The following is a 144179-nucleotide window of genomic DNA, read 5'->3' on the forward strand; positions in this document are numbered from 1 at the left end:
TTGTTGCTTGGCTTGGCTTAGCAAGAGAGTCTCTGGGAAAACAAAGGAAAGGAAGGAGGGGAAGCTGAAGCTATACCGTGCTTGAGAAAGAGGGTAGGTCCCCACTGGTTGCTGCAAATAACCAATGAAGGACGCCCAAAATCCAGACAAAGAGGAAAAAAGGAGGCTGGGGAGAACATCTGCATGGGGAAAGTAAATACCAGGACTACCGGACTCCATGCAGCTTTTGATTTATTTATTTATGTGTTTATCTGATGGATCTCTATTCCACCATTCCTTTGGGAGCTCAAGGACCCCCTCCTGTATTTTTCTCCTGCAACAGCAATCCTGTGAGGTATGTTGGGCTCAGAGGACTGGACCCCAGACATCCTTCCACGTCCAGCTCTCCCCATTCCTAATCCAACATTTTTAACTACTACATTGCATTTTCCCCAAGAAACATGAGGTAACCTGCAGGAATGGCCAATAAACTCTAGGCATCCCAACCTGGATTTAATTTCAGCTGTTGGTAACCTGCTGCTCAGTTGGATGCATGTATTTGGCTCCCTCGAGCAAATGTATTTATGTCACTTACGTTTCTCTGACAAGCTCATGGTATCCTCCCCTTCCTCTTTCTGTTTCCTCCATGCCACTGAGCAGTACGACTGGCTGACAAATGGAGACAGACGAGAAGTCAGCCAGCGAACCTGGTTGCAAAGTCCAGATTTGAATCTCGTTTTCTCTAGCCTGTCTAACCCTCTAACCACTATGCCACCCAGATTTTGGAAGGTATGCTCAGATAGATGTGGGTGCATAATTATTTAATCACATAGCTCCATCAATATATAAGATGTTTTCCAGTTCCCCGCTCAAGGGATTTATAGTTATAAATCATAAAACAGCAACGGAAATGGTGGCAGAGGATGAACATGGAACGAAGACGCATCACTTCAGTTCTTTGCTCCTGAGAACTAGAGACAGGACCATTTTTTCCCCATCTATATGCAGATCAGGTGCTGGTGAGGCATGGAGATTGCTTTTACAAGCTTACGACAGATGTGTGAGGGATCAGAGGGGTCTAAAATGAACTTGCATCAAATGTCGTTATGGGAAGTACTCCTGCTCTGGATTACAGCTATGTCTTCCTCTAGTCCAGAAGGCTGCTCCAGTGCCCACCCAGTTCCAAAATTCAGCCAGAAGTTTTTTGCTGCATTTTATGGTTGTTATTCCCTAGTCTGTTTGGAGAGGGGAGTGGGAATGGTTCTCTCTTAGACTAATAGTTTATAAAGAACCAGTTAATTGACTGAGTACTCCATCTTTTCATCTGAGAAGAGACTCAAGGCAAATCAAATGAAATAAAATAAGATGTAACAAAAGGAACATATGTATAATAACAAATGTAATCAACTTATAAAATTAGCATGGTACTTTTTTTTTAAGGTTCCCCCCCGCCCCCAGTACAGTTCTTGGATTCTTGGCTTTTCAAGATACATTTAAATGGACGTAATGAGTTGTTATGCTCATGTCCATTAAAAGCCAAATGAGATGTGACCTCTTCTCGGAGTCAGGCAGAAAACAGACTTGTGAAGCCTTTCATCCAGGTAGCCTTAAGCAACTGCGGACATAATTAAGGATGATGGAAATGCAGCCTCCCTGCTAAGACTATCTGCCAGCATTAAACCTGCATGGCTTTCTACCATATACGTATATCCAGAAACATATCTTAGAGAGCTGAAGGCAGCTTCCTTTTAGGGAGGTGGGCATTGGATGGTACATCCCTTTGCAAACCCTTTTCCACTCTTTTCTGTGTCAAATGGACTTAGTTCTAGTGTGAAAAAACCAAACCCTAATGGTCCAAAAGCAGAGATAAAGAAAGAAAAAGATTTTAAAAGCATATTCTCTCTCCCTCTTGGTTTCATTTCTCAGTTTTAGCTGGCTGGCCTCAACTGTTAGCTATTTGACCTCTACATTCGCTTTACATGTTGCCCCATTCTCTTGGTTTCAGGTTCTGCCACAGATTTCCTGGCAGCAAAAACAAGCATGTTTGCCTTAGCTATAGCTTCTATGAATGCAGATGGAAAGGAGGGATCCTGGTTCTAACATGTGAATTGGCCTGATTATAAGGAATAACTGAGCAAGTACTGGAAATGTTGCCCTAAATTTCTCTCCTCTCCTTCCTTTGTTAAAACTAAACCCCAGGCTCAGGAGATGAGAACCAGTGTTGTACGATGGTGGGCATGGATGAAGACCCAGGTGTAAGTGCCTACATGACTAGAGAGCTCACAGGATGCCTTGGAGTGACTCTTACTCAGCCCAGCCTACCTCATTAAGTTATTATGCATGTAAAATTTGTTTGTTGAGACTGATCTGCTGCCTGAATCCAAGCAGATTGGAAGTGGCATAGAGAAATAAAGGAAAATATCAAGATCTTTTAACATTTAAAAGAGTTGATATTAAATAACACCAACACCAACAACAGATAAGAGGAGAAAAACGCCCAGAGGAAAGGTAGAATATAAATGATTTAAAAACAAAACAAAACAGAATAAATCAAGTATTCTCAGAATTTCTCACGTTGGAAAAGTCAGGGCTTGGCATTCTTCTAGTGCTAGTGGGCACACTTCAAAAGCAAGCTGCAGCATAGCATCTGTGGGGTGTGGCCTTTCACAAAACATTCATTCAGCCTAGGATACTCTGGTCCAGCTTCCTTTTGGGCACCCATCCAAAGAAAGAATTGTGCTATAGCCACCCACCGTTTTTATTTTGTAAAAATATCTGTAGATCCCAGAAACATTCTTGGAAATGAAAATAATGCTAGACTGTGGCGCTCAAGTTTCCTTTCTTTTTGTTCCAGTTCAGGCCAGCTATCACAACTGTTGTTTCAAAGACTATTTGAAAGAGGTGAATGTGTCTTCACGGGGTGAGTTCTCAGACCTTCCGCCATTGGGTCAGAGAGCACATTTTGGGTTTTTTTAAAAATATAATTTTATTGAAAGTTTTAAAAACAAGAGTAAAAATTAACACTAATTTTAACTAAAATAGAGTAAGAAGGAAAAAGGAAGAAATAAAAGAGAAAGCTAGAGTGCAAAAAGAAAAAAAAGAAAGGAAGAAATAGAAGAAAAAAAGATACAAAGAAGTGGCTGTAATTGTCATATATAAAAACAAAGTTCCATGACTTTTTTCAAAGTGTTTGTCCCAAGAGGAAAAGTTCTGGTTTCCATTGAATATTAATCTTTAAAATCCTCTAAATCAGTATATGCATTTGAACTCAAAATCTAGCTTTTTTGCACATCCACCAAACATGATAAAATGACCCTTCTTGTTGTTCACATTTCCAACATAGATTTGAAGTACCTTTATACATTCTAGATAATTTTTCTGGCATCATATACCAACAGAACATCATTTTATAAAAGTTCTCTTTAAGATTATAACATAATACAAATTTCAGTCCTTTCAACCACATACTTTCTCATTGTTCAATCTGTACATTATAATCAAAACTTTTACCCACTTTATCATTCATTCTTTCACTTGCTCTTCTTCTGTTTCAAATTTTAATAAAAGTTTATATATTTTGGCAATCACATGTTCATCATTTGTACAAATTCCGTTTCAAAGTCAGTCTTAGAATATTCAATATCATAAATTCTTTTGTCTACTTTGAATCTTTCTGGTAAATAGGAAAATGATTGAAAATTATGTCCCTCTGCCATCAGTTCTCTTGATTTTATTTTGTATTCCCCCTGACAACATTTTAGTATCTCACGGTATGTTAACCATTTATGTTTGCCTATCATTTCTCGTCTATAAAATGCTTCTTGTGCTGAAAGCCACAAAGGTGTTTTCGTGCACAACCTGTATTTATATCTATTCCATACTCTAAATATGGCACATGTAACATAGTGATTTTTAAAATCTACATTAACCTTAACTTTATCGTACCACAAATATCCATGCCATCCAAATCTCAGGTCATGTCCTTCTAACTCTAAAAGTCTTCTATTTCTCAGCAACACCCATTCTTTCATCCAAACCAAACAGCAAGCTGCAAAATACAATTTCAAATCAGGTAAACTCAATCCTCCTCTTTCCTTTGCATCTTGTAATACCTTATATTTAACTCATGCTTTCCCTGCTCAAAATGCATCCTTTTGTCACTGTTTAAGTAGTGTAGGAGAGCACATTTTTGCATGCTGGCTTTAATCTCTGGTTTTCCAGATAAATACAGTGGCAAGCAAGAGGTGGAGGTGAAACCTTTTGACTTGAATGGACCTTTGCAATGAAAGCACAAATTTTGAAAATGCAAATCACAGTTTTGGCATTGTGGCAAGAAGGGGATTGAGGTCTGCTCTCTCTTCTCCTAGAACCCTCTTCTGAACAGTTCACCACATTGGTTTTGGACTGAACAATTAGACTTTCTAATGTATTTTAGTATTGCTCCCTTGCAGATGGATCTACTCTTCCATTTACAGGATGCTCCTGTGGCCTCTGAAAGGATGGACCTTATTCCATTTCTTGTAAGAAGCCACTTATTGGGGCAATAGAAATATTTGATGGATAGAGTTCCATGCAGAAGGCCTTTTAGACATTCATTGATTAACATTTCCTATTAAATTCCTCAGTGCTTCTCCCGTTTATGGCTAAGAAAGGTAGTATGAAGTTCTCCATCTTATGATCTAAGTCCAGTAACCCACAACATAAGCCACGAGGGATATGTGTAGTTCTTTATTAGATCAGTATCTTACTCCATTAAAGCCATGAATGGGTTCTACTTCCTTCCACCTCCATCTTTAAGCCTCCTGCCTTCTCTTCCTGTCCCACCCATTCCTCTCAGTGTCCTTGATGGCTTCCTCCATGCTGACAGTTCGTTTGTTAATGGCTTCTCGTGCCTCCTGCTTCAAGTGTGTTTGTTGCTGGTTGTTTTCTTGTGGGCTTGCATTTTCTTCTAGCCCCCTGTCCCTCCTTTGTCTCTCATCCTTCCTTCCTTCTCACCGATGTGTAAGGTTGGAGCACCCAGTTGCAATTAGCCATTGCTTCTGGGTTTTCCATCCTTACAGGTAGGTGGTAATCCAAATCTCTCATCTGAGATTGCATCATTGATATTTTTGCTTTGAAGTGTTTTTGTTTTTTGAGAAAGCAATCAATAGAACGAGAGTTAAGGCAAACACACTCTCAAGCAGAGCTACACTCCTGGTGATTTCACTGATGCATTCATGACACTCTTTTGGTAGCAGTACTGAAGTGGCTTTGCCATTTCCTTCTTAAGTGATATTCTGTTTTATCTCCCTGTCTAGCCAAGAGTCCTGGAATTTTCAGGTGCTTCATGGATGTTCTTTGGATCTCTTTTAGCCAAGAACAGCGAGATGCTATCAGCTCCTGAAGGAACAGGAAGAAAAGACCCCTTCCTCAAACTGGATCATATTTCCAGTGCTGAGAAAAGGTTTAAAACAAGTCAAATCAAAACAAAAATTTCCCTTTTGTTCTATATATTTTACCCCAATTAAATTACTTCAGTTGCTATTTGAGAAAGAAAAAAAAACTTCTTCCCAGATTCTTTTCTATCTAAACTGAGCTGCTATATTATTATTACATCATAATCATTCATTATGAATTTTAGTATGAGCTGATTTTAATTTCCAGCAAAGGACAAACCAGCAGGAAATGAATGAATAAATCAAAAGATGTGTTAAATTCAACTTGTTAACAAACCAACAGCCTAGACAAGGCTTTTTAACACCTCCTTTCACACACACACAGACACACAAACACCCATGACAGAAATGTTCATTAAAATGCTCCTGCCAAGGTCTGAATAATTGGAAGGGGAAAAAGAACATTTGACATGGAGAATACAGCAGCACTAGCCTGCAAGGCTTTGACAGGAGTGAGGCAAAATGCAAAATGCAAAATAAATGGCAATGTGAAGCATCTGGGAGACTTTCTCTCATGGGAATTTTATGATGAGGCCATCAGAGCTGTCATTTTTCTTCTGTGCAGGAATTCATAAATGCCTAGCTGAAATCAAGAAGGTCAGCAGAAATGAGAGGGAGAAATAAAAGGGGAGGGAGCGGACATCTGGACTGGAAATAGCCATGCCAATGAATAGCCCAAGCAACAGATGGATGGTTAGTGGTCAGGCGGAATCACCAAGGAAAGCAATTACGGCAGGGATGAAGTGGTGCTCTTTCATATTTATGTATCTTGGAGTAGGGGAACATTGGTCTCCTGTAGTAGAGTCATGGCAGTTATGAACATGAAGAGGTTTAAAAGAATGCAGGTGAATATCATAAAACAGAATTATTCACCTAGACAACTCCCTTCCATTTTTTGCATTTTCTCTTCCATATCACAGTGCTTGTGAATCCAGAGATGGAATTTCCTTTGTCAAGTAAGGTATCTTTCCGATATTAAGAATGCCCTTACATACAAACTCATTCTGAAACAAAACTCAAAGGCTTTTTAGTAATGCATTCAGAGTTGTCTGTTGAGCAGCCTGAAAATGTGACAGAGATAGTCAGATGATAGATGAGAGAGAGAGAGAGAGAGAGAATCAATCCCATGTTTTGATTCCACTCCCAAAGGTGGGAAGGAAGGAAGGAAGGAAGGAAGGAAGGAAGGAAGGAAGGAAGGAAGGAAGGAAGGAAGGAAGGACTCATTGTTTTATTACATGAATTTTGTAATTATCTTTGTAGTAGGTTCTAAATGTCAGTTATCCTTTTACGAAGAGTTGGCCATAGGAAAAAGTGGGATGCAGTTTCTTTCACAATAAAGGCACCACCTTCAAACAAAGACATTGTGTTCTCTTGTCACTGAAACCATTATAATAAGATTTGAAATGACTTTTAGTGTAACAGGAAGCGGGGACATAGACAGTTCTGCAGAGGGGAGATGGATAGTGTGAGGCCATGGGTGGGTAAAGGAAAGGAACTGACAAAGACAGAGAACAATCCCCTTGACTTCCAGGGTAAGTTCTGCCACCAACAGGTTTTCTGACTACTCTTTAACATCATCATTTACACCAAAAGAGGATGAAGAGGTGGCGGTGGTAGTGTTAAGTTTATTTACAATAGATGTTTAGATATCACATTCAGTTCTTTTTGATTTCCAGTGGTTACATTAGGGCAGAGATCCAGAATTTCTAAATTCAAAGATATCCCCAAATTCACCATTACATGTGACTGGGAGGGCAATGGAGCGTCTTGGAAGAAGGTATGGTTAACCTGCAGGCTGGAATATTTTATAACCAATCTCCCCTGTAGAGAAGCATTCTGCCCACTTCGACCTAATCCCAGAATTTCTGTGAGTTCTAAAAATGGAATTGAAGCAAACCTTCTAGAAAAATTACAGAGAAGGTTCTTCTAAAAAAAGAATTTTATTTAATAAAATTAAAGCTAAGCAGGCTGCCAAATGTTAGGTGGACTTCCATGCTTTCTAATAATTAACCTTTACTGCCATCATCTGGGAAACAAGCTTTTTCCATTTGGGTGCACTCCTGATAAAAAAGAGACTCCCTTCACAGCATAGGCCTGTTCTAGAATTCATTGCCCAGTATGTGTATGAATTTGGGTGGCAAAAGGGGATTAAAATCTGAATTTTTGTTTGTATACTTTTTTACATTAGTGCCCTATTCAATCAGTCCTTGGCTGAACTACTGTAGTTACAAACTTAAAATTGAAAAGCCATCATTGTTTTGTCTCCAGACTTCATAGAGACTTACAACAATGCAAAAGTGGTTTATCATTGACTTCTTCTGGGATATTGCTTCGACTTCCCATCCAATTATGACGTCTTCTTTTTTGGGGGATCAAGGGTTGTGCTTGGAAGAGGGAGAAGGTGAGATTGGCAAGAGGACCTATATCTCAGCTGGGTCATCTTGGGTGGCACTTAGGAACAGATTGGAGTTGTTGTGGGAATGGTGGTTATGAGTGCTATTGACGGAGAGCCCCAGGACCTGGTTCCTGTGTACATTGTATGCAGGCAGAATGGGAGCTAGTGTGACTCCACTCAAATTGGCTTGTGTCCCCCCCCAAGGGGTCATCACCTACATCTGCCTTAGATCAACTTGTATATCACTCCAATTGCTTGGAAGAAAAGAGCTAAAGAAAGAAGCAGTTGATTCAGAGGAAGTGATGTCTCTTGTCACTAGTGGCTTCATGAATAATAGCAGGTATCATAGGAGAGCACAGTCAGTACATTTAAATGCTGTTCATTTTGGTGCAGGAAACATCAAGTGAAATGCAGATCACTTGGTAACTATATGTGTGACCCACCCTTTAATGATCTAATTTGTTGGAGGCACTGACAGGCAACCAAGTTTCTAACCTGGATGCCACAAGATGGGGCTTCAAAAAATTAAGGTTACACTGAAAGAATGGTCACCCTTGAAAATGATCCAGATCCTGCATATTGGAAAAAAAAAAATCCATTTCATCCTATACATGGCCAAGCTGGGCTTGACTGGATGGGCGTATTTTTTGCTCTCCCTCTTTTCATCTTCCTCTCCCACCATTCTCTGCTTACAAGGTTAAGAAAGTTCAGCCCTGGAACTTAAGAAGAAGTTATGTAAAGATCTCTGTGAATTAAAGCTCTCTGTTTCCATCCTCCCTGTTGTGTTATAATGGGGGAGTTCCAATTTCATGGCCTTTGATATGCTAATACCTAACTGGGGTGATAGGAAAGGTTGGACAAATGAAAGACATTTCCCTTACTGTAAGGGCCTACAGAAATGGTTTTGCCAAGAATCCAGGTTACCCAGAATAGTAACCAAATCAGCAGACTTCAAAGGCATGTGTTGACTTCTATTCAGGTGCTGGTGGACCACAAGCATCTCAGTGCTGTCTGGTAGTAATTGGCTGATTTTTCAACAAAGAAAGGCTATTGATAAGAACAGAAGGGATGGACACTTGACTTGATAGCTAATGGCACTGCTCTCAATTGCTTTGGAGTAATCACACTGGGATTATTTCAAAGAATAATGGGGTGGATTCTTTAGTGATACCTGTAGGGCTGGATGATTGGGTGAAGATCTGAGGTCTGGCATCCAGAAGGCATACGAATCCAGTCTCATGCATGTCTTCTAAAAGTATAATAAGTAAGAGAAAGGCAGCATGCCAGATTCATACTCTGGTAAAGGAAGGGGGAAATAAGGAAATCTGAGAGAACAGAAGATCTTGTAAAGATGGAGAGAGAGTGATAGAGAGGGAAACTGGGGCAGAAGAGCCATTGTGCTGCAATACTACTGGTGGTATCCTGCTTAAGAGGCTTACTGACGTTATTTGATTGGCATTGTGAAAAACAAGGTCGCTTTTTTGATCTGATTTTATGTTCTTATTTTTCCAATCCTCGTATGTAGCAGGGACCAAAAGTTGAAAAAAAAAATTCTGGAAGAAAACGACGGAAAAATATTTCTGTACTGCTTGCAAGAGAGCCAGATACTTGCCCATGAAACTGACAATCAAGCTGAAATTAAAGGCAATGTTACCTTCCTCAAATGTACTCAAGTGCATAAACAAAAATAAGTAAGCCACATACTTAAATAAGTAAGCCACATACATACACCATAACTAAGCACCAATTTTCAGAGACCTTCCCTCCTGCCTGCCTGCCTTCCTGCCTGCCTGCCTTCCCAAAGAGCCATTGTATAAAAGTCTTGACAGATACTATGTTCCAGAAATTATCATTTTCCAGCTTGTGGGAGGGAATTGACGAACACCTACCGACAAAGAGCTCAGCTCCTGCCCCTTTCTCAGCACAAATGTGGGGATGGGCGGTGGGGAGGCTGAGCCATAGCAACACAGCAGGTGAGATTCCACCTGGGCTTTGCTGGATATCCTCCCTGCTCTGAGATGCTCTGGCACAACATCAGAGAGAACAGGCATCTGGGTTTAAATTCTTCAGATGATTGAAAAGCAGAGTTTCCTGTGCAAAGTATCAGAATAGATGGGGTAGCCAGCAACCTCAGGGCAACCTGCAGCTCTTGAAACCCTTTTACTAGACTTCCCCCAGCGTTGTTGCTGAAAATTAGTGGTATCCCACCAGGTTTAGCCAAGAAACTTTCCAGAACTGTCATTCTAGAAATAAAGAACTGTCCTCCACAAGCCAGGAAGTAAATAGGAAATTCTGGAGGTGTCCTTATTGTGACACTGTCAGTTTTGATTCCTGGCGACTGCCTGGATTAGTTCCTGCAGTTTTCCTGGCAAGTTTTCCTTGCCTGCTTCCTAGGGCTGAGTGGGAGTGACTGGCCCAAGGTCACCCAGCTGGCTTTGTGCCTAAGGCAGAGCTAGAACTCTCAGCTTTCTGGTTTCTAGCCTGGTGCCTTAACCACTACACCAAGCTGCCTCTCTTTGTACTGTATTGTGACATAGTTCCATTCAATTTGCATTGTTGCTCTCTCAATATAATCTTTTGCTCCATCAACTATATTAGGTATGATTCCTGATGCTGAAAGGTTGATCAGTCCTGGCTTAGAGCTTAGCTTGTCCTATCACACTAAATGTCTCCTTACTCTCACATTTCCAAAAACACTGCCTCTGATTGCTTTTCCATGTTACAGCTGCAGAGAGAGAGAAGAGACCAGCAGCAGACTGAACCAAGATCTATGCCTTACATTTTCTTTCTTTAATTGTTTGCAAGGGGTTTAACAGTGACATTTGATGACCTTAATCTGCTGGAGGCAAAACAGCATTGACATGTCAGCTGGTTCAGTAAGGACCTGATGCTTCAAAAACTGTGCCCTCAATTATGTGCAGACCTTAGCAACAGAGTTAATGGAAGCCCAAGACTGGGACTTCCATTATGAAGTCTCCTTTCTTGTGATGGGAGGTTTACAAAAGCTGCAGACCACGTCCTTGGCCTATCTAACTATGCTGATGCTAGGGACGTTGGTAACATGGCCAGGCTTTCAAAAACAATCCCTAATTGCCCCATCTTTTTTTGCAATCCTAGAGATGAGACCCCAGAGAGTTTTAGGTAGGTAGATGAATGCTGAGTTGACACTGTGTTTTGTGCAAACATATATTATGTGTTTGTGCATGCAACTGTATCCATTCCCACTCATTCCTTTATAAGCTTCTTTTTCTGCTGTTGTTCAGTTTGTTATGCATATTGAAAGCTGAACAGGGAGCTAGGAAAGGGCTGAGCATCCAATGTGTCCTGAGCCCACAGTTTTCCACTGTGTTCTTGGCAGAGAAGGAAATTTACAGCAGCTGTTTGGCTGGTCTAAATAACATTTTTAAAAGGCCCTGGGAAGGAATGGAGAGCCACAGACTGCAGGCAGGATTTTGCTCTTCTTGAAGGCTAGAAGAGCTGAGCTCAAAATCTCCTTTATAGAGATTTTGGGATCACTCTGCCCAGCTTAAAGAGTTGTATTATATTTTTGCTGAGAGGGGGGGAATAATCACATCTACTAAACTTTATTTTTTTCTGGATATGTAAAATCTTTGGTATTTGCCTTATGAATAATTTTCCATTATTTGTTTTTATTGGTATTGTGTGCCAACTTAAAGTGGGAAAAATCAAATAGTATACATGATAATTTGTTCTGCAAGTTATTTTTCAAGATTTCTGATGAAGGATGGGCAAATTTATCTCTGTTTTCCTTCAGCAGAAAGCTGCATTCTGTGCCTTTACAGTAGCCACAGATTCCCTTACAGAGTTGACATTTGAGTTGGCCCTCAGTGTATCGTGCTGTGTAGAATTTAATCTACATACAATACCAGTTCTATCTTCCCCCTGAAATAAATTATACCCAAATCTCATAAGTATACAGCAAGGAGGAAGAAGAAAAAAAATTCTTATTGGACATTTTGCTAGAACAAATTTCTGGTCCAACGTCTTATATTTGCCTTTGATTTTGATGAGGTCATACATTTTCCAAGAGTGAACTCCTACAATATGTTATTTTCTGCTTCTAAGATAGAGAGAGGAGATATTTGATAGCAGGAGGCCATGGAATCATTTTAAAAAGCAACAGATTTGAGTACAAGTCAGACGAAGTGAAGTGTTGAGATGAATGATCCATATTATGATCAGTTTGGTATGAACCAATGGTTTCATGAGATTGGACTGTGTTCCAGTAAAAGAAAATGGGATTCTGCTCCACCCTATACTAAGGTGGTGGTGGTGGTGGTGATTACTGTTACTGTTGTTGTTGTTATTATTCTGAAGTATTGTAAGATGAACCATGACAGACACATTTCAAATTAAACCTGCTGTATCTTATGACTTCTGCTACTTGGCTGTAACGAAGGGGTGTTTTCAATGACAGCTTGCCCAGTTGCTCATTTCTTGACACATCTGTATATCTTTGGGCAAGATTCAGATCTACACCACTAGCTGACCTTGATAACATGCAAATTGGGAAACAATGTGTATCCCACCAGTATAAGCAGATTGGAGTATGGGCATGTAACGGCCAGCTCATAATCCATATACCGTATGTAATCTTTCTTCACTCAAGACTGGTCTGATACAAGAATTCAGATCGTAAGAAAAACTTTAGCCTAACAGAAAAAACTAAATGGCAGAAAACACATTAGTCCTCTAATGGACTGAGTAAATACCAGGTTATGGTTTGGAATTAAACCCGGAAGACACATGTCTAAGTCCACAATTAGCCATGAAAGCTGATGTTCACATGGCACACTTAACTGAGTCATCAATAGTATTAGTATCAAGCACTATCAGTCAGCCAGTACTGGAGGTAGAAGGGGTTAGTTTAGACCAAAACTGCTCCAGGGCTGTTTGGCTAAATTACCTTCTCACCACTTCCATCCAGACCTGTTATATGAAGAAGGAAGAAAGGGCTAAGGCATGATCATATGAGAATTCTGTCTCATTTAACTTTATACCCTTCCCTACCCTGCAGCTACATAAAGAGGGGTTTGAGGGCCCAAAATGGGTGGAAAGAGAATCCAGAGAGTTTGATTCTGTCCAGGTGGTGATGACTCTGATTGGGCCAATACAGATTATTTTTGAAAAAAGTAAAAACAACAACAACAAACAACAACAGAAACTTGCAACAGCTGGGAGGACATTGAATAGGGCTCCTCTCAATTTCATGTGTACAGCAATGGTAAGGATTTAGAACAGCTGCAAATCCAGCCCATGCATATAAACATCTGTACACTTGCAAATCTTAATATAATTTCAATCTGCCAGCAGAGGTCACTAGAGAGTCATGTAGAAATTATATGATGGTACCCATATTTTTATTTGAATATAAGCCAGTTTACTGCACAAGGGCTGCAGAAATCTCATCACTTTTTATTGCATTTAAATATACAGTTGTCCCCAGTGTTTCAAGTAATTGAGGAAAATGAGGCACATGACATTTCCCTTTTCTCCTTCCTACTCCTCCTTCCCCCAAATTCTCTCTCTTCAATTCCCTCTTTCCCAATACTATTTTCCTTTCTCTTCCTTCTCCTTGGCTCTGTCCCTCCTCCCAAGATGCTATTGGCCTTTTTGTTCTCTTCTTCCTTTCTAAGAATCTGGGTAACCTTCAGCTATGCTCATCATCTCTGTTCCTCCAGAGCAGTGTTTCTCAACCTTGGCAACTTTAAGATATGTGGACTCCAACTCCCAGAATTCTGGGAGTTGGAGTCCACATATCTTAAAGTTGCCAAGATTGAAGAATACTACTCTAGAGAGTCCTTACCAGAGAACAGAAGAAAGGGAACAGGACAGTACTATGCTGCTTTTTTCCAAAAAGCATATGGTATTGAATTTGGAGGCCTTTTAGAACATGGGTTCTAGTGTACTACCAATGGCTGTGAGTGAGTTGTGACTTTATCCCATTTTTGGCTGGTCCCTCAATCAACTGCTTAGCCTTGATCCAGCATCTCACCATCTTCCTTGCATTATTCACAATATGCATTAAATCCCTTCTTCATAGAGAAATTGGAAGGACTGCCCATAGGGCTACCAGATCTGGACTGTCAAAATCCAGAAGTTGGCTAGATGGGAGTAAAAGGTTAAGTGTTTTCTGTATCTCCTTGCTGCCCTCTAGAGTTCCCTTGGCTTTTGACATTCCAGTTCTGGTAGCCCTAATTGCACAGTCTGAGATGAATGCACCAATAATTGGTTAGGTTCTCTGCTGATTAGCAGCAAATCTTTAAAAGGTAGGCTAGCCAGGCCTAACGTTTACAAGCTGAGATAGCTGTGTTTCCTTATTAGGTTCTTTCTGCCTGTCAAAATGCTCTTTCTCTCTCACTTTCTCTCCCTGAAATGATAAACCAAAATACTTGTTGGCTTTCTTTTTGGCAGTAGGGGGTTGATTTTACATTTTAATGGCTATCTGCCATTAACTCCCAGTTCTTTGCTGATGCTGTTGTATAAACATTGGATAAACAAAAGTGGAGACATCTCAGCTGAAGAAACTCAGCAAAATGAGACAGGTAAGGATGGTGGAAAGAGGCTTTTGAGAACAAGTTTCAGTCCCAGATTTCCACTCATAGATAGCACATTTGGTCTATGTGTACGAGGAATTATCTGTCGTAGAAAATGGTTCATTCTATTTTATTTCTGGCAGTTCCATTTCCTTCTGATTTTCATTCATTAACCACACACGCATTTGGGTTATTTATTTATTTATTTATTTATTCTCTCTCTCTCTTTTGCATATGTGCATGTTTGATTACAGAAGAAGGAAATGTATCATCTTACAACATCTCACAGGAAATTACAATCTTACCAGAGAACTCTACAATTGGATAATGTACCAGCAGGTAAAGGTAAAGGTTTCCCTTGACATGAAGTCCACTCTAGGGGGCGGTGCTCATCTCCGTTTCAAAGCCAAATAGCCAGCATTTGTCCATAGACACTTCCTTCATGGTCATGTGGCCAGCATGACTAAACGGAACGCTGTTACCTGCCCGCCGAAGCGGTACTATTAATCTACTCACATTGGCATGTTTTCAAACTACTAGGTTGGCAGGAGCTGGGACTAGCAATGGGAGCTCGCCCCGCCATGCGGATTTGAACCGCCAACCCTCCGATCGGCAAGCTCAGCAGCTCAGCGGTTTAACCCGCAGCGCCACCGCGCCCCCTTAATGTACCAGTATTCTCCCTAAATTCATCATTTATATTACTGAATTGTAATATTCCAAAGGGTAGGGAACTCAACCAGATAGTTTCTAGCAAGAAAAAGGGTTCCACCTCATTTTGCTTCAAATGTCAGATATGAGATCCAAGTTTAAGTTCTCAATAATGATAAAACCCAATGGATAACTTTTGGCCACTGTTGCTCAGTCCAAGCTCCTTCCCAAGGTCATGATGGAGATAAAATGAGGGGCTGTAGGCCTCCTTGACCTCTCAGAAAAAGAGGCAGGGTATAAATGCCACAATGCATGAATAAACAAACAGATAAGCAAAGAGTAAAACAATGTAAAAAGGACAGATTTCTCTCTGTCTGCCATACTGCATTGTGCTTTACATTTCTGGAAATATAAAAGTTGCTTGCTGGACTGAGGATTCATTGTATAGAAGCCTTCTCTCTGGTGAGGAATGGTTCATGGGATTGAAGACTGCTGAGCTTTTTGAATCCCAGCCATGGTGCAACTCTCAGGAAATGCCTGTCTCTGAGGCTGCACACAGAACAATTAAAGCAGATTTGACTTGGAAGCAGAGATGAAATTCTGTTGCAGCACATAGGCAAATGAGATTCCCCTGGTCAGCCAGTCTTCATCCAGTGCAGGTGCCTCTAGATAATGCAGAAAGATGTATTTACAGAACTCCATGCTGGAGGCTGGAGAAGATGGGCTGAGTCAGGAACATAATGGAGCTCATTTCGTTCATGGTCCCAGAGCCAAAGTGGCTTCTCATATTGCATGTAAGTTGCTTCGAGCTTGTGTTCCTTCTGACATTCTGGCAAAATGAAGAGTAAAGTTTATTGGGTGACATTTTAATTGGGAGGAATTTTTTTTTTAAACAGATGGGACTTGCCATGGCATTGCTTTGCAAAAGAAATATCATGGGAGAAGTTTCATATAATGATAATAAACTCTTGGCTTTTCCATTGCCATATTCTTTTGTGGACTTACTTTTAATTGATGGGCAGAGAGTGTTCAAACACATCTATTCTTCATTATGGATTGATTTTTTAGATTTCTGTTCTGCCTTTCTTCCTTGGGCTTTCAACTGGGGATGCCCCATCCAAATAAGGTTTTATTTGTACATAGAAAAAGACATTATATAGTAGCTTGCCCAGCTTTGAGGACCCTATGTTTTTGACACTGTTTTATATATTCTAAAGCAGCTTTCCTTAAGCCAGTGACCTATAAATGAATAAGACTCCCAACTATGATCACGTCATCCAGCATGATCAATGCCTAGCATAATAGGAACTGCACTGAGGTTTTTGAAAAATTTCAGGCCATGGAACCTCTGAGTTAAAAAAAAAACAGCAACAACTCAGAACCTCTGATCAAGAGGAAACACTCTAGTGATAGAAAATTGGCTACATTCAAATAAACAACTTCTCCTCCTTCTCCTTCTTTTGCCCTTAATCTCTCATGGAACCTCTATGTCTAGCATAGAGTTTACCAAAATAAGAAAGGGCTGCTTTAAACTCTTCCAATAACTTTCAGGATTTGGTCTTCCTCTTATTTCCCTTTTGCCATCAACTCTGCTACACAACTCCTAGGAAGAAAACACATGGGTCATAAAAGTTATTATAAAATACAGGTGAACACAAAACGGCAGCAAAAAGCTGGGCTGTTTTATATCTTTTTGCTGCCAGCTAAGGTGGTCCAGATTTTTGCAGCTTAGCCCACCAACTGCCCAACTTAAGACACTTTTCAGGAACATATAATGTCTTGACAAAATGAATTTACTCATTAACTCATTTAAGTGGTAGCTCCAGAGGAGCATTAAAAATGTATTGTCAGAGCAGGCAGGCAAAGACTACCTACCATTTAAAGATGGATACACCACCTGCAGAATCTCCAACAAGATGAAGTACCATCCTAACAGTGCCACCAAGAACAGCCTATCTTTCATAACAACCAATTTCATCTTGCTGATGGGTGGCACCAAGAAGAATCACAGAATCACAGGGTTGGAAGGGATCTTTCAGGTCTTCTAGTCCAACCCCCTGCCCATGGCAGGAATCCTCATACCATCTCAGACAAATGGTTGTCCAAGCTGCTCTTAGTTTATAAAAAGATTCATAAGGTGGTAAGTGATTGAGGGCAATTAGACCCTAAGCCAGGTTTTCATATCCTGGTGTCTTTAGGTGTGTTGGATTTCAGTCCAGAGGATTCCTGACAAGCATGGCCAGGCTGAGGATGGCTGATCTTACTTAGGACGTTAAACTTAGGATGTTAAACAGAGCACACTCTCTTTTCTTGATCCGACAGATCAACCGCTTGCTTGAATTAATGTTTACAAAGATCCTTGAAGATAGAATACTCAAACTCTAGAGCAGTAAAGGTTTGTGCTGCCAACGGTCATATCATCTTCTGGATGTTAATTCTTTGCTCAACTGTTTTTTGTTTTTGTAAAATGCAGTGTTGGATGCTTGACACCTTTGCTTTTCTTAAACCTTTTAAAATAGCCACTCCTCTCTCTTTTCAGTGAGGCTATAAAATCAGCCACACTCCTAATTGTGCTATTGCATATAGATGAGCTGGCAGCCGGTTTGAGCTAAGACATTGATTCATAAATGGCAGAGACCTTCAGTTGATTGCCCTTGGATGCAGAAACTGGTGGACCAAAGCAATCCAGGAATTCAGTTTACAACTCCACAGGTACTGAAAGCTAGATCGGCAGGCAAAGAGTGGGACGGCATTTTCCCCTACATTCCTCACAACATTCTTTACAGTTTAGCAGGGGGGGAAAAAGAGGTAAGAGAAGCAATTATACATTGACTTCTTAACAGAGAAAAGTTTTGTCACCATTGTGGTGCAAAATAATTTGTTTTTAAAGATTACTGTCAAGACTGGTTTCACTTGATATACTTCCCTGAACATTTGCAGAATGTGTTCAGCTTGGATAGTCTGAACTTTGGTTAAGTTGTGGGGTTTTTTTTCTTTAGGCTTAGGTGATGTGCAAATCATTTGGTTACTTGATTCCATATAATGTGCAAACCTAGAATATGCAGTGATTCAATAAACAGATTAAGCATATAGTGTGTAGTATATATACTGTCTTTGGGTTCAATGCTTTCCTACCTTACTTCAAAGTTTCTTCTGATGAGGTTCTGTCAAATGGACAGATGGGTGGAGAGACAGCAAGGTGCAGTGAATAAAAGCTTAATTGAGACTTGGTTTTAAACCCCTGCTTGGCCATATGGTGACTCTAGGCTAATTGCTAACTCTCAACATAATGATCTCAAAGTCTTACTGAAGATCAGGTAGGATTAAGCCCCATTCATGATGTCCATTCTTTTAAAGAATGATAGGGAAAGGTTGTAGCTCAGAAACAGAGAATCTGTGTTGCCTACAGAAATCACTAAGCAAAATCCCTTCTCAATTCCCTTCTATCAAGGCTGATAAGACCCTGGGTGAAATCCTTAAGAGCTGCTGTCAATTTATTTCAATAGGGTTGATTTAAGGGACTCAGCAGTCTTACCTTTAAAAGTTATTCCTAGGTTCTTACAATCTTATGATAAGCAAAACACAGCATTCAAGCATTTATTGAACTTCTAAATTCATGGATTCAGGGTTCATCTGTTTCCAAACTGGCTTGTAAGTTTCTTCTTTTGGCATACCTGGAGGGTGCAGTGATTTGTTTTTTATTAGTGACAGCAACTAATTTAGAGCATAATATCCAGAGTGAGATTTATCATCTGAATTGCTCATAAGGTGAACTGCTTTCTGTCATTGTTAATCTGAAGATGGGGTGTGGGTGGGAAGGACCTGAATGACTGCAGTGGGAAAAACATCTTTTTTGTATCTAAGTTTATTGCTTTTTAATCAATAACAAAAAAAGAAAAAGAAAAGCAAAACACAATAATAATAACGATACATACACTATCAAGAACAAAAAAAAAGTGCTATTACAAAAAAGTGAACAAAATAGGACAAAGGAAAAAAAAAGATGCTGCAGTGGGAAAAACATCTTAATTTAGTTTTAGTTAATTTGATTTAGGTGCTGCCCAATTCTAAAATGACTCAATATTTGTTGTTGTTTGTTGTTGTTGTTTATTCGTTCAGTCGCTTCCGACTCTTCGTGACTTCATGGACCAGCCCACGCCAGAGCTTCCTGTCGGTCGTCAACACCCCCAGCTCCCCCAGGGACGAGTCCGTCACCTCTAGAATATCATCCATCCACCTTGCCCTTGGTGGGCCCCTCTTCCTTTTGCCCTCCACTCTCCCTAGCATCAGCATCTTCTCCAGGGTGTCCTGTCTTCTCATTATGTGGCCAAAGTATTTCAGTTTGGCCTTTAATATCATTCCCTCAAGTGAGCAGTCTGGCTTTATTTCCTGGAGGATGGACTGTTTTGATCTTCTTGCAGTCCAAGGTACTCTCAGAATTTTCCTCCAACACCACAGTTCAAAAGCATCGATCTTCCTTCTCTCAGCCTTCCTTATGGTCCAGCTCTCGCAGCCATATGTTACTACGGGGAACACCATTGCTTTAACTATGCGGGCCTTTGCTGTCAGTGTGATGTCTCTGCTCTTAACTATTTTATCGAGATTTGTCATTGCTCTTCTCCCAAGGATTAAGTGTCTTCTGATTTCCTGACTGCAGTCAGCATCTGCAGTAATCTTCGCACCTAGAAATACAAAGTCTTTCACTGCTTCTACATTTTCTCCCTCTATTTGCCAATTATCAATCAAGCTGGTTGCCATAATCTTGTTTTTTTTGAGGTTTAGCTGCAAGCCAGCTTTTGCACTTTCTTCTTTCACCTTCATCATAAGGCTCCTCAGTTCCTCTTCACTTTCAGGCATCAAAGTGGTATCATCTGCATATCTGAGATCGTTAATGTTTCTTCCAGTGATTTTAACTCCAGCCTTGGATTCCTCAAGCCCAGCATGTCGCATGATGTGTTCTGCATACAAGTTGAATAGGTAGGGTGAGAGTATACAGCCCTGCCGTACTCCTTTCCCAACCTTAAACCAGTCCGTTGTTCCCTGGTCTGTTCTTACTGTTGCTGCTTGGTCGTTATACAGATTCTTCAGGAGGCAGAGAAGATGACTTGGTATCCCCATACCACTAAGAACTTGCCACAATTTGTTATGGTCCACACAGTCAAAGGCTTTAGAATAGTCAATAAAACAGAAATAGATGTTTTTCTGAAACTCCCTGGCCTTTTCCATTATCCATCGGATATTGGCAATTTGGTCCCTAGTTCCTCTGCCTTTTCTAAACCCAGCTTGTACATCTGGCAATTCTCGCTCCATGAACTGCTGAAGTCTACCTTGCAGGATCTTGAGCATTACCTTACTGGCATGTGAAATGAGTGCCACTGTTCGATAGTTTGAACATTCTTTAGTGTTTCCCTTTTTTGGTATGGGGATATAAGTTGATTTTTTCCAGTCTGATGGCCATTCTTGTGTTTTCCAAATTTGCTGGCATATGGCATGCATTACCTTGACCGCATCATCTCGCAAGATTTTGAACTGTTCAGCTGGGATGCCGTCGTCTCCTGCTGCCTTGTTATTAGCAATGCTTCTTAAGGCCCATTCAACCTCATTCTTCAGGATGTCTGGCTCTAGCTCACTGACCACACCGTCAAAGCTATCCCCAATGTTGTTATCCTTCCTATACAGGTCTTCTGTATATTCTTGCCACCTTTTCTTGATCTCTTCTTCTTCTGTTAGGTCCTTGCCATCTTTGTTTTTGATCATACCCATTTTGGCCTGGAATTTACCTCCAATGTTTCTAATTTTATGGAAGAGGTCTCTTGTTCTTCCTATTATATTGTCTTCTTCCACTTCCGCGCATTGCTTGTTTAAAAATAATTCCTTCTCTCTTCTGGCTAACCTCTGGAATTTTGCATTTAATTGGGCATATCTCCCCCTATCACTGTTGCCTTTTGATTTCCTTCTGTCTTGGGCTACTTCTAATGTCTCAGCAGACAGCCATTTTGCCTTCTTGGTTTTCTCTTTCTTTGGGATGTATTTTGTTGCCGCCTCTTGGACAATGTTACGAACTTCTGTCCATAGTTCTTCTGGGACCCTATCTACTAAGTCCAATCCCTTAAATCTATTCTTCACCTCCACTGCATATTCCTTAAGAATATTAGTGAGCTCATATCTAGCTGATCTGTGGGTCTTCCCTAATCTCTTTAGTCTGATCCTAAATTGTGCAAGAAGAAGTTCGTGATCGGAACTACAGTCAGCTCCAGGTCTTGTTTTTACCAACTGTATAGATGTCCGCCACCTTTGGCTGCAAAGGATGTAGTCAATCTGATTTCGGTGTTGTCCATCCGGTGAAGTCCATGTATAAAGCCGTCTCTTAGGTTGTTGGAAGAGAGTGTTTGTTATGCACATTGAGTTGTCTTGGCAAAATTCTATCAGCCTATGTCCTGCTTCGTTTTGTTCGCCCAGGCCATGCTTACCTGTAATTCCAGGTGTCATTTGACTGCCCACCTTAGCATTCCAGTCTCCTGTGATGAAAATAACATCTCTTTTAGGCGTGTTGTCCAGTAGGTGCTGCAGATCCTCATAGAACTGCTCTACTTCAGCTTCTTCAGCATCTGTGGTTGGGGCGTATATTTGGATGACTGTGATGTTAGATGGCTTGCCCTGAATTCGAATTGAGACCATTCTATCATTTTTTGGATTGTATCCAGGCACTGCTTTAGCCACTTGACTATTAATTATGAAGGCTACTCCATTTCTTCTGTGGTCCTCTTGTCCACAGTAGTAGATCTGGTGGTCATTTGATGTGAAGTGGCCCATTCCAGTCCATTTCAGTTCACTGACGCCCAAAATGTCTATCTTTAATCTTGACATCTCACCAATAACCACATCCAATTTGCCCTGGCTCATAGATCTTACATTCCAGGTTCCAATGGTGTGTTGATCCTTAGAACATCGGATTCGCCGTTCACCACCAGCACCGTCGGCCGCTAGCCGTCCTTTCGGCTTTGAGCTAGCTGCGTCATCACGTCTGGGGCTAGTTGAACTCATCCTCTGTTCCTCCCCAGTAGCATTTTGACCATCTTCCGACCTGGGGGTGTCATCTTCCAATGGTATACCGACATATACCGACTCAATATAACCTATCAAATTAAATTTGATAGGTTGTATGCACAAAAACAAAAGTCTTTCTCTCTCTCCCTCTCTTTCTCTGTATGTGTATGTGTGTGTGTGTATTCAGTCCATTCAATCATGTCCAGCTCTCGGTGACTGCCTGGACAAGTCCTTGCAGTTTTCTTGGCAAGGTTTTTCAGAAGTGGTTTGCCATTGCCTCCTTCCTAGGGCTGAGAGAAAGTGACTGGCCCAAGGTCACCCAGCTGGCTTTGTGCCCAAGGTGGGACTGGAACTCACTGTCTCCCAGTTTCTGGCCTGATGCCTTAACCACTACACCAAAGTGGTGCTCTCTCTCTCTCTCTCTCTCTCACACACACACACACACACATATTTTGTGTATATGAGATTTGAGCACACTGAATAGTTCATGAATGACCCAATTTAGTTTAGCATTCTGTTTTTCACAGTGGCTAACCAGATCCCTCTGGGGTGCTCACAGGAAGGAGATGGAGAAATACTCCTGTTGATTTCTTGCAACTGGTAACTGGAGGCATGTTGCCCTCAACCTGGAAGTAACTTTTTGAATCTTCAAGGTAGACTGTAAGGGTTTCAATGGCACCATTGGACAGGTTGTTCAAAGTCTAAATCCACAGCTATCCTTATGAGATCAGCAATCCCATCTTATTTATTCATAGCTCCAGAAGTCAGACTGTCACAATCTTCTCCTTAGTTAAAATGTGACAAAGCGGTTCTATTTGACTAGATGTCTTAGATGGTAAATACGTATGTTTTGGTACCAATTGCCAACTCAGGTTCCTACCAAGCTGGTAAATATGATGGTGGGGCTAAAAAGTTAACCTTTGCTGCTATCATAATCAAGACCATACTCTTCTACCTCTATAGTTGTCCATAGCACATATACCATATTGTAGCAGCCTGAAGGTATTTTCACTGGACTGTTCAAATATTTCAAATCAGTCATGCCTAACAAATGATCTAATTCTGGTGCACAGCTTGAGATAAGCTGAGCAATGCTTCCAGGATGTCCTTGGTCTGTCCTTTAGAAAGTGTTGTTCTTTGTGGGTTCACTAAAGATGTGTGTTGGTTTATAGAAGACAGGAATGCTTTTCTGCCTTTGCTATCAGTTACCAATAAGACTTTAATCCCAGAGGTCATCAGATCCATGTCTTCAAAACAGCAAGAGGATTCAGCAAGTGTACTTTTTCTTTTGCTGACCATGTATGCTTTTACCACCAGGGGTGACCCAAGACATTTTGTTGCTTGAGATGAAAGTCAATATGGTGGCTGTACCCTCCAATATTTGGGATGGCATCCTTCACCAGACAGACCAGTTTAGGGGCTCTGGAGAGGTTGGGAGGCTGACGCAACTCTATCTTCTATCAGAAAGCAATGGTGGTAGATTCAGGAGCAATATACTAGAACTACATTTTTTTGGGTCATTTGTTATTTGACGCAGTTGACTCACTTCACTGAACGTATGTGGGAAAGACCTTGGGAGAATGGGCCAAGAAATGCTGCCTGGGAACGATCAGATAAAAAACAGCATAACCTGCAGCTGGATAGTGGGGGAGAGGGCAAGAGGCTCAGAAGGGACCCTCCATAGTTTCTCAGGCTGTAAAAGAGATGGTGGGAGAATTGTACTTTCAGACTTGCAAGGTTCTGTTAACGTAGCCTTACAATGAAGTAGAATTAGCTCATCTGGTTGAGTTTTCTGTCTGGTCTACCTAGTAAGCCTAACATCAATCTTGCAAGTATGAAAGTACAATTCTCCCTGTCTCCTTTACAGCCCAAGAAACTATGGAGGGTCCCTTTTGAGCCTCTTGCCCCCCCTACTACCCAGCTGCAGGCTATGCTGCCTCTTATCTGGCCATTCTCTAGGCAGCATCTCTTTGCCCTGTCTTCCAAGGTCTTTCCCAAATACCATAACATCTAATGACAGAGTTGGCTGTGCTTCTCACCTACCTTTTCTAAAGGCAAAATTAAGAGTTCCACTGTTGGAACAGGTGGAAATATCTGTGATCTTCAGGTTTGATTGCTTTTTTTAAAAAAAGGGCAAGCACATGAGAGATATTAGGGAGATGAATAAAACTGAATATATGAAGATGTTTCCTACTGAGCCAGCCACTGATCCATGTAACCAAAGCCTTATCTATTTGGGAAAATTCTCCAAGGATTTTATGCAGGGCCATATCTTAGGTCTCCTTTTCTGAGCTCCTTTGTATAGAACATGGCAAGGAATTGACACTATGTCTTTTTACGTACAAAACATGTGTACCACCACTTTTCTACCACCCTTCCTTAAATGCTGATTTATGAGAGAGCAATAAACACACCTGCACGTATCTGCAGACCATTTTCAATAGATACAATGTTAGGGATGTGCTTAAAACATTGGAAAGATATATTTCAAATGTTAAAAGGCCAGGAATGTGTTAGATCACCAAGAACAAACTGTGTGTGTTTCTATGTTAACCATTTTTCCTGTTGCTGCTTATTGAACAACTGCAGAACAGAGCTAGATTGGGGTTGTCAAGGAGAAAGTAGGTCAGCAAAACCCACCTCCAACTCTTTATCCAGTGGAATAGTTACTTCTTATTTCAGGATGACATGTCTAGATCCAATCCATTAAGTTTTGATCTCTAATGGAACATTTTAAATCAGCTATAAATAATTACACATCCTCTCCATCAATAACTCCTTTTTAGAAATTAGGCTCAGAGTATTTCAGCATGGAAGAATATTCTAAACATCCTAGATTGAACAAGGACAATCAGAATTAGGGTCAGTGGATCTCCAACCAAGTTCCATTGTGAATAAGTGTGGGCTGATGCAATGAAATTAAAGCAACATGAATTCTTAGGGCATCATGTGGAAAAGTTATTAATGTTGCTTCTTGAAATTACCACGCAAAGTAGCTTTTTGCATCTCATTTGCTTATGTGCCTATTCACATCAGCAACTAATATGATGGTTCAATAACTCACTCAATGTAACCTGAAAACTAGTAATGTTTTGCAAATCAATTATGCTTAGAGAAGAAATTAAATGCAAAATAGGTGTTTTTAAAGTTATGAATGTAAGTAAGGAAAGGAATGCAATAGGATGCACATGTTAAATATAGTTTGAGACATGCTGTTTTGTAAAAAGCCCTGTCCAGGCACTACAAAAGTAGCAAAACTATGTGCTAGAAGTGCTGGTATATATCCTTTTGTCCAGTATCACGTCTATGGCATCTTTTCCAAATAGACATCCATGCATACCTCATGTTAAAAAGCTCTTTGCAAGTTTGCTGGCTTCTGTGTGATTGAACACTTCGATACCTGCTTTACAGCTGTATCTGCAACCCCCTCATATCCCTGAAAGTAAGGACTGCTTAACAATAAATTAGCTAATAACCCATGTTCAGATGGCATACTGGACCATAAAGTAAGCGAAATAAAACCAAGTCATGAATTCAGGTTGTCATTAAAGCCATCCTCCATAACCACAACTTGACCCATAGTCTAACAATTCTATTATGAAGCTGTAAATTCAGCCATTGGTGAAGCCTCATATCAGCAACCATGGCAAGAATGTTGATAAAATCTTCCAGGTGACCAGCTGAGTGTATTCTTCTTTTAGGTCCCCGTTGTTCTCTCTTTATAATATATATAAACTTATATATAAACTGAGAGCAAGGCCCACTCCCTCTTTGCACTGAAGACGTTGCCTAGTCTGGCAATGAAATGTCTGCAAGAAAACAACAAGGCTCAGAGAGCACCAAGGACTCCACACTTCTCTCTTTAGCCACAGCTGATTTCAGGAAAAGTTATGCAGAATGCAGAGTAGCGGGTCAGTTCTTCCAAGAAGATGACCTATCAAGAAATTTGGTGATAAACATTTGAGAGATTATGATTTTTTTCCCCCATTTGCATAGTATAATACTGGCTCATGAATTTATGAGGTAGAGGAATGGAAAATCACAGACATGTAAAGAAGAAAAGAAGATGTTTTCTTCATTCTTTCTCTGGGTCAGTAATCTGTATCTCTTTACAGGCTTTTGATTTGTGGAAGAAGAATATATATGAGCTGAGAATGTGCTTTCAATGTGGTACTGATACACCTACTCTAATAATGAAGAGGATTCAGATTTTGGGTTACTTGTCTTTCTCACAGGAAAAGATTTGGATTCAAAATAATTTGACTCAAGAAGGTTCATGCAGAGGGATCCTCCCCCTCCCACCAAACTCTTCTTCCCTAAGCTACAAGCAGCTCCTATGTTCCAAGTATTCTCTAAGGAAGACTTGCCTCATGGATGCCCGCCACATCTATGAGGAAGGAACCTGGAATGAGTCATGGAGTTAATCCTGCATTTTCCCAAGAGTTAACCAAGAGCAAACATTGATTTATTCTTGCACTTCATAAGTGGACTTGTAGAGAAGTGTGCTGTGAACATGTCATATACTCACTGAAATTCAGTTCCATTTCTTGAGGACAGTTGCTATAGAAAACATTGCATTGTCCGCCCAAACCTGTGCACTTCAGATAGGGATTACATCTCCAATCCACATGCCACACTGGCTTTGGAGTTAGAAGTTATAGCTGACCCATCTTGGGGGAGTTTGGTTAGGCAAAGTTATTTGTATCTAATACAGTACGAATCTGTCACGCTCTTTTACCAACTATTCCATGAACCTTAGTGGAGAAGGAGAAGGAGAAGGAGAAGGAGAAGGAGAAGGAGAAGGAGAAGGAGAAGGAGAAGGAGGGACTTTTGGTTCTACAGAAATACATTTTGAGTTAATTGTTCACAGTGGAAGGAAAAGGGTGGTCAGGAAGACAGAGCAGTCAACAATCTCTCACATGACTCCAAATTCATTGAGTCCTTTTTGGCTTTTTAATCATTAACACCAAATGCTGCTAGTCCACTGCTAAGAATTTTGTTTTGCTTTTGCCTTCTCCAGTGAGTCTTGAATGAGTTGGTGCATTTCGTGGATATTATGTGATTTGATGAGATTTCCATTTCCATACCTTAGTTCTTTCTCATGCTTCGTTATAAATTATGACTAACATGTGCATCCCTAAATCAAATAAAAGCACATCTCCTTTATCATTAGGTTTTGAAAAGACAGAGAGACTGAGGGGGAAAAAAACATGATTTTGGGATTATTTGCATTTTACTGAGACTGAAAGACTACACAATTAACCAATGGCTTAATTGCTTGCTATCAGAGTTAGAACCTGAACACAGGGATGATTGGTAACTGGCTTTGCTTATCATGTCCTGATTTTGCAACTTCTCCATATGCTTTGTCAATTCTGAGCTATGAAAAATTAATTAGAAAAGTTGAGTTTGCCACCTCATCACACTTTCAAAAGGAGCCTCTCAGGAACCTCCCCCGAGATTGTGGTGCCAGAAGTTTCTGGCAAATCAATACATTTGAGTGGCCTTTTTTTTGCCTACTTCTAAAAAAAGTATTCTTTCTCCGGCAGACATAACTAACTTATTTTAATAAGGTGCTCCTGCCTGCAGCTTCCCAAAATAAAAAAAAGTCTGAAAATTGTAGCACCTTCGAAGTTTTCACTGTGTTATCACCATGCCCTGTAAAAACGGGAAGCTAAAACAATGCTGAAAACAGCCATGGGCTCCATTTGCACAATGGGGATCTGCTTCTGATCTAAACAGCTTTAATATTTTTACCTTTAGCATGGCTTTAGAAGTGTGGTTGTAACCCAGCTAAATGTTATAGTGAGTGCAGTTTTCATGCCTTTACAATCATTCAGCTGGGGGCAGGAATAATCATAAATATGCAGATTTAAAGGAGAGTCCCACTGAGTTCAATGGGACTCAAGGAGCAACTCAAAATGACAGTCTTATACAAGCTTAATTACTGGATTCAATGGATTTATGCTTAATTAGTAATTTACAATGCAACCTCTATCTACTCTACTCCCCCACTGGAATGTATGTAATCACTGATTTACTTATTTTAAGGTATTAAAAAATACAAAAGACTTCAGCATTAATAAAAAACTGGAAATAAATGCTGGTGGGGAATCCCCCTCATCCTGAAAATGCAATGAAAGGGTTTTAAAGAAAGGTATCCCAGTCAATTCAATAGACGCATTTTCCTCTGCCCAGGTTTCTAAAACCACTAGAAGTTCAAGACCTTGCTGAACAACAGATGAAGATAGTTTAGGAAGGCTCTACCTAAAATGTTCTACACAAAACACTCTGCTTGGCTGGTTTATCTGTTTCTCAGAACAAACTTTTAAATCTGTCCTACTTGCTCAATTGTGCAGGGTAGAAATCACAACAGGAAGAATGCAGTAAAATCTAAGCAAGGCCAAGGATAGAGATGCCAGAAAAAGATGATAAGGCCAACTTTATTTAAAGCAACCATGTCTGTTTCAGGATTGTGCAGCTGCTTTAATGAGTCACTGACAGCTGCTCCATCTTTTTGGAGCTGAATCTGAAGCATTGCACAGCTCGAAATGATGAACACTAGGCTGGTTGCTGTCTAAGGGATTCATCTGGGGAATGTCTTGGACTGAGATACTTATATACATCAAAGATACTTCCCTTGTTAATGAAAGCCATTTAGTTAGTCATTACATCCTTGCTAGTTTTCTTGAACAAACATTTACTTTTTTTAAGCTAGCAAAAGCAAATCTTTAGTGCTGCTAAACATGTTGGTATGAACTTCTGCATAAAAATAAGGTGTACTAACAGCTCCCTTGGATCCATTGCAAATCAAGTTTTGGTGGAATTCCCATGGTCCTGCTGATAGAGAACTTTTGCATTTCCTCATAGTTACAAGGTGACCCGGGGATGTGTGTCAGAGTTTGGCCATTCACTGCAGTCATTATTCTCTAGCCTTATTGGCTTCCAACACTCAACTGACATTTTTCCCCAAAGGAGGACATAATGAAGGAAATCCTCCTGTGGGTCTTTTTCAGATTGACAAGCAGGGGCAGCTAGCAAGACAGTAAGAGAGAGATGGCTGGACAGTTAAACTCAGGTGTGCATGTGCAGAAGCATCCACACATTGGAAACCTTGGACAGAAATTAGAAAAGGCTGACAGTGACAGAATGTGATTGGTAGATACATCAGTGCTATGGATGGACCTCTATAAAAGGTTATGGACTTGATCCAGTGACAAATTGGTACTGAATAAAAATCTGAGAAGGATGATGATCTCCAAACCTGAAGAGCTGATTACTGAGAACTTGCTTCTAGATTTAAAATCTGAAGTGCAATTTCATTTCATGTCTCCCTCCCAGTGGCATAATTTCCCAGCAGTTTTCACCAACCAGTGCCCTGCAGTTATGCTGGGCCTCTTATTACCTCCATCCAGCATGGCTATAGCACCCTTGGTGACATCACCAAATTAAGCTGTCCAAGAAAGCTGCCTCATTATGTTTAAAAGTAATGCTGGCTCTGACCCTTACTTGTAGCCAAGTACTTTGGTTTCAAAGGAATCTTTAAGCAGAGAATGCCTGGTGTTTAGTGACACAGCACCTGCTTTGCACTCAAATGGTCCCAGGCTCAAAATCCAATCCTGAAAAAAATGTCACTTGAATTTCTGGAAGTTCTCCTGACACTGTAGAGCAGGAATCAGAAATCTAGTGTCCTTCTGATGTCTTGGATATCAGATTCGATCACTCCCAATAATATACTTTTCTTTTTAATCCATTCAATTGTGTCCAATGTTTGGAGACTGCCTGGACAAGTCTCTGCAGTTTTCTTGGCAAGGTTTTTCAGGAGTGGCTTGCCCTTCCTGGGTCTCAGAGGAGGTGGCTGGTCCAAGGTCACCCAGCTGTCTTCGTGCCTAAGGCAGGACTAGAACTTATAGTCTCCTGGTTTCTAGCCTGATGCCTTAACCACTACACCAAACTGGCTCTCTAGTAGGCAATTATGGGGGTGTAATTCCATCCACCTGGAGGCACTTAGTTGCTTGCATTTTGGGTAACTTATATGAGTTAGAAAGGCCCACTCAGTTTCTTCAAATGTAGCCATATTCCATGGGACCAGAGAGAGAGAGAAACCTTAGCAGCTTCTTCTTGCCTTTGGAATATCCTTTATGGATAGATCTCTTTTGAGTCTTATTACTCTCATTTAGAGACAATATGGGACTCCCTATATAGACATTCCAAAATTAGTTTGCCCAAGATTTGAAGAACCATTCCAATGGTTAGTTGATGTGGTTGTTTACTGTCCACTTGAACAGACTCTTTCTTTTGGGGTTGGGTGCTTGCTACTGCTGTTGATTAGATTCTATTTTCATTCAATTTTTCTTTATCACTCTGGGGATATACATATGTGTGGAATAAGCTGGATATATTAAAACAGCCTTCCCAACATAGTGCCCTCCATATACAACAGAACAACAGCTCTCAGAATTCCTAATCAGAATGCCAGTGCTGGTTGGCTAGAGATTTAGGGAGCTGAAATCCAACATATTTTAAGAGTGTCATGCTGGAAAAGTAGAGCCAGTTTGGTGGAGTGGTTAAGAGGCTAAAAACTGGGAGACTGTGAGTTCTAGTCCCACCTTGGGCACAAAACCAGCCGGGTGACCTTGTGCCAGTCACTCTCCCTCAGCCCTAGGAAGGAGGAAATGGCAAACCACTTCTGAAATCTTGCCAAGAAAACTGCAGGGACTAGTCAAAAACTGACTCAAAAGCACCAAAAATCCAAAATCAAAACAGACCCCCAACAACTCAATTTTAACCATCTAATGAATGTGCTTATAAAATACATGATGGGGTAGACTTCCACACGAATCTCTGGAGACCTCTGGAGAAAGATATTTATTGGGGCAGATCTGAAGTGTGCAACTTTTTCTATGCCAAGGAACAGACTTGCCACTCCAAAAAGTAATGGGTGGGGAGAGATAAAAAATGAAAATTTATTTTCTTCCATGTATACAATTTAATATACTTAATATGATTTCTCTCCAGCCTTGCATTTAATAGGCCTATGCAAAGCTTCAGAAGTTTGCACACAACTTTGAGGATGTTTCAGGCAAAAGTTTTGAAGCCTTTCTCCCAACACCCCAGAAGGCAAATTGGTTGCATTAGAAGCCTCTTCTGGCATCTGGAATAATGAGAGTGCTTTTAGGAGGAAAATAAAATTGTCCCTACAGTGCAAAAGACCTTGTTGAGCCAACAGTGGCTTCTTTGTCCATGCTAAATATTTAATAATTCCCTTTTGTCACATTGAAAATGACAGTCTGGTTGTAACTCCTAGAGGCCTCAGGGACCTTCAAGGGGCCTCAGGTAGTAAACCTTTGGTAGGTAGAAATAAGCTACCTTATTTCTACTGGTCTGATAGATAAAGCAACTTCCTGTGTTCCTAACTGTGTTATGTGAAATGCTTGTTAGTTCTCACAATTCCCTATCATGCTTTGTTACACAGATTGGACATTAGTAATCTAAATATAAGTGCACTCTCAACAATTTTATCTTTAAAGTGGTAATGAATGACATTTGTGTTTGCATTCCTCCAAAGAGAAGAGGCATTTCCCCAGTTTAAAACCAAAAGTTTGCAAGGAGAGCAATGTGTGTGTCCTCTGCTCAACCAATTAATATCTACTTTGCTAAATTAGATACATATGGCAAGACGGGGCTGTTCTCTGCTGATATAAACCACACTCTTTCAGTATGAGAATTCTTTGTTATACAACAATAGGTTATATATCCTTTTCTTCAAAAGGGGATTATGGGCTATGCCTCTACTGTACTATACCAGATTTGCTCAGATTCCTTCCGATTTAAACCAAACTCCTTTTATGACCACTTAGGGTTATACAACCTGCATTGCTTTTCTAAAAAGGTATCTTTTACTCTTTTAAAGAAAGGCTAAGAACAATGCTCAGATCTTGATTAGATTGTAATGGTAACCTCAGACAGGGACCTACATTGCCAGCCAGTCGCATGAAGTATTTGTTAATGGATTTGAAAAGGAGAGATCCAAATGTAGGCTCTTAATTTGTACTGCATGCCATTTTTCATGTTACCTCTCCTTCAAGGAGCTCCAATCTTCTAACATTGTTTTAAATATATAACTCCCTGTGAGTAGCAACCAAGCATAACAGGGAGTAGATTGGCTTGGAGTAAATTTTTTTTACACCAGAGGAAGGTTCAGAATTGACATTCTCAGTCATGTCTCCCAGAGACATGTTCTGTTCTGCCATGTTGTTGCATGACCCCATTCACCATTGTGATTTAGGAAGCCACTTCCTTCTTCCTTAAATTTAAAAGTATTGAAGTTCAGAGTAAATTATTTGGAGGTAAAAAGGAAGAAAAAAAATCTTAAACCTTGTTTTCCCTGCCCCGTGCTTTTACATTTCTACTCCCTTGTTCATTGCAAAGAGGAGGTGTCCTCCAAATGCAAGTCATAAAACAAGGCAGTGATGTCACGGCAAGGGTGATGCAAAGGAGAATTCAGTGATGAAGGGCTTCACCTTTGAGACTTGAACAACTGAAAGCAATAAGAAGAAATGAGAAGTTAAACCCTGGAAAATTACCACAAACGGTGTATTGAATCAGGAGGTTTTTTTTCATGTCTCTGGTTGTGATTTAAAGGCAAACCGATTAAGGGAATGTAAAGAAATAAAATTGGGGACAGAGTAGGAGAAATGACCTTGTTCCCTTTCTTGTGAACATGTACTTGCTTAAAGTTTAACTGGACTCTTGCTGTTGTCCACTACCAGCAGAGTAAGTCAGGACAAGAATGCCTATAGGGCCTTTTGTAGCTGACTGCAGACATGGAAATCTGTACTGTTGGGCAACTGGTGCAGTAATGTTTCCTGTGTGTTCCTGAATAATACATGTTGGGTTCATTTCTTTTGTGACTTTCAGTGAAGAAATGGAGGTGAGCAACATGGCTGCTAATTGGCTGTGGTGGGATCAGAAGCCCTTGCTCATGTCCCTTCCAAATACCTTGGTGAAAAAGTGTCACATCCCACATTCCACTACCCCATTTCTGCAAGTTGTTAAGGGATGGGGGAGACGGGCAACACATCATTACTCTTAATAAATCTCCTGGGAATTGTAAATGGAGAGCTACCCTTTCCTCCTTCCTTCCTTCCTTCCTTCCTTCCTTCCTTCCTTCCTTCCTTCCTTCCCCTTTTACAAGGGGTCTGGAAGTAATACTTTAGGGATGTTAGGCCATTGTTGAATTTGCACATGACACTAAGTGGTAAAGGGTGATCTAAAACCCACAATGGCTGGATTCCTACATGTTAAGCAAAACCAAGAATTATGTGAATTAAATCTACAGATATAGGGTGATGCATGATCATCTCTCGCAGGGCCTTCTACTCTGAAGCTGTCCTTTCCTAAATGCTGGGAGATGCCAGTCTCCACTCCTTCTTTCCATTTCCTGCAGTCCAAAATTTGAGAGGAAAGTTTGCAGTTCAGAGCTGTAACCATAGCTGGGGTCTTGACACAGGAGAGCCCTAACATCTATAGCAGCCCAGAGGCTTTGGAGCAGGTGGCCATTGTAAATGCAATCAAATAAATCAAGTAAGTAAGTGAGTAAGTGATGCCCAACAATTCCCAGGCTTCTTTGTATCACATGCATATAATGTTGTGGTCAAGAGGTTGAACTGTGCATCTGGGAATCCTAAATTGTTATTTCTACCATGACCCCACTTAAGCAAGCTACTCTCTCTCTCAATCTCACCACCTGAAAAACTGAAGATGTTTTTGATGTTTTTGGTTTGCCTAAAAATTATATCCTGATAATGCAAATGAGAGCCAGTTTCGGGGAGTGGTTAAGGCATGAAGCTAGGAACTAGGAGACCATGAGTTCTAGTCCCACCTTAGGCACAAACCCAGCTGGGTGACCTCGGGCCAGTCTCTCTCTCTCTCTCTCTCCCCCTCTCCCTCCCCCCCCCCCCCCCCCCAGGAAACAGGCAATGGCAAATCACATCTGAAATCTTGCCAAGAAAACTGCAGGGATTTGTCCAGGCACCAGGAGTCAACACTGACTGGAAGGCACCAAAATAAAAAAATAAAAAGCAACTGAAGGGTTTTGAACAAGTTCTTGATTTTATTAATGTGTTAGAAAGAGTATATGACTATTTCCCTGCTTGCAATCATATATCCATTTCTTCTGCAAAAAACAAGTTCTACAGTAGTTTGTTGTTTATTCGTTTAGTTGCTTCCGACTCTTCGTGACTTCATGGACCAGCCCACGCCAGAGCTTCCTGTTGGTCGTCAACACCCCCAGCTCCCCCAGGGACAAGTCTGTCACCTCTAGAATATCATCCATCCACCTTGCCCTTGGTCAGCCCCTCTTCCTTTTGCCCTCCACTCTCCCTAGCATCAGCATCTTCTCCAGGGTGTCCTGTCTTCTCATTATGTGGCCAAAGCATTTCAGTTTGGCCTTTAATATCATTCCCTCAAGTGAGCAGTCTGGCTTTATTTCCTGGAGGATGGACTGGTTGGATCTTCTTGCAGTCCAAGCACTCTCAGAATTTTCCTCCAACACCACAGTTCAAAAGCATCGATCTTCCTTCTCTCAGCCTTCCTTATGGTCCAGCTCTCGCAGCCATATGTTACTACAGGGAACACCATTGCTTTAACTATGCGGGCCTTTGTTGTCAGTGTGATGTCTCTGCTCTTAACTATTTTATCGAGATTTGTCATTGCTCTTCTCCCAAGGATTAAGCGTCTTCTGATTTCCTGACTGCAGTCAGCATCCACAGTAATCTTCGCACCTAGAAATACAAAGTCTTTCACTGCTTCTACATTTTCTCCCTCTATTTGCCAGTTATCAATCAAGCTGGTTGCCATAATCTTGGTTTTTTTGAGGTTTAGCTGCAAGCCAGCTTTTGCACTTTCTTCTTTCACCTTGATCATAAGGCTCCTCAGTTCCTCTTCACTTTCAGCCATCGAAGTGGTATCATCTGCATATCTGAGATTGTTAATGTTTCTTCCAGCAATTTTAGATCCATTTAGTTTTCACGGCAAGAATACTGGGGTGGGTTGCCATTACCATTACCATTCTACAGTAGTAGGTGGTGTGTTTTTTTTAACCTCTAATCTAATATCAATGAAAATTAAAACCAAGGCAAAATAGGAACATGGTCTGAATAGAAACAACCTAATTTGTCCATTGTGCTAGGTGGCAAATAGAAGAGATTCCTTCCCTGTATTGCCTAGGCAACAACACTCCTCATGAATTGAAGCACACCAGTATCCTATGTCTTGGGTGCTGTTGTACACGTGTCTGAATGCTGTATGCAACTCTCATAATTAATGCTTTCCATATAGCAGGAACACAAATGTGAATTTCTGTGTCCCTTGTCCCCAAAAGGCTTTTTCTTCCTCTGCACCATGAATTATTGTACCAGGTTAGAGACAAAAGAGGCTCACCTTCTTATTTCCAGACAGGACAAGTCTCCAGAGGGCTTGCAAGGTGAGTCTTCAGCCTCAAAGCCAGCCCAGAGTCTTGTGGCACCTTAAAGAGTAACACGTGTGCGATGCTAAATGTGTTAAAATTGCAGGAGATACTTGGTGGCTTCAACTTGTACAAGAGACCCTCACTTCTCTTTTCATGCCACAGTGAGAAATCCCCCCCTTTTTTTTGTGCTTTCAAAGTATGTAAATAACCATCCTCCCCTCCCCCAAAGGCAAATCCAATCCATTGATGTGTTTCAAGGTGGGAAAGATTCCAAACGTTTTCCATATGTCTCTAAAGTACCACCATGACAGCATTTGGGTTTGGCACTCAGCTGAGCCATAAAACTTTAAGCAGGACATTTGCAAAAAGCTCCAGACTTATGGCGATGTCGCTGAGCCCTGATTTATACGTATGCATTCCTCTCTTGGCTCATTCAACATCATCCCGTGACATTTTGCATCCCAAAATAGGTCATAACGCACCACAGGTTAAATTTCTCTGTCATTTCTCATGCCGTGAGCATTTTCCTGCAGAGTTAATTCATGCATTCACACACATTCACTACAAACAAATCTACATTAAGCAATCACAAATGAAGTACTTATCAACTTGCTAGTGGTTACTATGCTATTGTAAGAGCTTCTCACCACTTTTACTGGTTTCAGCATGAAAGTGGAAAAAATATACTGCTAGATGCTTTGAAGGACAGTCATGAGGCATAATTTATGCCATTTTTCTTACATACCAGAGTTAAGTACCACTATGGAATGCTTCCTTAGGTTATCCCACAGCTCACTTGTTATGAGTCGACTGGAATCTTTCCTACCTGGATAAATTCATTATGAAAAATAAAAACCTTACAAGAAATTGTAATGTTTATTCATTTCTCCTTTAATCCAGAGCGATTGCTGGGAATGTTTAAATACTTCCAGAAACATTTCACACACCACTTGGCTGAATGCAAGAGACGGAGATCACGTCTGGTGTCAAAAGATGGAAGGTGTAACATAGAATTTGGGAATGTTGAAGAACAGTCAAGATTTGTTTTCTTGGTTGACATCTGGACTACCATCTTGGACCTCAGGTGGAGGTACAAAATGACCATCTTTATTTCAGCTTTCTTGGGCAGCTGGTTCTTTTTTGGCCTTCTTTGGTATGTAGTGGCATATATCCATAAAGATCTGCCAGAGTTCAGCCCTTCTATAAATCATACTCCATGTGTAGATAATATCAATGGCTTGACCTCAGCTTTCCTCTTCTCCCTGGAGACCCAGGTCACTATTGGCTATGGGTTCAGGTGTGTTACGGAACAGTGTGCCACAGCAATTTTTCTTCTCATCTTTCAATCCATCCTAGGAGTTATCATAAACTCTTTCATGTGTGGGGCTATTTTGGCCAAAATCTCCAGGCCCAAAAAGAGGGCAAAAACAATCACTTTTAGCAAGAATGCTGTTATTAGTAAAAGGGGTGGAAAACTGTGTCTTCTCATCCGGGTGGCCAACCTCAGGAAAAGTCTGCTGATTGGAAGCCATATCTATGGCAAACTCTTGAAAACCACCATCACACCTGAGGGAGAGACAATCATCTTGGATCAAGTCAATATCAATTTTATGGTTGATGCTGGCAATGAGAACCTCTTCTTCATCTCCCCCTTAACAATTTACCACATCATCGACAAGCACAGTCCCTTCTTCCACATGTCAGCTGATACCCTCCTTCAACATGACTTTGAGCTGGTGGTGTTTCTAGATGGGACAGTAGAATCTACCAGTGCGACTTGCCAAGTCCGGACATCTTATATCGCCGAAGAGGTCCTGTGGGGCTACCGTTTTGCTCCCATTGTTTCTAAGACCAAAGAAGGGAAATACAGGGTAGACTTCCACAACTTCAGCAAAACTGTTGAAGTGGAAACTCCACATTGTGCTTTTTGCCTCTACAATGAGAAGGATGCTAAAGCCAGAACAAAGATGGGATACGACAACCCTGCCTTTGTATTTCATGAAGTTAATGAATCCAGTGACACAAAAATGTAACTTTATTGTCTTGTGGGACTCATGTGTGCTTACTTTTGATATGCCTGGGGTGCACCAAGAATACTAATTATTTTCTGTGTGCAGTTGGGGAAAATGAACTGGTTTGCTTGTAGACCGTAGCAGTCTTAATCTAACCAGAAAAGGCTATAAAGCATGCACATGTGTGGTTGTGTGTTCTTAAACTGATAGGCCAAAGGACTTAGACTGTAAAATTTGTTACCAAACAAAAGATTGTATGCCCTGAGTAATGGGGGGAAAGGGGAAAATTTATCATTGGCTGGATAGCAAGTGGATTTAAAATTAAATCATTATCATTATAGCACTACTGTGTAAATGTAAATGTTTCCTTATGTGGAATATTATATTCAGGATGAGAGTGCAGTCACAGGGGATCTTAGCCAGCTTTGGCTAATTTTTAAAAATGGAAAGCAGAGTTAGACTTAGTTGGTCCTTGGCTGAGAGATGACCAGAAAAGCTCTGTGTTAGATTAGGAAGTTAAAACAAACAAACAAACAAACAAATCACAGGGGAAGGCAATGACACATTAATAAAACTACGTGTCTTGAGTCAACAAGAGAGATTCAAGAGAGTCTTTACATTTTTATGATACAAGCATACAAAATTTCAATTGCTCCATGGTAAATAGGACAAAGAAGGGAAGGAAAGGGGTGACTAGGATTAAAATACAGTTTACTTGCATTTCTGGTAAAATGAGCTTAAAGGATTTGGGTCCTTTAGCCCAGACAAGTGACACAGTGATGATGAGTTACGACTGTTTGGCTCTGATGCAGGAATCTTTCCCAATTACTCCGAGACATGTATTTGGCATTTCAGCAATATATTCTACTGGGCTATGGTTCTTTCCCTTTATTTATCTATGCACAAGCAAAGGGGTCCAGGATTCCTTCCTTCCTTACTCAGGTAGCACCAGCTTCAATTCTGTATGACTCTTGCAAAAAAGAAGATTTGGGAAAGGACTAATGTAGTCATCCATGGCACACAGTAAAGGCAGCAGCTTTCTTTCCCTTGGCCAACTCTAGTATATAAGCCTTTTGGGGGCCACAGAGCAGATATCAGACTAAGTTTCATTGCAATACTGCTGGGATCTGCATAAGGTGCTGCTCAAAAGGGGCTGCTCCAAGCAGTAGGCATACCCTAGAGATCCTTCAACCAGGCCTTCAGCATTTAAGTGATGCAGCTGAAGGACATAGGGCTATGCCTAGACTGTAAATAAGATGGAGTCCAATCCACAGTAGCCCCTCTAAGATGCAAGAGGAACTGTTGTGCCTATCCTTCAGGGTTTGGGAGGAGCCCTATGTCCTCTCCTTATTTGGTAAGTAAGTTAAAATTAAACTTTGTGGTTTTAAGGCTGAATAAGGAGAGAAAGGCAAGTGAGAGGAGGTGAAGTTAATCATCCCTCCCCCCCACACACAAAAAAGATTCAGGTTTAAGAATATGCCCAAAGAATATTCTTTCTTGACATGTCTTACTTTCTCACTGTCCTTCCCTTGGTAATGCTCCATCTCATGCTTATGGTACAGAGTAGCAACCAAGGTTACATCATCATCATCATCATCATTCCTCCTCCAATCAGTGTTGACTCCTGGCAACTGTCTGGAAAAATCCCTTTTCTTGGCAAGGTTTTTAGAAGTGGTTTGCCATTGCCTCCTTCCTAGGGCTGAGAGGGACTGTCCCAAGGTCACCCAGCTGGATTTGTGCCTAAGGCAGGATTAGAACTCCTGGTTTCTAGGCTGGTACCTTAACCACTACACCAGACTGGCTCTTTTCTTTTATATAATGCCCTGAAATCACGTTTCCCTTTCTTCCAGTGAGGTGACTGATCAAACACAAACAGATTTGGCCTTCAGAGATTTTGTTAGGATGCAGGAAACAGAGAGATGTATTCAAAGAAGTGTGGGAAGAGGGCAGGGATGCAAATGCTCAGAAGAAAGGCAGGAGCTCCTATGCTGCAATCTGATCTGTACTACTGATTTTAGTTTTGCATATTTAATCCACATGGCACAAAACAACTGGAAAGGCAGCATTCATTTGTCTTCTGTGCGTGTTTGCTGCAACCTTACCAATTAGATTAGTAAATGCCAGTAAAACCCATTAAAAGACAAATGATGGAGGCTTGAGCAGGAAGAAAATATTTTTTTAACAGTCTTCTTTCCTTTTAGCCTTCTTTTATTTTATTTTTTAAAATCCCTTCTCCGTATGTGTGTGTGTGTGTCTTCGTGTGTCTTCTTCAACCTCAGGTCCTCTACCAGAGGCCTGGGAGTTTGAGGGTTCTGCACAGTATCTTAGCTGCTCCTAGCACTTCACTCTTCTGGACAGAGAGCTTCGACGTGGCTCCTGGGATCTATTGGAGCCACTCCCCCAGCTCTCCTACCACCACTGGGACCACTTTGGCCTTCACTTTCCACATCCTCTCTAGTTCCTCCTCCTTCTGGTCCTTGTCTGGTACCATGATTGTACAGTACCTGCCTGTCCATCTGGATCTGGAAATCCCACAGGATCTTAGCCCTGTTATTCTCCAATAACACACACACACACACACACACAGAGAGAGAGAGAGAGTTTTTCAGTAATGGGCAAATCAAAATACTGTAACTATCATTTCTCCTCTCCCAGCACAAGACAGCAAGAGTGATGGGTAAGCAGCAATTTAATAAACTCCATCAAATGAGAGGTTAGTGGTTAATATTTCATACTTGATTATACCACCTTGTAAGACTAAATTGTATAGTTAATGTGCATAGCAACCAGACAGGGGGCACGTTCCTTCATTTCTCATGCCTCATGGAAAATATTAAAGGGTATGCAAATATGCAGTTTCCAGCTACAGTTTACGGGCAGTTCAAGTGAATCTACAAACCAAATAGGATTTCTGAAAGAAATCAGTCTATCAAACTAAAGTGCGGAATCAAATGAGATGCAGGAGATTTAAATAATTTCTGCCCATGCACACTAATGTCTCTTTCCAAATGGATATGGACATTCAACTTGAATTATCAAATTGATCCAGCTTTTGCCTGATCCACACCCCCCTAGGGAATACCTCTATTAGAGGGAAATGGCACATTTCTGGTCAATGTACCTGCATATGCATATATGAAAAGGAATTGTGTACAATGGGTAGTTTTGATGCATATTAATCATTCAAGCAACATACTGTAGTGATTGGCTTCAGCCTCTGTGCAAGATCTGATTTGGCTAAGATGAAGTGTGAGCCAAATCTTTACTCTTCTTGACCTTATGCATGTATAATCTTAGTGATTTCCAAATGCTTACTCTTTTGTAACGGTATTTAAGCATTGCTACCTGGTTTGCCTATTGTAGTGCAGAAGGGGATGATTTACAGGAAGCAGAAAGGTGTCCCTTTTGGATGAGGAACCTTGAGTATTGGAGCTCCACCCAACTCACTTCATGGGCCTACAGATATATGCTGCGGGAAAGAGAGAGCATTTTAGGTCAGGAGAAGTGGCTGAACTGCTTCTTCTTTTAGTGTAATTGCTTTAGCCTTCCAGATCCTCCACGATTGATTTTAATCTTAAGAAAAATTGAACTCCTGGGATTGACACAGATGTTTGCATCTGTATTAGGAAAAGAACATAGAACTAAACCTGCACAAAAGAGATTTTTCTGATTTTCAGCATCTGTTTTTGGAGCAGTCATAAACAAGTATTCTTGGCTTCTACACTGTAGTGGTTTGTTACTTCCTCACTCAGATATCTTTTTATTGATTGATTGATTGATTGATTATGATTATGATTCCAGCACATTGATTTATAGCTGCCCCATGTATGCATTCTCCTTTACTTTGTGTAGTTTTGTTCTTGTCTTCCTCTATTGCTCTATGCTAACCTGGTGCCTTCTAAATAAGTTAGTTTTCAACTCCCACAGTCCCTAGCCAACACAGCTTGCCATTTTGGCTAGGTCTTGTGCGAGATCAGTCAAAAGTCATCTGGAGGGTACCAGACTGGGAAAAGCTGTTCTGTGCCATTTATTAATAGTTATTGCTAGTTTCAATGTTTAACTGTTAGCACCATTGAGCTAGAAAAGCAGGTTGAAAATATTGTAAAGATAGATGAAACATTCAATAGTGTAAATCTAAGTTTATAATAATAACATAAAAGGCATTGGAAGCTGTAAGTGGAGACACGCAACCAACCAATTCCAACAAGTTCAGCTGACTATATACAAGGGCAGAATCTATCATACCTGTTTTCCATGCGGATTCATTCTGAAATTTGTATTTTAAAACTTGAACCATTTGCCAGTTCACAAAATTAAGTCTCATCTTGCGAGGATCAGGTAGAGTTCTCTGGCTGAGAATGCCCTCTTCAGGTCCAAACTGTAATTTCACTATCAAGTCATTGTTACTCCAGGAATAAATGCACAAAAACCTTTCCTCCCTCCCTCCCTCCTTTTTTAAAAAAATATTTTATTCAACAGTAGAGGCATCCAAACAAGGATTATTATTTCTGAATATCTATCTATCTATCTATCTATCTATCTATCTATCTATCTATCTATCTATCTATCTATCTATCTATCTATCTATCTTACTCATATTATGCAGTAAGGCTTCCTAATTTGTAACACAATTTTTGAGAAATTTCAGCTTGGCTTTAACTCTTACATCTTGTCTTTAATCCTATAGTTTTACAATCCCTGAGAGTGTTCTTTCTGTCTTTCTGCTTGTTTTTCATTTTTCCTACTTCCTGGTTAACTATTATATTCTTGAGCTTCTCCTTGTTTTATCTGAATCTCTCCTTGAGGTAACATCAAGCATTCCTGTCTTTCTCCTATTATTCTTTTCTTTTACCCTATGATTTTTTTAGCCTGCAAGTCAGAGCAATTCCATTTTCACATTTGCACAGTACCCACTGCACCTTTTTTGTGTTTTTATTGAATAACTTCCTTAAATCCTTGGGCCAAGCAGAAATCCATCTGCTTTCTGTGCAGGAAAATAGCTCTCAGCATAGCTACAGGATTATGGTGAAGAAAAACAACGGGGAAGGAAGAGAATTATACATGTTAGGAAATGAAGAAATAAATAAATAAATTACAATATGCACACTCTCTTGTTAACCTTCATAGGTACTGTACCCAGCACTGTGATTTGCTCTTAAGCCATTTGTGCAAATAGCAATTGGCTGAATGTCTTCTACAAAGGATGGCCTGCTTGGTTCATGACGCTGGCATGGGTGGTGGCTGGGCTCTGCACCCACACCTTAGTCCCTGACCTATCTGGTATGGGGCCAAGCCTATTTACATTGGCAGAAACCCTTCCATTTGTGTAAATGAGAAACATTTTTTCTAATGCATGCATCAGGCATGGAATTCCAGTTTTAATAGGGTCCACATTAAAGGGTAATACACACCACAGTCCTTATTAAGAATGGCAGTTGTCCTGTAAAATTGACTGAATTGCTTCTTCTTCTTCTGAATTTCTTCACCTTCATGAAGAATAACACATCTAATTTGTCCAATCTCAAAGCCAGCCATTATCCTCAAGATCAAGAAATAAGTCCTTTAGCCACTGGAATAACCTTCCCAGTCTTCTTCTGGTATTTGAACTTTCAAAAACCACACCCAACTTTTTCTATAATTACTGAGACTAGATACTTCCCTCCCCTGTCCATCCAATTAAGGCTCCCAAATGTTGTATCGTGGCTGGAAATACTTCATATGCCAAGCTGTGAAGTTTAGGTGTCCATTTCATCAATGTTTTATTTTAGTCTCTTGACTCATAATGATGCAGTACTGTTTTGAGCTGATAAAAACTCCAAGAGCTAACCTGAGATCTAAGAATAAACACAGTATATTCCCATGGAGTTCCTGTTGATTGCCACAGCAGGAAGTGCCTGTCCATCCAAAGATGATCTTGGTGGACCAGGATGGATGAAGATAAGCATTCACCAAAGAGTCCAACATCTCAAGAATCATGAATGGAATTTCCTCTCTGTAGAGTGAAGGCTGTTTCTGAGCAGAAAGATACCAGTCCTTAGTCAGGGAAGAAAAGCTATCAAGGAAATGCAGAATCCACTTAGAAAAGATCATATAGGAAATCTATTTCTGGGCTTATCATCCAAAACCATAAAACAAAAAGTTCAGTTAGGAGGACAAGAATAAATGCAATCTTCTAAAACAGGCAACCTTGCAATGGGAAGCAACTGTTTCATTCTTTCTGTTGGTTAGAATCTTACTAGCCAAGTGGGGGGGACCAGTAGTACTGGGCCCCATACAGTTTGGTATTTAAAAGGATTGGGGAAAATCAGTATTTTTAATTCAAGGAAGTAAAACTAAAAGTATGTCAACGATCATTACAATGTTTGGGTTTCTCCCACATAGTCCTGTTTACTGGGCTATTAACAAAAACCAAAAAGGAAGAATTATATCTATATCAGACCTAAGGAAAGTGTGTAAAGGGGGGTGGGGGACATGTGAACATTACTGTATGCTCCTAGGCATAATTCTGCTATTTTGACAATTGTAGGTAATGCTGTTTCCAAAATTTCTCAGATTTCCCTTCACCATGAAAGAGGGAGGAACATAAATATCTGTCATCTTCTTAGGGTGCTAAAGACTTTCTTCTATATTTCTGCAGTTTTTTTTTCTTAGCTGATTTTATTATTAAAAGGGGTATGGGTGCTGTCTCTTGTGATGTCTCTTTCCATCACTTCAAAGGCCCCATGATTGGCCCTAAATCCCAATCTGGGAGGAAAAAAAAGTGGACTTCCTGCAGGAATCTTCTCTTGAGGTTCCATGGAAGTGTCAGAAGTCAGGAAGGCTGCTGAAAAGATTTGGTAGCTCTAAGCAATACTTCACAAAGACCTCATTAAAAAGCAACCAAATAGTACACCCATTTTACTGAGGATAAGAAATCAATAACTTGCCTCAGGCCAGCCATGTCACAATTGTTCTTACTTTTATTTTCATTGTTTAACTACTACAAAACCTTTACTGATTTACCCTGAGTTAGGCTTGTATATTCTGATTTATCTTGTTTATTCCCAATCTTTCAAGGTTTCAGATAAGGTTCTCTCCTAACCTCTCTTCCAGAAGACTTTGAATTGCAGTTGTTAAAGACTAGATGCATGCAAAGCACACATTCTTACATGAAGCTATGGGGAATGTGAAGTATCTTGAGAGAGAGAGAGAGAGAGAGAGAGAGAACACATTTGGCTTAATTTCTTACTGCAATTATTACATTTACTTTTATGGGGACTCTTGAGCTCCACAACATCACCTACTGTGTTCTGTTTCCCTCTGGATTTCATGAAGGGTAAGACAATAGAAAAGGTAAATGGAAGAGACCACAAGAGGGTTAAATAGAGAGCATTAAAGAAATAGGTTTAAAGAAATAGAATCATTTGTTTTTAAATGACCACATGGGGGTACTCTTGGGTTAAAGAAAGAATATTAATACCTTTGTTTTCATGATGAATTGGCCACCAGAGGGAGCTTTCCTTTCCTTTAGGAGGCTATCTAATAGTCTGTGTGGCAGCAAGAGGAATACTCCACCTAGAGGCCATCAGAAGCCATCACTGTTTTCAAGAAAGCTTTGCTTTGTTTCAGAAAGGTGGTCTGACTATCACAAATGTAGAAGGGCTGCAAAACCAGAAAGAACCAATCAAGCACTGTTCTCCTTTTATCTGCTAAAAAAACAAGGACATTAACTACTATTTTGATAACACAAAGTCTTGATCCCAAAAGCTGAGGACTGGAAGAGAATGATAATGAGACAATTCTGGGAGACTGGTTGAGAGCATTTTCACACCACAAGTTTTTTTTTCTCTCTCTCCTTAGCCAGTAGAAACTTGAAGGCAATTTGCAATTGAGGTGCTGAGATCAAAGAACGAAAGTCTACCCCTCAACATATGATGCTGCCAGACTGCAGTAGCAAAAATCTCACCTCTACTGTGCACAAAAAGGAGAGAGAGAAAAAAAGAAAGAAAGGGGAAAAAAAAGGGGGGGGGAGACATATCTAGTGATTTACATGCCACTGGTTTCTGCTAAAGAGAAGAGGAAAACTGGCAAAACACTTGTCAAATTCAATCCAGTTTGTTTTGTTTGGGCTACTGAGGAGGCCACAAAGCTGTCAAGCTATCGTTCCACTTACAGGATCAGCAACTCAGGAGAAAGGAGAAAGGTCTAGAGTACCTTTCTAGATGGGGTGCTTTCTTCATGTGAAGTAACCTAGGCCAGCTGGATGTAGGTAGAAACGTTTCTTTTGTTACTACAAATGGAGGGGAGAATTGTGGGCAAAGAGAAGATCTGCTGAAAATATGCAGTGACTTTATAGCCCGAGGAAGGTGTGGAATGAGGTCTAAGATGCAAGGGAATAAATTTCATTCCATTTGACAATATAGATGTAACATTTCCTTCTCTATTCTTTCCTTTGTTTATGTGAAAAAGCATTAAGAGAGGAATAGCCTTTATATTTCAAAATCCCACAGCATTCAGGAAGCTCACTGCCAGAACTGAGGTGGGGGTAGAAGACAATTCCTCAGCGCATAACGATTAGACTACAAATCCCATATGGGTCTCATAAGGGTTCTACAAGGGCGACTGGAAGCCTTCAAAAAATGTGCATTGCTTCAAGCACGTTTATTTGGTCAACTGCTGCACAGTAGCTGTGGGAGAAGCTGAGTCAGAGGGCTATCCCTCATTGATGTGTTGCGGTACTTTCCACCCAGCCTTGAGTACTAGGATGAAATTTGCTGTTCCCATCATGAATTATTCTCCTTCCTCTGTTCCCTCTGTCCTTAGTCATTCCCAATCATCTAACTTCCCTCCAAGGTCATGGGTGTCCAAGCCTAACAAATTGTATACATTTTTATATATTTACCCTTGGCAAAAACCACCAAGGTTTATTTGAATAAATGAAAATCTCAACCTTCTTCACTTTAATCAAGGAAAACCATTTATTTCATTATTTTTCACATTATAATTCAGCATAAATTAGTTTTCAGTTGAACATGAAACTTTTTAAGGGAAACAGTCTTTGAAGGTTATTGCTATCTCTCCATCTCTCCATCCATCCATCTATCCATCTCTCTCTCTCTCTCATCTATTTATCTATCATCCATCCATCCATTGCATAAATATGAAAGGTATGTGAAAATACCCCTATAGGGAACTTTTTGAAAAATGGCTTTATAAATGGCCTGCATATTTTGCATCAACAGCTGAACATACTAGAAAGCATTCAAGACAATGATTTAACAACATGAAACTTTCATTGCTATTGTGTCAGTTCTATTTAAAATTATAGCAACCAGATTATAAGGTACTGCTTGAAGACCCTTTTGGAAAGACTTTATACACTGGGGTTACCTGTGGAATGGTATCAGCAGATTGACGATTCCAGTCTTGACTGCTATAAAGACTAATTTTCTTCCCCATCTCAGTTGGATCACAAAAACTTCTGAACAGTTCTTATTTTTTCCCCTTCTCAGGTGTGTATTTATCTATGGATCCTGGCAGATCTTCCAGGAAACTTCCCTACATTATTAAGATTCTGAGAACATTGTAGAGTCCATAATGCATCTAATGCAGTTGTTGCTTAGGCTGTGCATGGACTGCCTTCTCAGTATGGTGACCTGCAAAGCCCCTTAAATCCTGCTCATCTTTTTCCTTGCTTGTCAGCCAGGCCATTGGGGATAGCTCTTGATCAAAAGGACAATGGAAGAGAATAAGGTCAAAGCCTCTTCCCCACACTGGGAATGTGGTGAGAAGGATGAGATTTTAGCTTCGCCCTCTTCTCTATCATCATCCTGCAAGATTGAGCCACTCCAGAAGGGTTTGGGGAGATGCTGCAATTGGCCAAAATCAACAGGCTGCCCTCCTTGGACTTCAGCCACTGGGCCTAATCCATTGTCCTGCATAATTGGCAATGTACGCATTCAAAACATTATATTCTCCCTTACCATGGTGCACTACATGTGATGGCTCCTAATTGTAGACATACTTATCCATCGTTAGATATGTAAGATATTCTCAGGTATTTGTCCAGGATTGATTCTTACTGGCAGTGAGTCTCCAGTAGCTCAAGCAGAGAGAGGTTTCAGCCAGTAGCTGTTCCCTGGGCATTTTTTTTAAATATGTGAGATCAGAATTTGAACCAAGGATCTTCATCAGGCATATGCATTGCCAGAAAATTTAACAGCCCACTAAACCTCCCCATTAAGAAATGCCAGAAGCCCAGATTTCCTTGCTAAAATGTATGAAAGCCATTTTTTTCTAAGTGAGTTTGAATGAGCTAGGAGATGCAACAGGTAAGGAGCTTATAAATGACAACTACTTTTTTGCATGGTTAATATTTATACTCTGGGGTCTTGGAATCTATGTGAGCAGCAGGAGGTGGAGAGGACCATTTTGTTCAGTTTTGATAGCTTAGAAAGAGAACATTGGTTCCTTTGCACTACTCAACTCTTCTCCTTCTTTGCATATTTTTGGATTCATTTCCAAAGGGAGCTAAGATGATATTTTGATTATCCAGAGTAATTGAGGACATCACTATACTACAGATCTAAATGGTTCAAATAAGCATTTATTCTCTTCTAGGGAAATCTGAAAACAGTAAATCTGCAAGGGGAACTTGGGTAGGGTTCAAAATAGAATTCTGATCCCTCTTCTCAAGGGTCAGTCAACAGATTTCTTTGGAGATACCTGTGACAGTTAACCAAAATAAAGCCAGGATAGGTTTGTAGTGTATGTTCATTCCAAGTTTCTGGGTGTAACCATTGATCTGTTTCCAAATGGTGTACTTAGTTTTCCAACAGACACATTACATGCATTTCTTTTTTTAAGTTTATTTTTTTAGCAAAAAAAAAAAAATAACAATACAAAGCTGCAACCCAAATGTACAGATTAAAAAGATGTACAAAGAACATTTAAAAAAAAAAAATGGATTTGATAGTAAAAAAAAACCACAACTGCATTTGTGACCGAGGTCAACTCGTTTTAGTTTTCATCAATATTGTGAGATATAGGTTAAAAACATAACTCTGCATAATTTATACAGTAAGTTGCCCTCTGACTCTGTTGACCTCTTGGGTAGCGGTCTGACAAACGCACAGCGTTTGTGAATCGGTAATGTTTATTTGCAATTCCCCAAACTTTGTTGAAGCTTGTGGAGTTGCTGTCATTTTATATTAGTTCCATTTTGCATTCCTAAGAATATCTGTCCTCAATGCATTATAACTTCCTGGTTTTTTTTTCTGGTGCCTCATGCTTCCAGAGTTATTAACAAAACCATGTAATACAATGCACATTCCTGTAAAGTCCTTTCAATGCCCTTAGTTGCTTTAAAATATACATATTTATTTATATTTCATTTTCTTTCTTTTTTTTTCCAGTTGAGTAAAAAAAAAAAAACCCAAGCCTTCATTGGCCTTAAAGCTAAAATTCCAGTTGGTGTCTGGAAACCAGGTCCTCAAAATATGTGAATTTTCTTCAGCACATCACAAAACTGGAAAAAAAAAAAACCCACCTTGATTTCCCATTAGTTTGGAACAAACATTCATGTTCTAGGATTCAGAGGTCTTGATCTTTCTTTTTTCAAAAAGCTTTGGACTCAACAATGCTTTGCCTAAGATCTTGAGTGATAACCACTGCACAACTGTAAAACTGGTCCTATAAATGAGAAAAGGCTTTCAACCAAGATAAAAGGTATGATACTGGCCCACTGCTCATCTGCTCATTTGAGACAGAAGAAGCAGACTTACAAAAATAAAATGTTTATTCCAATAAAAATTATAATAAAAATAACAATATTAATATCCAGTTTTTCTGAGCTTTCTCCCCAACTGTATCAAAAAGTCCAGAGATTTCCAGAAATGGAAGAAAACATCCAATCAGAATGAGAAAGGTCACCAAAGATGAAAAGCATTTAGTAGTAACTGCCTAGGTGGGAGGGCATGTGAGAATTAGCATGGCGTGGTACATTGGGATTCGGATAAATACTTCCAGTAGGGGAAGTCCAGTATGGTGATGCTGCGCCGAAGAAACTAGAGGAAGTGACAGGCATAGAGGAAGGGTGGGGAGGGACGAAGTTCATTTTCTGCTGGTGCGCATGGTACGAAGGCATGTAGGAGAGATCTGAAGGGTATTTGTACATTGATGATTCGGTTGGATGGGGCTGAAGTGCTTGAGCAATGCCGTGAAAGTCAAATTTGTAAGCATACCTCTTGCCGTGCACTTTGGTCATAATGTTCTTGTCATAGTAATATCGGAGGGCTCGACTCAGCTTGTCATAATTCATGTTGGGTTTGCTTTTGCGTTCTCCCCAGCGCCTGGCCACCTCATCAGGGTCTGTCATCTTGAATTCCCCGTTGGTGCCTTCCCACGTGATACAGCTGGCATTGGAACTGTCTGACAGCAATTCAAGTAGGAACTGCCACAGTTGGATTTGTCCACTCCCTGTGAGAGGAGAGATCGAGACAAAGAACTGAAACATTCCTGTCTTGCTGATCACAGATCAGTCAAAAAAGTACATCAGAGTGTTAGAGATAAAGCCTTTTCAGTGGTGGCCCCACCGCTCCCTCAAACGAAATAAACTTTAAAAAAAGAATTTTAACAATCCTCACTTTTCAGTTTCTGTTTTGTTTAGGTTGTTGCTATAGCTTATACACGGCTTCTTCTTCTTCTATTAAATGATAACATGATAGTTTCATATCTATTGCAGGAATTATTTTACATTTATTGACCTTGTACGGGAAACGAGATAGGTGCATTAGCTCAAGGGTTGGGCTAAATTTGATTCAGGTGGACTTACCTGGATTGGCTAAACGGCTACTGGTGGGCCCTAAGATCTGATATGGATCTAAATTGAGAAAAGGAAAAAGGATTAGATGCTGGGGAACCTACAGCACAGAGACAGACTAGCCATAAATGCATTTTTAGCCCAAATATGGCATTACTCCCATTATCTATATCAGCCTTTGTGCTCTTATTCCTCAACCAGAACAGAGGTACTGAGGAATGAATCTCGGCTTTTCTACATTAGGAATGTGGGATTTGCTACTCAGACCTCTCCTCTTATTGAGATCTATGGTGCTTATAACAGTGGAACAGTTGTGTTAGTTTTAAAGATGCTCAAACTCAGCAAATTAGATGAGCTTTATAGATCTATTAAGGAGCATTTGCTCCCTTTCTGAGAATGATAACTCTCAAGAATTGTTTGGTTGTACTTTTTGCAGCTAAAGCTAGTGCAACCAGCTACTGAACATAAGGAGCTGATTATTTTTCAAACTGACACATCACATAGATGACTTTGTTTATGAAATCAATGAAACAAACACCAAACTTTGGTGTTATTTGTTCACTCAGTCTCCCTTTATATATAACAGGATTGACATGAAGCTCTAATAGCGTTCACTGACGAGGATACTCCAAAATTCAGAAATTCACAGGAGACAGACAGACAGACAGACAACTATAGATAGATAGACAGAGTCTGAGACAGAGACACAGAGATAGATGACAGCTGGATAGAGAGATAGAGAGACAGAGAGAGATAGAGAGATAGAGATAGAGATAGAGACAGACAGACAGAGATAGATGATAGATGGATAGAAAGATATAGAGATAAGGAGATAGAGATAGAGACAGAGACAGAGACAGACAGACAGACAGTCAGACAGAGATAGATAGAGATAGATAGATGATAGATGATAGACAGATAGATAGATATAGCTCTGTTCCAGGAGACTCAAAGACTGGTCTGGGTCTTCTGGGTACCTACCACCAGAATTTGGTATTTTATAATTTTAGATTTTTATAAAACAGAGGTCAATGACTGTAATAAACTTGAACTGAACTGAACTGAACTGAACTCCACTAGAAACAATTGCTAACTACTCTATTCCAATTAATGGTCACATAGTAATGTGATTCTGTTTTCACCAAAACCAGTAAAATTGTGTAGATTCCAGCACTATTACCTGGCTGAGGTCGCTGTTGTTCTATGTTTTTGCTTACATTTTGTGTCCCTCCTAGAGGAGGACCTAAAGAAGCAAAGAAGGAGTGTTAGGTTAGGAAAAAGAAGAAACAGGACAGAGTAGACACCAAAATAATATTTATGTCCTTTAAATTCACCCACTGACCACTGATATTTATTCCTCCATGCTAGAAGATGTTAGTGAGGTTCACTTCACTATTACTCCTTTCCCACAAGGTCTACTTTCCAACACACCCACCCACCCCATTATCCTTGGATTGGCTCAGAAAATGAAACTGGAGTTTTTCCGAAGTTCAAGTTGCAGCAGCAAAAAGTGTGTGTGTGTGTGTGTGTGTGTGTGAGAATATTAAAAAGTGGACTGTAACCCCTCCAAGCTTCAAGTCATACTTGAAGCCCCTAATTCTCAAGGTCATCTAGACAGCCCTGACCCCTGATACAGAGAAAGGGGTGAGAGATACTACAACAGAAGACCCCAGCCCTTTCCAATATGACAAAATGATACCACAGGGCTCTCTTTATGGATCTCTGCTGAATCTTTCTATCCATAAGACAAGGCACAAAACATCACAAAAATGGAGGTGCCAAAGGAAAGAGCTCCACCAGGACCTCTATTGCCATTTCATTTAGTACAGAGCAGTGTTTCTTAGCCTCGGCAGCTTTAAGATGTGTGGACTTCAACTCCCAGAATTCCATGCTGGCTGGAGAATTCTGGGAGTTGAAGTCCACACATCTTAAAGTTGCTGAGGTAGAGAAACACTGGTATAGAGGATTAAATCAGTGTGGGGAGTAGTGTGAGAACACAATCATTGATACCAACATCGTAACACTTTAAATTTCGAAACACAACTTCTCTTGAAAACCAATTGTCAGCCTATCCAAGGCAAAAGGTGTATCAGAGTGACTCACTTTTGTTGTGGCTGGAATTCATATTATTACCCCATCCTGATCTTCGAACAGCATCGTAGGAGTTGTCTAAGTGTAATCAAAAGCAACAAAAGATAAGAAAGGTGATGGTTAACTGCAGACCACAACATTTGATGCTTAACAATAATTGAGAATAACCTGCAGGCCAAATGCTACATTTTTGTTAGAAAATATATAGAAAATCTAATTCAAACACCTTTGGTGACTGGAATTCTGGAATTTGGTGAAGGAGGGCATCAGACTGGGGAAGGCAGTCATATAGAATGAGAGGTGGCCAACATCTCAGGTAACTTTAATATTCACGATAGATCTGGGAATCTAGTGCAAATGTGACATAAAGTACTGACAGTTGATGATAATGAATAGGCTGATGAAGCAGGAGCATAACACATTTCGAAATAAGCAATAGGCGTGGCTGCTCCTATTCCAGGCCACAAAGTGGATGGTAGATATCCCAGCTGTTACAAAACTTTTCAAAATCATGGAGACAACACCAAGTTCACAATGATAGAACTTTCAAAAAATAATAATAATAATGTGTCCCAGCAGTTGTTGCTAGCAACATCAGTACAAGGCAGCCATTGTCCCCATGACCTGTCTTAAAGTCTTTATTTATTCATATTATATACCGCCACCCAATTCAAACAGCATGACTCTGGGCAACATACAAGAAAAACCACCCACAACAAATGCAACATAAAGAGTACAACATGGTGCTTAAAAATCAACTAAAACAGTAAAATAGCAACCAGATTCGAATATACTGCAACTCATCTGATTGGAACTCCATCCAACCTGACTCAAAGGCCTGGGGAAAGAGTCAGATCTTGACTGCTTTTCTAAAGGCCTGCAAGGTCAACCACGCCTTTCTTAGGAGTGTATAGTTGGTCTTTTGGGACAGAACAATGGTCCAGGTTGACATGCGGTCTGATCCATCAAGGTTCTCCTCCTGTTATGTCGATGAAGATTCTCAGTCATCCAGGTGGAATTGTCTGTAGGTTGAGTCATGGCAACTGGATTTCTTTCTTTTTGGTTGAAATGTTTCGCTGCTTGTCCCAGCAGCTTCTTCAGTCTGGACAAAGGTTGGTAAGGGGACCCCATATATGTCCCTACATCTGAATGGCTTGTTAATTGTGCCATGGAGGTGTGGATTGTCTTTGGGATGTCTTACTCCTAAATCCCTTGTTCATCCCCAAGTGGATCGTTAAGAGTGGCCTTCCTAGTAAACTTGTGAAGTGGTCTTAATCTTCCTGGGGACTAATGAAAGGGCAGCATGAAAAATGGGGGACAGGTTGTGTCTGAGGCCTCCGCCTCTATTGAGGGAAGGATGTGCTTACCTCCTGATGCTACATGAGACCTGATGGTTTTTGAGTATCTCCAACCTAACAATTGAATATTTTTTTTAAAAAAAACCCAGAATCTGCCCATTAAGGAAACACAGATTTTATCCTCTAGACAGCAACTCTGAAGTGTCTTCATTTGAAACCAACAGCTATTCCAGAATGTATTATCTGTATTACAAAAGATAAGATCCAAAGAAGGAAATGGGTGAACTAACAGTTTGCTCAGTAAGAATCATTTTTTTTTTAAAGATGCCAACATTTCCTATGAGCAGACAGCTTAAAGACACATTGCATACGCTGCTTAAAATTAATTCTCCCCCAAAAACATTTGGGGATGTGGAAGAAAGTAATTTTAATCTCACAAATGAATTAAAGCCAGAAGATTCTATTGTCTGCCCTTCGGGAAAATGACAGAAAATCTTCAGAAAATTCATGAATATTTGTGAATTCCCTGGAATTCCCTGGTATTTGTGAAATGCCCCTGTGGAGAAAAAAAATCCTTGTTGTTTTTTTCTTCCCCTTGTTTTTGTTAGATGGTGCCATGGATTTTTTATTCAAGGCTAACAAAATAAGAGAGTGAAATCTTGGATGAAATGCCTAGAAAAAAGGAGAACATATGAGTTCATTTTCTCAATGCACATGCTGAGTTTTTTTTTATTTTTATTTGTTAAATGTTTCTTTTGCTTGGAATTTAAAGAAGAGACATAAAATCTCTACTACAGTGAGTTGAGGATTATTGGTATTGTTGTTCTTGTAAAGATGTAAATGATACATTTGTAAAATCTGGGAAGTTGTGGAACATTTGAAAGATGAAATTATAGAAACGAAACCAAGACACTGGCTGATATTATTAGTAATAATGTAAAAATAGATGATAGAGAGATGATGGACAGACAGAGAGACATATACAGACAGACAGACACACACACAAGCTTTGCAAGGTCGCATCTAATCCAGCATTTGTGAGACACAGTGGCCAACCAGATGCATTTAGGATGTTCGCAAGCATGAAAAGATACATTATTGCCCACTTCCGTTGTCCCTCCCTAGTGACTAGCATTTAAGGTCTGCTGCCTATGATTCCAGAGGTAGCAATTAGCCATCAAGGTTAGTAGCCATTGACAGATGGAAGCTCCTTTTAAAACCATCTAAGCTGTTGGCTGTTACAACATCTGGGAGTGAATCCACTGGAATTCACAATGGCTGTGAATTCCATCTTTTCCTTATGGAAACTATGGAATATAATATAACCATTCATATTCCTCCAGGAGTTAACAAGAAATAACACATAAAATGTAAATATAAATGAAATGTAATTAAAGAGGATTCCCTGAACTGGAAAGATATAACACTATGGTTAAATACACTTCAGACTGATGATGGTGGCATGCTGTATGGAGTTGTGCTTTGGATTAGGCATTTGAAATAAAGGACATCTGGAAAATGTGCTTTGCTGGTGCGTCTTTCCAAAACATCAACAATAGTTGCTCAGATGAGCCAAGAATTTGCTTCCTTGCTATCTCCCCCTCCACTGCAAATGAATGCAATGTGTACAGCAGTACTACTGAAAACCTCCCATCCAAACTCTTGCACAATGTACTTGAAACACAATGAGAAAATTTGAGCCAAGGAATCCATCCAGAGGCTTGGTTTTTATTTATGTTGCTTTATTTGCAAAAAATAGTGCTGTGCTCATGACCTGGTCCTCAGCAGTTCCAAGAGAGCCTTCAGAACCTAGTCTAACCTAGGAAGTGAGACAAAGCTATCAGGCACCTTAATTGCCCCCCACCCACTCCAAAATGGTGCTTTAAGCTATGAGATCTATACTACAAGTCAGAAGGAAAGAAGATTTGCCCTTGGAGGTAGGTTACTATTATTCTGTCTGCTTCAGCAGAAATTAGAATCTTTCTGGCAGCTTCTGTGATAATTGTGCTTTAAACTCCAAATAAAAGGCCGCAATATACCGTAAATCCCCAAAAGCTTGCAAGAACTGTCATTTCACAGCATCCTGGTTTACCTCTCCAACTGTTTTTGAATGAGTGCAGACTTTCTTACAGATCAGGAAAAATGATAGTGGTAACCTTTACAATGCTATGAATTCTTTCATAAAAAGATTTCTGCAATTTGCAAATTTTTAAGCCTCATAAATGGGAGGGGGGACAGACATATCAGCAGTATTTTCATCGGTGTTTCTTGTAGGACGTTTGTGGATCAAATCCTAGCCCTTTATGTGATCTAAATGGCCTGACAATTCCACCCCCCATGTCACTTTTCCATAGCAGTGTGACAGTGTCTGTGTTTGCCTTTCATACTGAACCACAAGCCAAGCCAAGCACATTTTAGGTTAGCTTGTTGTGGATGAATAAGATGAGACCAACATTTTCCTGTATGGTCCCCTTGAGGCTGGTCCAACACAGCAAATCGAATGCTATTGAGTAGGCCATAAGAAGTAATAGAGAAGGTGAGTTGAGGATGTGCTAAGAAAACAGTATGTTCCTGTATCACAAATTGCCCCACAGTATTTGCATTTCCAACAGAAAAGGTAGGAGAGAGAGAGGAAGAGGGAGAGAGATGGAAGGGGAAAGAGAGAATGAAAAACTGCTATCACTTTTTCTAAATTCATATTTTTCATTTGGGTTCTGCCATCTTCTATCCATCCCACAACTTCCTCTCCCTTTTCTCCAATGTTATTTAGCACACAACAAAGCCAACTGTCGGTTTCAAGGGCTGATCACTTGAAAAACAGTAAGTTAAACTGGTATCAATGTGAGCATCCATAGGGCAGCCAAAGGATGTTATTGTGCAAAAAATGTGAACTCAAATTGACATAATACATGTCAGTGGTGTGATGACATAATGACATTACAGCTTCTAACAATGATAGCCTATGGCTATTACACAACAAGGATGAAGCTAAAAGCTAAAAAAGTGTAACGATGAAGTGGTTAAAACCTTTCAACATGGCCCAGAAAAAGAAAGAATAGCTTTTCCTTGGCATTGTGAGGACATTAGAGAACATACTTGGTAAGGGTCTTTGGGGAGAGATACCAGAAGTAGAGAGTTGCAACTGAGAAGGCCTTGCTTATCACACTACTTTCTTATCTTCTAAAAATCCTACACAAATAATCTCAATGTTGAGCCTGGTTCATGTGAAGGAAGTAAGCTGTTGTTGGCCAGCACTTAAAATGAATATGGATGCTCATTTTCTCTCTGATATCTGTTTTCCTTCTCTTCAAGAAGCTGAAGACTTAAACTGATCTCTTGAAATGGGGTTTGAAACTGGACCAAAGGACTCCATTATGCCAATTGTCCATCTTGGTTTTTAAGGAGAAATATTGCCAGGTGACTTATTTATTATAACCTCTGATCTGCATATGTAACTTTTGAATTGAGTAACATTAACAGAAAACAGTGGACATATTCACAGGGTTAAATTTCAAAATTAAATCTAAAGACATGCCAGAAAGGAAAAAAAAACTATTCTGTAAATCTTTAGTTCTTTGATAATATGCTACAGACAATATCCATGGCATATGCTTTTGTGAGTTGATGTACAGACTATGGGTAAGATAGTGTACTTGACTTTATTAGCTCCATGAATATTCTTAGTTGTTGTTTTTTTTTGGCCTGTATCATAGCGTAATAGTCTGGACCAGTGTTTCTCAGCCTTGACAACTTGAAGAGGTACAAAGCTGGCTGAGGAATTCTGGGAGTTGAAGTCCACACCTCTTCAAGTTGCCAAGGTTGAGAAACACTGGTCTGGATTATACAAGACTAAAAGCAGGGACTATGGGGCAGAAACAAAACTGCTTTGCATGTGAAAGTCTCATATTCAATTTCCAGGTAGAGTTAGAAATCATAAAGAACTGCTGACAATATTGGCTAATGACTGGACTCAATAGGAGACCATTTCCTATGGTCCTATCATCTATGGGGCTCTGACTTCCTTTTGAGTCAATGCCCAAGGAGCGGGGAGAAACATGAGAGGGAGAGAAAAAAGAAGGTGGCATAATTACAGAGATTCCTTCTATCCACCCCTTCCTCCAAAAACCTTTAAGTAACTTTAATTATTATTAATAGTATCTCCCACTTCTCCAATGCTGAGATACGCTAGGCTGACAGAAATCGACCCAAAGGCAACTCATCCAGGAATCCAGGAAAGCGACAGGCTACAGACTAAATTCCATAGATTCATTGATTTGCAAGAAAGCTTTGGAGCCCCTCTGGGAGGGTAGGGAGCATCCTGGCTGGTGGGGTTTATTAGCCTTCTAGTATGTAGGCATTTTGTAATGGGCCGAGTCCACCACAGAAAACTTTTAGCGAGTGCATCCCTCACCAGATGACAATAATCCAAATATGCCCCTAGTTCAAAAACTGGCCCATTAACTGCTGCTGGCTATCACCTTTAGGCCTGCAAAGTGTGACCAATGTATGGTAGGAACAGAATCCTGCAAAAGAGCCTCGGAGCTGTATGCACAGCTGTAATGCAACCCAGAGAAAAGTATATTCACTGGTATGCTATGATGGAGTAGAAATCAGCCATCCGGAAACACATTTGCTATGGTTTTATGGAAACTGCCCAGCCTGCTCTGAGACCTTTTTGAAGGAGCAATCATGCAAGCAAGGCAGCTCACAACCCTGCACATGTGCAGTAACACAGAGGTGGGGGGAGGCCCACTTATTTTGCTAAGGGAAAAGGAAACATAATGGTTACTTAGAAAGTGGCCCAGACGAGCTGTCAGGTTCAATTCAGAGAACTGGAGCCTGGTGCTAGGACAACACTGGCCTGCTGTCATCCCCTTGTGAGTACAGGTTTCCTGCCTGCTGCAGCTCAGAGACAAGGAATCTTTGTTATAACAGAGGCTTTCTTTTTTTTTTTCTTTTTTAAAATTTTTCCTCTTTTTTGGGGGGGGGGTGAAAAAACATACGGCCACCTCTGAAGAGGGTCAGCAGGAAAGCAGACACAACATTAAGTCCGGAATTTCAAAGGAAAACATTTTTTAAAGAATCCATAAGAGCAAGCTACTGTCTCTCCTGGAATCATAAACTCCCATTTTGGACTGCAGAATCATAATAAAAACAAGCAAAATGGGAGAGGGGAAAAAAAAACTCTATTTGTGTGAGATTTTTTTTTCCTTGCAAAAATATTATAAAAGAGATGCAGGCTATATTGTTATTCAAAGAAAACTAAGACGTGTATTAGCATCATGGGAACAGTTCACAGGTAAGGAGATGTAAGTTCTTTAACCAGCAGAAATTCTTCCTGGTAGGATGGCCGACATTTTGAATGCACAACGTATTATTGGAGTGTATTGGTTTCTTCCAGATGAACAAACAGAAGTGAGTCTACCCAAACTAAATGCAAAGGCATTTAATTTCCATTTTCTGCTTTGGAAAATGAAACTTGAAAAAGGAGTTGGATGGGCTGTTCAACTGAACTGTGGTTGAAACTCATTAGCATTCCTGCATGGTCTTAAGCCAGCCGTTATTTACAGCCTTCTATAAAATGGGAATATTCATTACTCCTTCCATATATTTGTTGGTACCAGTTAGAAATGAGAACAGAACCACTCTTCACTAATCTATAACATCATCTTCAGTAGAGGCTTCATCTTCTTTCACATCAGTGGAAGATAATGTTGTAGGACACTATTTGCAAAAGCACAAGGTTATGGTTGGGGAACTTGCAGCATGGAGGCATTTTGGAGTCCTCTTCTAAGGCTCACTCTAACTGCACTGCTGACTTTGTAAAGGTTTCCTGCCATTGTGGGGCAGGAAATGCAAAAACTATAGGGTAAACCCTGAATATGTTTACCATTTTCAAACAAAAAGAACAACAAAGAACCTACCCTGTAAAAAACTAAGAAAGGAATTGAGCATTATTGCTATGCCCATGTCGATGATGCAAACCTACCACATCACATAACTAGAATGCTCACTATGGCCTTCAACCCTTAAAAAAGGTATATCCCCTGGACTCAAAATGTTGTTCATCCCTACACTAAATCATGTGTCTACTTGCACCAAGCATGTACTTGAGGATGCCTCACCTCGTGCCAAAATCTGAAAACTGAAACAGACTCTTTCCCATTAAAACAAACTAAGCAGATAGGCTCCAGCCATTCTACTCAGAGCCTGGGGAGTCTCCTTTCATTTACAAGAAAATTGTTTCTCGGCCAAAGAAAACTGGATGATTCTCATTAGAACAATCCAGGTCTAGCAGATGAAGACAATTTGGACCGAAGATGCCTTACATTGGAAAATGTAAGGATATTTGTTGGCATGGAATATGGCCAATGTCCAGGGAGGTTGGGCTTGACTCCAAAGGAACCTGTTGCAGGAACTTCAAATCAGATTAAAGTGGGGGCAGGCAGAGACTTTCTAAGCATGTCCGTGAGTAAAACCACAGCTGTTAGGATTAGAGCCAAGAACTGGCCTGTTTAGTTCGTAGACTGCTAACTGGTGATTTATAACTGAATCAGTGAGGAAGGGCTATACATCCACATCCACATCACCTACAACAGTGCATGCCATACATACCTTCTACAGTTTCCCCAGGATTCTGGCTGTCTTAATTTGGGGGAAAGCTGCTCTAAGGTGATAGCTGAGGCCCATTTTTCATGCAACTTGCATGAAGCCTGGGCTTCAGCAGACCTCACTGTTTGTCATCTTCAGAGTTTTCCTTTACTTATTACATTTCTAGGTTGTCCAAGAACCACAGCTCCCTGGCCTGTGTACAACCTCATTAAAAGCAAGAATGATATGGAATAGGAAAAATAACTATATTGGGGGAAAATGTGGGCTTGGCTGTTTGAGCTAATATGAGGTCCTAATTTGCTAAGCTGTGGAAGTCTTAGTTGTAGAGCTGAATGCCAAGTCACTCTTATTTTAACTATAGGGTTATGCTGCTTTTGATTTAATACAGGGTGCTTATGTGTGTATGGAGGGAAGGAGATAGCAATGGCTAATTTAATCAAGTAAGTATATGCATGTATAAGAGAGAGAAAGCAAATTGGAAAGTTTTTCACAGATAGCACTTGTTTTACTACTATTAATACTTTCTGTAGGAAATTTGTTTTCCCATCCCTTTTTCTAAGAGGTGGAAAAATGGGGAATATCTTACTGTATGGCAGTAACACATAAACTACAATACTTAATAATGGGAAGGAAGGAAGGAAGGAAGGAAGGAAGGAAGGAAGGAAGGAAGGAAGGAAGGAAGGAAGGAAGGAAGGAAGGAAGGAAGGAGGGGGGGAAGGGCAGGAGAAAGAGGAGATAATAGCTAGATATATTCACTTTCGTCCATGAATGGAGTGCCTTAGAGTTGCAGTGACTGAAGAGCACTACATTAAAAACAAACCAAAGCCAGAAGTATTACTTTTATCAGTTGAGTTCTCTTTCTCCCTCTTCTTCTTTTCTTCTATTTAATGCTGTAGCACCTGCCCAGCTCCAGAAAGCCAAGCACTCAGGCAAGCTTGTTGGGGTGTGTATTTACGGCTTCCAGACTGAAGCGCTGTGCTTTTTGCTTTGTTCAAACAACCTTTTATGATTATTTAAAAAGAAAACTATTCAACAGGAGAGGCGGTTGCACAGGAGTGGAGTTCAAACAGTTTCATTGCTACCTTGCAATTTTTTTTTCCTGCTTCTGAAATCTGGGGCTGCTCTAAGTGGCAAGAGCAGTGGCTGGAGGGAGCCGGCTGCTCAAGTGGGCCATTGCTTTTGCAAACAAAAGTGACACCTGCAACATTGATCCTCTATGCCTTGTCGCACATGTGTGTTTCTCTCTGAAGCAGATGGCTTGAAGTTCAGTCTAGAATCTGATAACATCCTTAGAGGAAACACTAGGATGCTGCCCCAACAGCATCATATTGAGTTTCCTCCTCCCTTCACATACTTCCCCAACCCATTGTGTAGGATTATTTACTTGTCAAGTTGCATCATTGCATCCGGTGCTTTCTTACCTCTCCCCCCACCCCACTGGCAGTAGTCAAGAAAATTCACATCATGACATGTGGTCCCTCAGAAAGATCTCTTTCATTGGCTCAGATTTGATGCTGTTTTCAACCAAAAATGGTCAACCTATACGCTGTGGCTGAAAGTGGCCCCCAAGCTTCTTTCTTTGGGATCCATGGAGCTTCCTTTGTCTACACCATTGAATGGCCTGTTCTATCTATCTATCTATCTATCTATCTATCTATCTATCTATCTATCTATCTATCTATCTATCTATCAATCATTAACAAGAAGAAAAGAACAATGGACATTCCAATAAAGCAATACAACCATAACCTTCAATCCCACATATTCCCTGCCACACTCAATAGTCCAGGGCCTTGGTGAAGAGGCAAGTTTTCAAGGCTCAGTTATAGAGGTTTGGGAAGGGGCCGTTCAAATCTTCAGGTCTCATCAACTCAGTCTATTGCACAGGATGGGCAGAGACCCCAGGAGACAGATGGTCCCTCAAATAAGCAGGCCCTATACTCTGAAGGGCTTTATAGTGATAAGCTGCTCTTAACTTTTGAAGTATATGCTGTGAACTGTACTCCAAAAAGGGTACCAGATGGGCCAGAAAAAGACAGGGGGGGAAGAAAATAAAATTGATTTAACTGAAATATAAAAGTAATAACGTCATTACTCTTTGAATGTTTTCTCTTCCATCACATTTAAAATTACAAATTGCCAGTAATTTTTGGAATGGCTCTGGGGCCCACATCCAAGACCTTCAGGGGCCACACATTTTTACATTTTTTTTGTATCTGAAGTTTGGATTTCCATACAACTTGTTTTCTTTATAAAAGATGAGGACACAGTTTTATTGCTTATGCTCCAGAAAACTATTTTTAAAAATCTCTTAATCACACATGTTTTAGTCCTCTCCCTTTCCAGGTTTCCACCAGATTTTTCTCAAGACAAATCCATCAGATCTCAGTACTCAGTCGAGGTTGGCAAATGTTAAACTGAAACAGGTTCTGCTTGCTTTTTCTGTACATGGAGTTAGTCCAATAAACCTGGAGTGAAGCTGGGATTTAGATTAAGTGACCACTTGGGGAAATGGTATCAAATGATGTAGGATGTGGTAATCAGGCTCTGCGGAGAAGCATAATCTTTTAAAGAATTGATTTTTATAGAAAAGGTGTGCCTCCAGTTGAAACTGGGGCCAGGCAGAAAAAACCTCCTGCATTTTTATCTATCAGTTCTCATTCAGTTTGATGAACGAGAATTTACTTCGCAAACTTCTTTGGAATGAGAAGAGAGTGAAGTGCTCATGATCAGAGCAGGAAACTCTTGCATTTATCTAGTGACAAGGGGGCTAAGACTCTGCAGAGATGTCCTGCAGATGTCCTTCATTGCAGAGCAGTGTTTCTCAACCTCAGCAGCTTTAAGGTGTGTGGACTTCAACTCCCAGAACTCCCCCAGCCAGCTTGCTGGTTGGGAGAGTTCTGGGAGTTGAAGTCCACACACCTTAAAGCTGCTGAGGTTGAGAAACACTGCTGTAGAGTCTCTCCCAAGAATGGCAGCCTCTCTGGATTCTCACACTTACCATTTCAGCTCCTCCCATGGAGCTTCTGCAGAATGGGAAACATCGCCAGCCAGGGAGGTTTCAGACTGGGAAAGCAATCCCTGAAACCCTCCTCCCCCTCCAATAACAAACTCAAAAAATACCAGTGAGAGTAATCTGAAAGGAATTTCAGATTTATTTCACAAAGGAACCAAATGTTTGAGAAACTGCAGGCAGGGTTCTGGTGCAACATTAGCTGAAGTAGAAATTCATAGAGGCCCTGGTTTTCTACAGTCCCGAATCTCCTTCTCAGAGTAGAGCTAAAGATATTGGAGCAGTATGCCTGGAAGGCTTAATCTTGAGAGTTCCTTCTTAATTATTCCTTTAGGCAAACAGAAGGGCAAAGAATGAGCAGAGATTGTATTGGCTAACTTCTAGTTATCCATGTTATATATCATGCAATGTCATTCTATGCAAAGGTACGATCTAAGAGGCATGTTCTGAGACTCTGAGGGCAAATATGGACCCCAAAAGTTTTGGATGCAACCAGGCCCATGCCAAAATTGCTACCTAGTTATAATTTTGAATGTGACAGAAGGAGATAAGGATGAAATATATGGAAAATAATAATTTGAAATGCATTTAATTAATTTCATTTAAGTTCCATTTAAATGAAATCAAATATAATGTTTATTGGTTTTGGAGTGTGGCCCCTGGCATACCATTCAAGGGCCAAATACAGATGATGAGTCAAATGTTCATCACCAATCAAAACCCAGTTTCTGTCCACATGGCAAGCCCTCCTGTCCTCCATGAGTTCAGGTTATCCAATGTACTGCACGTTGTTGTTGCTGCTGTTCTTTAGAAAAGTGCAAAAATTATGCAACTGTTGCATTAAGCTTTTATTTTTGTCCACATTTTCCCATTGGAAAGACATATTTGTGTGCCATTTCCTCTGTTATACTCTTTTATATTAAAGCAATACAACATTCTTGAATATTTAAAGATCAGCTCTACTGAATTATGTATCCATTCTGTGATTATACATCCATCTCGTCCATGGTGGATTCCATTTTTTCCTCCTTTTTGATCATGTATTTTGTACACAACTATCTTGACCCACTTTCTTTGGGATTCTTCACATTAAAGACAAACAATTATTACTATGAACAAATATTAAGAACTCACCGTCTTTGGTGCTGATGCGAGGTGATGGTTCTGTGTGGGTTGGTGTGTTGTAAGACAACAAGGAACTACCTGAAAAAGATAAACAGAGTGAATTTAGTCTGCACATATTCATATGGTGCACCAATTGCATCCTTCCCTGGACCAGGAGTCCCTCCTCAAGGTCCCTCGTGCTTTGGTCTCCTCACATGTGGGTTACTGAAATGTGTTTGACATGGGGCTGCCGTTGAAGACCACTCAGATGCTACAGCTCCTCCAGAAGACAGTAGTAGAAGCAATTATGGGTGCATCTTGATACGCCCATATAAAATCTCTCTTAAGAAAACTGCACTGGTTACCAGTGAGCTTCCAGATGCAATTCAAGGAGCTGGTTACCACCTATAAAGTTTTTCATGGTATAGGGCCTATCTATCTGAGGAACTGCCTCTCTCCCATTATTTCTGCCCATTTGGTAAGATCTATTCAGCAATATGATCTGATGGAACCTAAGAAGCCCACCTTCTCAGTTGCCCTCTGGCATAGCATCCCCTTAGATATTCAGGCTGTCTTGACCCTGCAAGCCTTTAGATGCTTTTTGAAAAATGGACTTTTCCCCTGGGGTTGGTGGTGTGTCCATTGAGGTGTTTTGTTGGTATTGGTTATGATGCTCTTTCTGGTTCTTTGTTGGTTTTTTTGGGAATTGCATGGTTTTAATTGTATGCTGCCCAGAACTGACTTTGAGCTGGAGTGGCATTATCAATCAATCAATCAATCAATCAGAATCATAAGGACAGCTAATCACACTCCAGAAATAACTGCAGCTAACAAACTAGCTTGCCAAAGCTTTAGTTTTTAGTCAATGAAATATTTTCCACTAATTAATAGGTTCAAGCTGGCTAGAGAATCTGTGGGCCATGAACCTTCTTTTCTTTCTGGGGCCCTGGGGTCTCCTAAAACTACATCAAGACATTTAGATTCTTGACCTTTTGAGGCAGGAAACACATGTGTCATAATCTTAAAATTGGCTTTACATCCTTAAAAAGTAAAAAAAAACTTTCCCCCCAGTACAGAAAATAATCTCAGCATGACACAGCCTGACCCTCATTCCATCATCATCATCATCATCTATGATTACATACAATTCTCAAGTACCGCCATTCTCCACCTTTTCTTAAGACCTGTCAGATGTATAAGCCTCCACTGATACTACAATCTGCCCTGATTGCAACTCCTGAATATAGAAAATTAGATCTTGAGAAACGTTAAGAGTGGCTGGCCTTTATATACTGTGTTAATCCAACAACAATACTACATAAGTCTCAATCCAACAAATGAATCACAGCAGAGTGCTGTGTGACTCTGTTAATATTTTAGGTTTGTCCAAATTCTCAACCTAGCACAACAGTGCAGTTTTCGAGCCTTTTCTTCAATTCATAATGATAAAGGAGGTATGTTCATTTTTTTTCAATGGGACCCATTTATGGTATAACCCATTGTACTTGCTTAGACCATTTTTTATAGAACGCGACATCATATGCTGTATGGTCTTTCCTTTCCATTCCAGATAAAATTCAATCAGACAAATTCCAGAAGACAAGGTAGTTAGGGACCCAGGGGGTATACATGAGCATAGTCTTGTTGCGGCTGTAGCATTGCAAAGTGGAAGATCACTAATCACTAATCTTTGTTTTAAAGATCGCTAATCTTTGTTTTAAAAAAAATTGTGTGTGTGTGTCTGTATATAAAGGCACACAAACTCAGTACAGTACAGGATATGATCTCAATGTAGTGCATATAAAGCTGCAGATTGATTTTCCTGAGTGCTTTATACTGTTTAATACTAAGATGAATGCCTCTATACAAAAAGAGAATCCCTTGATTATGGAAAACCACTGTTTGAAATCCTCTCAAATTCCCCATCCCAATATTCTAGGGTGGCATAGCAACATGACGCCTGCATCATGAAACTTTTCTGAACATGCAAATAGGCTATGAACCCACTGTTGCAAATATTCCACATGGAATACTGGCTGTCTTAAAACATCAACACCTTGATTATCCCAATAATTTATATTATCTGGAGCTTGGAAAACGTGCCCTTAACTTTTTTAGTTCAAGGGGTAATGGAAACAACAATACAGTGCCCAGTGCAGTATAGAGCTAGAGCCTGTAGCAAGGATAGGCAATTTTGAAAGCATGTCACAAACATAGATAAGTTCCTGGGAGGCTTGGCCAGTCACAAAACACATATTGACTGGAAGTCAATAGTAAACTTGCTCCAACACTCACCATCCTCAGAGGCTCTCTAAAACTATAGAGGGTTTTTTTTATTTCTGGGCAAGAGGCCACATTTCCAAACAAAATGTTGGGGGCAAGCAACACACCATTTGCTAAGGATGCTGATGAGGGTTAGGTGAGGCACAAAAGCATTTGTGTAAATAAAGGTTATGCTAAAGGGCTGGTGCTTTGCCTATTTATTTTATTTTACTTCTAAGATTTTTTTAAAATTAATTTTAGGTGGGGCAGGAATCTGGGCAAGAAGCCGCATGGGCATCACAAGAGGCCTATGAAACTGGGCAAAATAGAAGGGTAATGTGTATAATGGCTTTATATACCTATAATCCTGGCATTTTGTACATTATTTTTTGTTCTCAAATAACAGTGAGAAAGCAAATTTATGGCTGACACATTTTCTGGCAAACTTGAGACAGATCCTCATTCCCGTGCTCAGCATGATGAATACCAGCTCCTCTGGCAAGGTCCAAGAGGTTTCCAGAGATTAAACAAGCTGTCTTTGCAGCTAAAATGTGGACAGACACAGTGGATGGGGCTGGGAAGAGGAAGGTAGGCAAAAGGGAAAGGAAAAAGGGGAAATAACCACATCAGTGAATGGTCAAATAAAGCAGGGTCCTCTTTTGCTGAAAAGCTGCTGAGAGAGACAAAGTTGCCCTGAGTTTATTGGTTCAAGTTCTCACCTTTGCCCAACAGTCTGACATTTCTGGTGGGAGCACCAGAAATGGAGAGGAAAAATGTGTTTCCTATTAAGAGGTTGAAAAGAAAGACGGAGGAGAAGACAAATTGGGGTGGGGGTTGGGGTGAGGAACCAGACACAGCAAAATTTGCCAAGTACCAAGTAGACAGAAAACCCAGATCTGGAAACTTTTCTGAGCAAACTTTCAAATTTAAGCAGAGCAATGCCATGATTGTGCTCTGCCTGGAAGTCACAACCCATTTAGTGACATGTCTGTTACTAATTCCAGATAGGTGGAGACTCATGACTGATACTCAGGGATGGGTGTGGTACCTGGCACATTCTCAGTTGTGTCTTAATATTTCAGTATCTAAGTCCTGGCAGAAGGAAGGAAGGAAGGAAGGAAGGAAGGAAGGAAGGAAGGAAGGAAGGAAGGGAGGGAGGGAGGGAGGGAGGGAGGGAGGGAGGGAGGGAGGGAGGAGAATCTTCTATCTCATTCTTGTTCATGCCGAGTTAACTATAACCAAGGAGCCACCCAACTGCAGGGGAAGTAATTCTTATTTTTGAACACATGCATTGCTTTTGAATCTTCCATCCTATTTTACAATATGCATGCTGCCATTCAAAACCAGCTTTTCATAGGGGAGGGAGAAAGAGAAACACCTTAGAGGAGTTCATGCAAATAATTTTATTCTTTTTTTGTTTTTCACTGAAGTGCTGAAAACTTTCACCTCCTCCTTTTGGTTGCATCAATGCTCTCATTGGTGACAGTCTTCAAAGAGAACATTAATGTATATTAACATGATTTAATTGGGGTAGAGGCGCCTCCCCCTACCACTGGGAGAGAATGCAGCAATGAGGCTGTGACAAAGTTATTTGGTTGATACAGTGGTTATATATAAGCTTCATAGCCTATTTTAAAGGTCTGGGTATTACATTTCTAGATCAGTGTTCCTCAAACTCGGCAACTTTAAGACATGTGGACTTCAACTCCCAGGATTTCCCAGCCAGCATACCCTCGACCAAAGATCTGTACACTCCCATCTGGGATGGTCATCTTCTTCCACTGAGGATGCAGCTTCAGGAGGGACACACACAGAGCGATGAGATAGGAAGGGGACACCCACCTAGCCAGACAGATCAGCCAAATCAATCCTGACAGTCGATTCAATAGAGTCAGATATCAGTAGGGTGACAGTTGCAGCCAGATCGCCCTCACATTATCACATTTTATGTACTTTTAGATATTATCTCATTTATAACCTAGATCTAGATAGTTTCTTCTGGATTACACTCATGGGTCCCAGTTAGGCTGTTTTATAAATGCATTTTAATGTTGTCTTACATTTTATTTACTGGTTTCTTATGCTAAACTGTTTTACAGGTGCTTATAGATCACTTATGGACATATTTCTTGTTCTGGTGTGAGACTGCAGTAAAATGACTGACTGACTGACTGACAAAAGCCCTCATACAGACTTCAGAGACATTCTTAGAAGATAAAATGGTGGGTGGCTGCAGCCAAAGTCTTCTTCTCTTTTTATCTGCATGGCTTGGCATTGGCTATACCTTTCATCATCTATGCCATGCTTGCAAGTTTCCAAATTGGTCCACTGGCTTCAACATACTGGATTTTCATGGGACAGCTTGTTAAGCTTGCTTTCCCACTTGCCATCTGCTGGCAGCTGTCCCACCAACCCCGCACACCCCGTAGGACCCTGGACTGGCACTTGATGATTCAGTATGAGCAGGACCCACAGCTAACCTCACTCTGCTGCTTTTGAAGTCATGCTCTCTTTCCTTTTTTTAATAAGAATTTTATTAAGTTTCAAGACAAAGATAAAAGCTACAAAAAAAGAAAAAAGAACTAAAAAGATGTGAAAACACAAGAGATTTTTTTTTCAGCATTACAGAAGAATGAGACTTCTGACTTTTAACAGCAAGGATATACAAAATTTTTCCATAATCAATCTCTTACTCCATATTAAACCAAAACCACATTATTTCTATAAATCATTCCACTTTGGCACATTATAAAAATCACTAAGTACAGTTACTCCCTCCCCTTTTATTAAAATAATAATTTTAAAAAATCATATAAACCTCCTAAACAACTATTCCCCCCAAAAAGGATAACAGTTATTTAATTATTCCCTTCCTACTACTATTCTATACATTTTTGTCTACTATAATAAAAATCAAACTAAAAAGCATATACATTGTCTGCCATTATACTTAATAGTACAGCAATTTTAATAACCTTAATCTTAATAAACCCCAAACCATCCAAATAAACATTTTTTTTTTACCCTAATCTTAATCCAAACCCTTTAAAAAGTCATGTTTTCTTTTCAAACATCCCGGATCAGCAGAGAAGCACCCACTCAACATTCGTCTTTAACACCAAACCACCAATGACCTTGTGCAACACACTTTCCCTTGCAGCAGTAATAGGAATGCCTCCAACAAAACTCCTGATTATCAGCCAGTGGCTACATATTCACCCTACAAACTGCCCCCCACGTGAGCCCTCTTCCAGGAAGAGATGGTGGTGCACTCTGTAAAAGCATTGCAGGGTCAGCCAGCAAGTTCTGATGGTAACCACCCATGCCATCATTTCAACAGAAGCCATTTCTATTTCAGGTGTCTTAAGTTCAGCTTATTCATTCCAGTAGACCAAAGTATCCTTAACATTCTAACAAGAGACATAAGGAACTGAGCTCCTGAGCACCTTCTGCACTCAGCTCAGCATTCAACGACCACAGGAAATTAGGCCTGGAAAAACAATAAATTCCCTTCAAAGGCGTTACACCACAAGGGAGTTACCCAGAAATCCAGAGACCAGACTGTCATTAGGCAGATGTAAGAACAGCTGCTTGGAAAGAAGTCATTTTCAGTAGCCTGCTTGGCCTGTAAGCAGGCTTTAATGAAGACAAGGCTCCATATATGTCAGAGTATCCCAGTGACAGCCAAAGAGGACAATGGGACATGCAGCCATGTCACTATGCAAAGCAAAAAGAGTCTCAAGGGAAGGTCTTCTTCACAAGTTTGCATTGGGGTGGGGAGAAGAAAATACCCATTGAGTGATGCTCGGGAAATGATGCTGGTGTGAAATCAGCTGTCGATGGAATAAGGACAGGGTGGAGATATTCATATTAATGAACTCACTCCCTGTATTCAGGCAAAATACATTTGAGGGACAGAGTGAAGAAAACGTTGCACGCTGACAACTTAGTTTGACTTGAACTGAAATGACCTGTTTGCATTTCTCCTTTCTCTGTGTTTTTGTTCCTCTTTTACCAAACAAAACAGACTTCCTCCCAACCCATCTGGGTATATTTCTTTCTCTCTTGCTTTGTGGTGGTACATAAGGGTGGTGCATAAACTGTCTATGCGTATAGAAAGTCTAGCCAATTAATTGTATCGGTTATAGCTGATGAATCAGGTACGTCTCTTTCTCTCTGTCTCTGTCTCTCTCTCTCTCTGTGTACACACACCAGCTATAATTTTTAAAAAGCATGCTTTGCTGTCTCTATTTTTAGATAAAACCTCTACTTCATCAGCCATTATTTTAGAGCCCAACTACATAGGATGCTATAGCATTAACTTTTCTTTTTTAAAACATTAAGGAGCAAATTTATGCATGGGTATAAATTAATACTGTTTCCCCTTTTCAGAGCACATTAGTGCATGCCTTTTATTGCATCTGTCACACACTACCTATATCTTTGCTGTGTCAGCTTTATGCATATGATGAAGATCTATAATAACGGAGCAACCCTTTCAAACCGTCAGCCCTCCCATTACAGTAGCGACAAAAAAAATGTCTTATTGTTCTTTTTCCATTTGATGGACTAGTAGTCATCATAAATAGCTCTACTTTCATTTATCAACCACCTATAACTGAACTCAATACAGACATGGAATAAAAATGACAATTAATTTGTATTTTTTCCCCTCTATCGTTCTCATTCAATATTTTTTTTCTATGAAAAGTTGATTTTAAAATGTCTTTTGAAATAGAGGAACATTTGGGTGAAATCTTCATGGAGGAAAATTCTTGCAATTATTTAGTAATGCAGTAACCATTGGATGTGTGCAAATGATTCTCTTCTACCATATAATCACTTCTCCAGGATCTACATCTTTCTTGCCTTTCATTAAATCTCAGAGGGAGACATCATGAAGACTTTTTCAAATTGGGAAATATGGACAATCAAGGAAGTATAGAAAAAAGGATGGAAAGATGTTTAACAGAGAAGACCCACACCACCACTAGCATCCTTTGTCATTTCCAATAAGAAAGGAAACTAAAATAATGCCACCAAAAGAAATGCAAAACAACACTCAAGCACATGGAGAATAAGGTAGTAAAACTGAAGCTTCTTTCTCAGGGATAGAACACTTTTGAGATGCTACAAGATCAGCACAAGAACTTCTCAACTAGGATTAACCTTGTGCTGCAATCGTCCTAGTAGCATCTCAAAACAGAACCAGCACAGTTTGTTGATATTTCCTTTTAGTGTCATTCATTCCCTTTTGCTTAAATCTCCCTTCTTTGCCTTTCTCTCATTTCCCCCTTCAGTTCCCAACCTATGTCCCAGCATTCCCATATCTGGTGTCCTCCAGGTATTTGGCGACTATACAGTAATTCCCAGAATTCATAGTGAATATTGTGCCTGATTATGCTGGCTGTCAGTTCAGCCCCAGCTTCTCTAGATGGTCCCATGCTGGAGAAAGCTGTGATACACAAAACAGGATATGAAAAGAAGTTTTCACATGGTCACAAACAACCAGCCTGATACTAAATCAGTCCATCACTAAAAAAAAAAGTGAGAGATGAAAACAATTCTTCTTACCCAAAGGAATGGCTCTTAGCTTGTTACATTACATGACTAGGCAAATGAGGCTTGAGGATGTAAGTTTCACGGATTGTACTATAAGTTGGGCTTGCATTTGATACACATTAATGCATTGGGTTTTTATTTTTATTTTGCAATGGCTTCTTTAGCTTTACTACAATAAAACTTGGAAGCCTACTCTTGGAGTTTCTTCCATAGCCAACCAAGAGAAGTCTCACCCAAGGCGAGCGTGTTGGCCATTTAACATGTTGGACATAAGGTAGCAAGGGAGAATAAAGCAGTAACTTACTTTCCCTGAGGTAACTGAGATGAGACAGCAGTACTTCTGTGTTGTAGAGGGAAGTGACCCGGAGGAAATCTTCCTTATTCATCTTGCACAGTTCTTTGCCATCCATGTTCTGGAAAAGGTTGGTATCAATCTCCATTAAGCCATATTCTTTAATAGCCCAGTCTAGCCACTGATGTACATGATCCTGGCTCCATAATGTGGGATCTATCAGAAGAAATCAGAGGGGTAGAAGGATGAAGGAGGTAAGATGACTGATGACCAATACTCTGTCAAGATCCTGGCTTTAGGAAAAGAGCAGAAATGGAACATTTCCTTAATCATCTTTATTTAATTCGACTTATAGCCTGCCATATCTCAAGGGAGACAGATTTTTAGGAGATACACAGACTTGATTTTTGGGGAAGCTCCAAGACTGGGAGGTAACTTTCAAACTACTCCTAGCTGTAGAGAGTAAGGAAGATGACCCTGATGGAAACATGCAAGAACTGTTACCTAGGCAAAAGGGGCTGAAACATTTTTTAAGTCCAGAACAACACAATAACATTCAGAAGTAACTCAGGCAGGCTTCTACCTGATTCACTGAAGTATAAGAAGGGGGAGGAGGTATAGCACAACCCTACTTGCAAGGTTCTGTTATTATGTGTGAAGGTGAAAGGTCCCCTGTGCAAGCACTGAGTCATGTCTGACCCTTTATAGCCAACCTCAGTAAAAGTTGTCTTAGCCTTCCTGTGGAGATGATTTCCTGGTCTGGTCTACCTACTGGGGCTGATAATACCCAATCCTGCTTAGATACAGAAATATATTCCCAGGTCATGATAGATCATAGAAATACTTGCTATCAGCCAAATACATTGAGGTCAAATTTCTGGCAGTTTACTACCTGGAAGGAAGACCGTTTTCTTGTATCCCTTCTTCCAGTTTCTTTCTTACTAGAGAGGAATGGTTAAGTGAAATATTACAAGATAGAGGCATGAAACTTAATTGGGCCATGGACAGGGTTAATGAGCTATTTGTGGTCTCCAACTGCTTTTCTGTCATTGTGGTTGTTGCTGCAATCTTGAGAGTCCCCTTCAACTGCACTACGTTTTGAGATGAGACACTTCTAGAAATTGTGGCAATACACTTTTCTAAACATATCCCCCAAAGCCTGTCTCCCTATCTTCCTCCCCACAAATCCCCAGAAAGTCCCAAACCTGGCCTATTTGAACACAATCCCATCCAATCTGATGTACACTTTCCCTCAAAATGTGTGCTATGGCCACCAAATGACCAATCTGGAATAGTGCAGAACTGGTAGTAAGTAGGTATATATTTATTTGGTCAATGACCAGCAAAGAATTGGAGTGTCTATATAAATATTAAATACTGGGGTCGTCATCATCATCCTCCTCCTCATCATCATATCAGTAAGCCTCTTTGGCAGCTTCAATGGTCACTGCTGGTCCATTCACAACATTTTTTTTTCAGTCTCATTCTCCAAAGACTAAGTTTATATTTTGCTTTTTTCCCACATAGCTAATATTTCAGGTTTCTGAAAACTAGGCAGTTCCAGCCATGCTGTCCAAACTGTTTGACCCTTTGCTCAGCCCCTTACAAATTTTGCACAGATGGTAATTGCAATTTTTGGAGAGATGTTTATTAGCGTGCTCCAGAAAGTAGTAAATTCTCTGTAAAATGACCTCCCTACTCAGACAAGTTCGCTTTATATGTCTGAGTCATATTTCCAGACTCAACTGCCTGACAAAAACAAACTTTTATTCCCACCCACTCAACCTTTCGTTTTGCAACACCAAGGCCTGCTAAGTCAATACAGATGGAGGAAGGATGGATATACAGGATTGGGCAGGTACTGCTACAGAGAAGGCACACTTCCCGGGTCCTGAGAGAGGACATTGTTTAATCAAAGGAACCTGAAGAACACCAACCGTGCATGATTGAATCAGCCAGGCAGATGGGGAACAGGTGATCCCTCGAGTAACCAGGCCCTATGCAATGATGATGTCATAGCACGACATTGTCAACTGTTTCAAGTTTGAATGCTTCAAGTTTCAAACATTTCATGCTTATAACAGTTATCTCACACCTGAAAGAGAATCTTCTATTTTTGAGTGTTTCAAGCTTGAAACAGTGTCTTGAAATTGAAGAAGAGATGTTTTATGCTCAGAATGATCGAAACAGACCATGAGCACAAAGTGACCCTGAACCTGAAATGGGCTATGTTGAATTTGAGATGGTTCAAAGCCGAAAATTTTGCAATCCCCTATGTCAAAGTAACTATGAATTTCATTCTTGTTGCTAACACAAAAGAAAATCCAGGAATCGTATACTTTTTATTACAATATGATACTTTGCCAAAGCTGATGAACTTCAGAAGACTTTATGAACATATAAACAAATGTTCATTTATTTATAAACATTTATATGGATATTATTTGCAGAGGTCTAGGGAAAAAAAAGTTCCTTAAATAACCTTTAGCCATTATTTTTGTTTGCTGTAAAATATTAGACTATATTTGCTCTCTCACACACAGTGTGGATTTTTATGCATTGAAAATGGAATATGTAAGGTTTTTTTTTAATCTCCCCCCTTAGGGAGGTTTCTATCAGACTTCATATAATACTGTTTTTACAGAGTTACTTATCATTGGATGTCTGTATTTTTATCTGCATCCTGTGCTATTTTTCTCATGGTTTTTATCAAAAATGCATGGCTCTACTAAAAAAAAAACACAGACAGAACCAAATATGGTATATTCTGCACTACAACTCAATTGCCTGTTTTTTTCTTCCAATTTATGATCGTTCTTGCAGCTATAATTTCACTTTCACTTACAACTCAACCGTTCTGGAAGAGTTCTTTCTATGTTCAGTAGTAATTGCTGCAGTATGGGAAGCAATGGATTGTGTATAACGGGATCTTCAGCTGCAATCTGTTACACACTTATTTGCTGGGTAAGTCCTCTTTGTCCTTACTGAGATTTATTTCTGCCCAAGAAATAAATAGTGCATAAGATTGCACTATTAGTACCTAGGTGGTCTCTTACCTGCTGGAACAATGACTCTCCTTTCATTTGTGGTCATGTTGGGAGGAGGAGGTCCATTCTTTTCATCTATGTAGGTGCCATAGTTCAAAGGGTTGGATTCTGGACCAGCACCAACCAGTTTGTTGCATTTGCTAACGCTGCAATCCACTGGAGATTCCCTGAAATATAAATACAGATGTTAGTACAATATTGGCTCAGCTTTGCTTTTGGTTCGGGGTCCTTCTGCAAAGGCTAAAAGTTAAAGCCAGAGGAATGTATTTATTCATGACAGAAATATAGAAATCATAGTTTTGTCTATGTACACCAGGGATGGAAAAGGTAATGGTATCAACAATGAGTATAGTATCTATAATGGTATCTTTAAAGCCCTTAATGGATTATGATTCAAGTACATAAAATAACTTCCCGTATATTACTCAACTCACATACTAAAGTCAGTATGGGAAGCCCTACTTATGGTCTCACCTCTGGATCTGAAGATTATGCTGCTCCAAAACCCAGTTCCTTCCATGGGCTTATACGGGCTCACAGTGAGCTCTCCAAGACCCAGAATCTCAGCTGGAGCTCACTTCTTCCTGAGATCTAACAACTGGCTGATCTAGACAGACCTCTGTCTGATCCTACGTAGGCATTATTACATTCATATGCTTTATCCATTAGAACAAGTCAAGACCGCATTTAGTTTTTTAATTTTATTTGAGAGGTTGAGGCCATCACTATTCCACATTCTGAAAGAACATGTGGGAAGTGGATTACAAGACTTCAAGGGTTAGCAACATCTCTCTATTTAGACACATGACTACTTCCACCACAAGGTTCATCTGTCAGGTCAGTATGTAAAAGAGCAGTAGGGATAAAGACCTCAGTCAGGCACAGAAGAACCTTATACTCACAAATGGAGTCCCTTTATATACCAGCCAGATAAAGTGATGGGCCCTATAACCATCAGTAGACAGAACTAGGTCCTGTTGCTAAGTTCCATCTTTGGCATTTTCTTTGAATTCAAGAACCATGTCACCTGACCCAACCATCAGCCACAAGAAAAACAAACTTTGAAAGAATCCAGTCCATTCAGTAAACAGAGAAGAACATGCCTGCATCTTAAATTCCCATCTGCTGAACAAGCCTGAAGGATTTTCCAACAGAGAACTTTAAATTTGTTTGCTAAGGCACAGAGGCGGAATTATTCTAGCATAGTTATCATGGCTGGGAGATAAACGTTCTGCCGAGATATTCAGAGGCAGACGATAATTTTTTCCTCATGTCTTTTTGGGGAGAAGGACTGCTTGGAAATGGAAATAAGATGTATAACTTACACATGTTAGAACTTAAGGTTGTACTATTTCGCCTACTGTTTTTCCAGGCATGGAACCAAAGGCGGTCTTCAGAGAGGCAAATTGCTGATCATTTTAATGTCCCCGTGGCAGGCAGAAAAAGGTTTAAGCAACTGCAGGGTTGAGAGAGAGAGAAAGAGAGAGAGAGAGAGAGAGAGAGAGAGAAGAAAGAGAAGAGAAGAGAAGAGAAGAGAAAGCTCGTATCTTACTGGTGACAGATATTCTTTGTGTCAGGTGTTAAAAAACTATAAGGATTTTGGAGTACAAAATGTCTGGCACTCTGCAGTTCCATCCAGGGAGGTTATAGTCTTCTCCAAAGCACAATTTGATTGCCAACAAGCCAACATGCAGAGACAAGACAGAACAACGTTAACTATTACCAGGTGGTACATTTATATATTTAACCCTGCCTGGGTCTAAGTCAAGCTTTGCCAACTTGGTGCTGTCCAGAGATATTAAAACTTTAATGCGAGCTTGATGGCATCTGTTGGGAATACATTTCTGCACTGAGCAAGAAGTTGGACCAGATGACCTATGAAGTCCCCTCTAATGTATATCTTGCATGAGTCCCTGAGTCCAAGAATCCCTAGCCAGCTTGGCCTTTGGAGATGTTGGCTGAGAATTCTGGAAGCTACAATCAACAGTATGTCTGGAGGCTGCCAGGTAGGTGAAATCTGGTCTAAGTGGTGCCTGGTTCTAGAGACACTCTGGCATAGTTCATTGGACTGCCAATTGTAGTGTAGAGGTTCAACTACTGGCCTGGGATTGGCAAGACCCAGATTCAATTTCCCACAACCATGAACCTTATTGGTGATTTGAAGCAAGTCACTCTTTCAGCCCAACTTACTTCATACAGTTGTTGTTATAGGGGTAAAACGAAGTATCAATTTGAACTTCTAAAGGAAAGTTGGATGTAATGTATTAGGAGGGCCGACAGAGATCAGACGTTGATTTGAAAATTATTCTCACCTGGAAAGGCAGTCCAGACCAAATCTAATTTAAGATAAAGCTTCACCATAGAACTGAGCACCACATGGACCTTGAAGTTGTCCATTCATAATTTGTGCCCACAGGATCCTTGGTTATATTCTGCCTGACACTGATGCATTTCTATTTCAAATAGAATATTTTTTTTCCTAAAATTTCATCTACATTGTACAAATCTATACCCTCCTTTTGACTTTTTCATTGGTGATAATGATGCGGAAGTGGCTCTTTTAGCTGCACTGTGTGGGGAACATGGCAATGGGGCCTACTGGGCTGTGGTACAAGGACACAGCTGCATGCCTACCCCTCTCCCAGTTGAAGACTGCTTTGTGTGTAGACATGGGATGATTTGGAGAGAAGTTCTCATTTCACCCAGGATCAAAGGTGGAAATGCTTTTCCAGGGAACATTCAGAAGCCATATTTAACATGTAGACAATCAAGAGGTAAACAGACATTATTAAGTAAGGAGTAAGTCCCCCCTGAAAAAGGGGAGAGGGATAAAGGGAAGGAATTTCTCAGATGATAACCAGTTAAGGCCATTTGATATATTACAGGTAAGAAAAATGCCTCTGATATCAGTAAGTTATATGCATTGTTGCACATTCACACTTTATGTTTTATGGGACATACTTAAAATGTCTGCACCAATAAACACAACATGCAAAAGGCCTTGGTTTTTAGAATAACTAATATTCCTCTACCAGCACTAAAACTCAGTGTATCTCAAGGAAGAATAAGGAATATGTGAGAGCTCATTAATAATTTCAAAACCTGGGTAAATTTATTTATTTATTTTATTTATTTATCCTATTTTTATTACTGCCCATCTCCCCCACTCGGGGGGAGATAAAGATAATGCTACACAAGCATTACAAAGTCTGATGTGTTACCTTTGAACTATTTTTATTCTATCTCCCACCATCTCTGGCTTTCTGCTCATTAGTACTCCCCCCTCTCCTCATGGTACTTTATTCATTTCTTTGTAATATTCATTACCCACTTTTCATCATGAAACCATCTGAAAGTGGAGCATAATGCAGAGCTAAACTTGCAGAGCAGAGAGCAATCAGGATGTGGGGAGGCAACTCTGGACACTGTAGTTTGCACTGCATTGTGAGACCTTTTCTCCATCAGTAAAATGGTCAGGAAGTGGTGCTGTCCTTAAAGTTTTAACATGGGATAAGTTAAGGAAAATCACTAGTGGGCTCTCCCCCTTCCTTGCTTCATTTGCCCTCCCAGCAAACATCACCAGGTGTTGGGAAATGCATCCTTCAATTGCTCTCCTAGATGGAGCTGGGGTGGAGATGAGTTATGGCAGATGGATAGAGTGTCAGGTTCAACCATCTAGTCCAACTTACTTCAGTGCAGATTGTTTTTGCACAGGTCCATTCATAGGAAGCCTGATTCTTTGGGCATGCTTTAATGCACTTCTGGAATCATGCCCTCCTAAAATAACATTAGAATGCTGCTATCCTATAACGGAGGTACCTCTGTTTAAGGGCACCTCTTCTGATTCTAAAAGAAATTTAGAGGTAGTTCAAAATTAAATTAATATCTTTGGGTTATTAAGAGAGGCTTAATAATTTTGTTGTAAGCTTTAAAGGTAAAGTCCTGGTATTCTGTGGTACAGTGGCTTTTGAATTTAGAAATGGAATTAATTGGTATTCAAGGAGAAGCAAAGATGATATTAGTATTATTGTTATTGTTGTTGCTATTTTTATTACCAAAGTGGTGTATTTTGCACCCCCTCTCTAGTTAATTTAACACACGGGCTCTTTCCCTGCATCCTGGATCAAATGGGTTGGGGGAAAAGGAAGCAGAACTTGAGGTTAATAGAAAAAGTAGAAAAAGAGGATGAATGTTCTCTGGAGCCCTCCCCAGCTGGCCTGCAGATGTAGGGGGAGAAGGGGCCAACATCACCCCCACATGTGCACACATGCATCCTATTTTATTTTCCTTTTTTTAAGTCAGGTTTACTGCTGTTTGCAAAAAGTAGTAAATCAGTGTTTATGAAGAGCCTGAGTAACACAAACGAGTGCTTTGGAAAGCGTTGGTCAGAAGCCAGGTGTCCAGTCTTCCTTGCAACCCAAGCTAAAATGACCACAGAAAGCTGTGCTCTGCAACTGCAACAGCACCAAGTAGCCAACAGGAGCTGGGCAGATCCCATCCTCTGACTGTGTCTTCAGCAACACTGTCACTGAGATGTTGTAGACCACTCACATGGCAAGATTTGTGTTGGCGAAGAGGGAAAACACTATTTTAAAACTGGAACAGCTAAAGACAAATATAGGCTGCCTCCGTCAAAGACTGGGGATGGGCAACATAATGAGGATATGTCCTTTAAAACAGTTCATAAAGCATCCTCATGCTACAGCAAATAGGAACAGTGGATGAGCCTCTAGAACAGGGCTTCTCAACCAGGTTCTGTCGCACCCTCGGGTTCCATGAGAGGTCACTAGGGCTTCCTTGGGAGATCACAAGTTGTTTAAAAAACTACTTCAAATTCGGGCAACTTAACATTAAAGAGGTAAATTTCATTCTTTATTTTTAGCTTAAGAACACGGTTCATGCATATAGACAGGCCTACCCATGAAACAGATATAATCATTTTGTAACTTCTGACCTATATTTGAGCCTGAATGTACAGGGGTTCCCCGAGGCCTGAAAAATATTTCAAGGGTTCCTCCAGGTAAAGTCTGACTTATCCCTTTTCCCTGATCCTGATCTCCCAAAAGAATGACGCGATGTCAGGATTGCATTATGGGTACAAAATAGAGCGGCACAAGCAGCTTGGAGGCTTATCACTATCACAAGCAAATAAACTGCCTGCCTTTTAAAGTGATCCAACAATTCAATGGCCTTTTGTGCAAAGCAGCTTTCTTCCGAATTAATTCAACTCTCCTAATCCAATACTTTAAACCAAATCTGATCAAGCCCACAATTCAATAATGTCAGAATGGCCTGATCAAACCCTGCTTTGTTGTTATTTTTAAATCAGAAGACTCCAGCAACAGATAGGCTGGACTCCTGGAAATGCCTCAAGATACAGCATAAGCATACTTTCAGTCATGCTGTGTAATTTCCCCATTTCCTTCGTCTGCCATTCTCTTGGGCCTCCTGTAATCCAAAAACAGAATGCTTCCCAGAGCAGATGAGAGTCGCGTGCAGACAAGAAAATAAAGAGAAGTGGGACAAGCTGAAGCCCTATCTTCACCATCTCTCATTCCCTCAACATTTTGTAAAAATATATGCAATGTCATGTATAAAGTTTCTCTGTTTTAGAAAGCCATAGTCAAAACTTTATTTCTCAAAATGTTCAATGATGCCGCCATTTCCTCCTGAAAATATACCAGCAGGAAATAGCAGCAGGTTAATCTTGCAAAATCCAGTTTACTGAGCAGTTCTGTCTTCTTACTGGCTCAGTGGGGTAGAAGGAAAGCTTTGAAGGAAGTCCGTGTTCTGCCTTGGCATCTAAGATTTTCATTCTGGGGATGACTGCCTGTCGGGGTCCACAAGACTGGGAAGCTAATGATCTGGCTCAACAGAAGGCAACTTTTTAGATTCCTAAATCTTTTTGTCACTTAGCCCATTTGTCACTTAGCTACATAGGGTTATATTTCATGCACACTTTGTGGCAAACCACTGAGAGCTTCTATGTGTGCCCCTCTAAGTCATGGTGGCTTTGCAATTATCAGCATCTTGCTTCATCTCAGCAAGCAAAGTCACATCTGAAGAGAGGAATCTTATGGTTTTCTCAATGTGTGTGGATGCCTCCCCAAATATGTTTTGAAATTTTCTAATGATAAAGAATCATGGCTCTCCAAATGTGCCTTCCAATTTGTTCAGACCAGGATTTCCTTCCTTCCTTCCTTCCTTCCTTCCTTCCTTCCTTCCTTCCTTCCTTCCTTCCTTCCTTCCTTCCTTCCTTCCTTCCTTCATAAGAGAAAAGTAGCTGTAGGGTTGAAGAACCCCCTTGATCTCATAGAAACTGTAATATCTTCATGAAAAAAAATATTCTCTAAGAGTGGACAATGCATTTGTATTCAAAAGTATATTCCTCTTAACAGCCTTATCCAGCATGTCCAAAGGATCTGGGGGATCAAAGATTGCCTACTCTATAGTGATAATAGAAAAAAAGAATTTATATAGAGAAGAATTAAATAGGCCAAGGAGAAAGGTTAAGCATGTTCAGCTAACTCTCTCCCAAGAAGGGGAGAGGCCAGGTAGAAAACCAGGTCCTAAGGGGAAAAGAGGAAGGATTATTAGGTATGTTCCCTGCCTTGAGTTATTTATAAAAATAATAAAGCTGGGATAAAAAAAATATCTAAGAAGAAAAACCCAACACAAGCTGGTTGAAATTCTATCCAATAGCCTCCAGTTCCACAACATTTTGTCACAAGTTCCATTTGTTGTTTTAACAATGCTTATTAAAGTTGCATGTGTTTCTGCTCTTGTGAATGACTGAACACATGCCCAGATGGGCCTTTATTATTTCATTCATCTGAAGATGCATCCATGTCCCTCACTGCCCTGTTGATTAGCCAGCAGCTAAAAGAGAAGAAATTGCTTTCCCATTATTTCTCTTAGTAGTGGTTTTGTGAATGGATTTGTTTGTGCATTTCTATGTGTGTATGAGAGAGAGAGAGAATGTCTCTATGTGAAAACTTAATGAATGGAAGAGAGTTCAGCAGCATAGCCATGTAACCTGCCCTCCATTCTCATTATCTTTCTGTGGTCTAATCTTCCCCTTATAAACAAGCTCAATATATCCATTTAACAGAGGCCGAGATACAAAAATCCTCATGCCCTCTAGATGGCAGCAAAAGTACAACTTCCTGAATATCTTTGCTGCCATCTGGTGGCATATCTGTAGTCCTGTTAAGATAGCTGCAATTTATTGTGCCAGAAAGGCATTTGTCTGTCCTTACCTGGATCCATTCACATGGTCATATTCTCTCTTAACATTGACGCGGACGGGCTGATTGATCCACTCTTGCTGTGGAGGTAAAGGGTTGATCTTATGTGGTTGACCGTAATCTGGGTTCCCTGAGGCTGTCATATCTGCTTTGGAAAGGTGAGCACCAGCTCCGTAGGTAGAATCAAAGAGTGACTGATCTTCACTCACCACTGACAGAGCCTCCTGATATCAAGAGGAGAAAGAGAAATTAAAGCAGGTGGTTATATCTATGCTAGAAGTTCAGCTTATATATCCCTCGCACAGCTGGCAAGCAGATATCCAGAAAGGCTCTCTCTGAAACTGGCATTCACCCCATAGTTGCAAATTGAATCAGGATCTTTTGTGCTTCCACCCAACCACTAAGCCAAGTTTGTGGGTTCTTACCCTTAATTTGAGCAAGCTGGAAGAACCTAGAGCAGAAGAGTTGCATACTGTAGCAATGGAGAAAAACGCCTCCCTTTGTTTTGATAATTTGCCAGATTCAGAAGAGCTAAGCCATCTTTCTCCAGACTGTTGCTCTATGGATACGTGGTGAATGTAACTCCCTGAATTTCTAGCTGACAAGTTCTTCGTGATGGATGGGGGAAAATACCCAGTTGGAGAAGGCTGAGCTAAAAGTCTGCTACATGGAAAAAGTAACCATGTGGAAGCAGCTTTCTCAATCAGTCATTTGGAGTGCTATTTCATTCAGCACCACCCATCTGCTGAAGCCCACGGCTGGGACAACTGGATTTTGGAAATATATAATGCAAAAAGTCAGCTACAGTGTGCTGTGTTACAGGGGATGGCCAATATTTCAATATTGGCACCCACGCATTAAGTGATGACAGCTGTGGACTGAGAATGCTGAGAATGTCTGAAACCCTGGAAAGCTGGCCATGGAGGATAAGGAGTCTTTGGTCACCCAAAGGCAAGGCTGGCAATCTCAAGCCTATGCGCCACAAACAGAACCTCATTTAGATCTCCCAATACCCTGAAACTGCATCACTGGAACTCAGGTGCGAAATGGCTGATTTTAAAACATGTGATTTTGAGCTCTCTTGCCCCTCAAATAAAGGTGAAAATGGAAGCAATCTGACCTCCAGACACCTCCCACTAATAATTCTATCCTTAACACCCCCAACTTTTGCCTCCAATGCCTGAAATCATGGTGCTGGGATCCAGCCATTTTTCTGAATCTGGGTGACACAGTTATGAGCGGTATGGAGGTAGTTGGGCAGTTGGGAGGTAGTTGGGTAGGATTAAGAAAACAAAAGGGAATGGTTGGTTTCCAGAAGCGTCTTGCATCACTTGGCACTCTTAACCCCCCATGAGCCCAAAAACAAGAAGGAAAAACCCAGCAATGTCACTTACAACACTTTTGCAGGTTGGGGGAGTGAATTACAGCCTCCAACCCTGGGAATGTTGCCTCTGCCTTTAAACAAGGATGATTAAACTAAGACTCAGGGCCATGTGTGGCCACACTCATACTTCGTAATGTTGACACCAAATTATAACTTTAAATATGTCAGAAATTGGGGAAACACTAGAAGAGTGGGCAGAAATAATATTAGTTGCATTTAATGAATTACATTTAATTGGAATTAGAATTATATGCTCATTATATTGAATCAAATGTGTTGTTAATCCTGGCGCCACCCATTTTTCTGCTCTGGATTCATCTAGCAGGCCATTCAAATGCCAGATATGTCCTTCAGCCCAAGCAAATTGTATACCACCTCCTTAAGGATTATTCAATATAATTTGGGCTTAGTTTGTATATCACAATAAACCTGCCACCTTTAACATGCCATAAGATTTGATGAAAAAGACAGGACATTCAAGATCCCTCTATCAATGTTCAAGTTACCATTGACAGCCCCTAAAGTTAAATTCCCATTAACAACTTTCCTCCAGAATGTGAGCAAATGCATACATATTTCCAAGCATCCACACAATTCAACAGAGATTATCAGCATGCACATGGGATTGACAACATTCAACAAAGATGAAGTTGTCACTGTAACATATGTGGAAGAAATAATCATGTTGAGCTCCTTTGATAACCTACAGTTATAGAGGTACTATGAGTTAGTTCCTAAGCATAATCAAAGCATGACTATCATGCAACAGAACAATGGGACAGTTTCTTCTACAATGCACAATTGTTGGTCTCTGTCTTTGTATAATGGTCCAGACTAGACCTGAGACATGTCTTGTTTTTTTATATCTTACATGATGTTGTCCTTGGTAGTAGGCCAGCTTTAGCTTTCCTCATTTTAAGCTACATTCCTGGCATATCGCTCTGAGCTCTGTCTGTGGCTGAGCCAAGACCCAACCAAATTTCTGTGACTGCCGACACAGCCCAGTCCTCTGTTTCTTGAGGGAACTTCATGAAACAGAATACTGGCTTTTATATAGGGGTGACTGGTGAAAGGAAGGCAGGGCGTAGTGAAGAAAAACACCTTCAGAAGTAACAGAGGTATGGAAAGAATTCATACAGAAAACAATTTATAAACCTGTTACAGGCCAAAACTCAGAGCAGGGCTTTAATGGCAAGAGTCCAATGGGCTAGAACTTTGCCAGACAATTGAAAGTTTAGACCTGAAGCATCGCAAGCAAAATTCATAACATAGGCATTCTGTTGCCCTTCAATCTTCCTCAGGCTAATCTTCACTTGGAAGGCCAGGATGCATCCACAGGGCAGAGGACTAGATGCCTTGTGATGTTTTTAGTAACATTATGCCATCTGTCCTCATTTTCAGGGTGCCTTAGAGTTTCTTTCAAATCTCTTTGGATGTGTTTGTAATCTCACTTCTGATTGTAAGGTAGCTAAGGATGCTGTGATTATTCTTTTACTTATGTGTTTCTACCTCACTCTTGCAGCTTCCTCAGCTGCTTATGTTTAGCTGTCTAAAATCCATCATGGGAAGAGTTTGCTCAAAAGGCCTTCCTCTGGGATTTAACTGAGGTGTGGAAAGTCACGGGGACTGCCAAATGCTAAGAGATAATTGTACAACAAAATAGAACAAGCATATACCCATCAGCCACCTCATATGTACTAAATGTATGCTGTACTAAACCAAACAAATAAGCCGTGCCATAGTGAGGATCTACAGTATATAGCTCAGGGTTCAATTGTTGGGTTCTTGATATTCTCTGAGTTTGCTTCTCTTCCTTCAGGTAGCTTCATCAGTGCACTGATGATGTCACCTAAGATGTCTGCAGGAAGCCAAGCAAACTCCGAGAAGACCAAGAACCCAACAAACAAGCCATATTAAGGGTTTATGCAACGTGCAGGTTATTATTTCAACTTTAGTTCATGACAATGGAAGATACAGGTTGCAGACTTTCACTTGTGATCTTCAGGATGTGACCTATGTCTGGAGAAAGAGGAGGAGACAGGAGAACCATACAAGCCCAAGACTCACTGTGGCTTATTCTTATACCATTAAACTGCAGCGTAACTTTACATTTCATCCAGCTTATTTTTTATCACAGCTATGCTACATACTCCACTGAATTCATCACATTATTTGTGACAGGCAGGAAAGAAATTAAAAATCACTCATATGAAAGCAGTGAAATCTGGGAATGAATATCAGGAATTCTTAATTAACTTCCTTTTTCCTCTATCTCAAAAGTCATGCCAAAGACAAGAGTTGTTATCTCTTAAAACCAGAGGTGGGTGGAGTGGGGGCTTCCCTAGAAAAACAAAGAGAGCAACTCAAGATAAGGGTATAGCTGCTACTTTGTTTTTCAGGTGGACTTTTATTTTATTATTATTTAGACATTGTATAAATAAGTAAATACCCTTCTCACTTCATGTCGTCCACCATTCTAGCACTTAAAAAAAAAGTATCTACATACTTGAAATATTGAAGCAGGCAACCATTTATTTTGCATCATTTCCCCATTAATACACCATTTGGTCTACCTTTTCAGGTTGTCTCACTGTTTAGTTGGTTGGTCAGTTCTTACTATAGTATCTTTACCAGCAGTGCCTCATCTCAATAGGATAAATACATTTTCTTTAGGCTCTGCTCCACGTTAGAGAAAACTTCACTTGCAAATTGGCAAGAGTGGTTTAAGAAGATTCATTACCTGAGATAGGAAAATTATCTACCAGTCACCAATGCTCACTTTCATTCATTCATTCATTCATTCATTCATTCATTCATTCATTCATTCATTCATTCATTTAATCAATCAATCAATCAATCAATCAATCAATCAATTTATATGACCCTTGTCCTTCTCCCACCTGCTTTTCTGCAGGGCCCACAGGTAGAGCAACCTGATGAAGAAAGGATTTCTCTAGAGGAGAGGAGTTCTCAATCCCCATTGCCTGATTTGGAGCAGTTATAGAAATATATCCTTTCTCTGGTGATGGCAATGTAATCAATCACCCTTCAGCTAGCAAATTGGCTTGACACTTTATAGGAATCATTCCGAAGTACTTGGTCCACCTCCCTTCTCTTTTCCTTTTTTCTTTTCTCTTGTTTTTGTATTTTATGTTTACTGTTGATATGTCATTGTATGTCTGTATTATTTGTGTAAATAATTTAATAAAGAGTATTTTTTAGAAGTACTTGGTCCATCTCACTACCCATTGGTCTGAAGTGACTGTTTCATTATCCCTAATGATAGGGTTGGCTAATGGCATAGAAATGTGACCTGGTGAAAACTTCCACTCCTTCTCATGTCCAGAGTGGCCCATGCAACTTATGATCCACCAAGCCAAATAGAGTACATCAGCCATACACAATGGCTTATCACACGTTTCATAAACTCTTGGTTGTACCATGACTGCAAAAACAGTTGCTGGACCAACTATCTGGTAAACCACAATCCATGGCCGATGGGCTGAATTCATGAGATATGTACACCTGATCTAAACTGTTAATGCAGATCTTACTACATTAAAAAAAAAAGACCCACACTCAGGTCTTGCATAATTTCTGAAGCACATTTCTGAAACATGTTTTATTTCTATAACAATGTCATTTTCCTACTACCTAGCAATTCCATGCTTCTCAATCTGTCCTTGGGAAAGAAGGAAGATCTGAACAAGCAATGCTGCATGGTTCAAAGAAACAACAACAGACATAATAATAATAAGGATGGAGTCTTCCAGGCTCTATTCCTAGTCTGAAGCAAAGCTTCGTCCTGGCCAAAGTACTGCAGCTGATTTGGCAGCCAGGCTGAACTTATAATGCTAATCACAACAAGAACCATCTGGACCTGGTGGATTGATCTGAGCTGGCAAATCAGTTCAAGATTTTGAGCTTGCCTCTTTTACAAAATATGCCCCACTTTCCCCTTAATGCTTACATCTGGCATGTACATAATAATTTACAGCACCCTCAATTGCCCACAGACCATGCCTGGAGAAACTTGTTCTCTCTCTCTGCTTACATATATCGTCTCATTCCGCCCCCGCCCCCCCTTCTCTCCAGTTGTTTCCTTCATTTTCTTGGGAAATAATTAGGCATCTCTATTTGTCAGCATTGACCCAGGGCTATAAATACACAGTTGCATATTGCAGACACAGTTGTAAATATTGTTTTAGCAGGTTTTATGGTCTATTCAGCTGGAGATGCTTGAGGCCAGGAATAAGATGGTTTCAAAAACTGGCTAGTTTGCAAACCCCAACCCCAACCACTTCTCAGATGAATAAATGTAAAAAGGCAAAGGCAAAGTCACATTACAGTGGTATATTTCAGCTCTCTTGCAGACCAATTTTAAATTATATTTCTGCTACAGGGAAATTATAGAAAAAGGTAATTTCAATACCTGAATCTTTCAATACTTAACAAACATCAGTGATAATAACATGCACAAAACAAAGTCTCCACCTATTGAGTAACAGACTCTGATTTGCAGGGAGACTCTAATACTCTACAATGTTTCTCAACCTTGACAACACTGCATGCTGGCTGGGGAATTCTGGGAGTTGAAGTCCACAAATCTTAAAGTTGCCAAGGTTGAGAAACACTGCTCTAAAATGTCACTTTCCATGAGCCTCTGAGGTTGACACTTTACAAGGCTGAGAAGGGCTCAGGATTCTACGGACCCACCCATGCCACTTTTTCATGTCCCTAACTAGGGGAGATATTTAGATTGGTAGGCTGATCTACAAGATTTCCATTGCTGTGGCTTGCAAGGAAATTAGGAAAAAAAAATAGAAGAGGAAAAAAAGGAACAGGTATTGCCAAATTCCATCTTTACATCTATCTGCTAATTGGTAACTGACAAGATTTAGGATTTCTCAATGCTGGAACAGTGCGTAACTCTGTAACACCGTGTTTCTCAACCAGGGTTCCGTGGCACCCTAGGGTTCCACAAGAGGTCACTAGGGGTTCCCTGGGAGATCACGATTTAACCAATTATTTCAAATTCGGGCAACTTCACATTAAAGAGGTGAGTTTCATTCTTTATTTTAGTTTAAGAACACTGTTACTGCATATATACTGGCCTACACATGAAACGAATATAATAATTTTGTAATTTTGGTCTATATTTGAGCTTGAATGTGCAAGGGTTCCCCAAGGCCTGAAAAATATTTCAAGGGTTCCTCCAGGTCAAAAGGTTGAGAAAGGCTGCTCTAACAAATGCCAAGGAAATTAAGAACTTGATTCCAATGAGAAATATGAAACTTACATATCTCCTGTGAAATAGAGAGGATAGATGGAATATTTTAAAATCTTTGAATGTAGCTGGTATTCATTTTTATCTGCTTAGAAAATACCTATGATTTAGATACCACACACTGTCTTAATGCTTCTGAGTGAGGTCATTCAAAATACAAGAAAAACAATCCTATGGCTTGACCACTGCTGAAATAAAGTAATTTGAAAAACAATAGAAAATAACATTATTTAGAACAAGGAATAGAAATATTAAATCCAAAACAGAAAACATGACAGCAAACATTAAAACATCAAAACTGTAAAAAGTCTGGGTGAATGACTATGGTTTTAGCTTTGCCATAAAAAGTCTCCACAACCTGAAGCAAAAGGAACACAATAGTTGAAATTAATTGAGATAAGGTTAAGATTTAGTAAGTATTGAGTTTTCTGAATATCCTTTTAATATGTTTCAAAGTTTCCTAAATTTTACCATGTGTACAGCTTCATCTGTGCAGTTTTATACTTACATAATACTTGAAGATTTGTTTTGTACATCTGATAATTAAAAAAAATTGACTATATGTGGTTGAACCTGAAACTTTGTTTTAAACTCATTTTTTTTCTACTCTTGGTTGGATCTCTTCCTCTCTTTCTCTCTCTCTCTCTCTCTCATTTCATTCCCAAAATAGGAATGGTCAAACATAATTTTTCTGAGGTTCACAAAGATCCAGGAAGAGGGGCAGTGAATAACTAAAAGCAACAGTTGGGTTGAGTTGAGTTTCCCAGTCCTATTCCTACATCTGAAATGTTTCAAGAGGTTTTCTTTTTAAATAGAGTGCCGTCAAGAAATGTGTAGAACATGAAAATCTGCCTTACATCAAATCAAAGAACTCTGTATTAGCCAATCTATTTATTCTGATTACAAAGACTTCTGGCAAAGGTCTAGGAGATATTGGGAGTTAGTTTTTTGCATGCAAAAGATACACTTGGTTACTGAAAACTGCATTTTTCTTCATCTTCCTGGTGGACCGAAAAAAGGCCTTAGAGTTACCCTGATGCCCTCTTGCGCATCATTGTGGATTGTCTTTCACTGTCAGCCATGGTTTAACTTTCCACCATTCCTCTGGATCACACTTTGGAAACACCAAGCTAATTAATTCATTCAGAGAAGTGAAACAACTTTTTGATGCTCTTTCACACTGGAACTCTGACCCATTTTCAGCAACCAGAATCCATTCATTATTATTTTTAACCCACCCATGACACTATTATTCCAGCTACATTTATAAGCATTGTTTAGTTACATCCTGTTTTGTTATCCCGATGGTTTCTAGAACAATGGCCGGAACCCCATTAGGAAACATTCACAACATGCTGATAGAGTACAAAGGCCAAAACATTCATTTCTGGTATAAGATGTCTTGCTAAAGATAAAAAAAGAGGGTGGGCAGGGGAAGTGGACCAGATTGTGTAAGGAAAAAAAGGCAAAGCCACCAGAAAAAAGAAAGAATGCAAGGTATATTTTCCTTTGTAACACACTGGGCTGAAGTCTAAAAACAAAATGATGGATGAATATGTATGAATGAACTTACAATACTCTGGAACCTGGAACATTTAGCCTGCTGTTGCTATCTCACATCAAGATAGCAGAGAGAGAGAGATGCTGTCATGTCAGTTCTGCCTATTGGCTAGTGGATTCAGCCAATCTTTCTGAAACTTAATATGGTTCAGGAGCTGTGACACATTAGGTGTTCCCTTAAATCAAATCATACTATTGTTCCTTCTACTTTATAACTGTCTGCAAGGCTTCAGCTCTACCACTGTGTTCTACCACTGAGCTGCTATTCCTACCCATCCCCTAGCTGATACACCTTCACTTGTTAAAGATTCTTAAATTTACCTATTCTGCTGAATTCCTGATGAAGTTATGATATTAAGATATCATATCAATGCTCCAAAGTTTCCATTGGCTTCCCGTTGGCTGCTGCACAAAGTTCATTTTGGTAGTGTTGTTGCTAACCCATAGTGTCCTGGAAAGTCTTCAATTCAACTGTTTTATCAGACTATCTTCTTTTCTTTGCTCTTTTACAGACTAGGATCCCCAACATGTGATCTATTATACCCACATAGCAGAAACAAGAGAGTGATGAGCATTCATGATACGAAACATGGATTTCTGTCTTCATATTATCTTCATCTCTGACTAAAACCAGGAATCCAGAATTTGCTACCTTGACCAGTATGCCCTTCTCTTGAACTCTTATAATGTCTTGTCACTAACTGGTCTCCACATTTGGCAGTAGAGTCCAAAACTGCTGCCCCCACTGGGCTGGCATGCATCTGTGTTTTCTTTACACACCCACCCCAGTCTCTGGCTCCATACTGACCAGCTTGCTTCTGCACACGCCTATAGGAAAAAAGCAAAGATTTTTGTTGCAAGCAAGTCCTCTTGTGGTATTCCAACAAAAACATCTCAACAAGATTACATCAAGATATTTTCTTTGTCAGTCACGATCACACTATGGGGGATAGAAAATCCAGCTCTTAACCACTGAAAGTTTTCGGGGGTGGTTTAACTGATCTCATTTTCTTCAAGGATTCATTAATTTTCCAGTCTCTGAAGGAGTGAGAGGATGTACCCCTGGGTCTTGGTGGATTGCAGGCTTGGAAAGAATGTCAGCCAATTTGCAAGCTGCATTTGGATCCAAGTTTAACATAGCTATATATCACCCATTTCCAAGCTGGGTGAACACTGGTACAAGTGATACATTGATTGCCTTTCTTGTGAATGTTAGTAGAGATCCTTTAATGATTCTTGGCATAAAAAATAACCAGGATGATCTAGTGAACGTTTTGAACAAAAAAACAGCAACCGGTGGAAAGTTGCATATGCACAATTTACAACAGTTGCTACATCACCAGGACATTATATCTCTAAAGTTTTCTGGGAAATAGAAAGTCAAAATGCAGCCCAAAAACATGGGAGATGATATAAGGAAAATAATAGGAAAGACAGAAGTCGGTCCCCTAGTCTGTGTACTGAGCGTTTCTGAGCTATCTTGATGGCTAATAGAATGGAGTACTTAATATTTATTTATTAATCAATCATATTTATATGGTTAATATGATGTATAGTATGTATAATATAATATGATGTAATATATTAAGCAGTTGGAGTGATTTGAATCTCAAAATTACATGGAAACATTATCTCCCCCTCCATTAAAAACTGCAATATGGGTGATGCCTCCTCCCTGGAAAAGGCTCATAGTACAGTGGTGGAACACATGTTTGAAACGCAAAATATCAATCTCTTAACACCTTTCTTTGAAAAAGGATATCAGGCCCTAAAGCCGGAAAACCTCCTAGAGTGCTATGGTCAATTAGAGAATAAATGAAGATGGCTCAAAATGAAGAGAGCCAGTTTGGAGAGCCAGCCTGGTCTAGTGGTTAAGGCAACGGGCTAGAAACCAGGAGTCTGTGAGTTCTAGTTCCGCCTTAGGCACGAAAGCCGGCTGGGTGACCCTGGGCCAGTCTCTCTCTCTCAGCCCAACTCACCTCACAGGGTTGTTGTTGTGGGAAAAATAGGAGGAGGAAGGAGTATTAGGTATGTCTACCGCCTTGAGTTATTTATAAAAATAATAAAGGTGGGATAGAAAGGAAATAAAAGAAATAAATAAATACCACATTGGTTTGTCTATCTTTGTAGTGTCCACGTTAACTGACAGTTGCTCTCCAGGTTCTCAAACAGGACCTATCTCCAGCCCTACCTGGAGATGCTGAGGAATGAACTGGGGACCTTATGCATAAAAAGCAGGTGCTCCAGCATGGAGGCTCATTGAATATTTGTTGCCCTGCAGTGAATCAGGTCCTTATTTCATCTAGGCGAATGACAGCCACTGTCTAGAGTTGTAGACTGGAGTCCTGCCTGGACATGCATGGACTAAACCTGGAACTGGCAAAAATGATTACTGAGTTATGAATAGTAGATAGCAGAGATCAAGGTGGATGATGAACCTATTGATATTTGACAGCTGAATCCCAGTGACTCTGTAGTATACTGGATCCGGGCTAGGGAGATTTGAGTTCAAATTCCTGCTGTGCTATGAAGTTCAGCAGGACTGCTTCCAGATGAGGTTCTTATTGTACGATCACACTGCCATATTTGCCGAATTTCACAGGGGATCCAGAAGTCATCGTGTTTTATTTTTAAATTGCCTGCATTTTCTAACCACTTCTTCCATCATACTTCTTACTACCAAAACCAAAGAAAACAAAACACCACACTGCAGAAAGCAATATTGAACAGTTATATCATTTCTTTTGACTGGAAGTTCTAGAGGCCATCCACCAAAAAGTACCCTTAGTGATTTTGTGCCAGTCACTCTCTCAATAAATCAAATCAAATCAATTTTTATTCGGTGATAGACCAGCAACACTCTCTCAACATAAAAAGTGCCTTTCATGGTATTTGTGCATATCATGCCAAAAACTACTGCAATGTATTGAGAATAAAGAAAGAGGCTATATTTCCTGTTCCACACTCTTGAAGGTGAAAAATGCAACCTATCAGATGAACATCTTCATGTTCATCTTTCTCGAAGAGCATTTTCAGGAGGAAGCCAGATGCAAATCTGCATGCTTCAGGGCTCATTGTGTTTAAACACTACTGTTATGCCTACTTTTCATAGTTTTCACATGGTCAAAATTAAACAGCCTGATACTAGATTCGTCTGTTACCAAAACAAGAGATAAATAGAATTTGGGTTATTTAGTCCATTGCATCACAGAAATGGGAGAAAGAGGGTTAAGAATTCAAATCCTGATTTTACTATCTATAGGCCTCAGATCTGATATAAGGTAAGTTGCTAGAATTCTTTCATTATGGTTTCACAGATTTTCTACAATAAACCTATTTATAGGAGTTTTTTTCATCCTTGGAAATTATTCTTGAAATTTTTGCCTTGTCAGTGAAGGGAAGAACTTCCCTATCTCCATCAATCCTCCAAAAGAACCTAGAGTTGTTGGTCTCTGGGCATGACTTTGAGTGCATGCGAGCTAGAATTCAGTTTCAGACAAGGCAAAAACTTGTCTGGATTCAAGAGCCAGACAAAAAGGGATATCCCAGTTGTAAACTCCAGAAGCATATGAGAGAGAAGACTGGGCTTCAGTGGAACTTTAGACATAACCACTACCCATCATGGAGTACATTTTTTTTAATCCATTCAATTGTGTCTGCTTCTTGGAGACTGTCTGGACAAGTCCCTGCAGTTTTCTTGGCAAGGTTTTTCGGAAGTGCTTTGCCATTGCCTCCTTCCTAGGGCTGAGAGAGGGACTGGCCCAAGGTCACCGACTGGCTTTGTGTCTAAGGGAGGACTAGTACTCATGGTCTCCCAGTTTCTAGCCTGATGCCTTGACCAGATACCAAACTGGCTCTCCAATGGAGTACATATCAATGGGCTAATTTAAAAAAAAATAATAATAATCAGGATAAAGCAAGCTTATTTTTTGCATTTATGTTTAAGTAGTCTGTCTGTCCCATATCAGGCAGACTCATCTTAGTGCTGTAAAGAAATATTATCCTGATTTTTCTTCTACCTGATCTCAATTAAGTGAAGGAGAACTCACTTCCAAAATTTCCTTCAAATGAGAATACAGGTGAAATGTTCATGTACAAACTCAAAATCCACCTATTTCAGTAAAAAAGTGGCCAAGGGGCATGTGTGAATGTCCAGTCTTAATTCTGTGATAAACTCTACAATAATCCACAACCTCCCTGGCTTCTTTTGCTTCCATTAGATCGCAAGGGAAGTTATCCTGAAGGACTATTTCCCATGGACTCTTTTTAGACTGGGCAACTAGGTAAACTTCAGAATGATGGCAAAATATGTAACTACATCAGCGCATTCTCTGCTACTTTACTCAACTCAGAAAGATCACCAAGATAAATTCAAAAGAAATTCTCAAGCAGCTTGAGAATATGGTGGGAAAAGGGAGATTTTGTCTTATCCTTAAACCATCTAGCTCAGAAAAAAGGGGGGTCAGGATAATTATATAATAATGATAATAATATTGTCATCATGAACTGGTCGCAACAATCCAGGATTTTGATCAAGAGCTTTGCTTCCAAGACATGCATCCAAAGTTCAGATTCTACCACTGAAAAACCATCTTATTTCTAGACAAGCAGGGTTTTTTTTAATTGCAGATTTTTCTTCTCCTTTTAAGATGCAAATTGAAATAAAGGTTTGTTGGTTTGTTGGTTTGGACTGAGGGGTTTCTAGGAAATATTTGAAGGAGATTAATTTTTCCAGAAGGTTGGATTAGGAATAACTGGAAGACAGTTTTATTTATATATTTTCTTTCTGATTCCTTCATTCTTAATCTGCTTTATTTATCTGGGAATTAATTGTTTATCCAGATGTTGCTGAACTGCAACTCCCACCATCTTTTATCATTAGCCATGATTCCTAGGGATATTGGGAGTTGACGTTCAGCAATATTTTGAGAGCCAGAAGTTACCTACCCCAATCTAGGTTCTTCTTCAGCAAACAATGATCAGGAGCTTCTTCTGTCTATAAAATTGGCACACAGTCTTCAGGACTCAGCTGAGGTGAGGAGGGGATAGCAAGCGGAGAAGGGAAGTGAGAGGTGCATGTTGGCTGAAACAATTGTTGCATATCCATGGGGCAAACTAAGCTCGGGTAGAAAATATCTAGTGCCCCAGGATTCCTGGAATGGGGTTAAGCTTTTACTCCTGTCAAGAGGAGCTTAGCGATCAGGCTAACCTTTCCACAAAATTAAAGGACACATCTGTCTCACAGGCCTGCTTCTCTTCCTTTGCTGAAGCACAGACATGAACTAAACAGCTTGTCTTGTTGATTTGGCCAGGGAACAAAGGCGCCCATTCATTGAGGGCTCACTTGGTCCACATGTGGGTGTGCAAAGCTAACTTTGCTCTGAAAGGTGGGTGGACAGCCTTTGCTGGAAACTCAATCCTGTCCTCCCCACCCACCAGCCATGATATAAATCAATCAGTTGCAGTGGCCCAATGAGGTAAGACTTCTTTTTAAATTTTGAACTGGACTTCACACTGAGGAAAGAGAGAGGGAGAGAAAGGGGGAGAAAGAGCAAGAAAGGCGAAGTAAATATAGGTTATGCTGGGTTAAATTAAGCTAGGTTAGGAAACAGAAAGCCCAATTTTTGTCAAAGATCAACATTTCCATTTTCATCTATCTTAATAATCTATTTAGGTTTGCATTCTTTGAGGCTGACCATCAAGTGTCTCCTGAGTAAGCCATGTATATTTAGAAAATAAATGTAACTGAAAGAAGCAATCATCCTAGCCCTATCAGTCATGAAAACAAAAACCAAAATCCATACTTGGGTAATGCTTTATAGGATCAACCAAAGAGATACAAGAAGGTGTGTTCAAGCTCTCCTGTCCTCTCAAATTCTTCATTAGGCAGGATATCACAAATAGCAAGGTATGGTGAATAAGCAAGGAGGTACAACAATTAGGCCATTACAGGTAGTCCTCGACTTGTGACCACAATTTGGACTGGAACTTCTTGTTGCTAAGCAAGGTGGTTGTTAAGTGAGTCATACCTAATTTTACAACCTTTTTTGCTGAGGTCATTAAGCAAATCATGGCAGCTGTTAAGCAAATCCGGCTTCCCTATTGACTTTGCTTGTTGGAAGCCAACTGGGAAGAGTGCAAACGGCGATCACATGACCCCAGAATGTTGCTACCACTGTAAGCGCAGACCAGTCACCAAGCATCTGAATTTTGATCATGTGACTGCAGGGATGCTGCGACGGTCGTAAGTGCAAGGACCAGTCGCAAGTCACTTTTTTCAGCACTGTCATAACTTTGAACAGTCACTAAACGAATGATCGTAAGTCGAGGACTACCTGTAATTCTCAATCTAAATCCTGTCATAGGCAAATTTCACAAATTTCTGGCCTGGAAGAGGCAGAATTCTAAAAACATTACAGTCTTTAAAGTAGCAAGCTTGGAGAGCAATTTTGGATGGCACCTAATGGAACTGTCAGCGAAGACAACCTGTGATGTCTCAGTCACCAGTTAGATCACTGACATTGATCCTATGTTTGCTAGATTCAATCTTCAGTGTTTTATTGACTAATCAGACATCTTGAACTACTGATACTGTCCCAAGATTCACTTTGATTCAAACCACTGTCCAACCCAAAAGGCTCTCACAGCTCATTCAAATTCACCCTATGCCTGACTTGGTGAATTCTGTGATCCGTTCAAACCTTAAGTCTAATTAGAAACCTAGCAGTCTTTTAGAAATCACAGCTTGGCCAAAGTCATATCCTGTTTGCTTCCAGCATCTGGTAAGCTGAGATTTCTGTACAGCCATATAATGCATAACGAACTCTTGGTAGTATTGAAAACTATAGAATAAAACTAGATATGAAGTCATGAAAAATAAGTACATGCCTGAAACACCCTTCCCCAACCCCAAATACTCTATCATGATGATGATGATTTCAAATCTTCTTCAAAGGACAGTTTGCAAGAGTCTCCCTCCCATTCACCCCTTGCCAGCTGAGATTCAAAAGCAGAACTTCAGAATGATAATGTTAACATATTCAGCCCATTTCCCCCCAATAGCCTTAAAACAAACCTAAGAATGTAATATTCATATTAATTGGGTGATTGATTTCCTTTATGCATTTCATTACGTGAATATAATTGGAATCATGGTGCTGATATTATTATTATTATTATTATTATTATTGACATCTATTCTTATTATTTTGCTCACCCTTCCCCAGCCTTGGCACCTTCTAGCTGTGTGGGCCTCAAATCCCAAATCCCCTGGTCAGCATGGCTACTGCTGAGAATGTTAGAAATTGAAGTCTGTGTATCTGGGGAAGGCTACATTTGCTCATCTGCAAAAAGCATGGAGCTGTTTTGAAGATCAGAAAACGGATGCTTTGGGAGAAGGTGTTTAACCCTTTCCTAAAATGGCTCTTGACTGGTGAAGGGGGAGGCAGGAATAGCTTCTGCCAAACCGTTCAAAATGCTGGTGACCCACTTAAGTCTCATTCCTTTGGAAATTCAACTCACTGGGACTTAAAAGGGTTTTCGGCATGGTTCTTTCCTGCCTTACCAATGTCTGTGGATCTGAGCCACATCTTTGACTTTGGAGCAAGGAGAAGAGGCTATAACACACTGCTGCACCTATTTGCTGATTATATACTAGATGTTTTGCAGGCTGACCTTCTGCCCAAATGGGAAGAAAAGCTGGAGGAAAAAAACCCAACCACCCGCTTCACAAAATAGTCCAGACCACATGGCATAGGACATAAGAAGCTAAGTAGATGGTTGGCATATGTGTCATTGCACAGACTGAAGTCACACCCTCACCCAGACTCAAAGCTTTCACAAGCTGCAGAAAGAACAACAGGAAGTGGCCATAAGTATTTATAGCATCATTGTGTTTATCCCAAAGTGACGTCCTGTAAGAGATTGTGATGCACATTAAAAAATAAAAGACGAAAGAGAGCAGAGGATGTGCTGCCAATCTTGACATGCATCCCAGACCCTGCAAGTTTTGTAACTTGCAGATCTTCTCCCTAACAACAGACTTCCACAGCCTTGAGCCTTCCAGATATGTTGAACTGTCCCTCCCATCGTGCCCAGCAAATAGTCTGTAGGTTACCAGCTTGGAGAAAGGCTGAACTATACAAGAAAGGAAGCAAGCAAAAAATACCATGGCCTTTATTATTATTACTGTCACCACTACCACTGCTAACAGCAATACCTACATATTCTAACTGTACCCCAGTTGACCACCCGCTGCAATTCATGAGGTTTACACAAAAATTAACCATTTTGTCTTTGTTTTCTCTTTTTTCCACAATTCACCCGGAATAAACCAAGCCATCTTTCCCAACACTGCTATTGTTTATGGGTAAGTATCAAAACTGAAAAAAGTGCTCCTCAACTTAATTTTGGCCATCAGGCTCCTGAGAATCCTAGCAGTAGTGCATGTATGCAAATTTATTACTTCCCCATCATGGAACTAATCAATGTGGTGGAGGAAAAGCCACAGTGCCATGTTCCCAAGCATCCAGGTTAAGTTGTGCCATGGTAAAAGGTACTATACAATATGTGTCTCCCTCTGTGTGTGCCAGTTCACAAACTCCTGAACTTTTGACTCAGCCCCAACTCTGCACATTGTTGAATTTTTTGTATGATAGATTGTGCGCTTCATCTGGACAAGGAGTGGGGCATGTAGAGATGGATATGAAAAATTCCATCTGCAACCACTGGAAATTTTATTCAGCATCTAAGATACCAAAACACAAAGCTTTGTCCAGAGCCCAAAGCATATTTTGGACATGTTTTTAATAACACACAGTCTCGAATTCTCAGAAGGCTGAATACTTTATGTCTTGTTCTGCATTCAAGCAGTACAAATGGTCTTCTTTGTTACCATCCTCTAACTGCAAAGCTAATGCTAAATTTGCAATCTACCAAGAAGAGTTTTGTTTTCTGGGTCCTACCCTATCAGTGTCCTTCCTGATTGGGCACAATGACAGTTCACACAACAGAGTTTACCAGAGTTTGTTTAAGCACAGTTGGATAAATTAATCTCAACAACTGAATTCATACAATATGCTAAGATATGCTATGCAAATGTAAGTCTTAGAACATTTCATGTAGGACCCATGGGGTCAAGTGCAGTGTTACCATGTATGACCATCCCTTGGTGATAAAACCTGTACAGCATTGGTGTGTTATTGCAAAGGATAGTCCACTAACCAACAGTATCTTCTATTTCAAGGGTTGGGAAGCCCACATCTTACTTAAATAAGAAGGAGGGGACAGCTGAGTTGCCAGTTCACATTTAGCAGTCTCTGGACTGCAGCAACAGATTTTACTCTGGTGAGACGTATTTCTGTTTTATGCTAATTATTGCAATTATTGCACATATAAATACTTTTGAATCATTCCCCCTATTGTTGTCCCATTTTCCCACCTCTTAATGCATTCTCTTCTATAACTGGATATGCTGCAGCTGATTAATTTTATTTCAAGATGCTGCTTTGGGATGACAAGGTAATGAATGTATTAAGTCTTGCCAGCTTATCCTAAAGCATGCACACCTTCTTGATTTTGGAAATAGCATGGGACAATCTAAACGTAGAGTCAGGCTTGACTGAATTTTAGAATGAAAAGATGGTGCTACAAGTTAGTGCACCATTTCATCTGTGGAATCATACACTAGAGCAGCTTTTCTTTATTCATTATTTAAATTTGGAGGTCACATGACTCCCCAATGAAGATATGACGAATGTCTGTGGTGGATCTAAAGGGGCAACCAAACCCCTGACTTTGCTAGATGCTTTATAGTTGCAGTTTAAAAAGTTTGTTATCAGTCCTGACCAGATCCAATGCTCTAGTGCCATGTGCAAACAAAGGTTTAAAGCCAGCTTATCCCAATGCTGCGTAGCTTTTGAAAGTGCAAAGCTTCTCAAACTATTTGCAGCTTGGTATAGATTTGTGGTAAGTTAAAAGGCCGGGGAAGCAACATTATTACACTGAGGTGTAATTAGCTATTCTAGGATTTTAACATATCCTTATCTCTTGCAGAGAATATGCATCTGAAGTGGCAATAGGGTTAACGTATATCTGCAGCAAAATCAAGAGGTAAGGTGGGGATGGTTTCCCCCCTGGATACTGACCACCTCAACTTGCAGATGAGGAAGAGACTCAAAGCTAACATCATCAGTGTAAACAAACAATCAAATCATCTTGCATGTGGAAAGCTATAGTATTAGGGAGAAGCATTCAATCTTCTAAGCGTGCTAAGAATGATTTCCCCCGCCGGCTAAGATAAGCTTTATCATGTGACTATGGCAAAGGCATAAACTGAAACTTAAATTTATAAACAGGGCAGAAAGAACCAGCAGTGCCAATATACATGTTCATAAGAAATCTAGAAGGGGGCTGAGGTTAGGGAAGGAACAAAAAAAGAGGCACAGAAAAGGGGAAAAGATCTAGTCTTTTGCCAATATAAAATTAAGATATTCCCTATAGGCATAACTGGACACAATTAAGTCATGTTTATGATGTACTGAACTATTTAAGTTCTGTATATTTGAACATGAACTTATTTTTATTAACTTTAGTAATGTCTCACTTTTTAAGGAAAAGGTCATTTTTGTGACACCTTTGGATCATGGGATCACCCACATAATTTTCCATAAATGCTGATCACATAAGACAGAAGTATTCAGCTATAAGATTTCTAGAGAAATTGCGCATTTTGATTTTGCTCCATGTATCAACCAGTTTTTGGACATTTCAGCTTTCAGCCATGCAAGTTTGCATTTCCCCCCATCCATAAAATATGTCAGAACTCCTTCCCGTATTTGTAGAGATAATAAAATCTCCCTCTTTATATATTGATTTGGAAAAGAAAGCCGAACAGCTACAATGGCAACAGCCACAAAAGCATCAAGTCGTTTCTTTTTCTTCTTGCAGGGAAACAACACTGGCCTTTTCCTTTTTGATACATTCATTAGTGCAATTGAATCAATATTGGAGGCTGGCCTGTTTGAAGGGATTGCTATTCAGCAACATTATCATGACTATTAGTCTTCATTATGGCAGGACTGATGAAGCCCAGATTTCCAGGGCTTATTTGCATGGGTCTTGGCAGGTGTTAAGCCCAGGTGCCCTACTGGCATTCAGAGAAGATGCATACAGAAGACAATCCAACCTCCCAGCATAATTTGCATGAAAAGGAAAATATGGAGGCAGATAAAAAGGAAGGATAATGAGTCCCATCTGGGCTTGAGTCACATGACCTTTAGGCATGGGGCTGGCTGTTTATTTTTGGTCCACAAAGATATTTTCTGTTGCTTAGTTGCTGATGAGTCCATGGAAAGACTACCTATCACCAACCTAGCCAGTGTGGGTTGATAGCAATGGACAATATTGGCCCATTTGTCTACTCTTAGTTATCTGAAGAACTTACTCTGCAGCTGTGCATAATCTTCCTCTGTCTTTCTCTCTGTTTCAGAACTTAACTTGGTTTGTGTTACAAATCTGGGTTCACACACTGCACAAGCTGTGGTTGGTTTTAACCATGTTTTTGTTGAACAAACCATTACTAGCTGGGCTCAAAAATCAACAATGCGAATTAACTACAGTGACTACATTAATACATCGTACCAAGCTAAAATCAAATAAGTTATCTTATGGCATAATGGAAGGTATGAAAAGCACTGTAAGGTTAGACAGGGTTTCCCCAACCTTGTGTCCTTCCAATATTAGGATTAACTGAGCACAGAGGGATTGGAAGAAGGAGAAAGTTGAATGTGAAGGTTCAGAGGAGGTGAAATTTCAAGCCAACTAAAAGTCACAAATACAATTCTAAATTTTGACTTTTGACTAAAAGCCCAAGACAGACTTCTTCAGTGTGGAGAATCCAAAAATTCTCTCACGTGGAAGCCTTGCTCCTTAATCTGAAGTCCTCACCCGAACACCCCCCTCAGTCCCACAGGCTGAATGTTCATCCTCATCGTTCCTCAGTGGCACACATATCACAAGTGAGGCAATGTCTGTTTTCTTTTAAACCAAGCAAAACAAAGAACAGATCAAGTAGTGCTAGAAATGGGGGGGGGGGGGGAAAACCATACTGACCAGAACTCAGACGATTCTCACTTTATTAGGGAGAAAGAGAGAGATGGGGAGAGGGAGAGAGAGACACCAGGAGCTAACATTGAATGCAAACATTATGTGAAGTCACCCAGGAGAGTTGGAACAGGAGCAGCTGCCCAGGAGTTATAGCTTCCTTTGTTCTGTTAAAAGGGGAAAAGGAAACACACTAGGAAGCCAGGCTGTGGAGTACAGGAAGTCTCTCTTGGACTGATAAAAAGAACAGAGGCAAGGTGGGTTCTGATGTAGTTATAAGTCAATCAAACAAAAGCAGAGAAGAAAAACTTGTACCCAGGAGCAGCCATGGGAAGGGGAAGAAATGCAAATTTACATGCAGCTGAAACTCATGTTAGGTCTACAAGGATATAAACCAAAATCTATTTTATTAGTGAATTAAAGCCAGGATTGCATGTTATCCCAGCAAATAAGAGGTCCTAACTTGGCTTATAGCACAAATAGGGAACCGAGGTGAGAGGTCCACTGGGTGTGCTTAGCCCTTTCTTGCCTGGTCATTTTCCACCCCAAGTGCCTCCCTGCAAATCAAGCCCACTCCCTTTACTGCTGCCGTTTCTGAATCCAGAGTTAAGGTGAGGAAACAGGTGAAAAAGTGCAGATGGGGAAGATTCCCAAGGAAGAATGAGTTACTGCAATCTTTCCATGTATTTTGAGAGGGAAAGATTGTGTGAACCATGGTTGTCTTCAGATAGGGACAACTCATGACTTGGGTTCATGTATCCCACTACTCCAAAACGTGGCTTTAGATTAGTTGATATGTGAGCATATCGCCAAGGTTTGTAAACCATAGCTTATGGTTTACAGGTAATCCTCACTTAGTGACTTTTTTTTAAGTGATGGTTCTGACTTATGACAGTGCTGAAAAAAATAACTTATGACTGGTCCTCACACTTACAACAATCACAGCATCCCCATGGTTATGTGATCACAATTTGGGCACTTGGCAACCGGTTCACATTTACAACTATCTCAGTGTCCTGCGGTCACATGATTGCCATTTTTGACCTTCCCAGCCAGCTCCCAGCAAGCAACATCAATGGGGAACCATGTGATTCACTTAATGACCACCACAAAAAAGGTCATAAAATCAGGTCAGATTCACTTAATGACCACTTTGCTTAGCAACCAAAATTCCAGTCCCAATTGTGGTTGTTAAGTGAGGACTACCTGTACTGCAATGTGCACTTCAGCCAGTTATAGCTTATTCAATAAACTATGCCTAAACAAACCATGTTTCAATATGAAGTGTGAGCTGGGTCACTGAAAAACCTTAGAAAAGGCTCCCAAGCCTGAAACTTTTATTGTATATTGTTTGTTGGTGCCATCTGCAAGTCCATGATCTGCTCCTACTACCAGCTGAACAAGAAGTGAGTCTAAACCAGGCCTGCCCTTTCTGGTGCACCCAAGGTATGGCTGACTACTTCTCCTATAATCCTGCAGCCAGTCAGTGATAAAGTTCAACATATCTGGAAGATATCAGGTTGGGTAAGGCTAGTCCAAACTATATCCTATGATGCTGATTCTTATACCAGTAAAATCGACCCATGAATTATACAGATGCCCCCTGTTTGCAATAGATTTAAACATGTGTAACATATTTTCTGAAGTGCTTTTCAAGGAATTAAGGGGAAGTCTGGACACCACCTAGAGGAAAGTTTAAATCCATGAAAGTCAATAAATCAACCGTTCCTTTTGTTTTTCCTTCACAAGTAAAATTTGATTTATAATGCACTTGAAAATAGTCGATGGCAAAGTCATGCTGGCAGAAATGGGTATTTTCCAGCAATGACAAGATAAGTTTGTGGTTGTTACATTAGAAGAGATCTTCCATCTTTTGAGAGGTATTTACAATTCTGTAATTTTATCTCAATCAGCTTCAGAAAATTATCTTGGTGTAAGAAAAACTATATGCCAGTTTATCTCCATCAAGATAGAATGGTTGGGTATATCATGCTAATCTATAGCATAGGTTGCTTTGCCTTTGCTTAGCATATGGTGTGGGCCCAGAGACTGTTGTTTACTCGAGAAAACATAGTCAAAACAATGATTTTTCTCTTTGAGACACTTTCTTTAAGAGTTCAGCCTTCAGGTTGAGCTCAGCTTCTAGTGACTTCATGGTCAGTTCAGTTATCTTGGCCATGAATGAAAATGGATTTGACACTGCCAGACTAGCCTACAGCCTTCCCAGAGAAGCATAGATCAGGCCTCACCTTGCTTAGTTTCTGAACCCAACAAGATATCCCCAGTTTTCTCTCTGTTGGAGCCCTGCAAGATCAAAGTATGTAGGGGAAACTGCTTGTGCCATTGTCTACATTAATATCAAACTCATTATTTGCTTGCTGATGCTTCTGCAGACATAAACAGCACCATCCATATTTAAGAAAACCATATCGCCAAGCTTAAGGAACTGTATGGTTAACAAAATTAAAGAACAGCGACAAAAAGGGGGAAGAACCCAAAACAGAATGGGTAAGTGGAGCCCAACTATCTGCTGGAGCTGAGAAGGAGGGAATGGAAATTGCCTGGCCTCCAGCTGGCAGAGTACAATGCTAAAAATGTAATTAATGGAATATAATGCACAGTTCCTTATTATACGAAAAGACTCCTCTAGGGCAGAGAATTTGGTAACCATCACGTTCAACTACTAATTCTCCTTATCAGCTAGCAAACAGCCTTCTTGCTTCCTCTCTAACTTAAAGGCAAATATGTCGCAGTATGATTTATGCTTTTATTAAAATTCATACAGGAAGGTCACCATCTAGCAGGGTCCACAGCAAACCACAGTGATACCAAAACGGCATGCATGTAGTGACATCATCACACAAATGCCGCCATGTACTTGCATTCTGACATCTGATGCAAGTATACAAGTCGCTGCATTTGCATGGTGATGTCACATGTTTTTTGCCATCTTCTCCCCGATGGACTCCTATGTTACCATCCACTTAACACTTAAGGGGATTAGTAGTTAAGGGGTTAGATTAGGAGAGATGCAGGATCAAGTCCACCATTCTCTACCAAAGTGACTGTTTTTCAGTCCAGTCTACTCAAAGGATTGATGTGGTGTTAAAAGGAAGGCAGATCTACTTATAAGCCAAAGATCCGATAGAAATCTAAGAAATTCAATATAATATAAAAACAAAGCATGAAACTTAAATATACGAACAGAATAAAATTCATTTTTATGACTTCAAACCCAATATTTACTCAGAGATTTAAGGCTGATGAGACTGTGCTAACCTGCATATGGTTGAACATGGGAATCGGATTTGAGTACATGGGAATCAGATTTGGGAAGTAGGAATGGAAGATCAGAAGATGGGCCAAATCTGGTTTGGACAAATAACTCCTGTTTCCTCCTCTTCTTTCTTTCCAATTCCCAATCCAGAAGCAAAGAAAGAGGTCTGCAATGGAATTAATGGGATTCCCTGGAAGGTGATGTGTGAAATAGCAGTTGGCCCATAACCTCTCTCTTCTCAAAATGGCCCTCAAGAAATTTAGTTCTGCAGCAGCAGCAGCAAAGATTCACATTTTGTTTTTACAATAAAACTCAGTCAGGCAGTTTATTACAATCTTAGACCAGCACAATAATAAAACTTAAGATTACTCTACCTTGTAGTTTCTCAAACCCCATCCTTTTTCTCATGTATTTCACATAAGAGGAAACACTGATGTATTTGTGGTGATGGCAGTAGGAAATAAAACTAAAGTTTTTGTATTCTGCTAATCCACAGTTTCTTTAACTATGATTTACTGAAATTTATTCAGACCTCAACTGGCAGAGTTCATATGATTTGCTAAGCCATAAAACATGGTTTTGGAACCACAATGGTTGGGTTCATGAATTAGTGGGACATGTGAATCCAGACAAATTAACAAATTTTTCTTTGTTAATTTCTACCAGAGTTTAAAATTCATATGTTTATATGTTACTCTATGTTCATACATTACTCTACACAGGAAAGTAACACTAAGGAATCACTATCAACTGGATTGTTTTTCACTGATTTACATACTTTGTGCAATTAACCAAATATGTTAATATATACGAAGTACTGTAAATGCCAAGCAAATACTAGAAGCTCTATTTCATCAATCACTTATAGGTAGCCAGAGAGATCAAAACACTTAACAAATCAGATCCACCCATATTTGGTTTCAGGTTGTTTGTAACTTAACTGCATCATGATTTCAACATTATCACATCATTAGACCCAGGAACCTATATCTTAGAGATTCCAGTTAGATAAGCACTAGAGTCCTGGATCTACATAACAGTGCAAAAGTTTGCATATTCACCTGGAAATAGTTCTGTTAAAGTCAGTGAGTTTACTATTGAAAAATCGGGTTTATTAGGATCGTGGAAAGAATTGTGCAAATCTATTCAGAATTGTGTAATGAACCAGTTGCTCCTTCAGTGCAAATTCCTTCTCTTCCAAAAGTGCTTTCACTGGTGAAGCTCTTTTGAGAATGCAACTTGTTTCAAACACATCAACTCACAAACAGTTCCTGAGTAGATAGCATGCTTAAATCACTAGCCCATGGATTTGAAAGAAGCAGCAGCCCAGTTTAAAGGCTTTTAATCACAAGAAAATAAAGATATAGAGAATTACCTTTGGGATAACTTTTAAAGAATGTTCGGAATGTTTATTCAGAACAACAGGACCAATGCATAAAAATGCAAAGTTTAGACCTCAGAGTCTTAACACAGTCTGGAAACAATGGTGCCCCGTGATGCTTCTGGTTTATCAGAGTAACTCCATATGGAAGTGTGACAGGCAACACTTTGACCCAAAGCAGATGCCAAGAAATTGAATCGAAGTCCAGACAACATATTTTCTCCAAAAGCTGTACACCTCTAGTAGTAGATTTTATGACCAAAGTTTAATCAACTTAGGACAAAATGCTGGTGTTTGGAAACAGGGAAACACTAAAGAGAGATGATGACACAGATGTCCTTCAGGTGGCTTGCACCATGAATTCTTCTCAGAGATAGGGGCTTTTGCCACTTATCTCAATGAAAGGAGCACTTTGGGATGTGTCGCAACACATGGGGAAGCTCCTGCACTTGTGGCTGAGCTCCATGACCACACAGGAAGATTCATCGTTGCAAGCGGTTGCTTTAAAGCAAGTCCTCTTGCTTCCCACGAATGTGAGTCTATGCCCTGAGGGGGGTGGTACAGAGGGAGAACTGGGTGTTTTTCAGTTATGTTGCTAATTGTGGAGATAGAATAAAACTATATTGCTGTCCTCTGCAACCAACCCAGTTGCAGAGCTCATTGTGGTTATTTTTGTTGCAGTTTGACCCCTAGCTAGTTTCTCTGGATCATCTAGATCTGCAGCTTGATAGCTATAATAGTAATACTAATTATACTGTACTTTGTGTTATGTTGTGCATAAGGCATATTTGGACTCTTGCTCTCCTTTTGTCTTCTGGAGAAGAACAGCTATCACAGTGATAACTAACCCTGTAAACTTCTCTGCCATGTTCATGCTGAATATCTAAATCACCACAATAAGTGGAAGATGGATCATGGATGAGGAATAACTATAAGAAGCTAGCAACTTTTTGTAGTTGTTATCAGATCAGACTGTTTCTCCATTTAGCCTACTAGATTCCTTCTCTGATGGAAAGGAGCTCCAAGTCTTAGGCACAAATAGTGCCTACCCATTGCCTTCTAAATTAGAGATGGATTTTATCTTCTGCTTCTTCTGCCAGTGAATTCCTAGCCATGTTCCAAACCCCACATACTTGCCTTGCCATTCATCTGGAACTCTTCCCAGGAACTGTTAGAGTCCAATTCAGACAGTAACTCTCCAGTGGCAGGTAGGTGACAAGTCCTTGCAACTTTCAAGCAGTGTGCAACTAGATCATTTAAAATTCTGGACTCAGTAAACTTTCTGGGAAGATGACCGAGGTATGTTATTTCACTTGTGATCTACACATTTCTCTTCTCTTGGCCACAATTTCTACCTTCCTGATAGAGCAGATGTTTCCAACCTGGTACTATCCAGATATTCTAGATAATCCCTTTTAGAGAATAAACTAGGCAATGAGAATTATTTACCAATCCTGATAGAACAATATGAGAGAGAGAGAAAATATGGAGGCAATTAATTAGTGGCCCCAGGAGAGGGGCCTTCAAAAGAACATGGTCTCTGCCACTGAGTTATAACAAGACCCCAAGAGTTTGTACTTGTTTCATCTTAATTGTGTTAATGCACATTTACCCACTACACTTAAAACACAATTATTGTGTTCACACAACACATGAAACTATGGTTTGCTTAGCCATGGTTTGCCAAATAAGCCAGAAGTGAATGAAATCATACCAGGAGCTATGCCATTAACCATGGTTTACAAACCATGCCAGCTGGGCTAACACAACATGCTAAGCCATAAATAAGTGGACCACGTTTTGTTTTCGTAACTTGTATGAAGTTAGATACACAGGGGATCATATTCTAGAATAACAACAATAACACACCATAAAAGAATGAACTCTTTTACTTGATAGAGAAAGAGAGACACTTGGAGGGGTCATATGCATAATTCATATGTTTTAAATTCCAGTAACAGATGCATTCCTGCAGCACAGAGAGCTGAAACTGAAATTGGACAAATATTCAAGCAGAAAATACTTTTCAATGGTCCCTGGCCTGTCCTTAAAATGATCTTCCATCCGTTATATTGTGGCAAACCAAATTTGCAAAAAAGGAGGAGCTGCAGCTGCACAGAAATGCCTATTACCGTTAGGACTTTACCAGGTGTCCCTCGCCTGCCAGAGGCCAGGAACTTAAATCATATTTCTCTTGCCCATTTCCTGACACTTTTTAATCAGCCAACCCAGAAGCTCTGAAGTTTTACCCTTAAAGATAAAAGTCATGTCTCCTCTCCACCAAGGATTGCATGGGGTTTTAGAACAGTGCAATCTGATTCCTATTTAGTCAGAAATTGGTGGGTGGGAGTATCACCTTCAGCAATACTACAGGTTCTCTGTTTCTGTGAGTCCCATACTTCTTTGCTGCAATTCTAAGTGGTTGTTGCAGACAGCAAGGGCATTTGTGCTCCTGGCATCATTTTGTATAGTCTTCAACACACCAGAAAATGTAGAGAAAAATTAGTAAAATCTTCACTTGTTTTCTTTCTCAGACAAAATAAAAAAGAGTGTTCTGAAAAAGAAAATTCAGCTTACTTCTAGGTGAAATAGATGGCCAAAAAGGAATTTAAGTGTACCAATGCACCAAGCCTTGATTGGAAAAATGAGTCATTTAGGGCCACATGCAGCCTCCAAGCTACTTTTATTTATGGTTGCTGAAAGCTAAAAGTAGTATTTTCTGCCTTTTTTTGAGGTAGGGAATACATAAGAATGGTTGCATAAGCCCTACCATAGCTTATCACAGTCTGCACAACCCCCGTTGGCTTATTCAAATGCTTTGGCTAGTTCAACATTTAACCACATCAGCTCAGTGCTTAGCAGCTTCATTTGCACAACATGCTAAGCCAGGTTAGTTTTAACTGTGGCTTTTATGTTGAAGAAACCCAGCCTGTTTTCTTAGTTTAGGGTTCACTGTGTTAGTCAAAGCCAGAAAATGGGCTAATTCCATAGCCAAGCTAAGTTTGATGGGACAGTGTGCCAGCTAAAGTGTGTCTGAATTGATGGGATCCTGGGTTTAGGCCTGGGTTTAGGCCTGGCAAAGCCAGAGTGATCCACCTCAGCAATGAAACAAAACATTGAAGGCAAGACTGACCACCTTAAGGAGCATCAAGGTGGTATCGGACCCATCTTCATGGGCTGCTTCACTTGGAGGCAGGTGGCTTCTTTAAATGCACCACAGAGATGCAGAAGACCACAGAAGGTCCAGAGAAAGGCCCAAAGTGACTCAGCTGCCCTGCTCTAGTGCTCCTTGCTTTGTGGCTCTGCTTCAGTGGGGTGATTTGACCAAATAGCTTTTGAATCCAATCTCCCTAGTGAAGGTTGGTGTAATCCAAAGAGGTTCTGCATTTTAGACTGCCAATTGAGGCTTTAGGTCATTTTGTTACCTGTTTCAAGACCTACATGCAATTGAGATTCACCTTACTAACCCACCTCCCCACTCATTCATTTTGGGTGACTTTTGTTTTTCCTTCTAGAGGTGGGACCTCTCGAAAGACCTTCTCAACCTACAATTTCCTTTAGTACAGCTTCCAGCCCTTCCACCTCTTTCTCCCACAGGTCTGGGCCCAAATTAGGGTCCTTTCCATTGGTTGGGGAGAAAACCTAAGCCCTTCCCAATGCTACCAGCTCTCCTTGTCACTGGCAAAGCTGGCTGGGGCAGTTGTAAACTTCTGCTAGAGCAAAAGCAAAAGGCCACAATTTCTCTATTCCTGCCTCTGGGCTGGAATTCTGAGGGCAAATTGAAAGGTCTCCTTCATCTCTACCACCAGCAGCACTGGTGTTGTCTGTTTTGGCCCACACCCCATTTTTAATCCGGAGGAAGGCAGCCACGCCAACCTTTAATCCAGAGGACAGCTTCATTGCGTGGAAAGAAAGCTGGGAGACCAGATGGCTGGGCCCGGAGTCCAGGAGGCTGAAGAGGGAACTGGGCTCTTCTCCAGGAGATGTGGTTAGGAGACAAAATAGCTCCAGTCTATGCTGCAGCTCCCGGACTGCCAGGTCATCAGATCCTTGCTGATCCTTGCGACTCACTTCCTCTTCCTGCCCTTCCCTTTGGGGGTGCAAGGTTGCACTTGTTACTCACAAAAGCCAAACTGCCTCCTCCCACCAATCAGTTGTGGGCTGGAGAAGGGCAGAATAAGAGGAGGAAGGCTTTTTTCTGGACCTTCAGTGGTCTTCTGCATCTCTGCAGTGCATTTAAGGAAGCCACTTGCCTCCAAGTGAAGCAGCCTGTGAAGATGGGTCAGACACCACCCTGACCCTTGTTAAGGTGGACAGTCTTGCCTTCAAAGTTTTGCTTCATTCCTGAGGTGGATCACTGGGGCTTTGCACACTCCTAAACTCTAACCCATAAAGCCCTCCTTCTCCTCTCTTCATTCAAGCATACTCCCGGGCTAAAGCACACCTGGTGCATCTCCTCAGAGGCCTTTTGACCAGTGGGGGACAGGAAGAAAGAACCAGTCGCTTCTTTGCAACATCATCATCATCATCACCATCATCATCACCATCATCAGTATTGCAGTGGTTGTGCTCTCAAGAGAGACTGCCCAAAGAAGCTAAGCCACGATTTTGGCCTAGTGTTGCACGGATCCTCCCAGGGCTCTGGGAAGCCAAGCCCCTGGAGAATGGAGAAAACCCGGCTCCCTCGCCAAAGCATAGGTAAGCGGGCCGGGCGAATACAGTCCGCGGCGCTGCAGGATTTCCATCAGCAGAGGATCGCAGTCTAGGAATGGGAAACGAGCTGCCACGGAGAAAAACTAAAAAATAAAAACCTTTGGGCTGATGGGATCTTTCGTGCTACAAGAAAGCCACTGCCGGCCCTGGGTTTTATAACCTCCCTCCAACGCCGGCTCCCTTTTCCTTGCCATATTTCCCAAGACATACGCGTTGCCATTAAAAAAAAAAAAAAAACCGCAACAAACGCCTGCATTGCTCATCTACTTGGGGCAGGGAAGAACAGAATCGCTTACTGACAGCCCTCCGAAGGAAAAGTTCTTACAAGCATTCCCCGAAAGCCGGGAAGGGGGAGGGCTATTTAAACCCCCCCCCATTTATCCCACGTCCAGGAAGAAACTTCCCGCGCCCCTTTCCACAACTCTGGCCCCGTCTTTGAGCCCGCTTGTCGCGCGCGACTCCAAACTCCGCCAAGGCTGTGGGCTCCGTCTCACAGACCCCTCGGCTCCCAAAACCGCCCCCGTCCGCTCCGCTGACAACTCCGCCAGGTTCTCTTTCCCCCTCGAAAGGACCGTCAAGATCTGCCCCTTCCAGGAACGGGGGAGGTGGGCGAATGGAAACGCACAGACGGGCCGCAGAACGGCTGCGGAGGCGAGTGGCCGAGGCGACGGGAAGGCCGGACTAGGCACGGCGGAGCTGGCCGGAGGGAGGCAACGCTCGCATCTGGGCGAGGGGCGCAGCGCTGCGCTCAGCTTCGCCGACAACTGCGCCCCCCCCCCCCGCTTTCCTTCTTCTCCAGCGGTTATTGTCGCAAACTTGCAAAGCGGGGTTTCCGCAGCGGCGAAAGTGTGGTAGGCAGAGAATTGAAAGGGGGGGGGGGTTAAAAGGAGAATCCGCTTCATCACGACTTGAGTTAACGGAAGCCAGCAACTTCGCCGAAATAATAACATACCGCCCCCCACCCCACCCCTTCTTTGGCGCCCGAGGCTTCTCTTCTTCTCTCCCGCTCTCAGTCCCTGGCTCGAGTTCTGCCGCCCTCCTCGCCTCCTCTTACCTTGATAGTCCCGTCCATTGAGCTCGATTTCCAGCCGGGGGTCCCCAGAGTCCCCACATTGATTCGGTTTCTGCGTGGCACCCCAAAGACGCCCCTTCCCGAGAGCCTCAAACTCGGGTCCTCGCTCCCGTGACTCGTCTTGCCTCGCGTCGCTCGCGGCGCGCTCCCGGCGTCGATTCCCCCCTGCCGCCGCCGCCGAGCGCGCGCCCCCTCCTTCCCCAAGCTCTTTCGGGGACTCCCGCGCTCAACTCCAACGCGCGTCCGGACGCTCAGCTCTCTGATTCCCCTCGCGCTCGCCGCAAAGCGAAAGGGCGACAGTAACCGGATGAAACTTTTATTTCCCCTCCCCCTGCTAATTTTGGGAAGTGAAGTCACTTGGTAAGGAAGAATACTGTCCGCCCGCTGCGCCTGCCTTCGCGATCCAGAGAGGACTGGATGCGCCTAACAGCCAAGCCAGGCGGGGTGTTTGCTCCCGGGAGACAAGCAGCACAGAATAACTCTCGGGGAGAGGGGCCGTCCGGACCGTTCCAACTTCTACGGACCAGTTGGGAAGGCAGAAGAATAGCTACTGTTGTTCTCCATCGGGTGGCATTAAAATATATATATATATGGGGGGCGGGGGAGGGGGAGTTGGTCAACCCAGAGCTGGTCACTCTCAGGGACTATGGCACCCCCGCATAGGCGTTCCGCAGCCCACTTTTAATCGCCTTGACGCGGAAGTACGTCCCATCCTGTTCGATAGGACCTGTTTCCCGGTCAAGATTTTGTAGAAGGCCAGCTGGAGTCGTTACATTTCCGTTTTGCTTCTCGCACATTTGGGGGGGCGTGGGGCGTAGAGTTATTTATCCGTTGTTGTTGTTGTTGTCCGGAGTTATGGTAAATTTCGAAGACGGGGAGGCTTAGTCCAGATTTCTGTATTTCGGGGGCGGGGAAAATATTCGGCGTGTAAACTCTTAGAATCCCCCCACTGAAAAATAAATCCATCGCCAATAAATAGCCTGAAGCTGTAACAGGAGGATGGCGGTTATTTATGTTAGGTTGATTTCCCCCTTCTCCCTCCCGCCGCCCCCCCCCTTGGGATGTATACATATGGCCAGAGTGGTTATAAAAGACACGTGAGTGTGTTTAAATAGGATTTCCTTCCTTCCTTCCTCCCTTCCTTCCTTCCGTTTTCTGGTTCCTGCAGTTTTCTTGGCATCATTTTTTGGAAGTGGTTTGCCCTTGCCTTCTTCTTCCTAGGGCTGAGAGACCCCAGGGTCACCAGGTGGCTTGTGCCTAAGGCAGAAGTAGAACTCACGGTCTTCTGGCTTCTAATCCAGTGCCTTAACCAGATATTTAAGGCAATGGCTTGCTTTAAAAAGATTAAGTTTGTAAACTTTGCAGTGGATTGTCCTGATAGCGCCTGGTTTGGTCACGTGCCCTGTGCGTGTGCCTCTCTAACTGCGATTTTATACACTGTAGATCCGGGAGCAAGTCCCATTAAATTCAGTCAGACCTCCTCAGAGCATCTCTCTCTATTTTCAAATATTGCAAATTAATTCTAGGGCAGAATTTTAGCCGTTGGAGTTATTAGCAGGAGGGAAACGTTTCCTTTATTTCTGCACCCGATTTTTATGACTTTATCTCTAGGTATGATGACTTCGAACAAGTCTCGTGGGCTTCAGCAGGTCTTGATTTGGTATAGCCTCTAAAGGATCGCGCTGGGAGGCCCTGATGCTGCGGGACTCAAAGGCTTGTGCCCTGCCACCCAGAGCATGCTTCCTCGGAAGTAAATGAATTTGAGTTCTACAGATCTTCACCTAGGATCTTGCCGTGCAGTTTGCACGGAACACCGGCTAGTTCCCTGAATCTGGCACCTGAGACCGTTTTTTAAACAAAGTCATAAATCATAAAGATAAAGCAGCGTTTGTTGTTATTATTCAACCCAGTTGCCTGGAATTTGGAGGGATCGTGAACACCAAATAAATACCAGCTCGCTGACTGTTCAGGGCTAAAAGCGAGTAAGGGAGTGGGTTCCTCTTTCCTAGATCTCCTCTTGAATTCAGCATCCCCACTTAGCACTCGAGGCGGGCAGGGAACTAAAATATAGAGCAGAAGGAAAGCGAGATTCAAGACCAGCGAAGCGCACTTCGCGCTTTCTGCGCCGTTTACTCGGAAGTAAGGGCACAGCATCCTTGCGTTGGGGCTGCTATCCGCTCCGGCTGGCTGCGGCCTCATCCCCTGCCACAAAAAGAGTCGCTTTAACCTCCCCACTTTTAATTCACGCCTCGGCCATCCCGAAGATACCACGGCGACAAGGACCTGTGGCTTTTTTCACGGTTCGCGCGAATATCCTGGCGCGGATTCGTCTGCAGAATCGCCCCCACCCTCAAAAAAGCAGCGACTTATCGAACCGAAGTGAGGCGGTTATGATTATCGTTATTAAAATTGGTATTATCACCTTCCTCCTCCTCTTCACCATGTTAGGGGGGGGGGGAATCAAAGTGACTTTCCCAAACTATTTCAACAGATCTGCTTCATTCGCTCCGCACCTCGCTTAGCTTCCTGCGACAGGTCGGCGACGCTGGGGCTTCGAAGGCGTGGGGAGGGGGCGTGCGTCCGAAAACGTGGATTAGAAAATCGAAGATGCAAAGGACCTCCCCCGCTTTTTTTTTCCTTCCCCATTTTGGGAGCCTGTTGGGCTTTCTTTACTTCTCCCCCCTACCCCTCCCGAAGTCGGTTACCTTCTGCCACGTCCAGTCTCCTTTTTTCCCCTCCTTTCCTGCTCGGGATTTTTAATCCAACCAGGCAGCGAGAAATGGCGGGTGCCTGCTGGGCACCCCTCAACCAGGCAGCGAGAGACCCCCAAGTTCCCTTCCGCCTCCCCGCCTCCAAAATAGATGCGGGGCGGCATCCGCTGCGCCGAAGTAAAGTCGACGGCGTTTGCTTTCCTCCGAGGCGGGTTAGGATGGAGCAGAGCGACGGCAGGGAAGCCCCCTCCCCCCACCCCGTCCCACCCTCGGCTCCCTCCCCTTCCGAATTAGCCCTCCATCCATTCCACTCCACTCCCCCTTTTTCCAGTTCAGACGTAGCAGACCCTGAACGTGACCAGGTGCTGGGGTTCCTGCTCGTCAGCCACTTCAGGCCGGATAGGAGGGGGAGTGCAAGACAGGCCCGACCTCCCTTTCCCTCAGCCTCCCCTCCCCTCCCCTCCCTCCCCAATGCTGTCTACTTTTACAATCCAGGCGTGGGTCTGCAGAAGTGTCCCCTGAGACCCGCACACATCTGGATGCTGTAGCGGGGTCAGGTCCCTGCTGCCTGGGGCCACTGGCACTGGCATTCAATTAAAAGACGTCGGGCTTAACTCTTCGCTTGCCGCCGCCTCCCTGGTTTTAAGCAACTACCCGCCCCCCCCCGCGGACGCCTTCGCCTTACACCGCACGGGGAACCCGCCAGCCCCAGCCTCTCTTCTTTAACCCCGTTCCCGAAAGTGAATATCTATATTTGGAGGTGGGGGGGGGGGGGAGAAATTGTAAAGAAAAAAGAAGGCAAGAGTTTTCGACACTCCCCCGCCCTCCGTGGCTCGTCCAATATTTGCAGCCAGGCCCCATAGAGATTAACATGGATTTCGGGCTGGGGGGCGGGTTACTTGCAAGACAGGGGTGCCCAGGACAGCGGTCAGTTTATAAAAGGCCTCAAAGCTCCGATTTGAATCGGATCCCAACGAAGAAGAACAGACTCACAAAATTCCTGGCTCCCCGTAAGATCCCCAAGACGCGAAGCTTGACCTTCGGGCGACCTAGGGGTGGAAATCGGTGGGTTGCATTAAAACCCGCCGGCGAATTCCAAATCCTGAAATTGACGAAAGTGGTTTAAAAAAAAAAACGTGGGGGAGGGGGGAGCGACACTGAGAAGAGGCAAGAAAAGTCAAGAAAGAGAAAGGAGAGAGGGAGGGAAGGAAGGAAGGAAGGAAGGAAGGAAGGAAGGGCAGATTGCTAATAATGAACAGCCTCGCTCTCCACTTCCAAGATTTTGGCTCGGGGCTCCCTCTTCCTGAATTGATTTCCACGTGGAAAGGTGAGTGGGGACAAGAAGTGGAAGACGAAGTCCTTCTCCTCCCCCTCTCCCCATCACCACGAAAAATATTGATTTGGGATGCAATAAGAAAGGGAAGAAACACCGACTTTACAACGCAGCCTACGAAAATAACCCATTCCCCTGGCTGGAGGTGGGATGGACGGAAGAATCTCTTGATTTGTTTCCCCAAAGTGGGGAAGGGTTCTCAGCAAGAGCGCCCGGCGTGGGTCCTTGCGTTGCATCCGACAGTCGCCCCGCGTTTCTTCCTTCCACCGCCTCTGCCCGCTCCCTGCACTGGGACTGAAATCAGTACCGCTCTCGCCCCATCAAAAAAGGACCGGAGAGGAGCCACCGGGTCGTTACAACCCCTCCCAAAGCTGGACAAGGCCAGCAGGTTGTTTGGGCGACCTCTTAATAGTAAACTCAACATGACTGATTAAACAGGACGGTCCGAATATCTGTGGAAAGGACCAAGTTGTCTGTCCCGGGAGCGGGCGGGGAACAGCGTCGTTGCAAAACCAGGCAACGGCTTGGCAAGGCAGTGCCAGGGGGTGGGAAGGCATAGGCCTTTCCCTGCCTATGCCTTCTGAGGTACCCCCATGGACTGGGGTCTCCTAGCGCGTCTGCAATTTCTTTATTGCAAATCTTCATTCGCGGGGGCGCATGTTCTGCCCTCCGTTCAAGCAGCGATCGAAATAATGGCACTTTTGGCTTAACGGGGTTACCAAAGGCGTGGGAATCCTCGTTTGAACGTGAAGATGATTTATTCAATAAATAAATGATTTATTTATTTAAATAAATTTACCAAGAAAAATACGGTATCAAGAAATCCCCCCCCTCCCCGTTTTAATGGGACGGCGGGGAAAGGGTGCATTGCACCGAAGCCTGTTTCTTTTCCGACTTTTCCCCCTTGCTGCTCCTAACTCTGGCAATCCCTACCCCGCACAGAGAGCAGGTCGGTTCCCGCCGCCTCCGAGGCAGAGAGGAGACGCGCCTCCTTTTCCAGAGGGTGGAGGGCGCTCAGGGAGGTCGCAGACAAGAGGCGCCTGGATTGGCGAAGGCGGCTGGAAGAGAAGAGCGCAAGGGCCAGGCGGGCCGTTTTCTTTTGGGCTGTGATGCTGGTCTTGCTCGTGTTCATTGCGGGGTCGGGTGGGGGGGGACTGGTCACTTCTTGAGCAGACAGAAGGATGAGGCGTTTGACCTCTTCCTTTTATTCTAGTAATCCGAACACAACTCTGGTCCAAGGTCACCCAGCTGGCTATCATGCTAAGGTAGGACTAGAACTCACAGCCTCCTGGTTTCTAGACTGGTGTCTTAACCACTAGACCAAACTGGCTCTCATTTTATGCAAGGGGTCTCCAGTAGAAAGCTTTCTTACCCTCTGGAGACCTCCTGCAAGATTAAGCGATGGTCAGGTCTCCCCAGAGTTAGTTTGATGCAGTGGTTAAGGCACCAGGCTAGAAAGGCGGAGTTCTAGTTCTGCCTGAGGCAAGCAGCTTGCCAGCATCCCTCTACAGGTGTCTCAGAAGAGCAGCAGATGGGGAGATCCTGCCACAGTCAAAGGCTGGGGGTACATTCACCCCTCATTATGTTTCACAGAGATAGTTGTACGAAATTTAAACCAAGCTTCGCCCAACCGGATGCTCTCCAGATGTGCAACGAACTCTAAGCATTCCCATCCAGCTTGCCCTCCACATCTGGAGGGTACCAGGGTAGAGAAGGCTAGCTTAAACACACAGTACACAGAAATGATACCAATGGGGCACCAGCTTCCCTGCGAACCTTCAACTAAATTTGGAAAGGTGCAGACTGTACCTTGTTTCTCAACACACTGAGAGAGAAAGTCACTTTGGTTTGCTGTGTTACTTCTTCCTAACATGCAGGCAGAATTTCACTAGGGGAATTTCCCTCACAGTCCAGGAATGGAATAACATGAAGCACCTCTTTGCTAAACCAGAGCAGGCAGGAAATTCCTTGCAAGATCTTCCTCACCAATCTTTTCTTGCTCCCACCCCACACACTTTCCAATGGGGTGGACAGAATAGTGTTAAGGTTAGAAAGTTTGTCTTTGCGTGCATCTGCAGGCAATGGCGGCATGTGTTTTCTGTAAGCGCTGATGCTAGCAAAACGTGTGCCTTGGTCACACTTTGCCCTAAACCATAATGCAGTTGGCTTATTTGTGGCTTAGAGTGCTGTTTGGAGCCAGGCAGTGTGGCATGTTGTTTTCTTATCATGTTTTTAACTGTTTTAATTGTACATTCTGATGTTGTTGGCTGCTCAGAGTCTTTTGCAATGGGCTCCATAATAAATCTGGAGGAGGAGGAGGAGGAGAATGGTGTATAGCTTTGCATATTGGACAAACCAACTGTGGTTTATTCAGCAAGTAATGGCTAACAGATATTATGGATTCAGGAACCCAGCACACCATGGCTTAGCCATTAATAACTTCATTTTTTTTAAAAAAAAGACAAAAGTCCCTTTCTCTGATCTTGAAAGTCCTTCCTCTAAGCCCAGCTGTGTCAGTGGTTATTCAGCAAGAGGCAGGAGCCACTTCTAAAATATGCCTTTTCCCCTACAAGTCTCTTCTGCAGAAAAGGAAGAGATTTCTCTTTGCTTATGCCCCCATGCTAAGAAACCAAGCTGGCCCTTCCCTGTTCAATTCAGTCTCCCCTACAAATATTGAAAAGTTAAAGGGGAGGAGGGTGATAGAGGGAAGAGGAAGGAGGAGGAGGAGGAGGAAGGAAGAAGAGGAGGAGGAGGAAGAAGAGGAGGGAGGAGGAGGAATGAAGGCCCAAAAACCAGACTGCAGCACACTAGCTCCAAACGTCTGGCCCCTCGCTTGAGGCCATAATTAATTTGAGATTTATTTTTATTGGAGGACCTCGTCTCGTCTGACCTTAGCTAAACAAGACTCCAGCTAGACCCTTGATGTGCTTGAATGAAACGGAATATTTCTCTCTAACTTTTCTTCAGGCGTCCAGGCCTGCTTTGAATTTATTCCTCAGACTTCATATATTGGAGATTTGAAGAAAAGATTTAAAGCTTTTCTCTGCACCCCCCTCCACCACATCCAGCTCCCCCATCGCAGAGTGTGTTGGAGAAGAGGGAGGGTAAAATAGAAGTGCTGCCCAGCCAGAAATAGAGAAGAGCTGTTGCATGTTTTCTTAAAGGTGTATTTTCCTCTATGTTCCCCCAAAGAATGGGACTTTTAGAAGGTCAACAGAATTACTGAATTAACTGAAAGGATTTGGTTACTCAGATTCTGGAGTCTGGAAAGACTGGAGACTTGCAGGGTAAAAGCTTGTTCCATATGCGCTCCCTCTGTGTGTCTCTCTCATTTTCTTTCTAACAGCTTCAGTCTGGTGAATTTTCCAGGCGAAATAAAGACCCCCTCCCGTTATCTTTCAAGCAGATCCAAAAATAATTTGTGGTCATTACCACCATTGTAATGAAGAACAAGATAAAATTTGTACTAGGAAAAGATAACTTATTAATGTATTTTAAAGCAGTCCTGTAGATTCTTTTAGATGGTTGTAAGAACCAAAACTTGGCTAAACATTGGAACACCAGCATGTATAGTGAGATAGATAAAAGTAAATTTCCCCACATATCTACCTACATAACTAAATGTGTAAATCTCATTGAAGACCAGAAGGTTTTCCAAACTGATATGCATAGATTTGTATTGGAAAGCAAGCAAGCAAGCAAGCGAATATGAATGTTTAGCTTACCATGCCAAATAGCTTAAATCTTACCATTAGCAGAACCAGCTGTGTTGATAAGGCATCACAATTTGCAAACTGCACAGGACTTTCATTGCTCCGTGGAAGAAACTTGCATAATTTAGAGATAGAAAACTTCTTTTTGTCAGGATCAACATTCTGGGGGGAGGTGGGTGGTCTCAAGCCAAGAGGAGCAAGGGCAGAGACAGAATACAAATGGTACCCCCCTTTTTCTCTTGCTGTGTCATTCCTTCCTTCTATCTTCTTCTCCTCCCCCAGAGGTTTCAAGAGAATGTTTGCAAAGAATTTTTTTCCCCTCATCTCTTCTTTTAAATTAGGTCTAAAGCTATAGGATATCAACCTAAGATTTACGAATACTGTATGGAACAACATTTTTCTCTAGTATAATTAACACATATTTGCTGTCAGACAGCAAATATATCATGGAACAATATTTTTCTGTAGCATAATTAGCATATATTTGCTGTCAGACAGCCCTTCTAAAGAGCAAAAAGTTGCTTCCCATGGGGTTAGTTTGTGTGTCAGGCTGATGAGCTCTCCATAGAAGTCCCTCTCCCCACCATGTTGGTTTTCAACATTATCACTCTTTAGCCTTAAAATGTGCCATTTCATTCACAAGTATATGCTTTCAATAGTACCATGCAGAACAATTCTTTTCTCTTCCCTCTACCAAAATGCAATCAAGAGAATGGGGTTTCAACATTTCTTTCAAAGGAGAAAAGAATGAAATCTTCATGGTTGGTTCTCTGCACTTACTAACTTATGGGAAGGTTTGGTTTCTATATTAATGTCCTATTTCTACCTCTCTGGTGGACTGCAGCCTCTCAGGCTTCCTACACATCCAATAAAACCTCAATGGAAGAATTTACAAGGGGCTTTTTCATATTGGGAAGGGTGGGCAGCCAAGGAGGACTTCAGCATCAGAGCAAGACTGGCAATAGAAAACACCACCAGCAGCAGCAGCTCTCTTGGACACCTTAAACAGTGATGTCAGCTCAAAATCACTCCCACGAGAAATGTGAAATAATTCCTCAAGCTCCATAAAACTAATGAAGAAAAACAGAACCCCCTTTTCATGGGGACAAGGAAGCTTCTTAGAAGCTTGTAAGGCAAGACAGGTGATGTCTGGGAATTGATTAGACCTCATACTGCCTTACATTTATGCTTGATTGGCAGCTGTCTTGAGATGTGCAGAGAGGTGGGAATAATTTTGGTCAAACAGTCAGGAGATGTGGGGGTAGTCTGATGCACTCTGAGTTAAATTTCCCACCTGCCTTGCTCTTGGCTCAATATTCACATGGCCATTCAGTAGTGAGTTCAGATAAAGTATCTCAGACACAAGGGGCTGCTGCTGGCTGGACTTGCTTGCACTTATGGGTCATCCAATGAGGATCCCCAGCTGCAACACTTTCAGATCTATGGAACAAACCTAGCTCTTGAAAGTGGGGTATCCTTAGAACATGTCAGCCCTTTGGGCAGCCAGACATAAGCACTTCACAATTTTGGGGTGTCTGCAGGATGAGGTCAAAACAGTCAAGATGGCAGCCACAGTGGTGCAATTGTACATGAAAAACAGGCAGAGCTTCAGTTGTTCTGTCATGGTTGCTATCTTGACTCTTCTGACCTCACCTTGCAGATATCCTGCTTCACATGGAAAAATGGAAGATTCTGAGGCAACAATGCCTTGTCATTATGGGAGAACTATGACCCGACAGATGCTGCTGAACTACAAGTCCCAGCCTCCCTCTTCATTGGCTATGTTTCTTAGCACTGTGGAGTGCTGAAAATCAGAAATACCAAGAATATTGTATAAGTTGCCCAACTTGGTTTGAAACCTGAGCAAATCAAGAATTGTAGGGCAAGCAGGAAAAGGGTTTGAAAAAGGCAAATAAAAATTATGTTTTTCCCCAAATTATTGCCCAATTGACAATAAAATAATTGCAGTGAAAGGCCTTCCTTCTAAGAGATGCATGAAACAGGACAGTCATTGGCAAACTGGTAGAGTTAGACATTTTCTCTGTCAGCCACAGACCACTTGTGACACTGAAGAATACAAATCAGTAGAATGTCTGTTTGCATTTGTCAAGAATATTAATATTTTCCTGTCCAGTGAAAATGTTACTCGTTTTAGCCACCAACAATTCACATTTTTATTTGAAGCTTTCTGAAGCTTTTTTCTTTGCAAACTTTCCAGTCAGGGCAATGCACAGAACAATCTAAATATTGTTTCATTCAGCCCAGTTCCATTTCCTTTATGAATATGCTTCTTTTTATGATACCAAAAACTTTATGGCTCTATGAAAATCTATTTTTTTTTTAAAGCAAGACATTATTCTATGAAGTACAACTTCCTTCTCAACTTATTAAGATGGGCTAGAAGCCCCTTCCCTTGCTTGGTGAAACCATACAGAGAAACCTCACCTAGATTTTTTTTTTCCTAAAAGAGCATTCCATCAAATAGGATGGTATGTTTATGTAAGTGTCTCTGGTGTGAATTGGTGGAGATATTATTTATCCTTATTTTTTCCTTCTATTTATAGCCCATCTTTGTCAGGGCTTTATTGCATCCATTTTCACAACAGTTTCCCCATTATGGATAGAAAATGATGATCACCCTGTATGGAATCCTCAAATTAAAAGTTATGCTTCACTTCAGTCTGAATTGAGATTAGAATCCTTGTCTTTTCTCACCAGTAGTAGGGAGGCCACAAAGTCTATTTCAAAAGATTTAGAGAGCAGGGAGCAGTTTTCCATCCCAGAAGTCAGGGATGTTGGCAGCGGGTGATGAAAAAGTAAAGATGGCACAACAGCACAATCTAAGCACCACCCATTTTTCATGTGTGTTGCCTTGAAAGCTTGCATTGTTTTTCCAAATCTTATGGTAAGACATTTACCCACCCACTTGAGCACGAGAACAAGGTATGCTGTTCCTTGGATCCTGGCCAATAAGTAGTTGTATTTTATCTCTACACATGAAGAGATGACAACATGCTGGCCAGTTTGAATTCGCCTATTAATCCCCAAAGCCTTCCTAAACCATCATCATCTTTAAGTACTGACTTTGCCCTTTGACAGCATTCACATCCAATGGACCACCAACCCAGTTTTCTTTAGAAAGATAGATAATCACTAATAGAGATACTGCCAACTGAAACCCTGAAAGAATAATTGTAGGCACCTATGTTTGTGGAAGTTAAGAAAGAATAGGCAGCTTCCTTGAAGACTGGGGAAAAAAAACTGTAATTCAATATTAAGCCCTGTAATAATTAGCACATGTTGGCTGCTTCTGTTCAGGGCAGCTATGGTAAAGTGAGGTGTTTTTTTGTCCAAACTGGCAGAAGACATTTATTTTATTTGTTTAATTAATTTATCTGGCCACCCAACCCACACATGGTGACTCTGGGCGGCTTACAAAATTAAAATCCACAATATAAAAAACCCATCAACCCCATCCCTGCCCCCTCCCATGGCGGCTACAAACACAATCAAATCAGACACATTGGCTCTGTCTCAACCTGAGATCCCCAGGCCCGCTGACAGAACCACATACTCCAAATCTCTTAACTTTGTATGAAGAAATAAATACAAAGTTTTTTTTAGTATGAATCTACAATAGGCAATCATTAGTCAAAGATGTTTTGAAGAGTCAAGGACTTCACTGATTGGGAATATGATGACCAGGACTATATCCATAGACATAAACAGTGCTGAAGCTGCTGGTTTTGTTTTCTTCTTCAAGTGGCTTGGATAATTTCTCTCTCTGTGTGTGTGTGTGTCTGTGTGCGCACGCGTGTGTTTGTGTTTTGTAGTATATTAAGCTGCTTTTTTTTTTGCTTATGCAACAGTTTTTTCACATCTCCTGCCTCCAAATGGGAGATGCAAGAGGCCACTGAAAAAGGGGTTAGGGGATACATGCAGCATTGGGGTACAGATTGCTCCCCCTTGACTACAGAACAGAACTGTATGATTTTGTATTTCTAATTTCATAAAATCACCAGCCCTCTTAAGGTTGAGACAAATGCTCATGGAATAATGCTGTCATATGTAAAGAGGTTGAGATGCATGAAATATTTATCCTAAACACTACATACATCCCAAAATTGATCCTTTTTATACCACTAATACAGTTGTCCTGTTTTTATTTCATAGAGATGATGATTCAAATTTGCGGGTATCTGCTGTTATTTTGGGTTCCATCAGGAACCCAGTAGGATGATGTCAGGGTGTCTTATAGAGGCAGCTGTATAATGACTCAAGAAACTAAGTCCAAACAATGATGGTGCTTCCCAACTTTAGCCTGAATGTTTCAATATCTTCCTTCCATAATATTGACCCTCTGTAGGTTGATAGGAATTAAAGAGCAAAATATTTGGAGCCCACCAGGTTGCCTATCTTGGCTTATATGAGCTAAGATAATCTCTTAACAGCTTCAAACAGAAGCCATTTCCTCTCCTCTCTGTAGATGCCCAGGGCTGAAAGTGAGAAGTTTTGCAAGCAGTGTGTGTCTGCTATTAACTCAGCTTTAGCTATTCCCAGATTTACTTTATTTATACTTGAATTCAGGATTTGTGTGTGCATTCAATATTACATGAGTCATTTAGCTTCCTTTCCACTGAAATAGTGAAAACAGACTCGGTCTCAAACAATCTGTCCCTGAAACTAACAAACAATCCTCTGTTGCTTATGTCTACAGATCATGATAATATCAGGAAAGTTTTCAGACTTCATACTTTGGAATACAGCCCATCTAACACAGCTAAGTATCCCGTTATGAATACTGCAAATACTAAGGACTCATTCATTCTTTAATTGAGTTCAGTATGATTGGTGTTTTGCTGTTTTGTTTTGCCATATAATTTCAGATCAACACAAATGAAAAGCAACCTTGGAACAGTCAACGGCAGGATCCCCATGATCCAAACATGAGTTAGTCCAACCCTCTAGTTACTCAGATCCACAATACATCTTTTGTAAAGGCCCAGAGTCAGCATAACTTTGCATGAAAAGATGAACTGAATTGTTTTGTTGAATAAGGCATACATTATGGTGGGGTGGGGTGCCATTAAGAAATGTAGGACATTACATTTATGGTTGTTGTTCCTGTTATTTAAGAGTAAGTGTAGAATTTAGTGGCATTCTGTTACTTTCCGTCTCTGATTATCAATATTTTGGGCAGCTCCACTATGTAATAACTGTCATCTTTTTCTAGGCCAAGCAACTGCAAACCTCATTCTTCTCTTCCTCTCCTGAGTGGCAGGAGGAGAATTTTAACTGGACCCATAGAAGAGACACAGTGACACAGATTCATGCTTCTTATCTCCCCACTTCCCCAATAAATCCATATATTAAGGCAGTTATGAGGAATAAGAAGTGTTAACACTGAGATCAGAAAATATACACATAAACTATGTGATAAGAGGTGTATCAGTCTCTGGAATGAGGCAAGATGCTAATATATCCATGTTATAATTTAGGATGCATACAGTTACAAAACACCTAACATAATCAGAAGCGCTGGCTCTAACCAGGAATAAGGAGTACTGCCCTTTTCTTGAATTTATTGATGATCATTGAGCAGAAACAAATGTGATAATACCTTCATTTCAACTAACCCCACAGATCAAACAGCCTAATTCGGATCAGCAAACCATTACTGCCGCATGCTGCAGAATCTAGCCACAACCAGTGTAGAAGATCATGGGAACAGCATTCTTCAGTCCTACTAGCCACCCTGGTTAGAAGGTGTGCAATACATTTTCTACGAGAGTCACTGATTCTACCCCTCCTCCCCCGCAACAGAAAGACAAAATCTCTCCATGTAAGAGATTCAGTGGAATCTGCCTTCCAGCAAGAATGATAGAAAAGGAATGGAGGCAACGGTGAATGCCGTCTTCTGGGTAATGAGAGTGAGGCTGGGAAGATTAGCTGCTCCTATGTGTCCATTCATATTGCTTATAAAGTTGCAGTGACTGGGTATCTGGCTCAACTCCTTTTGGTGATCAGTATCCCATACGTCTTGCTCCATTATTGCTTTAGCATTACAGCCACAACGGGGGCAAATCGGCAACTTGAACCTCACTTTCCAGAGTCTTGATTGAAAGGTATCTCACAGAATTAAGAGAACCAACTAACCAAAGAATAGTAATCTTAACCATTATGTAAAGGCATTCTGCCCCGCTCATGCCTCAACTAAAGCATCTTAATCGTACTAGGAGAATTTTTCATGGAAGCGATAGTAAAAAATGCTGGTGCTCATAACCCAGGTGGTTTGCCATTTTTTTGTTTGTTTATAAAGAGAGACATGACCATTGCAGACTGGTTCAGCAGTTCATTTTCTTCAAAGAGCCATAGGAACTAAAAGCCAAGGTAAGGGATGCTTTAGAATCTCCATCAGAGAATGCAGGACCCAAGTGATCCTATCAAACCATATTTCTTTGGGGAACTTCTTGAAGCCAAGTCAGCAGCCTGCCAGAACCACTGAAATGGAGCAGAGCTTAACACAGCTTAGAAGCAGGGACAGAAAAAGAAAATTATCTTAGCTTCAGTGAGCGTGCCAGAGAAACACAGGTTATTGCTCTTGCACATTCAGCCCTCCCAAGCATAAAGAATCACACACGTAGACACATTAGGCTAAGAAGTAAAAAGAAACTTACTGACTTTATTCTTTGTTGCTTCTGCTACATCCATCTTGGTGGGAAAAGGTGAGGTTCCTTTGTTCTTCTTTTCTTTCTAATTACATAGTTTGCCCTAAACCCTCAGCCCTACAGCTGCCAAGAGGTGTGTGAAAGAAAGGGGCAGAATCCCTCATCAAGGCCCGAGCACATGGCCCTGATGAAGAGAGCAGCATCCATGCTGCCTCTCCCTGGGTGGAGAAGAGGGAAAGAGAGAAACAGGAAGTGGGAGTAGCAACAAACAGCTTCCTCAGAGTTGCATTTTGGGCAACTTAATTTACAAGTTAATGAGGCATGCTGGATTTGCCAAAACTTCCAGCACTTCTAACAATTATAAAGCCCGATGCAAGCTGATCATGGAATGATACCATTTAAGTAGTAGTCATCTTGTTGAATTAGGATGTTGTTAGTTTACTAGAACTATGCCAATGATTTTACAGACATTATATATTTGAATGAGAAACAGAAGTATAAAACCCAGTCCTGAGAAATAAACTTGCAGTTGGCTATTACACATACAATGCTCAATAAATGTATCTAATTTGGAGAAGGTAGCTTGAAAACTGTCTTTTGTACATCACTGTGTTATCTACAATAAGCCAAATTACACGAATAAACAACAAAACATTTACCCATCAGAATATCCTTCTTTCCTATTCAAGTATCCCTCTGAATGAGGAGTCCTGTTACAGTCTAATCTTTCCATGTTCCGTGCAGCAAAACCATTGTTTTCAATAGTTGAAATTTAAACACTTTGAAATGTAAAAATGATTAAACCAGTTTATTCAGTAGTGTAAATTTATGCTTCATTTTCCCAAGAATTCAATTCTGGGGAAAAAAATAGGCAAACTAAAATTTGATGCTTTCGTGTGCATGCGTGTGTGTGTTTGGGTATGAGAAAATCTCAGTGTGGACATAGGAATCTGCTTTATGTTAACTCAGCAAGAGGAGAATGAAACACAAACGGTGACTGCGAAATAAGGGATAAAGGATTTGGAACTGACAGTTAAGCTTTTCTTCGCAAAAGACATGGAGAGGGTGGAAGAGGAAGATATGAAATAGCTTCTTACTAAGTCACAGTTTTGGTCCAATTGACCCAGATTTCTCCCACTCTTGTTACTGTAGACCTAACATTAGTAGGTAGGAAGATTGGGCTTGAATAAAGCTGAACAACTTAGAAGCTATTTTCCATCAACTGCAAATGGTTATTTCTGAGCTGGTTTCCAAGTGCAGCTGAGATGTTTTCACGCCCCCAGTGCTGTCATGGGGAGCATAACAGAATATTGACTGTCCTCCAACTCTCAGTCAGGAGGTCTCCAAACCACTCTTGGACATCACAATGCTTGATTCCTTCCCCACTGAGGTTTTATGCCTCAGGTTCCAGGAGTACTCCAGGTTCCTCAGTACTCCTAACATACCTTAGCAGAATTTGAGCATTCAGCCTCAGAACAGTGCCAAGTGCCAAAGAAGGTAGGGGAGAGGGAAAGACACATTGCTCCCTCCCTCCTTCCACATTGCAGAGGGTTTAATCCATGCCAGAGAAAGATACCAGGATGATAATACTTGCCTCCTATTGAAGCAGATGTTCTGGGTTCCTCAAGTTGCATATTTCCAAGCTAGGAAATATAAATGTTTGCAACTTCACTAGTTTTAATCAGATGTGCAAGATACAGAATCTCTTCATACAAAGGTCAGTGAACCTTGTGGGATTCTTTCTGACTTGGAAGTAAACATCCATAGGACTGTGTTACACTAATGACTAAACCAGTCCATCTCAGATGGGGTGGGGTGTCTGTCTTTGGATGTTACTGTCATTTATGTTTATAAAGAATCCCATTGCAAAGTTCACAGATCAGCCTGACAAAGAGGAGGGAAGCAATTTTCACACAATGCATGGGTTTTATCACACGCTTCTTTAGACAAGGAAGGCAGCAGCTGCCTGCATTTAGAATTCTGATACATACTGTAGTTGATTTAAAATGTGTAATCCAGATGTTTCAGGCCTGGTTTGTTTACATTCTTGAGAAATGTTGTGGGGAAAGAAAAAAAAGTGTGTGTGCATGTATGCGTGCACACGGGCATGCATGTGCTAGTTAAACATAATCCTGGGTCCAAGTGAGCTTTGGAAGAGCCCACTTTTGTAATCAGGTTTTTGTCGTCTGTTTCAGATGTCTCTGTTCATGAAAACAAATGGCAAACTCTTATGAGCCAAACAAATTCTACTCTCCATATCTTTCCCTCTCCCATTCAGCTAAGCAAACCTCTGTTCAGTTTAGACAGAAATACCATGCCATTCTGGTTTTTTACCTCTTCTATTCAGCTATCTTCTTCTTCCTAATATTGTGTAAACTGCCTAGAATCCCTCCAGTTTGAAGCAAAGATTCACTACATGCATACTCAATCCACTTCCAAAAGCTGATCTCAAAACCCATGTCTTCTATGAAATCTTTAGCTTAATTGCCCATCTTTTGACACCTACTGAAAGTCAGGTTTCAGTCCTAAGCAGGCTGTGCCCTTGTCAGTTTGGGGAAAATGATAGTGTTAAAGTTGTGCGGAATGCTGGGGTGGCTTCTAAGAGAAATGCAACCCAGGCTATGAAATAATCCATGTGCTGGATAGCAGATGATGTTATACAGTGGAAAGAATGCATGGGGAGAGAAACACTGAAGCCAGGATAATAACTTTTGTAGGAAAGTGTTCTTGGGGATGAGGCTTGTATGAAAGAAAATAAAGAGTCTGTCTACAGCTGAGAGCCTGTAGGGTGTCTATCCTCTCTTTTGGAAGGAGGGAGAGGGAGAGAAAGAGTCAGGGAAGAATCTGAACTGAACAGGACAAAGTCAGTGGAGCAAGTGAACTGGGATGAGAAAGGAAAGAAGTGACGAAGTCCTGAGAATATTATTTATTTTATTTATTTATTAAACAAATTTATATGGCCACCCAACTCACACATGGTGAGTCCAGGTGGTTTACAGAATTAATTAGACTAATTAATAAAAATCAGTCTAACCAGCAGGAGGTATATTACGCAGAGACATACAAACTAATACTTTCAGAGAAGGAAAGAAGGCAAAAGTGCTCTGCTAAGTATATCTGCACTTACTGACCCAGTATTTATTTATTATTTCAATTTATACAGCCACCCATCTCACATTCATAAATAACAGAAAAACTACACACATAGAGGCAGAGCCAGGTCAAAAACAAACTCATCATTCACAAATCAGCATAACCAATGTACAGGCTCGGCCCCACCTCCTGACCCCCAGGGCCGGTGACAAAACCAAGTCTTTAAGGATTTTTGAAAGGCCAACAGGGTTGGGGCCAATCTAATTGCTGGGGGAATGATATTCCAAAGGGTGGGCACCGCAACAGAATTGCCTCTCTTCCTTGGCCCTGCCAACTTGCCTCTTCTGTCAGACCTAATGGGACTGGTAGACATAATTGGTGAGCAGCGGTCCCTCAAACAACCTGGCCCCATGCCATGTGAACGATAGGTTAAGTACACGGAAGGTTGAATTCCAATAGTGTATGCAAAAGGAACTCCTAGGAACAAGAACTGCGTACAGTTTGCCATCAGCCCCCAAAAACACTTACTGAGCAGTAGAAGAGTGTATTTTACAATGTTCAATTATTATTAATCCCTTTCCCTGATTGAAAGTCAGCAAGCCCATGCCTGTTAACGTTTAAAATGTCCCTCTGTCTCTCAAGGTATATTGTCCAACTGTCCTGTCACTTTAGCATGGCCAAGAAATATAAGGAAGGATCTTGAGAAAGCAATTTTGATTCCTAATGCCTAGTTACAAGCAGCAGGAAAAAAGATGCAATTCTTAAGCGTTCCCAAATGGTTAGATCCATTCCTCCAGAGAAGGACTGTACTTAGAAGTCCTGTTGTAAGGAGGGGTGGGTGGAACTCTGCTTCTTACTCTTGTAGTAGGACCAAATCCTTGCTAATGTATCTAAGGTCTTATATGTATGCATGTGGGATGATGCAGGCAGGCAGGCAGGCAGGCATCTTTTGACTTCTACTTTTTTTAACCAGTTCCCCTTCAATCTGATGAAAGATAATGTACTTTTAAAATGTCTTCTAAAAGAGAAGAATTTTCAGTGCTAAATGTGTCTGTGTGGCATTCCTGGTTTTCACTGCACAATACTCTGGAGATCCATAGCTTCCCTGGCTTCCAGCACTTCCATTAAATCCCCAGGGTAGGCATCATGGGGAAACTCCTCTTATGACATTTGGTCTGATTGGAAAGTGTAGGCAGCCAGGAGGCTTCCATGACATGTAACCAATTCCAGCAGTAGAACTTACATCACCTTCAATAATCTTACCAGTTCTAAAAAACACCAAGAGACATCGGACAGGAATTCTCAAGGAACCCAAGAATAAACAGAAACCAAAGAGAACAAACTACGCAGAAAGTGCAAGGCAGATTCTGGTGTGACATGGGTTCTTGAAACTTACATGCTTTTCTTATGTACAATCACTGACATAAGCAAAATGGTTTTGTTCTTGAATTTCATAGGAAAACACACACACACACAGAAGATGAACATTTCCCTTCCATTAGATTGGTTAGAATGGGCTCAGAATGCAGAACGCAAGCAATACAGAAGGGAACGGGATTTTGAGGGGTTCCAAATTAATATGGCATCTGGGAACTCTTACATATGAATCAAAATAGATACCTCTCTTTAACATATCAGAAAAGAAAGCCAAATAGGGTAAAATTGCCAGTATTGAACACGTTATATTATAGAAATGCATTCTCAATATTGAAGCCACAGACCAAAAGGATTTAAGTGGTTGATAACTGTTCCCGTATATTGTCCTTCTGTCTTCATCTATTGCCACAAAAGCCACACTTTTGAACCGACACAAACGGTTGATTGAATATATGAATATTGTAAATATTGGACATTACCTGCTTCAAGATGGTGTCATGTCTTACCTTGACGTAAGACGAAGTGTCTGGGACTGTCTGGAACATCCTGATTTGTAACTGGATGTCTGAAAGAGCCCTCAAACCAGCCTGGAAGGAGTAATTAGAGATGTGAACTAAAGGGAGCCCCAAGTTTGAAGGTGTCATTTTTGTAAGAAGGACAAGCGAACATATTCCAAACAATGTCATTATGCGTAAGTCCAATCATGACACCTCAAGACTGCCTTGTGAAAGAAGCCCCACAAAATGGGTTGCTTTCATTCTGTTGTTTTGGGTCTTTCTGGACTTTCTTGAAGGGACAGAAAGAATAAGCAGGAAAGAGGAAGAAAAGGAGGTAGAGATTTTTGCCTTGAATATTTGATTCACTGAACTGCCCATTAATCTGATTAAAGGCATGCACAATTAACACTATGCAGAAAGGGTCACGTATTGAAGATGAAGCCTGTGCACCTTTAATATTGGTACTGAGATGTTCTATAAAACTCAATGAATTGCATCAAACATTTTATTTCTTTCCTGTTAAAATGCATTTAGGCTTTTTGCACTCCCTAATGTGGCTCAGATGAATTTAAGTAAAAACAAAACAAAAAGACATTTGCCTAAGTAACCCTATCCATATAAAATAATAACAATATCAACAAGAGCAGACATTGTACTTTTTTAATATAAGGAATAAAATGCCTAAATTTCAACTTCGTTGTAGCACCTACCTCTCTCCCTCTGCATTATTTGGCCATGGGTCTAACTATGCAAATGCTTTGCCACTGGCCAGTAGAAACTAATGACTTAAGTTCCTGTTGTCATTAATGAGCACAGACTGCTTAACTTGCTACCATTTAAATCAATGATATGAAGCTGTTGTTGTCTCTTTACTATCACGTTCCATAATTATCAGCAGGCATTAAGCAATGATGAAACTCTCATTACACATGATCCTTGTTTCTGGAATTATTACTCCATTACCCCATTTTCCAAGAAGCATTGCCACCAACACCAAAGTCAACCAGAGTCATTGGTGAGAGATAATGTTGATACTTGTATTAACTACGTGGCATGGGGCCAGGCTACCTGAAGGACCGTCTCATCCCTATAACATCAACCCGTCCCACCCGATCATGCAGAGAGGGCATGTTGCGGACCCCGTTTGTAAGAGAATTCCACTTGGCGGGGTCCAGGAGGTGGGCCTTCTCTGCAGTGGCGCCCGCCCTGTGGAACATTCTACCCGCTGAGGTGAGGCAGGCCCCTTCGCTCCCGACCTTCCGGAGGGGCTTGAAGACCTGGTTTTGCTGCCTCGCCTGGGATGGGAAGGGCAATAGCTCTTCCTGGGGGTGGCTGGTGATGTAGAGTTCTCCTGACGGAATGGAAATCTCCCACTTGGATTTCATATTTATATTTTTATTATTTTAATATTGGTGATTTTATGATGTTAGGTTTTAAGGTGAATTTTATTGTAAACCGCCCAGAGTCCCCCTTTTAGGGGGAGATGGGCGGTGACAGAAATGTGAATAAATAAATAAATAAATAAATAATAAACTAGTTGAGTAAATTGAGACTATTCCTTTGCCCCAGATCTTTGGTCAGGGAACTCCTGTACGGTAGTTACAACTACTGCTGTGTTTGGTCATGTAAACACTTCTGGATGGGAGTTATCAACACTGGAAGTAACATGGCCAATGTTATATCTGCTGTCAAAATAAATGGCTGTTTTTACAGAGCCACTTTCTCCAAAACCTAAACGTAGCAGCATTAAAACTATCCCAGATCTAATCTCTAAGTGAGGCTTGCGTAACTCAGTCTGCCCAGGGTTGCCTTTTGACTTAGAAGCAAATCCTATCGCACTTTATAAGTCTAAAGAAGGGTGTTGTTGTAAGAAATGGAAAGCTTGATAGGAAGAAAGCAGAAACTTTCCCCTCTTCTCAGTTAAAATATGTTATAATAAATAAAAAGGATTTATTATACTTCTGTTCATTATCGTTTAATGACAGTCCTTGAAAGGCAGCCTGATTGATTTCAGTGGAAATTACATGCAAGCCATTTCATTTAGTTAGGAGAGACTGTCTGTTTAAAAAGCTTTGAGTAGCTAATAATAGGACTGTAATGCTGTCCATGATTATTGGAAAGATTGATTCATCTCACACATATGCAAAATCTCCTAAATGAAAGAGCACTGAACTTTTAAAATAAGTGCTTCAAAAAATTTAGGGGAATTTGATTCATTTGTTTCTTCTCTAAGGTATGACCTTTGCCTTCTGCTTAAACCATCAGCTGAGTGTTCTCAATATGTTTACATAGAAGTCAGTTCCACAAAACCCAGGAAAACTTGCTTCATAGTATATACAATATATGATTGAAATAGAATGGTTCAGACATAGACCTTTGGAAATGCAAACCAGATTAAATTCATACCACAGATGCAGCTCATATATCCCAAATGTGCATTTCCTGTTCAGTGACAGACCATTAAAATAAAGTTGGTTTGAAACCCAGCCATTGGTGAGCTCTTCAACTCCATCTCTGCGACTGCCTTGGCCAGATTTGGGGCATAAAACAAATGTTCCCGAAGCTCAACTTAAGTATTATTAGATCTTCCCCTGTGCTAAGTTGGAGCAAGCAGCCTAATTCATTCTACTGGAGCTTGTTCAGGAACATAGAAACCAAAGGTCTATGTTTTGGCTAACGTGGGGATTTGTATACATCTCCAAATGATAATTAAAACAACAACATAGTTTTAAACTTCATTTTATTTCTGAGAGCATCCTATTTTTTGCCAAAATCTTTGATTTTCCCTAATGTATCTACCATTAATCACAGTAAACACCAACCTCTGAAAATGTAACTAATGCATATTTCTTTAAACTATTAGCCAACCAATTGGAACCAACAGGCAATTATCCTTAGCTGTGGCTCTGATAAACTGCAGATTATTCATTCTTACTCTCCAAGACAGCCTTTCTCAGCTTGGCATCCTGTAATTGTGCACAACTTCACCTTCCATCATCCACAGTCTGCATAGTCCTTAATCAGTGCTACCCAGGAAGGTTGGGAGCAATTGTCTAATACTTCTAGAGGACACCAAGTTAGGGAAAATAGTTTTAGGATGATTTTTTTCTCTCCTGCACTTTCTTCTGAAAGAGCAGGATGATAGCAATCTTATTCCCTGACTCGAGGGCTGTTATCTTCAAGATCCCCTTTGTCCCTTTCTCTGGTGGGTAATCTTCATTCTGTCCTCCCTGATCCAAGAGATACTTTTTTTCCCATGAACAATGTACAACTTTGGCCGAGGTGAACCCACCTGTGAAAAATGATCAGAGTTGGATGGAAGTAGCGGGAATATTTCCACTCCTAGAAAGCCCCCCAGCCTAAGAATCAACTCAACTCAACTTTTTCTCTCTCTTTGCACTGCAAATGCTGGGAAGAACATAAAAAGGCTTACCTTTTTTGCTGTACTCTCTCTTCAGCCAGTTGGATGATCGAGTAATACAGATCCACTATGACAAAGGAGAAACCAACTAAAAAATTCTTCCCCAGATCTAACAGTCCAGCAGCCACATTGTAGCAAAAGATAGCCCTTTTCCCCTGTCAACAAGAACAAGATTAACTTGGTTGCGTCTGAAGCAGCAAGGAAGTTTTCCTTCCTCTCTTAAGAAGAAGTCTTGTAGACTGCAGCAGTTTTCACATATCCTCAGGGTTGGGGGTATTTTTTTTTGTTTTTTTGGACAACCCAACACAGCATTTTCCCCCTTTCCTTTCTTGTGCCCAGACCCTCTCCCTTCCTTTTCTCTCATTGGATTTCCTCCCTCCTCCTTTATCAATATTTCAACTGCTCCCTTGATAAATCACCCTAATATGACATTTTTGCCTGCGCCACCTCTGCTCCCTGGCTCAGTTCTTCAGCTGGAGTGGCTTTCATCTTCCAGAAACCCTATAAAATTACAAGAATACACAACTTTGAGACAGAAAACACACACACAGCAGGCAGTCCAAAAAGTGACGCTGAGTGGAGCTCAAGTACTGTTTCCAGACCCTGCTTCAAAAATAAAGATGCCTCCAGTTGCTGCTTTTGAATTAGTCCTCTGCAATTTGGACTTTATTATCACCATTGTTACAATTTCAGGGGAAAATGTTTGAAAAGGATGGGAACTGGGAAGTCGACCCCCACCCTACCCCAGCCCTTCAAACCCTTCCAGATGTAAGACAGATGGCTGGATTTATTTAATAGGTAAAAGAACTCTAAACTCTCACGGATAGTTCCTTCTTTATTTTTGGAATCCCCCCCTCTCCTTTTCAACATTATAGTAGACTATCCAAAGCAGTTTCCTGACCAAAAAGCAGAAAACAAAAATATTGTAAAGGTGCCCAAATTATACCCTAAGGGTACTGAAAACAAAGTATATGAAACTGAAGCAAAAAGGTCCACAATGGCATTAAGAGCAAAGCAGACAACCACAGAGTGGTAACTTGCTATAAACACAACCAGGGTCCTTACAATCAATGTAACCACAGGTGCTGAGAACTCATTTGCCACTGGGCTCTTCAATTCTTAAAGTAGACACCCTACAAAAATCTCTAGAAGGAAGTCCCTTTAGAGAGAGGATCAAAACACAGTCTGTTTCCATCCCTCTAAAATCCATGTTATCAGTTGACCATGATGTGAGGGACAATTTTAGATGAAGAGCTCTTAACATGATCAGCTAAAGATCTTGAACAACTCAACCGTGCATCCTTTGTAGTCTCCCACAAATTCACTGGCATTTTTTTCAACCCATAACTCTCTCTCTCTCTCTCCCACCTGCACACCCAGGATCTCTGCTTCTCTTTAAGAAGAGGAAGTGACATGAGCACAGTGCAGTTTTGTTTGTGGTATCTTCAGGCCATATAGCTCCAGACTTCTGCCTAGTGGCATAGTCTTAACAGTACTATTTCTGTAGTAAGATGGTGGAAAGATAAGGAAAGTTTACAAAAGGAAGGCAGCATTCTCTGGTTCATGTCCCAAATCAAATTCCATGGATGATGTAGTAGGATTGCACAGTAGAAATCTCTGGAAGTATTCTGTTGTCTCATGGATGAGTTAGATCTTTAGAATCAAGTCCTCCATTCCTTTGCTCAGTGATACACTCCTGGTCATTAAAGCTAACTTGTATGTGATTGAATCTTGACTATCATGAACCCCAGCTGTGAAAACTATTTCTGTTTTTTGAGGTAGATGTATTTGTAGGTGATGTTTGGTTGATTCAGGAATGCATTGTCATCACTTGATGTTGTAGTCATCAAATGATAGATGCATAAAACAGAACTCTTTCCAGCTCTGTTCCTTACTTGGTCACTGCATTGCCAAGTGGTAATTTAAATAACAGACACAATCTAGTGTCAGTTCAAAGCACCTTCTCCCCAGGTCAGGTTTTTTCAAGAATTTGTTGCTTGGTGGTTGACATTTGAAGATTATAATTGAAACATCAAAATAATCAGCTTGCACATCAGAGGCAAACTAACCAGGATAGAAGCAACAGAGTCAACAAGATTCTCATATCACCTCAGACTACAGCCTTTGGGTAATCACTTGGTACATGAGCATGTGCAAACTGCTAAAAAGCCAAACCACTGAGCCAATAACCTCTTTCTTAATGAACAGATTTGCTGTTTCATCTTCCCCTGCCACACATGTTGCAAAATCAGTGACCTTAGATCGAGCTATTTCTCAATATCAACATACTGATTATCTAAACTGTAAAGAGTTAAGATAAACCTTGGTTTGCTGAGTGCTAAAATAATAAGGAAATGGGGGAAAAAAAGAACTATTGTGCTGGGATGTTATAGTCTCTTTGCTTATTTAAATTCTGAATAAATTCTAAAATACATTAAAGTACATTAAAAAAACATTGTTGCAAAATTATTTCTATAGAAATTATATACAGAAGACAAAAGATTAATATAAATGAATACTTTCACCATGCTTTCTTCTCACCCTTAACTCTAACATATTGAAACATTTTCCTCCTTAATATATATGTATAATGTGGCAGGGGTGAAAGGGCAGCTTAGGAGCCAGTCTTACTCTCCAGCAGACAGAATTCCTGACCATTCTTAAAGAAAACAACACACAGCTGAGACATATATTCTGGAGTGAGTAAAGACATTTTGAATGTTGGCATCCTTGGGATTTCATTTGATTCTGGGCCGATTGTCACGAAAACCAATTTTTCAGGCAAAGTAAATGTTGCAGGTTTGCAAGGAAAGGAAGAAACAAGCTTTTGTGGAGCTGAGATGTGTAACTTGCAATCTGGATCAGCCGCCCACTCTGCTCTACGAGGCCCACCATTTCTCCCGATTGCCTCATAAGTCACTGTGGGTTTTGTGTTTGTTTTTCTTTCTTTCTTCCTTCTTCTTCTTTTTTAGGATTAGGCCTCAAGTAATAAAATAAAATTGCTCTTTGGGGGTCCCCAAAGGTCTTTGCAATGGTTATTATTAAAATGACAACACAAAACAAACCAACATAACCCCAACCTAAAATGATAGACTGACAAAATGCAATCATGGCATTGTAGAGTTAGTTGATTCAGTTTTGCTTTGTTGCTGATGAAATCCTTATTAGCAAGCCACTGCTGCATAAATATGAACAGTTCTGATACAGAGGAGACATTTCCAAGCAAGTAAGTATTCTTCCCCTTTCCAATAAACATGATACGCATTCAAGTCTAAATGTCTCCTCTGCTTAGTTGAGATAACAGTATTTTAATTAAGGTGGGTTTTTTTAGATCACATCCACATTACCAGGAAAAAAAAAAGGAAGGAACATACAAATGCATGCTTTTTCTTAAGTTTAGAACACCCACTTTTCTTCTGTTTTCCTTTTTGCTCAAGGTCATTTAAATCAGCAGACTTCGGGGAAAGATTCCAAACTCAGTTTTAAATAAATAATAAAAATCTCTTTATCTAGGGATTTTCATTTACAACTGCTTAAAAACCATTTCAGAATAATTCTTCCTTGTGTTTTAGAGAGAGCTGAAACCGAAATACTAAATCATACTACTTAAAGTCTGGGATATATTTTTTTAAAAGTTTGTATGTGTGGAGGGTATTTAAAAATATCTTTATTTCTGGATGTACTCTGTCTTTCTGTCTTCGTAATCAATATCATGGTTGGGTCCCGATACCCCATGTGGCCAGTTTAAGTCACCTCCAGAGCTTTACTAGCCAGAAGAAAATTGCAGGCAAATTGGAACCAGCTGCAAACCCAGAAACAAAACAAAGAGAAGGGGAGACAAGGGGGAAAAAATCACTCCAGAAAGGCAGAAAAAGTTAACAGGAGCTTTGTTTACAGAAGAAAGGGGTTCTAAATTCAACCTGCCATCTCAATAGCTAGTCAGTAAACTCTAAGTGACTTGTAGATAAGCAACTTTTCAACATTCCCATCACAGGACATCTTTGGAAGATGCCCCTGGAGTCTAGAAATGAACACCCAAGTGTGCTTGTGTGGAAGTAGGTTTCACAGAAAGTAACAGGACACACTTGTGATAGGTGGAGGATCCACATGAGGATGTCAGGAGTAGGCCTCCACATGACTGAATGTGTGGCCCCTGATCTACCATCTGATCCTACATGTAGCCTCAGAAGGCAAAAAAGGACTCTCATCTCTGGATTAATACACCTTATTTTCTGAAGATGAAATATACAGGTTTGGGTTTAGGAGGGGTGGGGATTTTTTTTCCCTCTCCCTCTGTCATGTTAGGGCCAGGGGGTTAATAATGTATATTGTGCTCTTAAATTGTGAGCTGAAGCAGGATTTTTTTTTCTTTTTGTACTCAAAGAAATTTTGAACATACTAGCACATCCTGGCATGTTTTGAGATGCTGGAGGTCAAAAGAACCTAGAAACCTCTAAAAGAGGGTAACAGGGCTGAACAGAAGTGAATAAGGAGCTGATCCTGAAAAACCAACTTAGAACCATGATCACATCTGAAATTCTACTCAGCCCAACCTACCATAAGAGCTTCAGATGTGATCATGGTTCTAAGTTGGTTTTTCAGGATCAGCTCCTTATTCACTCCTGTTCAGTCCTGTTACCCTCTTTTAGAGGTTTCTAGGTTCTTTTGACCTCCAGCATCTCAAAACATGCCAGGATGTGCTAGTATGTTCAAAATTTCTTTGAGTACAAAAAGTTCAAGAACATCACTAATATGTATTGAAGTTTGGACAGACCAATAAAATTGAGTATGTCTAGGGCATTTCAAAATTAGGAACAACAAAGTTCTATCTTAAAAGGCACATATAATGAGAGTTTAGATCCCATGCCCTTGGAAATCTGATTTAAGCCCTCATTGTTTGGAAAACTTTTGAATAATTTAGAATAAGTAATCTAAGCATTACCTGGTCACAAAACATTGTATTAAATCCTAACTTTAATGTAGCAAGGACAGGAAAAATCCCATGTACAGAAAATGGGTTTATTTTGAAATTTCATATCCTGCCCTCTCTTTTAATGACTCTGTATGTCTTACAGGGTATAGTAAAAATATCCATAAAGCAACAGTAATTGTATCAAATATGAAGTACAAATGCTAAAAGAGGAGCATTAAAAGATTTAGGAAATTAAGCAAGTTTTGCGCCCCCATCTAAATGTGAGTAAGGGGGAAATGTCCTTCAACTCTAGTTTTTAATTTCTCCATAGATAGACCCATTATGACAAAAGCTGAATCAGCTGATGATCTCAATGTTCTTTGGCAGGATCTGTAAAAATGTTCCATTAGGTTCCAAGAGTGCCAGGTGGACTATACAGGAACAGGCAATTTGATAAGTAGTTTAAGCCTAAACTGTGTAACTTGAATTGTCCTCAGAACTAAGGCAGCTCAGAATAGGGCTGAAGAAAACTGCCATTTCAGATGTTCAGAGCTCCAAACAAAAACCATTTGTTTTATGAGTTTTGTTCAAGGCTGGAATAACATGTGCCTTTTGGAATAAGATTTAGCCATTTCAAGAAATGGTGTTCTGAGTGTTCCATTTGTAGAAAGTAACCTTGAACTGGGCAGTCTCAGCCTCTGAAATGGGCTCTTTTGAGTGTTCCAAGCCAGAAACAAAATTCCTATTCCAAGGAATGGTTTTATTTTGAGATTCAAACCACTAAAGTTTTGAGCATGGCCAATTCAGTTGTTCAGAAGGACAGTTTGAGTGGGGTGTTTTGTTCCACACAACATGTTTTCCATTTTGTGCACACCCAAAACTGACCACCAGCAAAGCTATTTCAAAATGCAGGTAAGAAGGGATACCAAGGAGACCTCACTCACTTCATACTGCCACATTCTGGGCAAGCTGAAATTACCAAACTGTCCCATGAAGAGTGCCTTGCAAGAATCCAGCCTTGAATCACCAAAGCCAGTTTGGGACACACTTGCTTTGTTTAAAATGGGAAAAGGGAATGTACTTATCCATTACAGAGGGAAATATCTCTGTTTGTGTTCAAGGGAGACATGCAGGGCCACTTGGTCAGGGTCTACATCCATTGTAAGGGTAATATGTGATCCCCCAGCTGTCCATCTGAGCTTTAGAATTATGACTTTATGGGTTTAATTACACTGAAATTCCATAAAACTGGAATTTTAATTTGTCAAGAACTGTTGGGCTTTTAAAAAGAAGTTATGAATATTTTAACTTACCACATGTATATTTACTTATCTCAGTCTTCTGAATATGCATAAGCCTCTATTTGGTTTTTGAGTGGCCCCAGTTCTTTTCTTAAATGGTTGGCACCCAACCACTTTTCTTTTAGGAAAAATTATATACACTCACACAAGCATACATACTTACAAACATTTTGGGAACTAATGAGGTGCTTTTGAACAGCCACATGTCTCTGGAAGCTCATAGCCACCATATGATTATGAAGGCCTTCCATATGTCCAGCATATGGCAGAAGTACACTACCCCTGAAGATATCAATTGAACTCTAGATAACCTATTTTCCATGTACACCCACCTCTGTAGAGGTAAGGATAAAGAGCCCAGGTACTTTACCTGAAGCATAAGATTTCCTGAAGATTAGAGACACACTTGTACCAACATTCCTTGGATTGTTAAGGATTACTTTAGTATTATATCCTAAAATATTAAAACAGAAGGATCAGCTGAATTCTAGGGGTGGGGAAAAGGCTGTGGGGGGCTTATATATTGTAACCCGTCTCTGTCTGTCTATGAGATATTTTGAGAGAAAACAGAGTGGAGCAAACCTGCATTTTAAGAAACATTTTAAAAGAAGTGGAGCTATGTTTTAGTAGCAGCATCTGTATTTGATTAAAGACATCACAGGGCCTGCAAGACTGGGAGGAGGAGGTTGGTTAGAAATTCTTGGGGTTGCTTTAGCATGAATTATAAACACAAACAGGTCAATTTAAAATTAAGTTTAAAGAATGAGCTATTAAAGCAGCATTAAGTCCTGTTTTGCTTTCCGTATCCAAACAATCACATTTACTATGGTCCTTGCATAAAGTAAAGACTAGTAAGGCAAGGTGAAGTAACCAGGTTTCCTTCGGATGTTTTGGACCGCAATTCTCAAAATCCCTTCCTGTTAACAATGTGGATTGGACTGACATCTAACCCATCTGAGGGTCACTAGTCTGCCCCAAATTTAAATATTCATCATGGGAGATGCTAACATTTCATTTAGCATTTAAATTCTTTGGGCCAAGTTGCTATCTGTGTTGCTTATGTAATGGCCATTGATTGATTATGTGCCATCAAGTCCTTTTTGATTCCTAGTGTCCACATACATAGATTTTCTCCATGCTGATCTATCCCTAACCTGTTGTTTCAGGTCTCTCAACAGTGCATTCATCACCACCATAACTGAGTTCATCCACCTTTTGCAGGTCATTCTCTTCTTCTCTTTCCTTCCACCTTTCTCAGCATTACAGCCTTTTCCAGAGAGCTGGGTCTCTGCATAATGTGTCCGGTAAGATAATTTGAGCCTGGTTATTTGTGCCTTGAGTGAGAACTCTGGGTTGACTTGTTCAATGATCCATTGGTTTGTTTTCTTGGCTGTCCACGGTATTCTCAGGAGTCTTCTCCAACACCAAAGTTCAAAGAGATCAATACTCCTCCTATCCTGCTTCTTCAAAGTCCAACTTTTGCTTCCATAGAGTGTCACAGGGAAT

The 144179-nt window shown here is 40.9% G+C and overlaps 2 protein-coding genes across 2 annotated transcripts; one reads left to right on the forward strand and one right to left on the reverse strand.

The window, feature by feature from the left end:
• Positions 1-36446: 36446 nt before the first annotated feature.
• On the forward strand, positions 36447-37837 carry KCNJ1 (potassium inwardly rectifying channel subfamily J member 1). Its single transcript, XM_063310951.1, has one exon. The coding sequence runs from the start codon at positions 36447-36449 to the stop codon at positions 37563-37565; it is 1119 nt and encodes a 372-aa protein (XP_063167021.1). The 3' UTR covers positions 37566-37837.
• An 11293-nt stretch (positions 37838-49130) lies between these two features.
• On the reverse strand, positions 49131-114026 carry FLI1 (Fli-1 proto-oncogene, ETS transcription factor). The gene is made up of 9 exons (XM_063311556.1): positions 113630-114026; positions 82884-83095; positions 75634-75791; positions 72590-72793; positions 64492-64560; positions 52447-52512; positions 51524-51586; positions 50356-50403; positions 49131-50000 (listed from the first exon to the last, which is right to left on the reverse strand). Exons 1-9 carry the CDS (start codon positions 113645-113647, stop codon positions 49471-49473), a joined length of 1368 nt encoding a protein of 455 aa, XP_063167626.1. The 5' UTR covers positions 113648-114026; the 3' UTR covers positions 49131-49470.
• Between the last annotated feature and the right edge of the window lie 30153 nt (positions 114027-144179).

The sequence above is a fragment of the Candoia aspera genome, chromosome 9, assembly GCF_035149785.1.
Source record: "Candoia aspera isolate rCanAsp1 chromosome 9, rCanAsp1.hap2, whole genome shotgun sequence".
In the NCBI taxonomy this organism is placed as follows: domain Eukaryota; kingdom Metazoa; phylum Chordata; class Lepidosauria; order Squamata; family Boidae; genus Candoia; species Candoia aspera.

What these genes read in the sequence shown, in the direction of transcription:
- KCNJ1 (XM_063310951.1), top strand. Translation starts at nt 36,447, where the DNA reads ATGTTTAAATACTTCCAGAAACATTTCACACACCACTTGGCTGAATGC.
- FLI1 (XM_063311556.1), bottom strand. An exon ending in GACCATGTGAATGGATCCAG is followed by an intron (nt 75,792 to 82,883) that starts GTAAGGACAGAC and finishes TTTATATTTCAG; the next exon opens with GGAATCTCCAGTGGATTGCA. An exon ending in TCGCATCAGCACCAAAGACG is followed by an intron (nt 52,513 to 64,491) that starts GTGAGTTCTTAA and finishes GATTACACTTAG; the next exon opens with ACAACTCCTACGATGCTGTT.